Below are 144,179 nucleotides of genomic sequence, written 5' to 3' on the forward strand. Positions count from 1 at the left end.
GGATCCCAAAATACCAAAGCTGGGGATGTTCAGTCAGTACTTCATACCGATCTTAACCTTATGATATCGAAACCTGCATCCTCACTAAGTAGGTCTCATCAAGGTTGCAGGCATGTGACATGAAGTTCCAGAAATTCACAATTCAAAAAACAAAATTGGGCAAGTTAAGGAATGACAGGTTAGAAAGGAAGCTGGGATTAAGACATCATTGTTAGATCAGGTCAACATGTCCAGACTGAGGTGGTCTGGGCATGTAATGAGGATGGAGACAGAGTGGAAGAGGTTCGCAAACAGTACCCGGGAAACTGGATCTGTAAGATGACGATGATTATGATGATGGATCGACTTCTATACTGAAGACTGCGGGATGGAATGCCGGTTTTGTCACTTGACATTTTAGAGAACGTAAGCTCCGTATTAGCAGGTTAACTCCTTTGTAGTGTGAAGTTTCAGATTGGTAGTGTTTCATAAAATCAAAAGCAATGGAAAGTCAAAATGCAAAAATGCCCAAGTCCAATTTCTTAATTTTGTAGCAAATGACACTTGGATATTTGAAACGTTCCTCTAATTTGATATCTCAAGCGAAATCGTTTTTGTAACGTGCAATAACAAACCTTCCTTATATTTAGGCTTACCTGGGAAATAAATGCATGGAATAATTCATTTCATAACAAATCATCAAGGGTGACAAAATGGACGTAGATATTTTCCCCCGTGTATAATTAAAAAAAAGGAATGTTTTGTCAGTAGTGTATTTTCACGGGCTCAGCGGCCACCACCACCACCAGTGCCTGAGAAGCGACCTCCACCGCTGAGATGTATCTGCTTAGAGTGCATGCTTAACCTAACAGTACATGACGTCACATGGTGGGTGATTTGAAAAGTAGGGCGGCTGGCTACGTGTGCAGGCATAACCTCACAGGTTTGGATTCGAGTCCAGGCTTAACATCACAGGGGTGCTAACCTCACAGATTCAAGTTCGATGCCCTAGAGTGCAAGCTTAACCTAACAGACTCATAGTTCGACACCCGGGCTAACCGCATAAGAGTGGAAGCTTAACCTTACAGATTCGTATTCGGTCCACCGCTTAACCTAAGTAGGAAAAATGGTGGCTATACACTATTCGTATGGTCCTAACTTTAAAGAGCTACATCAGGGGCTCATATCTTGTAACTTAGGATCTGTTAGATTTATGGCCCTATCTTTTCGGAATTGCCGTAAAGGATTATTAGGCAAGATGGCTGCTATATACTATTCTTGGGTCGAATGCGAATGCGGTGCATCATGACGGGGGCGTCGGTCCTACGTTTGTAAGTTAGACGATTACTACCTTACATTTAGCAGACGTCCGGGAGAGATCATTGTCTCTAACGTAATGATACAGGTTTTTGTAATCAAATTCATGATGGTCAGGTTCAGGCTGGGTTGGTATCGAACCGGTTGAGACTGAGGATAACGGGGATCGAACTGGGGACCCGATCTAGATGGATTCCGTTGGGTAGAGTAGAATAATGTATTCAAGTGAAAGGAAAATGTGGAAGTGGGAGGTTCAATTGTGCGTAACTGTTCGGTTTGGGCAACAAGATTGGCTGGTAAGTCTCGACTATATGGCCAGTTTTGGAGTGAGAACTGGCTCGCGACAGAGTCCGAGCTACTCGGTTCACCGGGGTGATTCCGACTCCTTTACATAGGCTTAGATCGTGATTAGAATTTAACGCGGGTAGGGTTAGGTAAAGGGTGGAGAAAGGTACTTATTAGTGCACTGCAAGTGATTGTTCAAGACGCGTACAGTGCACTCAGCTGTGCTTCGAGAGACACAGCGGATGTGCCTTCGTATAGCTTGATGAAGTTTATAAAGTTGTCCGATGCTGTCTTTGTAGCACAGCCGATTGCTTGCCGAGCGACGCCACACGGCAAGTACCCAGCTTCACGCGACGGCGCAATGCACACTCGCAAGGGTTCCAGAGTAACTGAGTGTTGGCCTGCTACGTACATCTCTCCTTCCTCCCCGCTACGAATACCGAGTGGTACAGTTGCCCCTACTCACTCAGTTTCATGCAACCCGTAGATTATAGCCTAACCTGAAAACATTAACCTTGGCTTCTCATAGCGATGTCTGGTCTTACTACGCTTTCTGTAATTCGTTTATACGTGTCAACGAAATCAGCATTAACGATAAAATACCGAATGATTGTAAAAAATCGTGAAAATTCTGAATCACAGAAACTTCATGTACAGAGAATATGATGGCTGAATGACTAGAAGTACTGATGATATATCGCCGGCGAGCAACGCGTCGTGATAGCCAAGTGTGCACGAAGTTAGAGGAGGAAAGCGGTGCTCATTAGTCGGAGGTTCCAGTCCCGTATAGGACGATTTTTTGTTTCGTTGTTCAATGTTCGTGTGAATCGCGTTGTTGAAGACAAATCTAAATCATGATCAGTTCTCATGTTTCAGGTGCTCTGTTATGCTCATTTCTAAGTATCTCTTAAAAGAGCTATTTGGAGTATAATAAGCAATTACCGACAGAGGTCAAATGGGCTTGTGTATGGCCATTCGATTAATGAAGGAAATGTTCAAACTGACCACATACCGGGTGAGTTGACCGTGCGGTTAGGGTCGCTCAGCTGTGAGCTTGCATCTGGGAGATGGTAGGTTCGAACCCCACTGTAGGCAGCCCTGAAGATGGTTTTCCGTGGTTTCCCATTTTCACACTAGACAAATGCTGGAGCTGTACCTTAATTAAGGCCACGGCCGCTTCCTTCCAACTCCTAGGCCTTTCCTGCCCCATCGTCGCCATAACACCTATCTGTCTCGGTGCGACGTAAAGCAAATAGCAACATTGACCACCTCTTAGTTAATGCATATCTGTGTACAGTATAGGTGAGTTATTCTTGCTTTCTGCAGCGTATGTGGTGGAACATGCCTGCACTTTGCTGTAAAGACTACTATGTGCTGCTTCATGTGCCATACGTATGAAGTCCAGTCGTTCTTCGAGTCGAACATGCGCAGATGTATGGTTGAATGGGTTTGTCATAATGCTGACAATAAGTGCATTGCGCTTCATTTGTTGTGGCCGTTTGCCATGTAAGAAACGCATGTATTTATTCCTTTCTGATGTCTGCTTTCTTTCTAAAGGTGAAAAGTGACTCTTGGGACTTAAGGAAATTAAACCTTAATAAGTTAGAACTTAACTACGAATGTCTTAAGAGTATAAAAATAAAAGTGAAAAGCTCGTAGCTAGATTCGAACTCTGAATCCGTCGGAAAAACCACATGCTAGCTGCGATTAGTAGACTATCATGTAGCCACTCCATGAGAAGAAGAATAGGTCTTGTATCGCTGTACTAATGGAATAATCTACGCCATCGCTTCGAAACTGATCTTGTATGTTACAAGTTCTGAACTCGAATGTGCAGACAGGTTTACCTTGCTACAAACACCGCAGCGTACTAAAGAATCATGCTCCTCTTAAGCTCAGAGAGTTGCAACGATTCCCTAAGAGTATATACCTATTCTTCCTTTCTTAATCTGTTTACCCTCCAGGGTTGGTTTTAACTCGGACTCAGCGAGGGATCCAACCTCCATCGTCTCAAGGGCAGTGTCCTGGAGCGTGAGACTCTGGGTCGGGGGATACAACTGGGGAGGATGACCAGTACCTCGCCCAGGCTGCCTCACCTGCTATGATGAACAGGGGCCTTGTGGGGGGAGAGGAAGATTGGAAAGGATAGACAAGGAAGAGGGAAGGAAGCGGCCGTGGCCTTAAGTTAGGTACCATCCCCACATTTGCCTGGAGGAGAAGTGGCAAACCACGGAAAACCACTTCCAGGATGGCTGAGGTGGGAATCGAATCAACCTCTACTCAGTTTAACTCCCGAGCCTGAGTGGACACCGTTCCAGCCCTCGTACCACTTTTTTAAATTTCGTGGCAGAGCCGGGGATCGAACCCGGACCTCCTGGGGTGGCAGCTTATCACACTAACCACTACACTACAGAGGCGGATATGTACCTATTACTTGGATAAATGAGTCCAACGTTATATTTCAGATGGTATTCACAATGAATTTGTCCGTATTCGGTGCTTACGTGGCGATACTTATTATGTCTGTTTATTATAACTTCCTTAGAAGAACATCTGAGACTTCAGAAAAGTCAAGTCTTCGAAAAGGATGCCTAGAAGTGTACAAAATAAAAATTTTCTAAAAAGCATAACTCAATGATGTTTCGGTCCTCACTGCTCCCTGTAGATTATCCACGTACATCTAACATGCGTATGTCCGCGCAGCTACTTCCAGCGTGATCGTCCAACACTTACAACTCTGTATTCGTTAGGAGAGCTAAAGTTCTCGCTTCGTGAAGTTACTGATACGTTACAGGCTTATGGTCCAGTTATATGACTTTATTGAACGCTGTAACGGTAGAAATTACATGGCGTAAGCTATCACATCTGCTGTACAGCATTTGCGTGCCATAGATGATAAAATACTATGAAAAACGCGTTTCTATCAATTTCGATGTGATGAGACTATACAAAATGGCGGTGAAATGACATGTCTGTAATAGATCCTAACCTATCACGTTTTCTATCAAAAGAAAATAGTCTCTTGAACCAATCAGGTGCGCAGTTCTCTACCGACAGCTATTGGAGTGGCTACGGTTTGTAAAGTATAGCAATATTTCGTAAAAATGACTAGAATATTGGACTCCGCTCTACATAAAATAGTAGGCTATAGTGCTTTTGAGATGGGTCTCACTTACTGCCTCTTGTACCGTTTTTTGCGTTGTGCGGAGAAGTCTATATCGGACTAACTGAACATAAAATTGTTGTAAGATGTTGCGCAAGATAGGACTAAGAGACATTTTATTCCTGTCTGGTTGCATATGTTTGAGAAAAACAGGGGCAGCTGTACCACCCGCTATATACTGTTATGACAATAATTTTCAAGTACTTATTTATACAGTTCGTAAATCAGCATAGGCTAGCTTCATTAATTAGCATGAGGTTCATTTCTTACAAACGTTTCAAATTTAATAATCACTTTAACATTCTTTGTTTCTTAATCTGCTTACCCTCCAAGGTTGGATTTCCGTCGGACTCAGCGAGGGATCCCACTTCTATCGCCTCAAGGGCGGTGTCCTGGAGTTTCAGACTCTGGGTCGGGGATACAAATGGGGAGATTGACCGGTACCTCGCCCAGGCGGCCTCACCTGCTATGCTGAACAGGGGCCTTGGTGGGGGATGGGAAGATTGGAAGGGATAGACAAGAAAGAGGAAAGGAAGTGGCCGTGGCCTTAAGTTAAGTACCATCCCGGCATTTGCCTGGAGGAGAAGTGGGAAACCACGGAAAACCACTTCCAGGATGGCTGAGGTGGGAATCGAATCCACCTCTACTCAGTTGACCTCCCGAGGCTGAGTGGAGCCCGTTCCAGCCCTCGTACCACTTTTCAAATTTTCGTGGCAGAGCCTGGAATCGAACCCGGCCCTCTGGGGGTGCAGCTAATCACAGTAACCACTACACCAAAGAGGAGGACTTTAACATTCATTACGCATAAGCATGTTCACTCCCTCTCCTAACGGTTCGAAAATTTACTCTAGGCTACTGTAGTTCAAATACTTAGTAAACGTTTTGCGCGGGAATCCGCCGTGCATGTGGCGAGGGGCATCGTCTCCCACTCGTCTCGTGCCCAGTCTAGGTATGTCAAAATCACGAGCTGACTTGACAACTCTGCGTGCATTGAGAAACAGCTGTTACGAGCGCTAGTCCAGGACGTTATCAGACAGCGCAAGACTGGAGGGATGTACATTACGCGTTCATAACTCCGGTACTATGTACAGTACATGCTTTGTATTCTTTTATATAAGGATGTAGGTCGTCTGAGTCACCAGCCCCTTCATAGAAGTACCGAAAGGAGCTACCACGGGGCTGGGAAGTAACAATACAAACTTTGCAGACGACAAATAAATTTGATGTGCTGAGAGATGTAATTTGTAATATAAAATTTAAATACGGTTGGGTACCTAATATGGAATACTGTGGTGTTCCAGTTATGGAATAGTATTCCATATTACGAGCCTTAGGCAGTTCAGAACCATGGCCGGTCGGAAGGACAGTTCGCAGGGAAAGGTACGGAAGAAGTGGAAGGAAGTAGACATGAGAGAAGCTATCACTGCAGTAAGAACAGGGAAAATGGGGTACAAAATGGTAGCGAGCGTAAACGTTTCTCTTTTTTTTTAAATTTACTTTACGTCGCATCGACACAGATAGGTCTTATGGCGACGATCAAGCGTATACGGTGTACCAAGAACAACTTCGTTTCGTTTGACAACAAGGAAAGAGACAACAGAGGAGGAAAGATACTCCTCAAAGGAAGCTAGACCTGCAACTACGTTAAGAGTGGGCATTCAAGATCTCATCAACCTTCGTGCAGTGGTTTGAGCAGACGTTAGCCTACGCGAAGCGGACAAGAGATAACAGTTCGTCTTCGGATAAAGAATCACTCAGCATAAGTGACGAAACATATAGCATTATTATTATTATTATTATTATTATTATTATTATTATTATTATTATTATTATTATTATTATTATTATTATTATTATTATTATTATTATTATTAGAGAACTGAATGGTCCCATGTGATTAAGATATTACACACTTCTACTGTGACGGTAAGTGTTCTAGAGATAGAAGGTGCGAGAAATGGATTCAGTGCTTGGAGTGCATGTTATGACGCCATATCGAGTGTTCAAGTGTAGAAGGTGACCTATTTGTGTGTGAATATATATATATAAAAAATAAGAGTTTTGTCTGTACATTGCACAGAATTTGAAAAGAATGGTATTTCTACATCGGTCTTGTCCACAGTAACAAGGAAATGCATTTTTTTACTTTTCCGTAATGTCTGTCTGTCTGTCTGTCTGTCTGTCTGTCTGTCTGTCTGTCTGTCTGTCTGTCTATACACGCATCACGAGACAACGGCTGAAGGGAATTTAATGAATATCGGTACGTAAAGTCGGGTGATGAACCACTACAATCTAGGCTATAAATTATTTTATTCACCCTGAGTGAAATGGTAGTTTAGGGGAAGGTCTGAAATGTAATTCTCAAATAAGTTACTTATGTTATTAGTGGTCGTATAGATAAATACTACATAACTAACATAACTTTAGTTATGTCGTAAGTTAGTAGTAGTTATGTAAGAAGTTATTAAATTTCCAATCACTTATGTCTTATAGCCTACATTGGTACCGTACCGCATATAATCACAGAGATATTCATGAATTTGGATTTTTGTTACTAAGTCCATATCAGTTCCGAGTCACGAGAAAATGGGTAAACAGAATTTACAATATTTAAAAATTAAGAGGGTTCCTCCTATTCAATACAAAGATATTTATTAATGTGAAAGAATCACATATCGTTCAAATGAGGTACTAGTTTCGGCACCAGATATGTGCCATCATCAGCCACAAAGTCAAATCGGGCAAACACAATAAAACCCTGAAACAACTTTATACACACTATAACATCTGCATGGATGAATATGAAATATGACAGCAGCTAGCTGTCCGCCGATCACTCAGGCTGTTCAAGGTTCCTCAACCCATATTGAAGTGGGAATTAATTCTTTGGATCTCACCAAGTTCATGTTTACGTTTATTTTCCGGAACCAAACTACAGAACACACATAGTGTCAACTTCATATGACAATAAACCTCACAGCATAATTTAACAGTTTTAGAAAACTAAAGTTATATATAAGCTGGACAAACCGCCATGGGTATACAACAACGGAGTCATAATTTTAACGGATTTTAAAATGGAATGCAACTTCATCTACCATATTTTATTTTATATTCATCTGTGCAAATGTTATAGTGCACCCGTCCACCTTCCGAGTCCCAGACTAGCATTTATCTCAGGGGTGTCGGTTCATTATTTAAGTCATCAAATATAAATATAGAGGCATCAATGAACACGGGAATGAACGGAGCAATTAAAATTAAAATGGGGAAAACTCGATTGTAAACTTGAATTTAAGGACTCCATAATAGGACTAGGAAGTTGCAGTTAACTTTAAAAAGGGTATCATCTAACTACAATAAAAAGATTATGAGAATGGTTTCCTTTGAAATAATTGCCAGAAGGAGCAGTTTATTACGCCATCCGACGTACGAAACTTTGATACATTTGGCAATGATATTTAAATTTCCACACATGTTACATAAATAAATCACTTGCTATACCGCAAGTGGTATCAATAGCCTATGTTGCTGGGTTACTTCTGAAAGAAATTACAAGTGGAGTATAACTTATGGATCGATTCCATTTGAATCGAACCGTTGTTCAAGGATATAGCTTCCTTCTATCGGGAGCCCGAGCATAACCCATGTTACGGTCGGCTTCTCGATTTAACTAAGATGATGTACCCCGGCTATATACATTTTTCCGAGACCGGTACTCGGACTGGGCAATGTTTCTCGTGAATTACGAAAAATGGATTACACGGACAGTTCCTATCTTACGATGTCCAGCTGATGCCATACCACTGAATTAGCATTTATATTTTATTTACACATGATCTGAAATGTTACAAAGTAGCCTCGGTAGACTACTGCCACAGATGAGATCACGAGAAGCGGTGAGAAATACCGTGCCGATGACCTCCCCTCGCATCGCGAGCGAAGTAAACGAACACACCAAGTATTACTGTAACTCGTCCCGTGCGGAAACCGTATGATAACGAGGTAAGAAATGACTATAATATTTATTATTCTTATTATTCAAACATACGAGTAGAGGGATGTTGTCACCAATTAATTAATTCACTATCGTCAGAATATTCATTTATCCCCGAATTTATCATTCTTGAAATTATTATTATTATTATATTTATTATTATTATTATTATTATTATTATTATTATTATTATTATTATTATTATTATTATTCTCAACGGTTCCTGGCACTGCCACGTTTGATTAATATCGCCATTATTATTATTCGGGACGCAAACACAAATGGTTATTACTGTTATTATTATTAGTATATCCCTCTGATGGTTATTATTATTATTATTAATGAATAGGTGACTCCAGATTTTATTATTATTATTATTATTATTATTATTATTAACGTCACTCAAGATGTTATTATTATTATTATATCCCTCTGGTGATTATTATTATTATTATTATTAATGAATAGGTGACTCCAGATTTTATTATTATTATTAACGCCACTCAAGATATTATTATTATTAATGTCACTCAAGATTATTATTATTACAATTATTATTAATCTGACCGCGACGATTTGACATCGTCCTAACATTGTTACTATTATTATCGGTTGCATATTCTCATTTAGATTCCCGTTTAGCATCTTTATCAACGCTCATGTAATTAAGGCGGTCCAACCTTTTATCTGCAATATTTATTATTATCATCACGCCATCATGATTGTCATCACTCGTCATTACAATGATTACAATATACGATCATTTATGTGGACTCTGAACTCTCATTATCCTTAGATCCGTTGTATCTCAACGAATAGCTGCGCAGTCGATTTATTTCGTACATGCTGTCACGGGTTCGAATTCTACCCGCTACGTAACTCAGTATTTCTCTGTGACACTGCCCGTACATTTTACACTCATTTCAATATCCTAAGTGCCTCTCGTACGGAATTTATATCCCTTTCTATCTCAATATTCCTTGATTCATTTATTTCTCACAGAATTATCAACTGACTTATTTATTCCACTTCTGACATCGTACAACCTTTTATTATCTGACTGCAGATCCTTTAACATTTTTCTATCTCATTTTGATCCACGCCTTAGTTCGTTCTCCACAAATAATCGTAACATTTTTAAATTATATTTACCAAAATTTGACAATCATGGTTTCGTAATATTAGTCCTACGTGTTCCGGCTACTGAATTGCAAATTTAAGACACGACATTTATTCGTAAAAAAAAATATTGGACCGTAATTTAAACCACACGTTCATTAACTTGTACGGATTATTAGCACCGATCTATATTTCAATATTATTAATTTATCAAGTTGAATTACCACACACTTTAATTCCGAATTAAAAACGACATCCCGTCACTAAATGATTCCCGATAAACTCAACACCTGATCATTTAAATTTTATTATTACGCACGGCTCACTAAAATTTCCAATATCTCATGAATTATTATTATTATTATTATTAATATCGCTTCTCACAAATTTAACAACTTCACTTTGAAAATATGAACACACTGATCAACAACAAACACAGCTGACATGACAAAGCTAGACTTTCCTTCAATGCCATTACATAACTCGTCAAAATGACTAACAGAAAAGCACAGATCGGGTCTATCTGACTATGATAACAAATTCAAATATAAAGAAAATTATTCTTGAATACAAAGAAAATATGAATGCATGCATGACTTAACGTACTACCCTATATCTACAAAATTTACACCTACAACAAATTGAATACATAAAAAAAAGACCCGATTATTTACATTGTTATTATTTAATACTGTCCGTGCTACAAATTTAGGATGGGGTCGTTAAGCGACTCATCTTGTTACAGAAGGTAACCAAGTCTAACCAAATTATTCCCATTTTTCCAATCACGCTAACATTTCCCAAATATTATCTACATTTTAGTACTCATCTTAGTTATCGGTAATCCATTGCAGCTTGGCAGATGAGAGGCTCCTTTCGGCCCCTCTCCGCCGTATTACTCCTCCATTCTTGATGGCGTAGTTCCACAAATGATTTCCTGGCACATTACCATTTTTACACTAATACCTTAATTATCACGATACTTCACCATTGACAATGTTAACACTGAAAACTTTACTTTTATAAAACAAATTAATACCCTAGACCCAAAACTTTAATATTTTGCACTGTTTTAAGCTTCGTCCAATTACCGCACAATGGACATGGACACGTACGACGGTGTGTCGAATTTTACGCCCGTCGCGATTTGAAGTCAGCTGCGAACGACGGTTCAGCTCCAGAGATTCATTTTAAGTGTAGTGGCGAGTATCCCTTATCCTGTATATATGGATGAAGCTTTCCCTCGCGGATTCATTGACGTCATACCCATGAGGGAGGGGGTGGATTTTTAATATCGGCACTTGCATTCCGAATTGGACGTTAAAATTTATATCAAATTAATCCACTCCGCTAGCATATTTGCTGGATTAAATATGAACTCCTAACGATCATAGATTTAGGAGATACGGGTGGATTTAGCTCCTCACCTTTCGCCTTTTTGGAAGCGTCCCTTACAACGTGGTTTTCGTCCAGCCAATGACATTCAAGCTGTCTGGTTTCCAAGAAATCCAGCCTTCAATTTATTTAATTTGCCAATAATTATTGATGATTTTTCTATACGTGACATCTAATAAGTTCATTACATCGATCCGTGTACTCACAATAATTCATTACTGATTACTTTTGAAGTTACGAGAATATCTCATCCATCATTCCTTAAGATGGTATCCCTGGGTCTTCCATCAACTTTTAGCGATTGGCCTATAAATTGTCACGTGATTTAAATTTCCACCTGCGATATCCTAGGCTAGCGAATGTCCTCGCAACCATTGTACTTTTCCATGACGTCACGGAAATTTCCGTCCGCCAAAAATATCCCTTCTCTTTCTGACCAAGACTTATTTGTGGACTTGTATTTTTCCTGGTCGCCACTAATGGGGTCCCCTGCTGTGAAGTAGCTAAATGTTGTTGTGTCGAGCTAATCCGTCAGGCTCCAGTCTGTTGTGTTCCTTCGCTCATATTTCAACATTACACAGATGAAATATTTTCAACTACACTTCTGTATTTCAATAAATGTACTATTTCCCTTCATAAATCAAATCATGATTGACTTTGGGCCTAAGTCACTCGGGTTCAATAGTGTGTTTTTAAAGTTGTTTTAAAGTCATATTTCATATTCATCCATGCAGATGTTATAGTGTGTATAAAGTTGTTTTAGGGTTTTATTGTGTTTGCCCGATTTGACTTTGTGGCTGATGATGGCACATATCTGGTGCCGAAACTAGTACCTCATTTGAACGATATGTGATTCTTTCACATTAATAAATATCTTTGTATTGAATAGGAGGAACCCTCTTAATTAAAAGAAATGTAATCCCACTTCAATACGGATCATGAAATTTCTAAATATTAATAAACAGAATTTAGTGAAAATATGTATGTAAACCTGAGAATAAGGAAGTACAGTCTACGATATAAATAATTTTGTATGACGCCCTAATATCACAGAGTCGAAAGAAAACTAATGTGATAGGTAAGGGTTATTCTGCCCGAAGGCAGGTCCGAACCTCCGCAGAGGTGTTCCTGAGCCGGAGTTTATGTGCTGTAGGGTGGCCAGTTCCTTTCCGCTCCTCCATTCCCTTACCCCCACCAACAGCGCGTTGTAACCCATCCAACTCCTGACCACGCCCAATGTTGCTTAACTTCGGAGATCTCGCGGGATCCGGTGTCTCAACACGGCTACGGCCGATGGCAACTAATGTGAAGGCCTGCAATATAGAAAGCTCATAGAGTCATAAACTTTATCAACAATAACATTACATTGACCATTGTTTGTTGTGATGTGCTTTTTGTCTTCTATTTCCACTCATCCCCGATAGATAGGATTACTGCAGACCGGGGCAAGTTGACGATGATAAGATTTCTTTCGACATTCCGCCGGAAAATGGCGTGTTTTACGGCTGTGATGACATGATTATTATTGCTTACCTTTTCGTGAAACAGTACTGCAACATTCAAAGTGCTTGTTTAAATAGTTAGTTTAAAGTAGTAAAGTTTATAATTATGTAAATTTCGTCATTTTGCCCCGTGCTCGGGGCAAGTTGACGAACCTATTGGGATATTCTAAGATGACGAGCATTCTTCACAACTGTTTCATCACGGAACTTCACTGAAATGTGTTCAACACATAATCAACACGTGGAGTAATTTAATTTTAATAATGTACTGCACAAGGACATACATTTCTAAAGAACATAAATTTGAAAAATCTTTAAATACTTTAAAATAAATTGAAAATAAAATTAATAAAATTAATAACTACTGTGCACTACATTAAATACAAGAACTCTAAAGAAAACCGTTTTAAACTGGAATATACTCAGCACATATCACAGAGAAACTGTCAACTACCTTCATAACTGAGCAGTCTTCATGCCATCACACTTCACAATTATCATACACTGATCCAGTCATCATTAAGACGATGAACATAGGCTAATTTTATTCACTGTTCTTCATAATATCTTTCAGTTGTCATTGCTGGAGAACAATTTCCTCATCAAATATTTGTGGGTTGAATGAGTCAATCGCACAAGCTTCAAATCTTTCAATGGCGTTGCTCATAGTTGCATTACGAGACATATGAGATTCTTTGACAGCATGCATTGCGGGTATTATGCTTACTTCATCCCTGTCCCGTCTATCCGACTACCGTCGAAAATTTCTAGGCATTTCTGTAATTAGCGTAAGGGAATGGGTGACTACGTGTAGCCTATAGCTGGCTTGGAGTAAGATGACGAATTCGTCAACTTGCCCCCGTCATCTTGCCCCAGGTTGCTTAGGAAGCGGTTTGTCCTTATAATCGACAGATATCTTACAATCAAGATTCAGTTAACACTGAAGTAAGTAAGAAATACATTGACATTTAAAGAAAATAAAACAGTTAATTCGTATTGTGAGCACACTAGTAGTAGAAGCTTCCTGCACATACCTCAGATATTTTAGTGCGACAGCGCCAGACAGACACCCCCCTACCACTGCATGTCTCATACTGAAAATAATTTTCTTCTATGTGTAAGTTATATGTGTGAGATATCGGGCCCAAGGTCACATGGTAGCCAACTTAGTGAACAGAATACTACAAAAGTTATGGTTGATTCGTCATCTTGCCCCGTTTGTCACCTTGCCCCGGTCTCCCCTACATGGCATGTTGTATTTTACAAAAATATTAAGTGTTAATCAGATTGAAAACAAGCAGCTGGAAAGTAGACAGACTGCAGCAAAAAGACACGCATTTACAATCTTAAAATATAAAAATAGTTCGTCATTTTATGAAAATAGAAAAGTAGCCTATTGTATAATTGGTACTCTTCCTCTAACAATAGTAGGCGTAATAATAATAATAATAATAATAATAATAATAATAATAATAATAATAATAATAATAATACCAAGCAAGTAGCCGCGTTGTTTGGGTCACGTAGCTATCAGCTTGCATACGGGAGATAGTGGGTTCCAATCCCACATCGGCAACCCTGCAAATGGTTTTCCATTGTCACACCAGGCAAATGCTTGGGCTGTACCTTAATTAAGGCCACAGTCGTTTCCTTCCCACTCCTAGTTCTTTCCTTTCCCATCGTCTCTATAAGCCCTATTTGTGCCGATGTGACGTAAATCACCTCTGCGGTGTAGTGATTAGGGTGATTAGCTGCCACCCCCGCAGTCCGGGTTCGATTCCCGGCTATGCCACGAAATTTAAAAAGTGGTACGAGGTATGGAACAGGGTCTACTCAGCCTCGGGAAGTCAACTCAGTAGAGGTGGGTTCGATTCTCACCTCAGCCATCCTCGAAGTGGTTTTCCGTGGTTTCCCATTTCTTCAGGTAAATGCCTTTCCTCTTCTTTGTCTATCCCTGCCGAACTTCCCATTACCCGACAAGGCCCCCGTTTTCAGCATAGCACGTGAGGCAGCCTGGGCGAGATACTGGTCCTCCTCCCCAGTTGTATCCCCGGCCCAAAGTCTCATGCTCCAGGACACTGCTCTTGAGGTGGCAGAGGTGGGATCCCTCGCCGAATACGAGGGAAAAACCAACCCTGGAGGGTAAACCGATTAAGAAGGAAGGAAAGAAAGAAGTGGCGTAAATCAAATAATAATAATAATAATAATAATAATAATAATAATAATAATAATAATAATAATAATAATAATAATAATAATAGCAGGGCCTATGACGCGCAGCCTCCGGAGAAGCCTATTGAAGGTCTTTGGAGATGAGACCCTACCTAGGATGAAATGTAATGTGAAGTAGAGTTGGCTAGCAGTCTATGTCTATTGCTTCGAAAGACTGAGTCGGCGCAATCAACTGTCTCGATGTCTCGACACAACAACGCTTCACTGTTTCGAAGCAGTGAAATTGCTTCGGTCCGCCTTTGTGGTTAGTGGTTAGTGTGATTAGCTGCCACCCCGGAGGCCTGGGTTCGATTCCGCGCTCTGCCACGAAATTTGAAAAGTGTTATACCCTAAGAGGGCTAGACCGGGGTCCAAACAGCCTCGGGAGGTCAACTGAGTAGAGGGGGTTTCGATTCCCTGCTCAGCCATACTGGAAGTGGTTTTCCGTGGTTTCCCACTTCTCCTCCAGACAAATGCCGCGATGGTACCTAACTTAAGGCCACAGTCGCTTCTTTCCCTCTTCCTTGTCTATCCCTTCCAAACTTCCCATCCCCCCCACAAGGCCCCTGTTTAGCATAGCAGGTGAGGCCGCCTGGGCGAGATACTGGTCACCCTCCCCAGTTGTATCCCCGACCCAGAGTCTGAACCTCCCGGACACTGCCGTTGAGGCGGTTGAGGTGGGGTCCCTCGCTGAGTCCGAGGGAAAACCGACCCTGGAGGGTAAACAGATGAAGAAGAAGAAATTGCTTCGTGTGCCTTGTCGCGTAAACTGAAACAACAATCATTCCGTACATGTCAGCTTCATCGATGCTTCGAAACACTGACGGAGCTTTGTTTACCCTGTCGCCTCAATAGGAACACTCCGCGTGACATTGCCCTGAAGATGAGGTCACACTCGTTAACAGACGCTTCATATTCCGAATCGCGAGTCAAGTCACTGTAGTCTACTCGGCATTGTAAGGTCTTTGTTTTAAACAGAAAAAGGACATTATTATTATTATTCTCAAAGCAGGGTCATACTCTAACTGGAAGGAGCTCCTATTTGTCAGGTGCAAAAGTTTCGTCAATTATGTTTTTAAACTTCAATATAAAGAATATTTTTAAAACTATATTAGCTCAAGTCTTTTACTGTAAATGTTATTCCGACCTTGGACTCTTATTACGCTTAATTACTCATTTTATAATTACTCAAATAAGTTACTGCTTTAGCATGCTTTTAACTGTAAAACAGATGCTTTTTGCTAATGGCTTTACGTCGCTCCGACACAGATCGGCTAGGTCTTATGGCGACGATATGATAGGAAAGGGTTAGGAATGGGAAGGAATCGGCCGTTGCCTTAATTAAGGTGCAGCCCCATCATTTGCCTGTGTGAAAATGGGAAACCACAGAAAACCATTTTCAGGGCTGCCGACGGTGATATTGGAACCCACTATCTCCCGGGTGCAAGCTCACAGATGCGCGTCCCTAATCACACGGCCAACTTGTCCGGTAGAAACATTGTCAAAGTATTGTGTACGGAACACTGTTTCTCTTGCAGTCCGAGACGAAAGTGCGTCGTGTGTCAACACACTCCTTCGAAGCAATTCGCTGTGCCGTATCCAATGATTCGAAACAGTCAGCAGTGTCACTCCGCCCATCCCTAATGTGAAGATGGCATAAGCACTCAGTCCCCGAGCCAGAGAAAGTAAAATAACAAATGAATATAAAAATCCCCGACCTGGCCGGAATCGAACCCGGGACCCCTTGGAGAAAAAGCCAACTCGTTTGCGACGGAACCGGACACTATGAATATAATAAATAATTAGGCCTACCTTTCATTACTGTGACAACTGTCATGTCAACCAGTCCCGCAAGAGCAGTGGACCCAGTACGATAGGGCAATAGGCTACTTATTGTTTATTAATCCTTGTTCGACGTTATTTCAATTTATTATCATAGCATCAGGTCCTAAGTGTTTTTAAGAAACATTATGCCTAATGGTGTAAACGTCGTCTGTTTGAATTTTAAACTCTATTCTCCATAATGCACGGTATCTCCCACCACTGTGTGCGGTAACATGTTGTGATAATGACGTACCATGTCAATGAAATTCATTCTATTCAGAATTACTAATAATAGGCTAATTTTATTGGCTTTACGTCCCACTAACTACTTGTATGGTTTTCGGATACGCCAAGGTGCCGTAATTTAGTCCTGCAGGAGTCCTTTTTACATGCCAGTAAATCTACCGACACGAAGCGGACATAACTTACTTTCAAATACCATCGGACTGAGCCAAGACTGAACCTGCCAAGTTGGGGTCAGAAGGCCAGCGCCTCAACCGTCTGAGCCACTCAACCCGACTTAAGAATTAACATCATTGCAAGGAACAGCAGTGAATTTTAGACAGTTGCAATAATAGATTTATTTAATAGCCTATATTTTTCATTTCATTTCTAAAAAAAATTGTGTGGTATCACTTGTACTTGTAGCTGACACCTTACTTTTTAACCACCCAACCAATGTCTATTTTAATCACCATAGCGCAATTACTGTTACGTTACGTTGCTGAGATCACAGGATCGAATCCTGGCAAAGGCTATATCGGGTGGTAACATAGGCCTATCAATCAATGAAAAACAGAGACAATATACCACAGTATGGTGTATAAACCGAAGCCTCTGTGGCTCAGACGGCAGTGCGCTGGCCTCTCGCCGCTGGGTTCTGTGGATCATATCCCGGTCACTCCATGTGAAATTTGTGCTGGATAAAGCGGAGGCAGGACGCGGTTTTCTCCGGGTATTCCTCGGTTTTCCCTGTCATATTTGTTTTCATGCCAGCAACACTCTCCAATATAATTTTATTTCATCTGTCAGTCATTAATCATTGCCCCAGAGAGTGCAATAGGCTTCAGCAGCCGGCGCAATTCCTATCCTCGCCGGTAGGTTAGGGCATCATGCATTCCATTCCTGACCCGGTCGAGTGACTGGGAACAGGCTGTGGATTTTTCATGGTAGGCCTATATAAACCCCCTATGTCTTAACGTGGCAGGAACTCTAAGCATCAATGAAGCTAAACTGTTACAGAAACTAGAGGTCATGGAAAGAAACCCTCCTGAGAAAGAGAAAGTCTACTAGGGCCAATGATTATAAGCGGAGAAGGATAGCCTACCACAGACGCAGAGGGGAACTACAAGCGTACCGTAAACAAGAATCTTTAATGGACACCGGTATAAAATGAGCCTCAGTTTTTATGGACATTACGAAAGGATGGAAAATCAAGAACAACCTGCACAATCCACAGGGCCAACTCATGAAAGTACACAGTATTGGTTTGGTTCAATCCAATAGGCCTAAGTTAGGTCAAACCAGAACTTGAAACTTTCAACATCCCTGTAACACAAATACATGACTGGAAAGTGGATAACTAGTTAGACTACCATGTTGTCCTTTGGCTCAAACGGTCCCGTGTTCGATATCCCGCTGAGTCGGAAATTGTAATCTCTAACGGTTATTTCCTCTACTTCGGAGACTGGGCATTTGATCAGTCTATAACATTAGTTTTCATCCTAGTTAGGACCCCATCCTTACAAAAGCGAAGTTGACCCATGGTCTTCAACTAAAAAGGCCTGTACGAGGACTCTCTGGAGGTCATACGCCATTATTATTATTGTACCGGGAGGTATCTTACACCTCAACTCCGCACATTCAAAATAAACGCCTTAATGAACTCCTCTACCGATCAAAATGTGAAATTGCTACCACATAAAGTTGAGACTTTAATCAGAAGATGTCACTACTGAAATATTAAGTAATTGTGTCTTTCCGAACTTGTCTAAACTGACTGGTTTTATTTGCTGTGTGTTCATTTACATCAAGAAGTTTGGACGTTTCTTCACAGATTTCACTACCAAAAACTCTAGTCATGCACTCTGGTACAAGGTAAAGAAAGTGTTATTAAAAGAAATTTTGTGTTTATAAGTTTTCTCAACTTTCATTTCTTTTTTAATGTAATTCTAGGTTTGCAACACTTCTGCTTCATTCCGCCAGTTTTGAATCTGGCCAATAAACATTTTCTGTAATTAATTTTCAGCATTTCACAGGCTTCTTGTTCGGTTTTGAGTGTAACTTTGAGTTTCAACCAATAAAAATGAGAGGGCGAGTACGCATTAGCCCAGAATCCTCCCGAACCTTCCCTGAGGGTATATAAGATGCGGCTTTTCGAGTTTCCTTGCCTATTGATCGTCGTCTTTCTGAGTGTGTGTGTTAAGGCAGGAGGCGGGGCACCTCTTTCCTCGGCCGGCAGAACATCTACTAGGTAATGGCCACGTAAATTCAATCTTTCTTGCTGTTTCCGCATACTTATCCAAGGGGAAGGTCCGCATTTCTAACTATGTAACCATTTTAATGAAAACTTCTTCCTTTTCATGTAAAATTTTATAAAGTCTTTAACTGTAAATCGGGGATAGAGAGTGCGTTACACTCTCGAGCTCCCCTTCATCTTGGTTTGAGGTGACTACGATTTCGCAACTTTTCTTTCCTGTAATATATTAAAGTTATTTCCATGCGAGCCACCTCAGTAGGTTGGGATTAGCCCCAGTTTCATCGGCCGAGAGCCCTGTAGGTTTTAAATATTTCATTATCTTGGAGCGCAGTGTACGCCTCCATTGAGGTTGTGTTCGGGCCATTTATTTAACCTGTTCTTTTTTCGCAAAGGTTCAGTAGGTTGGGTACTAGATACCTCTGTGTAACACTATGCCCATTTGTTATTCGTGCCTTATGAGGCCAGAGTGTGTAAGATTGTGATGTGATGTTGCCATGAGTAGGCTGTAAGAAATCGAGAGCATGTGAGCTCTTTTCAAGGTTTTGTAATAGTGAACGGTGCCTCTGGAAGGCTAGATATTGTAATTTTGGGAGCAAGTGCTCTTGAATTAGGGGATTTATGCCCTTGCCTAAATTATTCCTCATTTGTAAATTTCGTAAACTTGAGCTCGTTGCTCAGATATTGTAAATTGAGGGCTTGAAGCCCAAAATTGTTAAATTCCCCATTCTGGGGTGTACCACCCTTGTTTGGCATTGTACCTGAGATATCATTGTTATTGTCACCTAGTGAAAATTTGTTAAGTTTGTTGTTTTGAAGAAATATAACCAGTTCAAGTTTTAAATTAATTTTGATATTGTAAATAGACCCATTCACCCCAGCACCTTCTTTCACCTCTCTGCGAACCACCAAACCCCGGTAACAATTATTATTATTATTATTATTATTATTATTATTATTATTATTACAGGAAAAATTTCACGAAAATGACTGGATACAAGAAAACCCATAAATCGAGTTCTATAAAGGACTGAGATGGAAGATCAGAAGAAGTTACCACAACAACAAAGCCAAAGAATAAAATAATTATGGACAAATCATTATGATAAACATTCGTAGTCCGTAGGGGAAGGTTTCCTATTTCGCATCATCTCCTAAATCGTACCACCACTGTATTTTCACCAAGTGTGGATAGCATTGAGCTCTGGCGGCTAATAAGTGAGCCAGTTGATATTTGGGCCATTCCGGAAGAACAACAATGTGGTGGGCGCACGTAGTGCCTTATTATGGAAGTTTTGTCCTACTCCATGGCTAAATGGTTAGCGTGCTGGCCTTTGGTCACAGGGGTCCCGGGTTCGATTCCCGGCAGGATCGGGAATTTTAACCATCATTGGTTAATTTCGCTGGCACGGGGACTGGGTATAGCCTACGTGTCGTCTTCACCATAATTTCATCCTCATCACGACGTGTAGGTCGCCTACGGGAGTCAAATCAAAAGACCTGCACCTGGTGAGCCGAACATGTCCTTGGACACTCCCGGCACTAAAAGCCATACGCCATTTTCTTCATCGAAATTTTATTGGTTTACTACCTCTGGAAGTAGTTTTTAAACATTATTCGTAAGTCTATACGAAGCCAAAAGTGAAGTTTTACTCGCTCATAAGCGTTTAATATTATAAAATGACATATTCTGCAAGTATTCAATAGTTTATTCTTAGAGGAATACTAAATAGAGGTTAGGTTTCTAATGTATGTGTCCATCTGGTGCTGTTGCATACATCGTACCACCGCGTGGTGTCCTAAATCGTAGTGGTGGATTTATAGACCCACATTGTGTCAGGCTCCAGGTTTGCCATTAGCTAACATATAAGTAAACTAGCAAGGTACCCGTGCTTCGCTACGGTATTATACTGAAATTTATAATTGAATGCTTATTGTTTTAGATATATAATCCGCCGAAATTCGCGATCTGACACGTTTTCAGCGAGAATCCACCAAAATTCCCGATCTGACTCGTTTTCTATTAGATTACGGCACGTTTCCTCCCATTTTTCAATCTTCCTTTCCAGCAATCGATTTCGTACTTCCCAGGCTAGGCTCAGGTATTCTTCCCGGTCAGTTGGGTCCGTAAATCTTTGCCATACCGTATTTTCCTATAATCATTTTTAATCTGGATAAAATCCTTCAGGAGATCCGGCGTGGTGTCATATTGGGTGCCTTGGCGGCACTGAACCCGCGGCCGGACTGCATTCTTAGTCATTACCCGTCCAGGAGCCGTTTCCAGCGCGGTCCGCATATTTGACGACGGTCCGGAACATTATTATTATTATTATTATTATTATTATTATTATTATTATTATTATTATTAATGATATTCTTATTCTTATTCTTCTTATTATTATTACTATTATGTGTTGCTGGGATGAATGATGACAGGGAAAACCGGAGTATCCGGAGAAAAACCTGTCCCGCCTCCGTTTTGTCCAGCACGAATGTCACATGGAGTGACCGGGATTTGAACCACGGAACCCAGCTGTGAGAGGCCGGCGCGCTGCCGCCTGAGCAACGGAGGATCCTTATAAGTACATTAAGAACAGTAAAATCAATTGGTCTCACCTCCTTCTACACCCCACCGCCGTTAAGTTTATTTACCGGCACCCCCCGCCCAAAAAAAAATTAAAAGAAGGCTTGTTTTTTATGTTTAAAGAAGATTTCAAACACCAATGTTCACGTCTATTACCTTCAGTTTTGAGATATAAGTATCCCCATAAATATAATTTACTTTTGTCACTTAATTTCAAACTACTCCCCCTCCCCCCCTAAGTGAATCTTCCCGCAAAAAATACTTGTTTCTTTAATAGTGGAGGATCTTCTAAATACCAATTATCACGGCTCTAACTTCTTCACTTTTAGATTTATGTGTCCTCATGAAAGGAATTCAACTCCTTTACACTCCCGCCCCCCAAGATTCCCCCCCCCCCCCAAAACGCGTTTTTCTTTGTTTTTAAAGGAGATCCAAATACGAATTTTCACGTCTGTAACAACTTTAGTTTTTATTAGATGTATATATTCTCATACAATTAAAGTCAATTAATTTTTCAATTCTTTCACATCCCTCCCCCCGCTTCATTGGATTTTCCGAGAATACGTGTTTCTTTATTTTTAAAGCAGATTGCAAATATCAAATTTCACGTCTGTAACATCTTCATTTTTAAGATATCAGTAGCCTAATTAAAAGAATTCAACACCATTTTCAGTCACTTTCACCCCCCCCCCATCCACCCAAGTGGTATTTCCGAAAATTAAAAATACACGTTTCTTTATGTTTAATAGAGATAAAAATGCCAGTTTTCACTTCTGTAACATGTTAAGTTTTTTTTTTAGATATAGGCCTACTGTAAAAATTCTCATTTTAAAATTTCACACCTTTTGGGTTCCCCTTAAGTGGAGTTTCCAAAAACAAATCACCTATGTTTCTTTACATTTGCAGGAGATTCCAAACACCCACTTTTTACGTCTGTAACACTTTACGTTTCCAAGATAATCTTTCAAAAAATTCACCCCAATTTGTCACTTCTGTTTAACCGCCATTAATAAGATTTTCCAAAAACTAAAAAAATACGTGTTTCTTTATTTTTAAAGGAGATCCCATATACAAATTTTCAGTTCTGTAATATCTTCCGTTTCTGAGATATATGTATCCTCATTAAAGGCATTCAACCAATTTTTTACCCTTTTACACCCCTCCTATTGGGATTTACAGGAAACAAAAAAATACGTGTTCCTTTATTTTTAGAGGAGATTCTAACTACCAATTTTTACATCTGTAAATTTTAAAGTTTTAAGATGTAGACACATTCATTTTAAAAAATTCACCCCCCTTTTCACCCCTCAATATTTGGATTTTCCAAAAACGAAAAAATACGTGTTTCTTTACATTTAAAGTAGATCCCAAATACCAATTTTCAGGTCTGTAATATCTTCAGGTTCTGAAATATAAGTAGCCTCATTAAAGGCATTCAACCCATTATTCACCCTTTTACACCCTTCCTATTGGGATTTTCCGAAAACAAAAGAATACGTGTTTCTTTATTTTTAAAGGAGATTCTAAATACCAATTTTTACATCTATAAACTGTAACAGTTTTGAGATAAAGATACACTCATTTTAAAAAATCACCCCCTTTGCACCCCCCATTAATTGGATTTTCCAAAAACAAAAAATACGTGTTTCTTTATTTTTAAAGGAGATCCCAAACACCAATTTTCAGGTCTGTAATATCTTCAGTTTCTGAAATATATGTAGCCTCATCAAAGGCATTCAACCTTTTTTCACCCCTTTTCACCCCTCCTATTGCGATTTTCCGAAAACAAAAAAATACGTGTTTCTTTATGTTTAATGAAGATTCTAAATACCAATTTTTACATCTTCAAACTTTAAAAGTTTGGAGATATAGATTCACTCATTTTAAAAATTCACCCCCTTTTCACCCTCCCATTAATTGGATTATCCAAAAACAAAAAAATACGTGTTTCTTTATTTTTAAAAGAGATCAAAAGTACCAATTTTCAGGTCTGTAATATCTTTAGTTTCTGAGATATAAGTACTGGTATACTGATTAAGGGCATTCAACCCATTTTTCCCATTTTCAACCCTTTTCACCCCTCCTATTAGGATTATCTGAAAACAAAAAAATACGTGTTTCCTTATTTTTAAAGAAGATTCTAAATACCAATTTTTACATCTGTAAACTTTTAAACTTTCGAGATATAGACACACTCATTTTAAAATTTCACCCCTCTTTTCACCCCCTTAGCGAAGGAATAACCAATAATCCTCTCTTAGCGAGCACCTACATCTTCATATGAACATATCCCCAAAATTTCATTTCGTTACGTCCAGTAGTTTTGGCTCGGCGATGATGAATCAGTCAGTCAGTCAGGACAAGTTATTTTATATATATATAGATAAATAACAACATGTTGTTTTCCTGATTTTCCTATTAGGCCTACATATGTGTTCGTTGTAGCCTATGATACACAATGGCAAAACAGAAATATGGAGTTTGTCCTGACGTGGATGATGATGATGTTTGTTGTTTAAAGGGGCCTAACAGCTAGGTCATCGGCCCCTAAACTGACATGGATATGAGCCTTGCAACTTACAGGAATGGGGACATAGAATTTACTGTATGCGGTCGACATTACATCCCAAAGCCAGCTCCGAAAACACTTGATGGCAAGAATGTTAGAGCTAATGAAGCTGTTACAATATTAGGTCATACAACTATCCTTCCTCCTGAAGTTGAAGAACAACTCATTAATCACATTTTTAAATTAGAGGAGCACCTTTTTTGGTCGCACAATTACTGATTTTATTAAGTGAGCATTTCAAACAGGCGAACGGAATAACCGAAATACAGAAATGGCCGGGAAAAAGTGTTTTTACGGTTTTGAAGCACGCCTTAAAAACTCATCGTTTCGTGAACCTAAGGCAATGTCAACGGCCCAAGTTCCAATGGAAGCTATTTCACCAATTCCTAAGCCATTGACAAACATTTCACTACGAGCAAGACGGGGAACCCAGCGACCAATATCCGAATGCAGATGCAGATGCGCCTACCATTTCAGGAAAGTATGATGATGCTCCATAATCGTCGCTTCACCGGTAAAAGGTTGTAATCCACAAAGCTCTTCCTATCGATTATTCTCCTGAAGACTGGTCACGCCTCCCAGCCACATATGGTTATGCAGTCCATCACAACAAATTTTGTTGAGTTCATCTACAACGGACATTGTTCTGATGGGCTGCATATCCATACGTGGCTGGGAGGCGTGACCAGTCTTAAGGAGAATAATCGATAGGAAGAGCTTTGTGGATTACAACCTTTTACCGGTGAAGCGACGAATGGCTAGGAGGCGTGACCAGACTTACGGGAAATAATGGCTAGGAAGAGCATTTTGAGATACGAGGTTTTCTTAGGTATGCCAACGATATCTAGTTTCCTGAAAAAATAACTTTCGTGCGTTAAAGTTTAATTTACAACAATGAAAAATTTAATTGTGTTAAGCGGTACGATTTAGGGAACCTTACCACAATTGGCTCATTGAAATGAATAATAATAATAATAATAATAATAATAATAATAATAATAATAATAATAATAATAATAATAATAATAATAGTCTAGTAATAATAGCATGAAATAGCCGAAAAAACCGGACTTCAAATTTCATTTGAAAAGACACAGTTTATGGAAGGAAATAAATCAAGATTCGACAATCAACCATTAATCACCAAATGTGGAAAAATTTCCCAAGTAGACAAATTCAAGTATCTAGGTGAAATTATTCAGCCATCAGGGTTGAATCAGGAAGCTAACTAACAAAGAAAGAACTACTAAACTGCAAAGGGCTTACAAAATCACATGGAACAGATACAACAAAAGATGTAGGGCCTATATTTTAAAAAATGCAAAATTACGACACTACAATACAGTCATCAAACCAGAGGCACTTTATGCATCTGAAACACTGATCATTGGCGGCAGGTCACAAATGAAAAGTATTGAGAAACAAGAGAGGAAAATTCTCAGAAAAATCCTAGGACCAAAGTTCGAAAATGGAATGTGGATGGAAAAGAAACCACACGAAATTTTTCAGTTCACAGAAAAAATCAGATACCATCAGAACGAGACGACTAAAATTCTACGGACACCTACACAGAATGGATAACAACAGGCTGACAAAGAAAATTCTAAATCTAGCTCTAACCCTGAAAATCCGCAACAATTGGTTAGCAGAAATTCATGAAGATCTACAAGAAATGGGTATTGAGGACGAAACCATTCAAGATAGAATGAAATTTAGAAGCTTAGTAAACAAACATAAATTTGTAGAGAAACCAACAAGAAAAAATACAGGCTGGACAGAAACACGCAGAAAGGAACACAGTGAAAAAATGAAGAGATATTGGGAAGAGAAGAAGAAGAAACATTGTGCAAAATAAGTTTGAACGCGCTCCACAGTTGGGCACAAGGAATCAATAATAATAATAATAATAATCGTAGGAGGAAGAAGAAGAATGACGTTATAAATCATGACATCAAGGTATGAATGAAAGCACCGTACTGTACACACACTTGCAAGACGCGTTCAGGCGATGCTCTGAGAACAATGTGTCACATCTGACAATTTGCACTTCACGTGTAGGCTACCCTTGAACTTGTCCGTACGACGTGGATGAATACGAATAACATTGAGTACTCTATTTATTAAGTTATTAGCAGCAAGACCATTGTCATTCATTTTGGTAAGCGAGGATTCGTAGTGAATTGTTTCATTGTTTGTTTCTTGTGGCACATAGCTGGGCAAGTGTTGTGCCACCTGTTGCCTCCGGCTAGATCTCTCCTCTGCCATGGCGGTATGACCCACCAGCCAATGGCGGCACGCTCTGCACATCGATTGGTCGTGGTAGGCGGAGCTTGGGCCAGCGCGCCATTGGCAGGTGTTGGGGCAGTCAGTTGGTGGTAAGACGTGTGGCCATGAAGACATAGCTTGACACCATGAGCGCTAGCAAGGGCCTTCATCAGGAGCACATCAAGCGGCCCATGAATGCCTTCATGGTCTGGTCACGTGGCCAACGTCGCAAGATGGCTCAAGAGAACCCCAAGATGCACAACTCGGAGATCTCCAAGCGGCTGGGTGCAGAGTGGAAGCTGCTTAGTGAAATGGAGAAGAGGCCGTTCATTGACGAAGCCAAAAGACTCAGGTGAGTGTCTTTATTGTCCTTATAGATGGGATTAATGGGCGGTATGTGTTAGCGTTTAGTTTATCTAATATTGTGTGGCTAGTAATCCTTCAACTACAATCAATCCTAACAGACGCTTCAGATCCAGAATTTTGCACTCGAAACAGGTTCAAAAACTTGCCAGTAGGGGCATCTACTGGCACTGATCATTCCTATTTGAGCATTTCTAAATGCCAATAGCCTGAGCAAGGATTTGATCCCACTATCATGAGCTCAGTAAGCGAACTGCTGACCTACCGTGCTGCTTGGGTGATTGACAACACCCGTCTTGAAGGACCTCAGTCGGTCCACAACGACCCATCCAGAAGCAATAGTCCTCTTCAAAGTGGTAGAGTGCTTTTTCTTATAGCAGGGAAGTGTAGTGCGGTACAGTATAGGAATACAGCGGTTTAACTCCCTACGTCTAATTAACAGAAGGGAGCAGTAGTTTGTAGTTAATGGCTTTATGAAAGTCACGGAGTGACGGAACTAGAAAGCTACAGAGACAGCTGGCCAAATAAGGTCTCACAGTGCAGACCCACCAGAACAAATGTCTCCTCTACCCTTAATAGGCTTTCAGGGCCTAATTTCACATAGATTATGTCAACCGCAGTTGGATGCTGGAAAACTACTGTGTAATACTGACGACTGCTACGTAGATGGTCTTTCTCTAAAAATGAAGTTCGTTGGCTTTTCATATTAGGTACCAAGGACTTCGTGGCTATTAGTTTCACGTAACTTATTGCTGTATGAGAAATTCATCCATTACATGGGTTATTGTGGTGTATACATTTCTGTGCGTGTATTTTTAATTGGTTGAGTTCATGGCTAGGAATAAAGCCATTAAAATTGAAATTAGCGGTAGATGTGAAACAATCCTAATTTCGCCGTAGCGCTTTAACAAACCACTCAATATTTCCTCACTCCCCACGTGAAATATTTGCCAGAATACACGGCTAAAACATGAAATAATTTCATATAGAGAAAGCAACTTCTTATCCATTCTTTTCGTATCATAACAATTGGCTTTACGTCGCACCGGCACCGATAGGTCTTACAGTATGTCGCCGATGGGATAGGAAAAGCCTAGGAGTGGGAAGGAAGCGGTCGTGGCCTTAATTAAGCTACAGCCCCAGCATTTGCCTGGTGTGGAAATGGGAAACCACTGAAAACCATCTTCAGGACAGGTTACAGTGGGGTTCGAACCCACTATCTCCCGGATGCAAGCTCACAGCTGCACGCCCCTAACCGCACGGACATCTCGCCCGATTCTTCTCGTATCAAACCAGCCGAAATCATTAATTTAAGGAAATGTTTAGTTCCCCTCTCACAGGTTTCTTCTTATTCTCCTCTTTACTCTCTTGTTTTTTCCCAGCACTTTAATATTTGAGAGACCCGTCTTCAGTCGACTTGTTTAGTGAGATAGGTTATTGTCTGAGGAAGGGATAGTCTATATTAGGCTGAAATAAAAGTGGACAAACCTCTTCATTGTGTGGTCTGTAACATACAGTGAAAATCATTCCCGGTTTACCATAGTTCGTTCAGTAATACCGTAGTAATAATTTCATCCCAAATACTCATGCATAACTTATCGATGCCTTTCTTTTAAATCCTCATATGTCACAATGCTCTTCCTAACCATTACATGCCTTAAGATTGGTCACGCCTCCCAGCCACATATTTATATGTAGGGTCTAGTCCATCAGAATAATCTTCGTTGCGTTCATTTTCCTATGATAATGTGTAAAGAAAAATGAACCTTAAAAACATTAGCCTATACTGTAGGAGTGCGTAATTCGCCATGCAAACAACTATCCTACACTACGGTATGGGAAGTTCCATTCTCCTTTGCATAACGGCATAGGAAAATGAACACAACAAAAATTACTCTGATGGACTGCGTAGAAATATGTGGCTGGGAGGCGTGACCAGTCTTAAGGAATATAATGGGTAGGAAGAGCATCGTGACGTACGAGGTTTTAAAAGAAAGCCAATGTTATGCTATGAACGTACGCATGCGTAGTCTATAATAAGGAGTTAAGATAATTTATTTGTCATTAACGAATTTTAAAAAGCAGAAATGCTTACTTCTTATATATTTACCGTTGCGAGTATTTCATCTTGTAATATACTACTCAGTTATCAATCAGTCAGTCACCACTGATCTGCATTTAAGTCAGTCGCCCAGGTGACAGATTCCCTATCTGTTCTTTACCTACTCTTTCAAATAATTGCAGAGAAATTTATTGAACATCTCGCTTGGTAAATTTTTCCAATCCGTAACTCCTCTTCCTATTAACGAGTAGGCCTATTTGCCCCAATTTATACTCTGAAATTCCAACTTTATCGTTATACTGTGATCCTTCTACTCTTAAAAATACCACTCAATCTTTCTTGTCTACTAATGTTATCCCACGCCAGCTTTCCACTGACAGCTCGGAACCTACCACTTAGTCGAGCAGCTCGTCTCCTTACTCCCAAGTCTTCCCAGCCCAAACTTTGGAACATTTTCGTAACGCTAGTATTTTGTCGGAAATAGCCCAGAACAAATCGAGCTGCTTTTCTTTGGATTGGTTAAGTACCCACATAACCATGTGCAGAGATCTGTGCAGAGATATAGAATTTACTTTGACATTAAAGCTTGGAATTGTATTTCTTCTGATGTTGAGAGAACGCTGGTTTGCAGTTAGTTAAACAAAAATGAAAGCAGAACCTTAGCCTACATGTTCATCGGTCAAACATGATCTAGACTATAGCCAATTTCGACCTAATTATTTTCATTTGAGAGAGGGCTGCTTTGCAAAGGTAGGTAGAAGCAGAAAATGCTGCGAATGAAGTAGCCCTAATTTATTATTACGCTAAGTTATAGGTGAGTGTCAATTTTGCTATCTGTCACGAAGTATTTCGCTTTCTCTGAAAGCCAGAAGCTAACCAAACATTTCTCTCGTGTTCTTCTTCAGTATCCAGCATTTGGGAGATAGTTGGATCGAACCCCGTTGTCGGCAGCCCTGAAGATGGATTTCCGTGGTTTCCCATTCTCACACCAGGCATCTTATTAAGGTCATGACCGCGTCCTTCCCAGTCCTAGCCCTTTCCTTTTCCTATCGTCGCCATAAGACCTATTTGCGTCGGTGCAACGTAAAATAACTTGTAAAATAAAATTGTAAACATTTTGTTCTTCTTCTCCCTCTTCTTTTTTTTAGAAACTTCGGCCTCAGTTACGTTCAATATTCCTCAGTCTATTCACTTCATAAACCTCAAAATAGTTATCAGATAATAATTCAGACTCCCAGAAATAATTAGCAGGCCTACTGAGTGTAAGTTATTCTGTTATAAATAAGGCTTGGCACATCTCTTTCCTAAACATCTAACTTACTGTACTCCAGCAGTAGATTATCTTTGAAATTCTTTGGTGGGCAAATATTCTCCCGTGAATAGGCCGAATAGGCCGCAATCTGAATTGATATGAAGGACGTTTCAGGTTATTATTATTATTATTATTATTATTATTATTATTATTATTATTATTATTATTATTATTATTATTATTATTATTTTGCAATTTGCTTTAGTCCACGTCGCACCGATACAGATAGGTCTTATAGCGACGATGGGGTAGGAATGGGCTAGCAGTAGGAAGGAAAAGGCCGTGACCTTAATTATGGTTATAGACCCAGCCAGCATTTGCCTGGTGTGAAAATGGGATAACACGGAAAACCATCTTCAAAGCTGCTGTCAGTGGGATTCGAACTCACGATTGCCCGAATGCAAGCTCATAGCTGCGCGGCCCTAAACACACGGCCAAATCACTCGATTATTATTATTATTATTATTATTATTATTATTATTATTATTATTATTATTATTATTATTATTATTATTATTATTTCCTAAATTGTTAAATTCTCTTAATTCTATTAAACACGTGTACTTTTCTACCTAACGTGTTATGACCCTTAAAGGAGACCCAATATATAGGCCTATTAATATTATGCTTTAGTCTAGGCGAGTGTCAATTTCGCTAGCTGTCACGAAGCATAACCTATCGCTTTCTCTGAAACTCATAAGCTAACCAAACATGTCTCCAATTTTTATTTTTCCCACCATGTGCTAGCATGTCGAATACGTTTGAGTCACTTATGAATTCATGATTAATCTTTCACGATTTGGACTCCTCTTGTTATGAGGGAAGGAAGCTGGGATTTTCCTCTGCCATAATGGTGTGAAACACGAAGAGACGTAAGTATAAGAGAAATTAAATTTAGTCGGCTATATCATTTACGTCTTAGAAATTACTTGGTACGAAAATTCTTCGGGTGGATAAAAAAATATTGTCTTCAGATTGTCTCATCTAAGAGAGAGGGGGAAAAGAATATCTCCTTTGGTAGGCTTCTCATTAACTCAGTTGTGGCATTACTCCAAAATCTTTCGTAAGGTGAAAATGGCCAACTTCAGGGCTACCTACGGTGGAATTTAAACCCACCATCTCCAGAATGTAAGCTTAAGAGCTATGCAATGTACACTGTAAGGTCAAGTCACTCAGTAATAAATAAATAAATAAATAAATAAATAAATAAATAAATAAATAAATAAATAAATAAATAAATAAATAAATAATAATCGTCCCACTAACTGCTGGTATTGGTTTTAAGTCCCACTAACTACTTTCACGGTTCTGGAGATCCCAAGATGCCGGAATTTTGGCCCTTGCAGTAAAGCGAAAGAAAGAAAGAAAGAAAGAAAGAAAGAAAGAAAGAAAGAACAGACAGGCTTTTAAGACTACTTAAATAATCTCAGTACCTAATCGTATAAACGCATGGCCGTTCGTCCCCTGTTCGTCACCTGTCCGTCCTTTAAAGCTTCTGCACTTCTGATAACTTTTCAGAGACAAAAACATTTAAAAATTTCATGGTATATTCTGTAGAGTATAATAGTTGTCTGACACCGAGGAAACTGTCACTCCCAGAATGGTCACCATAACAAAACCAGAATCAGGTCTCAGTTGGTGATAGGTGTATATCAAACTATCTAAAACAAATCAACCACGTTAGTAGGCTATAGTTAGTAGCATTATCTCCTCTTCATCAACAAGTTTCGATTATCGGTGGAATACGTACATACAATAATTTACAGACATAAACATTATGTTCGTGAAAGTAGTGTTTCAAAAAAACTTCATAGCCTACCTGTAACACTAACAAGGCACCGTGGTGAACACAAATAAAGGAAATCAGTATTACCAACATAATGTCTGTAACTACCAACTGTTTTCCTCTGAAGCTGAGATGAGTGGCTGAGCACGTAGAGCAACAATATTCTGAGTTCAGATTGGCGGGTTCGATCCCGGCTCAGTCCGGTAGTAGGACTAATACAAGGTGCTCAAATACATCAGCCTCGAGTCGGTAGATTTACCGGCACGTAAAAATGAACTTCTGATGGACAAAATTCCGGCACCTCGGTGTCTCCGAAAACCGTAAAAGTAGTTAGCGGGACGTAAAACAAACATTAGGCCCATTATTATTATTATTATTATTATTATTATTATTATTATTATTATTATTATTATTATTATTATTACCGAGCGAGTGGCTGCGTGGTTTGAGTCTCGTGGCTGTAAGCTTGCATTCGGGAAGTAGAGGGTTCGAACCCCCACTGTTGCCAGCCCTGAAGATGGTTTTCTGTGGTTTCCCATATTCATATCATGCAAAAGGTGGGGCTCTACCTTAGTTAAGGGCATGATCACTTCCTTCCCGCTACTAACCCTTTCCTGTACCGTCGTCGCCATAAGACCTATCTGTGTCGGTGCGACTTAATGAAAATTGTCTTCTTCTTCTTCTTCTTCTTCTTCTTCTTATTATTATTATTATTATTATTATTATTATTATTATTATTATTATTATTATTATTATTATTATTATTATTATTATTATTATTAACTTTCTGTTTGATTTGACTCTGAAGTTATCTAATGAAATACATTAATTCATAGAGCTATAACGAAATCTTCAAATGTTTAATCTTCAATCTTGTAAAGTTGTCGGGGGTGCCAACTACAGATAACTATTTCTAAAAATGGATCGTAGATGCATTAGAAATACAGGCGTTAGGTTATAAATAGGAACGTATGGGACATGACGTTTACATGGATGGCATGGCCATTTCAAATAGGCTCGATTTAAGGGGACGGGGTGAAACAATTTCACTCTCCTGTGAACTGCTGTCCCCAGGTAATCTACTTTACTTCACCTGTAACTTAGACCGAGGAAACAATAAATAGAGCGAATACGGTCATAATCCTTTAAAATAAGACACACACACACACACACACACACACACACACATCGCTGGAAAAGGCCGTAATAGCCGCCTGGCGTTGTCAATGGCTTCTCAGCAAAGCGGTTGTGTTTCGAATGCCAGCCATTGCAAATAGGAATTTTGAAATGAAAAGTCTCGTCCCCTTGGTTCGGTGTATGTATGGCTGGGTTTATGTGTCGTCTTCATCATCATTTGATCCTCATCACGACGTGCAGGATATCTACGGGTGTCAAATCAAAAGACCTGCACCTGGCGAGCCGAACATGTCCTCGGACACTCCCGGCACTAAAAGCCATACGCCATTTCATTTCATTTTATATATTCATAACGCAGCCTACTGTAGGCTATGTGTAAATAAAATAGTTTTGTTGAGTGTGAAAATACTGTACAATATGCTCTTATCTAAATGCCATTTTTAGTAGTCTATACAACGTTTTACACTGCCTGACAAAAAATTTGAAGCACCCAGAATGGGAGAAGGAAACGAATTAAAACTTAACGTGTTGAGAGGGTTTGTGATGTTATTTGAGTGATTACAAAATCGAATCAAATTTTCAAAGAACTTGGCAGTACGAACCCACTTATCAGTATGACGTTTCACCCCCTCTGGCCTAGATGCATGCACTGATTCGGTTGCGAATGGTATCATAAAGCTGTTGTATCCTCTCTTGAGGCAATCTGGCCCACATCTGCTGGTAACTGGTCCTTGATAGCCTGGATACTGGCAGTGGGATGGCGTTGACGTCCGAATTGGTCCCACACATGTTTTATCGGGGACAGATCTGGGGATCTTGCTGGCCAGAGGAGTACCTCGGTGTCACGTGGACCTTTCATAGAGACACGTACCGTCTTTGGACGTGTATGTCCTGTTGAAAAATACCATCACGATACTGTCGCATGAGAGGAAACACATATGGACGCTGGATGCCCGTGACGTACCATTGTGCGTCACAGTTCCCTCAATCACCACCAGTCCTGACCTGAAGTCATACCTGGTGGCTCCTCACAATATGATGTCAAATAACACCATTGTGCCTCTCGAAAACACTGGAAGAATGGGACCTCTCCCATGAACGCCGCCATACTCGCAGATGATGGTAATTCGGGGTAATATAGAACCGCAGATGTGAAGAGGTTACGATATGCTTGGTGCACAATACGGCGATCCTCCATTGTGATGGTCGGACGTGGTCGACCGAAACCTTGACAACGAGTATGCCTGCCCTCACGTTCCCATGCAGTCCAATAACGGGCCACTGTCACATCCGGATATCCCACAAACCTGGATACTGCACTATTTGTCCGGCCGGCCAAATGGAGACCCACAATGAGGCCCCTTTCAAACTCTCTCAGGTGCTGATAACGCTGTCTCACACGAGATCGCGGCATCTCCGTGTCCTTCGCAGTTTTTTTTTTTTAATTTTTACTACTTTTATTTTTTAATAAGGTACAGATGTCGTTTCATATTTCTCTCATTACTTTCTTATTTTTATTTTCTATTTAAGGACGATACACACACCAAATCCCCAAGCCAGTAGAAGTGACCAATTAAGGTTAAATTTCCCGACACGGCCGGGAATCGAACCCACGGTCACTTGAACCAAAGGCCAGCACGCTAACCATTTAGCCATGGAGCCGGTAAGAAGTTCTTTTACATGCGTGACATGGCTGACTATTTGAGCACCTTCAAATACCACCGGACTGAGCCAGGATCGAACCTGCTAAGATGGGGACAGAAGGCCAGCGCCTCAACCGTCTGAGCCACTCAGCCCGGCTCACAGTGATCACTCAACATCTGACCCTGTTCACGCTCGTTATATACCCTGCCAGACCTGGTAACAACACAAATGCAATCTAGTGGCCGCTCTACCTGTCACAGAGAATTACACTCTTCATCAAATGTAATTTTTAGTATAAAATGTTTTATATAAATTTAAAATAAAACTACAGTGTCGCTATTTTTCTGCAGTGCGCACGTAAGATTTTTCTATATATGTCACCTAGATATAATTATAATAATACCTTTAGTTTTACGACAGATGTAGCCTATTATTACCACTATACTTAGGGAATATTAATTGATCATTCACTCATTTCCATTAAAATAGTCTGGTTCAACCATAAGGGTGCTTGTGAGTTGCATGAAACTCCACCAAACGTAGCAGCTCAGTAAAGAATAATAATAATAATAATAATAATAATAATAATAATAGATCCCAGGGAATCACTGGACGGGTGGAAAGAATATTTTTCAAATCTTCTCAACGTAAAAGGATATCTTCATGGTGGTGTCACGAACAACCGAGCTCATGGGGAGGAAGAAAATGATGTTGGTGAAATTGCGCTCGAGAAAGTGTAAAGGATGGTAAATAATTTCCACTGTCATAAAGTAGCAGGAATAGATGAAATTCGGCCTGAAATAGTGAAGTATAGTGGGAAGGCAGGGATAAAATGGCTTCATAGAGTAGTAACATTAGCATGGAGTGTTGGTAAGGTACCTTCAGATTGGACAAAAGCAGTAATTGCACCTATCTATAAGCAAGGGAATAGGAAGGATTGCAACAACTATCGAGATATCACATTGATTAGTATACCAGGCAAAATATTCGCTGGCATCTTGGAAGGGAGGGTACGATCAGTTGTTGAGAGGAAGTTGGATGAAAACCAGTGTGGTTTCAGACCACAGAGAGGCTGTCAGGATCAGATTTTCAGTATGCGCCAGGTAATTGAAAAATGCTACGAGAGGAATAGGCAGTTGTGTTTATGTTTCGTAGATCTAGAAAAGGCATACGACAGGGTACCGAGGGAAAAGGTGTTCACTATACTGGGGGATTGTGGGATTAAGGGTAGATTATTAAAACCAATCAAAGGCATGTATGTTGACAAATGGGCTGCAGTGAGAATTGATGGTAGAATGAGTTCTTGGTTCAGGGTACTTAGAGGGGTTAGATAAGGTTGTAATCTTTCACCTTTGCTGTTCGTAGTTTACATGGATCATCTGCTAAAAGGTATAAAATGGCAGGGAGGGATTCAGTTAGGTGGAAATGTAGTAAGCAGTCTGGCCAATGCTGACGACTTGGTCTTAATGGCAGATTGTGCCGAAAGCCTGCGGTCTAATATCTTGGAACTTTAAAATAGGTGCAATGAGTATGGTATGATAATTAGCCTTTCGAAAACCAAATTGATGTCAATAGACAAGAAATTCAACAGAATTGAATGTCAGATTGGAGACACAAAACTGGAACAGGTAGCCTAGATAATTTCAAGTATTTGGGATGTGTGTTCTCCCAGGATGGTAAAATAGTAAGAGAGACTGAATCAAGGTGCAGTAAAGGTAATGCAGTGAGCTCGCAGTTGCGATCAGCAGTATTCTGTAAGAAGGAAGTCAGCTCCCAGACGAAACTATCTTTTCATCGGTCTGTTTTCAGACCAACTTTGCTTTACGGGAGCGAAATTTGGGTTGACTTAGGATATCTTATTCATAAGTTAGAAGTAACAGACGTGAAAGTAGCGAGAATGATTGCTGGTACAAACAAGTGGAAAACAATTGCAGGAGGGTACTTGGAATGAGGAGATAAAGCCTAACTTAGGAATGAACTCGATGGATGAAGCTGTACGCATAAACCGGTTTCGGTAGTGGGATCATGTGAGGCGAATGGAGGAGGATAGGTTACTAGGAGAATAATGGACTCTATTATGGGCGGCAAGAGAAGTAGAGGGAGACCAAGACGACGATGGTTAGACTCAGTTTCTAACGATTTAATTATAAGAGGTATAGAACTAAATGAGGCCACAGCACTAGTTGCAAATAAGGGATTGTGGCGACGTTTAGTAAATTCACAGAGGCTCGTAGACTGAACGTTGAAAGGCATAACGGTCTATAATGATGACGTACGTATGTAGGTATAATAATAATAACAATGATAATCAAATTCATCAGTAATTCATCTACTCATGATCTTGCAACACGGCAATCTGGAAACTTGCATGTCCCTAGAATGAATATAGTGAAGTATTGAACTAATGGTGTATTGTATAGGGCTATAATAGCATTTAATTCCATTCAAGACTCAATGAAAGCTTGTCTGAATCTCAATAAGTTCAAAAGAAATATTAAGAAACATTTATGGACAAAATGTAATATTCTTGGATTTAGTCCCTTTAAATGAACTTATTATTAGATTTCATTTCTAGTTATATGATTCTGTTTATTTTAACTTTTAAACAACAATTGTATCATTTAAAACAATTATTTTAGATTTAAATTATTATATTTTAATCAGCTATGTGTATTATACCAACGGCCGTAGCCGTGTTGAAACACCGAATCCCGTGAGATCTCTGAAGTTAAGCAACAATGGGCGTGGTCAAGATTTGGATGGGTTGACACTCGTTGTTGGTGGGGGGGGGGGGGGGCGTAAAGGAATGGGGGAGCGGGAAGGAACTGGCCACACTACCGCACGTAAACTCCGGCTCAGGCACACCTCTACGGAGGTTCGGACCTGCCTCCGGGCAGAATACACCCTTACGAATGTGTATTATAAATAATATTGTAACTGCGTCAGCTCTGTAATGTACTGACCTAATACGAGTATTAGCTCATGGGATCTTTGAAACAATAAAATAAAAAAATTAATAATCGCATGGCATGTACAAGCATTTTCATTTGGCGCAATTTATGCTGTCAGCGCGTCAGTTTCGACGTTCTGGTTTACTGTAGCAGATGGCAGAGTGAGCCGGATCTCTTCTTGGAGATCTGTGGTTGAACTTTTATACGTTTTGTTTGGTAAACAGCAAATGTGTTACCAGAGATATTTTACATGGCACATCATTCGATAAGGAATGTCGATTGGACCGCCTTTCAAAACTCCGACAACCTCTGCGGGCGCGTACACACGATCTTGCGATGTGGCGGCCGATACTCACCACTGATCTACAGAACGAACTAGCAGTTCAGTAAACCCTCCCGTCCCCGCGGCTGGCAGTTAAACTTGAGCAGATGCTAATCGGCCGACGTGCAGTAGGTTCCACGACCATCCAGTTATCAGATACCTAGATGAAATGAAATGGCATATGGCTTTTAGTGCCGGGAGTGTCCGAGGACATGTTCGGCTCGCCAAGTGCAGGTCTTTCGATTTGACACCCGTAGGTGACCTGCGCGTCATGATGAGGATGAAATGACGATGAAGACGACACATACACCCAGCCCCAGTGCCAGTGAAATTAACCAATGATGGTTAAAATTCCCGAACCTGCCGGGAATTGAACCCGGGACCCCTGTGACCAAAGGCCAGCACGCTAACCATTTAGCTGTGGAGCCGGACAGATACCTAGATAATGGAGTTTTATTTAATTCATTCATTAAGAATCATAAACAACATAGTGCCGAATTTCCAATATTAGTAATAAATCTCTTATTACAATATTTACAACAATTGATCTAAAATAGGAGCCTCCGTGGCTCAGGTGGCAGCGCGCCGACCCCTCACCGCTGGGATCCGTGGTTCAAATCCCGATCATTCCATGTGAGATTTGCGCTGGACAAAGCGGAGGCGGGACAGGTTTTTCTCCAGGTCCTCCAGTTTTTCCTGTCATATTTCATTCCAGCGACACTCTCCAATATCATTTCATTTCATCTGTCAGTCATTAATCATTGCTCCAGATGAGTGCGACAGGCTTCGGCAGCCTACACAATTCCTATCCTCGCCGCAAGATGGGGCATCATTCATTCTATCCCTGACCCGGTCGAATGACTTGAAACAGGCTGTGGATTTTCATTTTTCATTTTCAGTCTAAAATAGGAAATACAGGCCTACAAATAATCGCAAAGGACAAGATGTACTGTAAGTAAAATAAACTGTACAAGCCTAATTCAACTAAAACCCTAAAAGGCTTATATAGTGCCCATTTATATAGTATAAACAATGACATAGAGAATTTTCACTTAAATACAACAGAAAAGACATAGAATAGAAGACCAGAAGACGAACCTGAAAGAGAAAAATCGAAAGATTGGTGTTCGAGCCTACGTTGCTAAAGAAAAATCGTGACAAAGGTAATACTGTATAGGTAAATTATACTGTAAGTATAGGTGCTTGAACTCCTTCCGAACAGACTCCCAATTACCCAAATTTCTGGCAGTATCGGTCTCCGAGAACGGTATTTAATAACGCTAACCGTTACACTACGGAGGAAGACGCTACTGACAATGCCACTGGGCTATCGAGCCCCTGATGACCAGAAAGTAATCGTAAGTTTACTTCACCGAGCAAGTGGCTGTGCGGTTACGGGTCGCGCAGCTGTCAGCTTGCACCTGGGAGATAGTGGGTTCAAACCCCACTGTCGGCAGCCCTGATGACGGTTTTCCGTGGTTTCCCATTTTCACACCAGGCAAATGCTGGGGCTGTACCTTAATTAAGGCCACGGCCGCTTCCTTCCCACTCATAGGTCTTTCCTATACCATCGTCGCCATAAGACCTTATCTGTGTCGGTGCGACGTAAACCAAATAAGAAAACATCTCTTTTCTCTTCTCTCTTTTTCCTCTTCTCTTCTCTTCTCTTCTCTTCTCTTCTCTTCTCTTCTCTTCTCTTCTCTTCTCTTCTCTTCTCTTCTCTTCTCTTCTCTTACAAGTTCCATTTGAAGCCTTGGTAGGAGTTAATGCACTGCCATCAACATTCTATCGTTTATTCGATGGAGAAAAACGTGCTCGCCTCTACCCGAAGAACGGGTGTTTCATTCCCCTCAAGGTGTTGAGAAGTTTAAAATTCGTGACTATCTCTTCTGGAGACAATCCTGATTTTCGTTCAGTCTGCAACAGAAAAGAATGTGAGGTTTATAGGCGAGCAGACTTAAGGTTGCAACTCTGTCAACTTTTCAGTGCTTTTCAGTACTGTCAACTTTACCTTCCATTAGGCTAAGAGTAGTCCATTGGCTGTCACAGTGTGGTAGGATATAGTTAGATTTTACTTTGCTGTGCTTACTCTGAAGAACAAGATATTTACTAGGGGTAACCGATTACAGAATTAATTCGTAAATTTGTAAAAGGAAACGAGTTTACATTTCTAAACCGGTAGTTAATTCACGACCCATTGTCGAAGGAAAAATGCTGCTTGCAAATAACCAGCAAGGTCAGTATCAGCGCTGAAATGCGATCTCCGGACCGTCGAAGAACGTTACATACCAGTATGATTGCTGTGTATATTAAACTATTCGACTACTAAAGGAGGTGTACAACACTGCGATTCGAAGTTCGATTCCCATACAGACAACGTGTTCTGTCAGATATGGTGCAGCTTTTCTTAGGCACACCCCAATGAAGGTGAGCTGAACGTAGCATTTTAACCATATGCTAGCCTTCCTCTGGCAGTACTGGGAATCAAAACCGGGCCCCGGACGACGGCAACTAATTACACTAGGCATGGCCTGGAAAACATACCAAGAAGGAAGCACAAAGCGCTTTCTTTTATTTTAAATAGTGTGAACAAACAGTTCTATTGGACACTTGGTAAGCTTTCTTGATAAAAAGAAGTAAACATTTTTTAAATTTTGCTTTACGTCGCACCGACACTCATAGGTCTTTTAGCGACGATACGATAGGAAAGGGCAAGGTATGGGAAGAAAGTGGCCGTGACCTTAATTAACGTATAGCTCCAACATTTCTCTGGTGTAAAATGGGAAAACCATCTTCAGGGCTGCCAACAATGTGGTTCGAACCCACTGTCTCCCGAATGCAAGCTCACGTTCAGTCTGCAATAGAAAAGAATATGAGGTTTATAGGCGAGCAGACTTAAGGTTGCACCTCTGTCAACTTCTCAGTGCTGTCAACTTTACCTTCCATTAGGCTAAGGGTAGTCCATTGGTTGTAACCCCTAACCGCATAGCCACTTGCTCGGTGAAGTAAACTTACAATTACTTTCTGGTCATCAGGGGCTCGATAGCCCAGTGGCATTGTCAGTAGCGCTCTCCTCCGTAGCGTAACGGTTATCGTTACTAAATACTGTTCTCGGAGATCCCGCTTCGATTCCCGATACTGCCAGAAATTTGGGTAATTGGGTGTGTGTCCGGAAGGAGGATACGAATTTATATTTACATTGTCAATGGTTTCTCATCAAGGCAGCCCCAGTACAAATTCAAAACAAAGGAGTGGAATTTTTTTTCAATCAAAAGTCCCGCAACCCCTCCATAGTTCTAAATCTACACAAAAAAGATGGAGAACATGTTGCTATGATCACGGAATATACAGTAAAATTACTTGTTTTGTTTCCTCCCCATCTTGTATTTATTCAACTCTTCCATACTGAAGCTTAACAGTCGCTTACCAATGCTAAGTGCTGCAACTGGGGAGCCAGCTACTGACCCCAGGATTTCCATGTAGAGCCAGTTTCGTTTTCTAAGCCGTTCAAATTATACATTTACTTAATATTCTTAATATTCGTGATCTGGAAATCCAGCACATTTCATTTTTCAGTTAGGATGGATGGTTTTCATGTCATGCGATGTGAAAAGAAAAAAATGTTTTTCAATGCATTCTTCAACAGGAACATAGACATATTATTAAAATTTTGCTCCGGTGTTACGTGTTGACTACCAGTGTAAGTAATTTATTTTTACTATCAACAGGGGCAAAAGTTGATTTTTATACTACTACTACTGCTGAAAACGTTTTCACTCCTCCCCTGAAGGGGGAGGCGGGCCTCTTAGACGGTGACGCCGTCTCTCAGGCTGGGAGATTTGTTACGGCGAAGGAGATGCACGGGTTTGGCGGCCGTGGCCTATACTAGGAAATGTCCCGGCATTCGCATTAGTACAGGGAATGGAAAACCATTCTCAGAACACCCGACGATTGGGGCCAGCCGTGAGGTCTACCCCTGTCCCGTCTCCCGAAAGCAGAGGCGTAGATCCACGGTAGAGCCGTGGCCACCCCTCCTCTGCTCGGTTGACCATTCGGAGTGCAGAGGTTTATGAGCACGGACCAGCCGTGGCCACTTGTGGCCGAGACCGACTCTGCATCCAGCGACCTGATTTTTATGCTCTACAACTTTAGTGATATCCAAAAAATATGAATCCTAATAAGAGAGAGTCAATGAATGATAAAAATCCACAGTTCTAGCCCTTCAGGCAAGCAACTCAATGTTGAACACATTTTAGGGATATGAGCTACGAATTTTAGGTAAATAATACACTTAAGAAAATGGAAATTGCAACACCATAAAGGCATTGGTCGTTTGTGTTGATTTTCAAGATGTGAAACGATGCCATGTACGTATGTAAACGATCAAAGTTTCAGAACCATTGGATTGTTGCTACAGGTCTCCCCACGTGATTGATTGCGGAGGAATCAACTCCAGTATACGCACTCTGGTGTAGCGTAGTTGACTTGCAGTCTGTGCAGTGAAGTGTTCCCCGTCAAACATGCCTCGACGACAGAGAAGAGCACGCTATCAACAACTGTCGCCGTTTGAGAGGGCTCGGAAAATTGGGCTATGTGAGGCTGGATTATCGCTAAGGACTGTCGCTGCACGTGTCGGCCGACAGGCATCTACGGTACAACGTGTATGGCAGCAGTGGTCAAATGAAGGTACCCACATTCGTAGACCTGGCACAGGCCCAGCGCGACAGACGACTGTGAGAGAGGATCGCCGCATCATTCGAATGGCCCGGATGGAACCCCATACAATAGCAGCGCAAATTCGAGCAGCTGTGGCACCCCATATTACACAACAAGCAGTTGGTAATCGCCTGCGTGCAGCTGGCTTACGAGCCCGTGTCCCTGCAGAAGGTGTTCCATTAACCCAACAACAGCGACGTGTAAGGCTGGCCTGGTGTCGAGAAAGATCGACGTGGGTCGACGAATGGCATAGGGTCGTCTTTAGTGACGAATCGCCCTTCTGTCTTGCCCGCAGTAATCGGAATCGTGTGCGCCGACGTACCGGGGAGAGAGGCTGCCCAGATCTTATTGTCGAGAGGCACACAGGGCCAACACCAAGCATTATGGTCTGGGGAGCTATTGGCTTCAATGCGAAATCACAATTAGTGCTTGTTGAGGGCACTATGACTGCTCGACAGTACGTTGATAGGGTACTCAATCCAGTGGTTGTCCCTATGATGGCGAACATTGCTAATGGGTTGTTTCAGCAGGACAATGCCCGGATTCACACTGCACGCATCTCCAGAGAAGCTCTCCACGACATCACAACCTTAGAATGGCCCGCCAGATACCCGGACCTCAGTCCTATTGAGCATGTGTGGGACATGACGGGTCGACAACTGGCCAACCTTCCTCAGCCACCCACAACTCTGGAACAACTGACCCGTGCAGTGCAGCAAGCATGGGCCACAATTCCTCAGGAAGCGATCCAGGGCCTTATTGACTCCATGCCTCGATGAATTCACCAAAGTATTGCAGCTCGTGGTGGGCACATCCTGTATTGATTGTTGTCCAAACTTGTGGTCAGGGGGACCTGAAAGTGTAATCATCGAAGCACAACCGAACACTCGTCCTGCATGTTCAATTGCAATAGTGTAGCACTACTCTTTCTGGGTGTTGCAATTTCCATTTTCTTCCGTGTATATAATAAAGTATGAGATTATATTATCTATTTATTGCTAAAATGTACAATTCTCTTCTTAAATATCGTTATACGGTCGATTAGATTAGCATTTTGCCTTTCTCTACCACTACGAGCGTTAATGTGAGTCAATTCTATGTTTCACTTAAGCACCACTACGAGCGCTAATGTGAGTCTATGCAGAGTTTTACTAAGCCTTTATAACTACATTCAGTGTCGACATTTTTCAAAAAAATCAGAAAACGCCTGAGTATATTGAACCAAGGAACACATTACAGAAATAAGTATATAAACAAGTTAATTTGGCTAGGATTCGAAATCAAAAAGAAAACGTGTGAAGAAAGAAGCGATTGTAGGATGTTTTTCCGGAACTTCATTTAGACCGGATGTGATTTTCGAATTTTGTTTTTATATTTTTATAGAGCTATCCAAGGCTCGCAATTTGAAACATTTCCAGAACCTTTACCCCTTCAACTTTCGGCACTACTGAGTAAATTGCTTAATTTACATTTTTCGAAGTGTGGAGACCCCTACTTTGTCTGCTAAGAAGTGTTTTCAATATTAAAATTCATCCATACTTTCATCAGTTTCGTAAGAGTCACTAGTACCCGTTACCTGTCAGCCAGAACAGTCTTGAACAATATCTTCAGTTTCACTGGACGCACTTTCACGTAAATTGCAACTAAATTCAAAGTCCGAGTTTTCGATTCTCTTGTCAGTTTCTTCCTCGGTCAGTCTCGGCCATCTATACAGTTTTGAACATGCAATGTAAACAGATATAGCACTATTTATCGACTTACTGTCTGTCTGTCCCAGCTAAACATTCCGGTACAAAAGTAGCAACAACGCAGCAAAGAACTGTCACCGGAAGCTCTCATGTTCTTCAGCCCACAGAATATCCGCCGGAGACATGTGTCACAATTGCTTAAAATAAATGAACCACTCGTATTAGAGTTAAGACCAATAAATGTCTCTGCGGGGCTGATTGGCTCAGCCGTTTGAAGCACTGGCCTTCTGACCCGCACTTGGCAGGTTCGATCTTGGCTCAGTCCGGTGGTATTTGAAGGTGCTCAAATACGTCAGTCTCGTGTCGGTAGATTTACGTAAAAGAAATCCTGCAGGACTAAACTCCGGCACCTCGACATCTCCGAAAACTGTAAAAGTAGTTAGTGGTACGTTAAGCAAATAAAATTATTATTATTATTATTATTATTATTATTATTATTATTATTATTATTATTATTATTATTATTATTATTTCTCCGTTATGGTCTACTAGGAACCACGAGACAATTTCAATGCTTGGTCGTTTGTTGTTCCTTTTTCCTCCTCCAATATTCTTTCATGAGTTCACGATGCCTACTTTTCCTCTCTTCGAAAAATTTTGAGCATGTTTTCTTTCCCTCCCGACCTTGGAATCCTTCCATTTTTAACACTGTCTTTCTAAAAATCTATCTCCGTCTGTTGCTTCTTCTTCCCTTACATTGTTTTTTTCCAAATCTTCCTTAACTTCATGAATCCAGGTTGTTGTTGTTGACTTCTTGTTCCAAAGACATATGATGATCTGTTTTGTTAACGTGTTGTCATCCATTCTGTATACATTTCCAAAAAATATCAATCGCCGCTTGCGCACTGTCTCTGTTATGTTTTCTATGTTCCGGTATATTTCATCTTTACTTCTTGATTTTTAGATTTCTGTGATTCTTACCGGACCGAGTATTTTCCGTATATTTTTTCTTTCCATTACTTGTAATTTATTCAGCTCGTAATTCAGTACTAGACATTCACTCCCGTTTAGGTCCGACTCGTTGGCTGAATGGTCAGCGTACTGGCCTTTGGTTCAGAGGGTCCCGGGTTCTATTCCCGGCCGGGTCGGGGATCTTAACCTTCATTGGTTAATTCCAATGGCCCGGGGGCTGGGTGTTTGTGCTGCCCCCAACATCCCTGCAACTCACACAACACACATAACACTATCCTCCACCACAATAACACGCACACATGGCAGATGGCGCCCACCCTCATCGGAGGTTCTGCCTTACAAGGGCTGCACTCGGCTAGAAATAGCCACACGATTTTTGTTTTACTTGCGTTTAGGCATTCCGGTTTTACTACTGTGTTGCAGTGTAGTATTTTGAGGTTATTACTATTATGATGAATGCCACTAGGGTCAATGACTGACCCCTTCGTTTGATATGTGACTGTTAAATACATTTCTTGGGTTTTTACGCAATAACCACGCATTTTTCAGCACTAAAATATTTGCAAGGTTCACTTTGATTCTGCAGTGTGATTGCCATCAGCCCTTGTCAAATATCAATGGCCATTATAAACCTTGTTTGGGGATCAAATCAAACTAGAGCCTGTTGGTCCCCCATTATTGTAGAACTATTAGGTATCGTACCTCCGGGGAATGGAGGTTCAATCGACTGACACGGTACATTAGACAGGGAGATTGAAGGCTGGGCTCTGACAATGTGAGGAGCACGTCATTTGGCGGGGACTGCGGACATCGCCTATATCCGGTAACCATCCGTTCTCTTTACCTCACACAATGTTATACAGCAGCACCTTTAAATCTTAAGATAATTCAGTAAATGCTCTATTATTGTTATTGGAGACAGATAGGTCTTATAGCGACGATGGGATAGGAAAGGGCTAGGAATGGAAAGGAAGCAGCCGTGTTCTTGATTAAGGTACAGCCTGGTGTGAAAATAGAAAACCGTGGAAAACGATATTCAGAGCTGCCGACAGTGGGATTCGAACCCACTATCTCTGGATGCAAGCTCACAGCCGCGCGCTCCTAACCGCACGGCCAACCCGCCCGGTATTATTATTATTATTATTATTATTATTATTATTATTATTATTATTATTATTATTATTATTATATTTTAAAACGGCACAATGCATAATTACTTTTATCCTTTATCTTGTTATCCTATGACTGTATTTATTGAATCTGGAAGGAAATTATTATTATTATTATTATTATTATTATTATTATTATTATTATTATTATTATTATTATTATTATTATTATTATTATTGATCCGGGGTTTCCCGTGGAACGCAGAGGCGAAAGAAGGTGCCGGGGTGAATGGGTCTAACTACAATGTCAAGAATTATATTTAAAATGTAAACTGAATGTTATATCTTCAAAACACAAAATTTAACAATTTTACAGGTACAAGTAGCAATTATTAAACAAGTCTAGGAAAGACAAGATTGGTGGTATAAACAGATCGTGGGCTTCAAGCCCTCACTTTACCTTTCCTGAGCTCCTAGCTCAAATTTACAAAAGAGCACAAATTGTACAAGGACAGAAATCCCCTAATTCAAAGAGCATTTGCTCCCAAAATTACATCTAACCTTCAAGAGCCACTCATTAATCTTACAAAAACTTTGAAAAAGAGCTAACAGGCTCTCAGTTTTCCAAGCCTACTCAAGGCAATATCAACTTACAAATTCTGCCCTCTGAAGGCACAACTTACAATAGGAAAATGATTATACAGGGTTATTTAATACCCAATCTACTGGGCCTTCATGTAAAAGGAATAACGGTTAAATAAATGGCCCGAACACAAAATGAATGGAGGCGTATACTTGCACTCCTAGATATAAACACTTACAATCTAAAGGGCACCAGGCCGATGAAACAGGGGCTATTCCCAAACTATGGAGGTGACTCGTATAAGAATAAATTAAAACATTACGGAAAGGAAGAAAACCAGTTACAAAACGTAGTCACCTCAAACCAAGATGAAGGGGAGCTCGAGAGGGTACATCACTCTCTATCCCCGATTTACAGTTAAAGATTTTATGAAGTTATTACATTAGCCGGCAGAAAGTTACATTTTTAGAAAAGAAGGTTACATGGTTAACGATTTCGGAACTTTCCTTCGGGTTAAACTGCGGAGCTAGCAAGAAATAAAGATGTGATGTGGCCATTACCTTGTCGATGTACTGCTGCCTGATGAAAGAGGCCGTCCGCCTCCTGCTTTGACACATACACTCAGTATGATGACGATCAATTTGCCAAGAAACGTGAAAATCCGCAGTTTATAAACCCTCGGGAAAAGTTCTAGACCATTCAAGATTAAACTAGCCACACCCTCTCATGTTTATTGGTCAATTTAAAAGTTACACTCAAAATCAGAAAAGAAGACTGTGATTGGTAGAAAATTAATTACAGAAATTAGGGATTGGCTAGATTCAAAACTGGCAGAAATAAAAATGAAATATTGCCAACCCAAAAATAAATGAACATCGATCAGTAAAAGAAAACTTATGAATACAAAACTTCTTTGAATTATAAGTTGTTATACCTCCCACCAGGGTGCATGATCATAGTTTTTTGGTAGTGTCATCTATGGCAGAATGTCCAAACCTTGATGAATGGCAAACAAAACAAGTAGAAATTCACACAGTTCAGGAAACTTCACAATAACAAAATTACATCAGATTTTAGTGGTGACATCTTCTGAGTAAAGTTCTAAGTTGGTGTAGTTTAAGTTTCACAGTTTCACCAAAAGAGGAGTTCTTTTAGGCGCTAATTTTGAACGCGCGGCTTAGAGGTGTACCTCCCGGTACAATTATTATTATTATTATTATTATTATTATTATTATTATTATTATTATTATTATTATTATTATTACATTTGGGCATAGTTATGTGGTCACCCTTTGCTTTTTGTCTGATGGTTGAGCCTGCTGCTGATGCGTACTTTCACTGTTGGACTCTGTAAGTTATGGTGACATTTGAGCATGCCACAACACTTGTAGGTCACGTTAACTTAAAATCCTAAACACAGGGTGCGATTTTTCATTCAAATTTCTTACCGAGTGTCAGCAGATCCATGGAGGGGGGGTGTATTTAATTTTATGATAATACTTAACAAATAATACGACCGTATTGCAATGTAAAGAGACACGATCATATTGCGAAATACCGTCGAAGCAGAAAGGTATAACACAGGTTACAATGTGAGCCGATGAGAGAGCTCAACTCTCCACGCGATGGGTAGCCGTGTGACATGACAAATGAGCGTCGTTAGGAAGCCGCTTGTAGGGGTGGCAGACAGCTTTCCACTTGCTGCCCTCCAGGGTGTCAGGGGAAGTGAAGTTATACCACCTGCATCTCTCTCTAGCAGCGCACACTGTGGGATGCAACCAGCACTACATTGTTAAAAGACAATTAGTGGAAGGAAGTACTGCTTTAATATCGTATACGAGATGACTAAAGCTTAGTACTTTAAACAAAACTATTTTCTATAGCTGATACACTGTTACACCGAAAATTTTTAATCAGTGCATCCTCATTTCCTTAGACCTGATATTTGATCCACAAGAAAACAATGAGGGCCGGTTTCTTCAACTCTGTGTTAAATTTTACTTAACAAACGTTAACTAATAATTGTTGTTAAATTAACACTTCTGTTAAAAGTACTCTGTTTAACGAACACGTTTCCAACATTTGCTACGAAACACTTGTTAAAGACAAATTAACACGTCTCTGTGAGATTTCTGAACGCGTTTGGCAGCGAGCGTCTTTTGTTTCTTTAGATAAAGCGCTCCTAACAGTATGTTGGAATAGTGTTTGTCACACGTGGTTGACATTATTATAGGTTATGGTTAGCAAAGACGGTTAAGACGTAAACATGTCAAGTAAGAGGCAACATGCGAGACAAATGTTGTTATGAATTTATTTTTAAAGGTATGCGAATGTGCTTGAAAAATGAAAGAACTGACTGTTATATGATAGCATTCAATATATTCTTGTGTGAGTGCAATCTAAGGTTCCTACATCACCGAGAAAATGTGATAATTGATATGATTGTCTTGAATGATTTTCGGGTATTCCTCTACTGCGGGGAAAATAATGCAATGCCTTGTTAATTCTGCAATGGCAGCAGAAATTCTTTGCAGAATTCTAAAAACTATTTTCTTGCACTTATGAACATAGTAGCCTACAATTACATGAAAAGAGTCTGAAGCATAACATCTAAGATCTATAAGCAACGCTGCACTGAAGAGACTGAGAAGTTTCAATCTGTTAGAAATTCTAACCTATTTTCAATTTCTTCTAGTACCGTGTTAATTATGGCTTTGGTAATTATATATCTGTGAAGAAAAGATTCTTCTGGCAACTCTAAAAAGTCGTTTTTCTTAATATGGGTCGTCCTTTACCTGCTTCAGTTTATAAATATTCTTCAAACAGCAGTAAAGCTTCTAACTTACGCCTTCTGCAAGCTATCATTTTAACAGCTGTTAAAAGCTTTAACACAGGGCTGCTGGAATGTTATTTTAACACAAATATTTACAATTTGTTAGAGTTAACAATTCTTGATGGGACGACCATTTTGTTAAATCTTCTTAAGAGCAGTGTTAATACTTAACATTCGTTGAACAAACTGGACCTGAGAGTAATAGATAAATAATGCTTGAAGTCATAAAAAGTCATATAAACAGAGGCGTTCTCGGTTCAACCGAAAGGACGTGGGTTTGATTCCCCATCAGGAAGCAGACAAATTTAAGGAACGAGAGTTCCATTTCCGGATATGCACGTGCCACTAAGGTTCACTCAGCCTACATCAAAAATGAATACCAGGTTAATTATTGGGGGTAAAAGCGGCCGGACGTACAGCTAACCACTCCACCCCACCAAGCGCCGAGGTTACGGATAGTAGAAGCGTTTACCTTCCACCCCTCTAAGAGCCTTCAACGGTCTGTACGGAGATGACTCGGCACTATCATAAAGAGGACTTCTAGAAAGCAGAAAATGCAGGGATCTCTTTAAGGAATATATAAGGGGAGTTCCATGAAGAGTACTCAAGTTTTCTGGAGCATATACCTTAATGTATTTAATTCGGTGATCGAAATATTAGAAATAACAAACTCTAGCATTTTAATGCACAACAAAATACAACGTTAATTTTTTATTACCAAGGCAGCAATATTCTAATAACTCCAGAAAATACTTTATAGAGTAAAAATGTATTTTATAGACACACATTTATTGTTCTTTGGTCAGTCCTTCACTGGTAAGAACAACTAACAATTACCATAGGTACTGCAGGCAAAAAAATGACTGCCCATTATCAACTATAAATAATTGAACATTGAGAATCTCCTCCTCACTTCTAAGTTACTAGTATATATCTCGCCTCGTATTTCTCCAACAGAAATATTTTCACCTGATAGAAGATCAGTAACTAAATAGGTTCATTTGACCGCCAAATCAGCATCATTGTCTCTGATACATCGTTTCCCACCAGCACATTTACTCTCCTATGCCACCTTCCATATCTTTAACTAGGTTCCTTTGGTTTGCAGTTCCATTCTCCATCAGTACTTGACAGAATGGGAATACTCAAACACTATCTGACGACTAAGTAAAAATATCAAAAAAAGGAAGCAAGCAAACTAACAAGTTTGTAGTTTTACGCGACTGTAGATTTCGATATCAGAGCCAAGGGATCTTCAAATTCATCTGGAACCCAAACCACAAGGAAGTTCGTTTTCATTTTAAAAACCCAAAACATTGATCAATGGATGAAGGGCTACCCGAACTTTTACCACAACAATAATATCATAAGTACTTTTTTTCACTTTCTTTCAAGAATATCACGCGGATTTTGTCACGTTTGCAAAAATGTCATAATTCACAATTGTTACAATTGCATTTTTGTATGCTTCTGTAGTAATGGCATGCTTGTTTTTTCGGTTGACCACTCAAAATTACTATGTCTCCTGGAATGAAACTCATTCCCAAGGGGTTAAGGAACTCATATACAGCGCATACACCAACCTGCTACACAGGACAACAAATAATGGTGGAGATGTTCTGACTGTAATGATTACAACATCACAATGGATCAAATGTGCTATCCCAAACATAACACAGTTACGTATCGGACTGGAGTTCCTGCAAAGCCGCAGAACTAAAAGAGCAAACAAAATGTACAGCTTCAATATCAGGAGAACCAACATCACCGGTTGTTCAAGCTGTTGTTGCCACTGCATCCAACGAAATGAACTCAAAGCACCAAAGATTGGAAACATTGAAGAGCTATCAGGCTTGTTAGAAGACAAAACTTACCTCCTAACCTAGGACAAAAGAAGAAATATAAAATTTACCTTAAAAACAGAGCACCAATTGATTGGGAGCGATGACTGTTTTACTTAGATACTACGAAAAGAATAATAATACAGTGAGATTCCCTCATCGGTTGGCCGGCAGGCACGCCCAGCTTATCTGCCTCCCGTTGACTCATCACTCCCCGCTCAGCGGTATGGTAACAAGGACAACACTTCATTCACTGAGATAGCTATTAAAACTAAGAGAATTATTAATTAAGAATTGAGAAAATAAGTTTGTACCTAATGGCAGAAGATGTTGGAAACGTTCTCCTTATGAATCCACACATTTCTGTCATCGTCTTAGGAAAGTCTGATTCACACGCATAGTTTTGTCCTCCGTAATTGAATCTATTTCTCTCCGGATATGTTCTTTCCGTTCGTCCAACGTGTGAGGATTTCCACGCGGTCTTTTTATGTGTTACTAATCTCCTAACGACTTCCCTGAAAGACTCTCTTTTCGCATAATTAGTGTAAATGAATACCCTTTCCCCTATCGTGTACATATGTGGAGGCATTGTGAGAATTATACCCCGAAGTAACACTTCGCAACTCGAGGACAGTTGGAGCAACAGAGAAACACTTAATACACTTTCTAAGCACGGGCCTGAACTGCGAAGTGCGGGCATTCCCGTGCAGTCACTCCGCTCTGTAACGGGAAGTGATGAGTCAACGGAAGGCAGATAAGCTGGGCGCACCTGCCGGCCAAACGATGAAAGAAATTGTATTTTGCTCTGATAATAGCTTACGTCCCGGTCTAAAAGGTCAAGGATAACGGCCGAGAGTATTCGTCGTGCTGACCACACGACACTTCGCAATCTGCAGGCCTTCGGGCTGAGCAGCGGTCGCTTGGTAGGCCAAGGCTATTCAATGGTTGTAGTGCCGTGGGGTCAGTTAGTTAGTTAGTTAATAGCTTACGTATACTGGAAAGGAAGAGGTATTGGATATGCGACGGCGCATTCAAGGTTGTCCCTAAAATAACAACGCAGTTACACAGTATACATCGTAAAGTAGGTGAACGGTACACCCCCATTGTTTTTGCACTACGGAGCACGTAAAGGAACGTACGATGAATTCTTCCGTATACTACAGCATAACGTTTCAAACCGATGTAGCAGAGACTTAAAATCGGAATTTATATCGATAGACTACGAAACCATAGCGATGACAGCGGTGAGAAGCTCTTTCCCCAATTCTTTAATTGCTGGTTGCTTCTTTCACTTTACCCAGTGCCTGTGGCGACTGATTTAAGCGGAGGGTTTGGCAGCTGAATACATGGGTGAAGACAACATTGAACCCTGGGCACAATTTCATTCGATACTAGACTTGCCCTTTGTGCATCTACACCTTGTTAAGTGAAGAGATTGATGAACTACTGATAATCTGTGATTATATGGAGACTAACTATATCACCGGAAAGTGAAGGCGACATGATTGAGGCCGAAGACCTCCAGTTTTCCCTCCAGCAACCTGGAATTACAAATGACAGGATTATCTTAAGTTAGCCGCGTACAACAAACACTTTCAAAGCGTGGCATAGTCGCACAAACAAAATCACTGGGAACAATCATCCATCCATTTTTCATCTGCTTGACTGTCTGCAGAAAAAAAGGAAGTCGCAATATCGTAAGATTAAAAAAAGTGGCCATTCGCCTACGGAAAAAAGAGAGAGAAGTACTTGGATCTTGACAAGCAGCTTTAACGCGTTGCCCGTAGATACCAAGAATATAGAGATGAAAACAAAATCACAGGTTATTTGGGAACCATTGGCCAAAATTTTGCTCTTGCATTCTGAATAGAGTTTGACAAGTTGTGTCTTCCTTTCCTATAGCCCTTTCAGACCTGAAATAAAACTGGAGGTGTGAATTTTTGTTTGTACGTCAAGAACTGACTAAAATGCTCCTCAATACACATATTAATAGTTTATTTTACAAAATAAAAACTAACATCCGAAAAACAGGACCCACACAATTGTGCGTATCAAAATTCAAACCCTCGTTGTATCACGTACGATGGTGTAGCTTCAAAATTTACGTTCACTAACCAATGTACACACTTCATTGAATATATTCCGGTATTCAGTAAAGCTTCTAGATTAATATAAACGCAGTAAATAAATACTTACTTTCGGCACTACTGCTTCCTGCCATCTCGCCTATCAACTGTGCTTTTTAAACTCTTCTTCCTTCGCCCTGGCGGTCAAGCGCATACTAAAATCAATTGAAATACACGCCACGTGTCCTGCACAATCACTGCAGTCCGGTGTAGCGCCGAAAAAACATCAAATACGGTCAGGGATAACTAAAATACGAACCCGCACAATTGTGCGTACTCGGTCTGAAAGGGTTAAATGGAATATCTATACCTGATCATTATCTGATGAAGTGTTTCATCCGCAAAGCTTACTATTAATAGACCTAATTTGACAATAAATCGATGAACACTATAATACTTCGTTACATTTGTTCATTGTGTTGACTGGATGCCAAAGTTTAAAATAGTAGTATAGCCTACAGGGTGGTCAGAAACAACGTGAACCGGGTATATGTACGTTAGAGGGTTGGTCATACTGATAAATACCTCGATATCTCGCGCCATTGTCACTTTATCAGCTGCTGAACTTAGCCAATTATATCACCTCGCGGGTGAATTCAAAAGGGTTTTGTGAGGGGGTGTTGCTAAATGTGCAAGTGGCTTAGACCGGTCTGAAAGCTGTAACTGGAAATCAACATCAAACACAAACAAACCGTGGGTATCAGCCAGTGTCACCGTAGGGTACTTGCTATGTTGCGATCCTGTCAGCTCGGAAGTCCGTGTTCGTGTCCGGCTCCATGGCTAAAATGGTTAGCGTGCTGGCCTTTGGTCACAGGAGTCCCGGGTTCGATTCCCGGCAGGGTCGGGAATTTTAACCTTAATTGGTTAATTTCGCTGGCACGGGGGCTGGGTGTATGTGTTGTCTGCATCATCATTTCATCCTCATCACGACGCGCAGGTCACCTACGGGTGTCAACTCAAAAGACCTGCATCTGGCGAGCCGAACATGTCCTCGGACACTCCCGGCACTAAAAGCCATACGCCATTTCATTTCCGTGTTCGTATCACTCCCCTGGCGAAATTATTTTTCTTCGATGGATTCTCTAAAGCCGATATTAAGCGACGTGCAGATTTAGCAACACCACCTTGCAAATCCTATTTCAATTCGCCCGCGGAGCGACCTGATTGGCGAACTTCATCAACTGATAAAATAACAACGGCATGAGATATCAAATTATTTTCTCAAGGTAGGCCCTATTTATCGGTATGACCAACCCTCTAACGCTCATATAAACGGTACATGTTATTTCCGACCACCCCGTACATGGCGCAGTATCCGAATGACATACATTTCGCTATAACATAACACCCTCCTTTATGGCACTACAGACCTGAAGGGCCTTGGCCTACCAAGCGACTGCTGCTCGGCCCGTAGGTCTGAAGATTACGACGTGTCGTGTGGTCAACTCGACGAATCCTCTCGGCCGTTATTCTTGGCTTTCTAGACCGGGACCACTATCTCAGCGTCAGATAGCTCCTCAATTCTAATCTTGTAGGCTGAGTGGACCTCGAACCAGCTCTGAGATCCAGGTAAAAATCCCTGACCTGGCCGGGAATAGAACCCCGGGCCTCCGGGTAAGAGGCAGACACGTTTCCCTACGCCACGGGGCCGGCATAACATAATACCCGAATGACATAAATTCGGCTTTGACATAGTATTCTCGTGACGACAAGACTGTCATGTGGAATCCGTGGAACGTTTTGGTTGTGACCAAAGTCTGGAAATCTTTTCGAGGAGATAATAATTAGTGCAGCCTTATGACCAGCTCAATCACCCGATTTAACGCCTTCTAACTTCTATTTGAAGAAGTTTGAAAGATAGGATATATGGAAGAAACGCCCTCACCACAGATCTGAAAAATGCTATTAGCACCGAAATTTTAAATATTTATGAGGTTGAATTGCAGAGCAAAGCAAAGCAAAGTCACCTCTGTACAGGCCATGAAGGCCCTTGGAGGAGTGGAAGGTAATGGCTTCCACCATTGTTAACCTCGGCACGAGATGGGGTAGAGTGGTTATATCTACGCCCGGCCGCCTTTGCCCCCAGGAATTAACCTGGTACTCATTTTTGGTGAAGGCTGAGTGAACCTCAGGGCCATATGCACCTCCGGAAGTGGAAATCTCGTTTCTTAAATTTTACGACTTCCTGACGTGGATTCGAACCCACGTCCTTCCGGGCGAACCGAACTCGGCCAGGCAGCTTCTATTGAATTGCAGAGAGTGAACCGAAATATCATCTCGCATCAAAACGCTTGTTTGCAGGCTGAGGGAGAGTATTTACAACACTTAATGTTGTTTTTCTAATCTCTTTTAATCGAAGTTGATAGATTTTCTGCGGGGACGATGTGACGGCGACCGTGCTCTCCTTTACCGACTCCTGGCATGCAGGAGGGACGGCGACTGTTATGGGATTTACCCTGTAGCTATCTACGGTTGGGCACTATGTCCCTGGTTCCGCACACTGTGACGTTCCACAGTTATGTTCTGTTGTTCCGGAATACTGAGTGTCAGTTGTTGCGAATCATTCTCAAGCGAGACCAAGACAGTGACTCGCTGTCCCGCCAGAAGCGCCACTCTGCACCCCCATTCGGCCTTCGCCTACTAGTTGACTGTGTGCCGCCACGTGCTTGAGTGGGTGTGATCTGTCTGATCCTCTTTCTTCTGTGAGTACCGTTGCATCAGCTACTGGTCTTTGATACATGCGAACCACCTAATGTCTTCTGTTTAGTTTTCAACTGTTCTGTAAGAATGCACTCATGGAAGCCTATTATAGTAACATACTGTATATCGTACAAAAGACGGCAAACTTTGCAGAATGACGCACTGGAGTTCTATTTGTGATATTTGCAAACACTGTCGATGTAATTGTGAGAGGTGTATTTCAGAATGAATGAAAACATTCTTACCCTAAAATCAACATTTAAACATGATTTTCTGGGTATGTATTTCAGAGTTCCGACTGCTTTTTCACGTGTCGTGAAGTTTTATCCTGGCCCTAATTACTCACAATACAAGGCACATTTTAATAGGAATAGTTATTATTAAACGCCTGTACTGTCGCTGTAACCGTGATAATTGGCAGCAAAATCTTAACCTAACAGTAGCCTTTAAACGGGATTATTCGGCGCGAAGTTCAGTGTTCCGACTGTTCCTTCAAGTTCCGTTCAGCTTTACGCTGGCCCTAACTACACACAGCACTTTCCCGCTGATGCGGAGCGTGTCACGTTGCTCACGAAGTTATTTCTTTCGCGCAGTTACAGTTCCGTGTATCGTGTGCCGGCGCAGTGTACCGAAACACTCCACCTCAAGCTCTTAATGTTTCGGAACAGCTGACTGTTTCGGTCTTCCCAAAGATATCATGAGCATTGCGCATTATTCATAAACTTACAACTTAATCCTCTGTTTCCTCTAATATTTTTTTATTTCTTTGCTAGTGGTTTAACGTTCCACTAAGACATCGAAGGTTTTCGGCGACGCAACAGTGAGCTCTGTATTGGTTCTGCTTATCATCATTCCTACTTTCAAGTACTTCTCTCCATTCTTCCAACCGTCTATCCACTTCCTTCTTGACTAGCGGATTATGTGGTTATGTGGTCACAGGGAAACCGCAACAACCGATGGTGGCGTCGAAGTGAGGCGTGCTAGGCAAGATGAGGAGTGAGGTAGTTTGCCATTGCTTTCCTTACTGTTATTGCAGTACAACCCTGTTGTCAAAAGAGCAATACTTTTTTCTGAACATGGAATGACCTATACCTTGTCATGTATTTTAAGTGCACATTTTTCTTATTACCTCTAATCCGATAAAGCATTCGAGTACCCTACGGAGAAATTCTCTCTTTTTCGTTATTCAGATGTTGCAGCCTTAAAGTTCCACATACCATGAAGTGTTATTTTCCTTGAAGAAAAGAGAAAGATATACTCTGAGAAAGAACTATGTATCCCAATGCTATGACGACAGAACAAGGAATATCAGAGAAGAATGAAAAATTAACCAGTACTTGAGTGCAAATAATTCGTATTTGTCAGATAATAATTATATTATATTAGGTACCTGTTAAAATCATTTCAACATACAATGATGTAGTCTGTTGGCATTTTTTTGTGTGATGAAATCAGTTTCATTCAAATTTTAGGTCATATTTTTAAGTTTTCGTGTCAACTTATGAGATATTTGCATTCATTTTAGGTCATTCTTTAGACATTGTAGGTTATCAAAATCCGGGCCCTGGTGATTAGCTGCCACCTCCGGAGGCGCGGGTTCGATTGGCTCTGCCACGAAATTTGAAAAGTAGTACGAGGGTTGGAACGGGGTCCACTCAACCTCGGGGAGGTAAAACTTGTAGAGGGGGTGAGGAGGTCGATCAGCATAGCAGATGAGGGCGCCTGTGTGAGGTACTGGTTCTCCTCCCCAGTTGTACAGTTGTATCCCCATACCTAAAGTCTCATGCTTCAGGGCACCGACCTTGAGATGGGATCCAACGCTAAGCCCGAGGGGAAAGCCAACCCTGGACGGTAAACTGGTTAAGAAAGAAAGAAATGAAGAATATGATCATTATTTATAGAAAGGTCGAGGTTACATTTCATCCTGTGATGAAATCGAATCACCGGGCGAGTTGGCCGTGCGGTTAGGGGATCGCGGCTGTGAGCTTGCATCCGGGACACAGTGGGTTCAAATCCCACTGTCGGCAGCCCTGAAGATGTTTTTCCGTGGTTTCTCATTTTCACACCGGACAAATGCTGGGACTGTAACTTAAGGCTACGGCCGCCACCTTGCAACTCCTAGGCCTATCCCATCGTCGCTATAAGACCTATCTGTGTCGGTGCGACGTAAAGGCACTAGCAAAGAAATCTGAATCATTTTGTCGTTATCATCTTTTTACTTTCCATTCATACTTATAGAAATGTGTCTTGTCTTTTCTGTGAGGAAAATTGGAACAAAATTAATAATGGTGGGAACTTACGCATATACTATGCAAGTTCTAGGAAATAAACATCTTGGGATTAGAAGATGATAGCATTGTCCCTAGAATGGGGCGGCCTATTTATCAGCGAGTTTTCAAACCAAGCAAACGTTAAATTCAAGAGATAAGATTGTATCCGTACCGGATGTGTGAGAACAGGGCAGGAGGGAAACCCTTGTTTGATTACTCACCTATCAGGAAACCCTCCATTCAGTTAGTAAATACCTACACTGCAGCTCATCCAGATGTCGGTGTCCTTCAGACACAAAGATCCTGGCTACTCCATTCGACTTTCGCAGTCTGCATCGCAATTTCCAAGTATAAGAGGAAGGAATCCCTCTTACAATTTTGCAATGTGGACTGAGAATTGTGTTACAAGTTTTCTATTTATGTCTTACGTATTATTAAATATTGGATTTTGTGTGGCCACTGACGTGTTCCACGGTCAAGGGTTAGGGAGACTACCTCTTACCCAGAGGCCCCAGGTTCAATTTACGGGCAGGTCAGGAATTATATATAAATCTGTTCCGAGGTCCACTCTCCCTACGTGACAACTGAGGAGCTATTGACGGTGAGATAGTGACCCCGGCCGAGAGGATTCGTCGGCGCTGACTACACGTCACTGCAGGTCTTCCAACTGAGCGGCGGTCCCTATCAGCTATTAGTTTGCATTCGCGAGATAGTGGGATCGAACCCCACTGTCGGCAGCCTTGAAGATGGATTTCCGTATATTCCTTAGTAAGGCCACGGCAGATTCCTTTCCACTCCTTGTTCTTTCCTATCCCATCGTCGTGATAAGACCTATCTGTGTCGGTGCGGCGTATCGTCAATTGCAATTGTAAAATTGTGTATTAGCATGACTCGCTGAATCCTTGATTACTGAACATTTTCCAGCACATCGCTGCTACCTGCGAAGTAATCACTGTTACCATCACCCTATTTCACCTTTGTTAATAAGCTGATGATCCCTCCCCTCTCAACGAGCGATAAATACACTATAATACTTTTCACTGTATTGCGCTGTACCTTTTGATAAAACCTGAATACGCCATTGTGCTGCTGCCATGGACTGGGTATTATTATACATTTTTTTATCAATACTTTCTGAAAGTATCTCAATTGTAAACATTTGATGCAGCTGGGTGCCTTCAAGTGCGTGCACAATGAAGAAGAATGAATTTGTGATGTGAATAGACAATTATTGTCAGGGAGCGCGGGGTCTGGCAGACTGCTTTCTAATTAGACGGGTGGTGGGGGCCCAAGCACTTGACTAGCCCTATCGGAGAAACTGGAACAAACGTTGCGCTACAGGGGGAGAAAACTGATAAATAAAAAATTTCAGATCTGTTATTTTATTTAATATGGTCTACAAGTTTAAATATTTCCAGTGTGTCAAAAATTCTAATTATAACACATAATATATAAGGGGCAGTCAAATGAACACCGAGTACCCGCTAAAACTTGACCATGAAATGGTTTTATTCGAAAGTACCTTAATTAAGGTCGCGATTGCTTCGTTCCCACTCCTATCCCTTTCCTATCCCATTGTCGCCATAAGACCTATCAGTGTCGGTGCGACGTGACGTCAATTGATACTACAACTGTAAAATTGTGTGTTTTAGCATAACTGGGCTCGGAAGTTGAAGACCTGTAAATTGCCTGAAAAAAGACCTAAAATATCCAAAAGAAAGAACCTAAAACTGGGGAAAAAGAGCGTGAAAATGCGGCCCAAATTCATTCATAATTTTAGTTTTATCTACATATTTAATGAAGGAAATAATACTTTAAAATGCAAAATTCTGGTGATATGAAACATAGGCCTACTACAGTGCAAAATTATATGAGTGAAATACTACTTCTTTCAGACATTATATATTTTTAGATTAACATGTCCGGCTCCATGGCTAAACGGTTAGCGTACTGGCCTTTGGTCACACGGGTCCCGGGTTCGATTCCCGGCAGGATCGGGAATTTTAACCCTCATTGATTAATTTCGCTGGCAGGGGGACTGGGTGTTCATCATCATTTCACCCTCATCACGACGCGCAGGTCGCCTACGGGAGTCGAATCAAAAGACCTGCACCTGGCGAGCCGAACTTGTCCTCGGACACTCCCGGCACTAAAAGCAATATGCCATTTCATTAACATAATTGTTAAAAAACGAATTTCGTCTTTGTTAAAAATGTACTTGCGGAATTTAGAATGAAATAACTTTTTCCACCTAGAATGAATTCAGCGACCCCGCACTGGAATCCTGGAGAAATAAAGAGAAATTAGCATGACTGCAATCATACTTCGCTTAAGCACACTAGGGTTACAGAAATTGAAATTCGGATTTTGGGCTTCGCAGTATCCTGTACCACAATAGTCATCTCCAGATTCTTGCGTGTAAGGCATCGTCGGTTTTCACACAGCACGTTGCAAAACACCGAAAAACTTCTCTCCATACTTCAAGCAAGTGAGATCTTCCTCTTGAGAAACACTCGAATCATACTTTTCTCCTTTCATTATTTCACTTATTTTGCACATAATATGATATCCCCTGTTTTTTCAAGCATTAGTTTAATTTTCATTTCATTTTCTCCCCTACTACAGACAAGATGGATGAACAAATGATGATTCGAATTGAGAATGGGTAGTACAAATGAAGTCGAAGGTGAAGTTGAAAAAAAAAAAGGCCGTTAAGATCTAAGAAAGACTAAAAAGGACCTATAAAGCAAAATACAATGAAAAAGGCAAAAAAAGGACAAATAAAACAATGACCCATAATGCTTCTTTCCCTTTTTTGCTAATGGCTTTACGTCGCACAAACACATATAGGTCTTACGGCGACGATGGGATAGGAAAGGCCTAGGACTTGGAAGGACAGCCCCAGCATTTGCCTGGTGTGAAAATGGGAAACAACGCAAAACCATCTTCAGGGCTGCTGACAGTGAGATTCTAACCCACTATCTCCCGGATGCAATCTCACAGCCGCGCGCCTCTAACCGCACGGCCATCTCGCCCGGTGACCTTGAATGAACAAATATTATGTTGGGCCTCGTCTTCAGATACTCGAGAGAGAAAAAAAAAGGATTTTTCCTCAACTTCCAAGACCCAGTAATTACCAAAGGCGTTAATACATTTATCCCACTGGGAGACGAGACGATCAATTCCAGTTTTGTAGAAAGAGGTAGGTCGCTGACAGATCCACAACCGCACCCACTCTTGCACTTCTTCGTCCGAATGAGACCGACGTCCACGAATGTCTTTCTCCCTCCATCATTCGTCGGTTTTACCGAATAAGGTAATCATTCCCCCCTAGCACAGCAGAAGTAATAGTTCGATGTGCCTGTCCTGAGTGTGCATCGTCTCGCAGGGATGTGCGCCCTGCTCGGAATCACCTAAGCCACTCGTGCTCACTCGTCATGGACATGCAGTGTTCGCCATACACAGTAGACATACGACGATGAGTTTCGCGTACTCCGGCAGCTTCACCCATCAAAAAACGAAGAACACTTCTTTGCTTGTTTCTATTTCTACAGCTGGACGAACACACTAGACCAGTCCGCTCACCAACAAAGACATAACCCAGCAACAACAACAACAACAACAACAACTGCGTGCACCTGTGAGTTGTCACTATGCACTTCTACTACCAAAGCGGTGGCAGTATCGATACGTTACAACAGTGTTGCCACATTTCGCGCGGAATGTGTGTTATGGCGGTTGTTCGGTTTTCATTTGACTGCCCCTTGTTAATTGAACATGCTATTAAACAAAGAATCACATGTTCGTTCTACAAGGACATCTTGGGATTCTACCAAATCCCTATGTACAATATTGTTTTGGTTGCGTAAACTTGTCAGTTATTGTACAATAAAAGTTATTTCCATGTCACCTGGTGGTTTATTAGTGGAAACTGAAATTATTTTGATCAACAGGGCGAAAAGCTGACGAGTGTGAACAGAGTTTTAGAAATAGAAGGTTCATCCCCCGGCATTTGTATGGAAATGTAGCGTTCAAACTCATCATTCTGAAAATACAATCTTGCAGTTGCAAGACCTGTACCGCAGGAGAATGTCAAAGCAATCTTAACTTTCTTGGATAACTGCAAATAAAACCTGAACTGGGCGGCAAGCGACTGTATTGAGTCGTATTGAATGATGTCGGAAATGTTAATGCTCACGATATTTTTCTATTGTTTTTACGTCACACCGACTCAGACAGGCCTTGTAGTGACGATGTGTTTGACAGAGGTATGGCTGAGGAGGAAGCGACCGTGACCATAATTAAAATACAGCCCCTGCATTTCTCTAGTGTTTAAATGGGAAACCATGCAAAACCATTTCCAGGGCTTCCGACAGTAAGGGTTCGAATCCACCATCTTCCGAGTGCAAGCGAACAGCGCTACATGATCCAAAATCTGAGATTATTATTATTATTATTATTATTATTATTATTATTATTATTATTGTTGTTGTTGTTGTTACGGAGTTATCCGCGGAAGGCAGAGGTGAAAGAAGGTGCGGGCTGGAATGGGTCTAACTACAAGTCTTAAAGATGAATTTAAAATTTAAATAAAGGTTATATTTTCAACAGATAACAACGGCTAACAATTCTCACTAGGTGAAATAACAAAGAACAATCAGGTACAATGCAACTTTACAAATTCTGGGCTACGAGCCCCAAAGTCTGAGCTCTCAGCTCACAACCACAAATTACCAAAAGGGCAGAAAACCCCTTCATTACCGGGAGCGTTAGCTCCAAAGACACATATTGGGCCTCCTAGAGGCACATCTATCACATCAGAAAGAGCTAACCTGCTCTCAATTTCTCACGCCTGTTAAAGGCAACAACAAACGTTCCTCTAAACTGCCTCTCAAGGCACAATTATGAAGACACAGGGGTATCTAGTACCCAACCTACGAGGCCTGAATAGCAAATTTAATTAAATGGCCCAAACACAAAGATGAATGGAGGCGAGTACTTGCACTCCTACACTAAAGCTTCTTAAAACCTATGTGGCGCTAGGCCGATAACACAGGGGCTAATCCCAAGCTAGGGAGGTGACTTGTATGAGGAAACTTTAACACATTAAGGAAGCGTAGAAACGGTTATGAAAACGTAGTCACCTCAATTTCAAAGTGAAGGGGAGCTCGAGAGGGTAAAGCACTCTCTATCCCCGAATTACAGTTCAAGAAATTGTAGTTTTTACATAGAGTGAAAAGGGATTTACATTTTACAGAGATGAGTTACATATTAAAGGTTTCGAACCTTCCCCGAGAGTTAAACTGCTGAGCTAGCAAGAAATACAGATATTAAAAGGCCATTACCTTGTTGAAGAACTGCTGCCTGAAGAACGAGGCGCTTCCCGCCCCCTGCTATATATTCACACACTGAGAAAGATATTATGAGAGTGGCGCGGAGACAAGAAAATCAGCAGTTTTTATACCCTCGTGGAAAATTCGAGACCTTTCAGGAATGAGTAGACACACCCACTCAATTTTTATTGGTTGACAGCAAAAAATTTTACACACAAGGCGATGAAGAAACACCGTATTGGTGGGAAATTAATTACAGAAATTCCTGATTGGCTACATTCAAAACAGGCGGAAAGAAAGGATTAATATTGCCAACCCACAAATGACAGAACAAAATTTAGTAAAGACAAAACTTATGAATACAAAATTTCTTCAAGAAAGTTCATTCCTTCACACTAGAGTGCATAATCATAGTTTTTTTTTTTTTGTAGAGACCTCTATTAGAGAATGTCCACACTTCTTGATCAATGAAAAACAAAAGCAAATCAAAGACACACAATGACATCTTCTGATAAACAGTAGAGTTACTTCAGTTGTTAAAGTTCCGGGTTTCTCCAGTAGGGAGGTATTTTAAGGCGGAAAATTCAAATGTGCGGCGTAGAGGTGTACCAACCGGTACAATTATTATTGTCGTTGTTGTTATTAATATTATTATTATCATCATCATCATCATCTATATAATTAAAAGGGGCTGCCTTGCCGAGGCGGTAAAGGCGCACTCGGTTCTCTCGGAAGGACGTGGGTTCGAATCCCCGTCAGGAAGTCGTAAAATTTAAGAAATGAGATTTCCACTTCCGGAGGTGCATATGGCCCTGAGGTTCACTCATGAGTACCGGGTTAATTCCTGGGGGCAAAGGCGGCCGGGCGTGGCGCTAACCACTCCACCCCATCAAGTGCCGAGGTTATGAATAGTGGAAGCCTTTACCTTCCACTACTCCCAGGGCCTTCATGGCCTGAATGGAGATGACTTTGCTTTGCTTTGCTTTGCTATATACTTAAAACATATAGCCACTTGCTCGATCCCTTTGCTTCATAATGGTCAATACCAGTATTGAAATTTTCACTAGCGGTATAATTTTCATCAGTTATGTCAGATATTTGATAATATTCAGAGAACTTTGAATAGCCGGGCTGAGTAGCATTCATTCCTGCCTTACCGTGTTCTTTCTCAGTCCCATACAGTTCTGTCGATTTGTTGGTGTAACTGATTCACCTAAGACCAGCTTCCTTTTAATTCTTCCAACATTTTGCGAATAAACGTTACATTTTCTGGCTATTTCACACTATTTTTAAGTTCGAACATTTGAACATAACCTCAGTTTCTTTTCTTCTCCTTGGACTTACCATTGCTTGTAGGTAGTAAGCAGAGCAACACTGACCTTAATAATAAGCAATGTCAGGTGGGCTACGTATCTTCATGAATTTTAAAATGTTAGTTGACCACTCTATATACTAGCTGTTGTTTCCCTTGTTGACGTGTTAGGTTCTGTGCAGGGCGGCTCGTCAAGTTTCGTATAGGAGGGTCTCGTTATAGATAAATACGGACATGAATAATATAAGTCTACGATACTCAGACATATTTACACATGAAAGTATAAACAACAAAAAACAATGAGCCAAACCCCACTTAGGTTTAGATTATTATTGAAAATTATTATGTCAGATCGACCCTTCTTTCCCAAGCTGTAGCAAATCTCTCAATCATAGCCAGCGTATTTTATCTCTCTGTTGTCATCGTACTTCTCAGGCATATCTTTATTGTATCTGATATAGAAAAACAGATTTCTCTTTCCACAGTAGTCATTGGTATGGTGCAGTATTATTTTCAACAATAGCACATTCGGAAATACAAGTCAGTGAACTGTGTAGCTTTTTTTTTCTTTCTTCATACAACTACCTGCTACCGTTCTCGGTCACTGTTTGCTTGTGACCGAGGCTCTCTCATTACAGCAGGCCTCTTCCCCAAGAAACATAGCTAGCGGCAACGTTTGGAGACCATGTACTGCAAAGGCCTGCTCTACGGTCACAAAGGGGTTGTAACCGGGAGCTGATCTATACGATATTGCGCTCTATCCTGAAGTCAGATTTTGCAGTTTAGAAATAATAGCCAGCCACCTTCCTTATGAAGTTAAAACCTATATCATCCTCTGTATAATGTATTGAGAAGTACAAATTAAAATATTAATGTATATTAGGAGGGTGCGTGACCCTCTGACCTTATGCGCCAATCGCCACTGGTTCTGTGCAATTGCAACCTCAACTAACAACAGCCAGTGTAACGTTGTTATTGACCACAGATTCAAAGGTCTTGGCGCATTGTAGACCACCTCATTTAGTTTTCTTCCGGCTCGGCGATATTAGGGCATCCGAGACTCAGGAAGTCACTTATCCCTTACCCAGACTCCATGATTCCTTTCTCCCTCATTCTTCAACTGATCGATCCTTCACTTTTTCCTCCTTTCGATAGTAACATTATCAACAGGGGTTGATGACCATTTGGTATTGCACAATTACAATAACAACCACAACCATAGCCAGATATCTCGTCATGACGAATGAACGCTATTTCTATATCAGCGATGTTCGTCATTGATGCAGTTCAAATTAGCTATAAACATCTCAATTAATTGGCCTATATCCCTTATCATAGTTCGTGTGAAAAAATTGTATGAACTGAGTGAGTTGGCCGTGCTGTTATGGTCGCGTAGATGTGAGCTTGCATTCGGAAGATGGTGGGTTCGCATCCCACCGTCAGCAGCCATGAAGATGGTTTTCCGTGGTTTCCCATTTTCACACCATGCAAATGTTGAAGCCACGGCCAATACCTTCAAACTCCTAGCCATTTCCCACCCTTACGTCGCCCAAAACCTTCGGTGTGGTCAGCGCGACGTTAAAACACTACCGAAACGACATGTGTATGAGACATGTATTTTCTAACTTCGATTATGTGTACTGTTTCGATGCTACTAATTTTAACAGATACATTTTATTTTCCTGTTTTGGGTCCCTTAGTATTGCTATATCCACTAGATACTAATTAAATAACACATAGGCAAGTGCACAACACAAATATCCCAGAACTTAAAATACGAAGAATGTCGGATTGCTAAAGAATTGCTGGAGAAGAATTGAGAAGAATCCTAGCTTACCATTTCACCTCGATATCACATTATCAACAAGAAGAAGATTATAATCCAGGCAACCATCATGATGCACCGAACATAACCTAATTTCTGGCTTCTTCAGCACCTGTAACACATTGAAAGAACAATGGAACTCCTTCACCATATTGTTAAGAACCCAAACATACGCACTTCTGGATTCTATCTACTTAAGAGTTAGTGGAGGACATTGAAAAGCCGGGGGCGGGGAGAGGGAGATGAAGATATTGGGGAAGTTTATTGACTATTAAATATTTATAAATACAATGATATATTATTTATACAATTATAATGTATTGTTTATATAGAGCACAACACTGAAGATGTTGGGGAAGTTTATTGAGTTTTAAGTATTTATAAATACAATGATATAGGCCTATTATTTATACAATGAAAATCTTTTAAGGCCACGGCCGCTTCCTTCCCTCTTCCTTGCCTATCCCTTCCAATCTTCCCATCCCCCACAAGACCCCTGTTCAGCATAGCAGGTGAGGTCACCTGGGCGAGGTACTGGTCCTCCTTTCCTTTTGTATCCCCGACCCAAGGTCTCACGCTCCAGGACACTGCCCTTGGGTGGTACAGGTGGGATGCCTCGTTGATTCCAAGGCAAAAGACCAACCCTGGAGAGTAAACAGATTAAGAAATAAGAAAGTAAATAAATAAATATACATATAAATAAATACTGAGTTTCAAGAAATAATTATCGGCTGTTTTCCGGAGATGTCGTAAGAAACAAACAAATCATAATTGAACTCAACCTACTTTAGAATACCTAGACCGCGATACAAATCGAGGGATGAAGCAAAAAAAATTGAAGTACATGGACAAAATTATAATTTTATAAATATATTAGAGAAACTATTTAGCTATGGCTCCAATAATAATAATAATAATAATAATAATAATAATAATAATAATAATAATAATAATAATACTTACTTACTTACTTACTTACTTACTTACTTACTTACTTACTTACTTACTTACTTACTTACTTACTTACTTAATCTGTTTACTCTCCAGGGTTGGTTTTTCCCTCGGACGCAGCGAGGGATCCCACCTCTACCGCCTCAAGGGCAGTGTCTTGGAGCGTGAGACATTGGGTCGGGGATACAATTGGGGGTATGACCAGTACTTCGCCCAGGTGGCCTCACCTGCTATGCTGACCAGGGGCCTTGGTGGGGGATGGGAAGATTTGAAGGGATAGGCAAGGAGGAGGGAAGGAAGCGGCCGTGGCCTTAAGTTAGGTACCATCCCGACATTTTCCTGGAGGAGAAGTGGGAAACCACGAGAAACCACCTCCAGGATGGCTGAGGTGGGAATCGAACCCACCTCTACTCAGTTGACCTCCCGAGGCTGAGTGGACCCCGTTCCAGCCCTCGTACCACTTTTCAAATTTCGTGGCAGAGCCGGGAATCAACCCGAACCTTTGGGGGATGGCAGCTAATCACCACTAACCACTACACCACACAGGCAGACAATAATAATAATAATAATAATAATAATAATAATAATAATAGCGTGTGGTCTCCGAAGACGACTGGTGCAGGAGTTTCGAGTTGACGCCGTATAGGCGACCTGCTTGTCTATGAGAATGGTGGACCAGCCTCACACGCATTCTAATGCTAAAACGGCACACATCCGAACCATTGGAATTAACGAATGAAGGTTAAAATCCCCGAGCCGGCTGGGAATCGAACCCGGAACCCCTTACACCAAACGCCAGCATGCTAACCATTTATGGCTCCAGTAATACATTTGGTACAAGTAAAGCAGGACATTCAATCAATCAACAGCTGTCAATCACCGCAGTATTATCACTTTCGCATTATTGCAGCTACCTTCATCAGAAGCATCTTTATGGCTACAGTATCATGCTTCAGTTGACTTCAGTGGTAAATTTAAACTATGTTATTCCGATGAAACCGACAGCCTACATATTTAGCCCAAAGGATGTAAATAAACAAATTAAACAGTAAAACAGTGCTGAATATTTTGTTCTCTGTAGGCCTATGAGTTATTAATACCTACGTATTTGATTAGCTCTATATTTATACAGTCGTATATAATTTTTTAGTTATTTAATGAAAATCTACAACCTGTTGTCAGTCATTCGACCGGGTTAGGAATGGAATGGTTTGAGGCCCTCATCTAGTCCCGAGGATAGGAATTGTGCCGGCTGCCGAAGCCTGTCGCACTTCTCCTGACTGACAGATGAAATGAAATGATAGTGGAGAGTGTTGCTGGAATTAAAGATGACAGGGAAAAATGTAGTACCCGAAGAAAATCCTATCTCGCCTCTGTCCGGAACAAATCTCACATAGAGTGACCGGGATTTGAACCACGGAACCCTGCGGTGAGAGGTCGGCGCGTTGCCGCCTGAGTTACGGAGGCTCATTTCGTTATTCACTAAATGGTCGAATTAGACATAATTCCAGCTCCAGACTCTCTCCAGATTCATTATGGCGCTCTTGTTGTACTGTTTTAGTACACCGAGCGAGTTAGCATGCGGTTAGGGTCGCGCAACAATGATCTTGCATTCGGAAGATAGTGGATTCGAATTCCACGGTCGGCATCCCTGAAAATGGTTTTCCGTATTTTCCCATTTTCACACCAGACAAATGCACCTGCCTTAATTAACGGCACGGCCGTTACCTTCCCAATAATATCCTTTTTGATGTGTTAAACAACTAGAAAAAAATATGACAGTAAATCTAATGACTCGGGTTACTCGCATTTAAGCGGTAGAATAACACCCCCGGTATGCCCTGCCTGTCGTAAGGGCCCTGGGGCTTTTATTTCGGGAGCGTGGGTTGGCGACTACGGGGTCCTTAGCTGAGTCCTAATATTGCCTCCACTTCACTTGTGTCAGGCCCCTCATTTCCATCTATCCTATCCGACTTCCCCTGGTCAACACTTGGTCTTTTCCGACCCCGACGGTATTACGTGTCGAGGCCTAGGAAGTGTTTCATTTTCACGCTCTTTGTGGCCCTTTTCTTTCTTTGGCCAATATCTTCATTTTGCAAAGTGCTGGGCCCCTTCCTATTTTCCACATGAATAGTGTTAATAGAGGATGTTTGCCAAGTTCTACTTCCTCTTAAAACAATAATCACCACTACTACCTTTTCCATCCTTCCGTTACCGCAAATCTTCGATGCGTTAGTGCGACGTTAAAGTAGTAACTTAAAGAATTCCACAGTTGTAGCCCTTCAGGAACGCAACTCAATGTCGAAAACATTCTAGGGTTATGAGCTGCGAATTGTAGGTAGGCCCTAAATAAGTCCGGCCCCACGGTGTAGGGGGCAACGCATCCGCCTGTCACCCGGCGGCCCCGGGTTCCATTTCCAGCTCAGTCAGGGGTTTTTAATTGTAAATGATTAATATCCCTGGCCTGGGTACTGGATGTTTGTAACGTCCTTAACGTTCCTTTCCCCACATTCAACACTAAATACACGCAGGTTCATAACATATGGTGCAAGTAGGGAAAAAAGATCTTTGTAGGTCGACGCCCCGAACAAATAGCATTTTTTTAAAAAGGCGCTAAATAAAATATAAAGTTTGACAATATATTCTTTATTTATTCCTATACATTACAATCCTTTTTTTAATTATCGTTATCCGGTCCAATAGATTAGCAGTTTGTCTTTTTCTACCTACGAGCACCAATGTGACTCAATGCAGAGTTTCACTTAAGCCCTTATAACTACATTCGGTGTGGACATTTTTCAAAAAAATCAAAAATTTCCTGAGGATATTGAACCAAGGAACACATTACAGAAATAATTATGTAAGTTAATTTGGCTAGAATTTTAATGAAAGCGAAACGAGTAAAGAAGGAAGCGATTGTTCCGGAACTGCTTTTAGGCCGGAGGTGATTTTCGATTTTTTTTGGTTTGATAGAGCTATACAAGACTCATGATTTGAAAACTTTTCGGGCCCTTTATTGCTTCATTTTTCGTTTTTCGTAGTATGGGTTCTCCTACTTTGTCTGTTAAGAAACGTTTTCAACATTAAAAACCATTCCGGCCAGAAATCGAACCAAGGATACATGAGGCCAAAGGCCAGAATGCTACCCAGTTAGCAATGCAGCCAGACTTCATACTGGATATCGATATATTTTGTTTTAACAAATTTTCTCAACTTGCTTTGTCAGCAAATTAATACCGATCTCATCCTGTATGATAAAAAACTCCACGGTTTACATTTCAGTTCCATTATATTCCAGAGACCGCGACTGATAAACATCTAATTAATGTCGGAATACCCCATCTCGAGTTCTCAGTGAAGGGCGCAATTTTTTTTCTCTATTTAAATGGCAGAGTTGAAGTTTCTATTCTGCTAGTTATTGCATACTCTTCAGTACTGAATGGTATTATAAATGAAACATCATACGTATTGCAAGTACTGTAAACTTGAAATAATAGACGGGAGTTCAAGTAAAAATTTGCCTTCAATTATATTATTATTATTATTATTATTATTAATGGCTACAGCCGCCTATGGCCTACAAACACACAACAATATTTGGAACTATAATGCTGTTGTATTGCAAACCTGAAATCAGTGCACTTGTACATATGTATAGATAGATATCATATCACGTATATCCACTCCAATCATCATATTATCTATATAAATAAAGTTGTAGGGAGTCCGCTGTCCGTAATTTCGTTTGTTTTGCCAATTTTTCAGATATTTATCCGTTTTAGGTCAACTCAAGACCGATTCGGTGGTTTTTATTTTTCGTGTCTGTTTGTTCCACCATCATGGCAAAACGGCTGGATAGATCTCAACCAAACTTCATATTTAGATTATACCTATCCCGGGGAAGGTTTCTATATGCTTATCATATTAAATCTTTGAATATACGGGGGGTTCATAGGAAAACTAGAACGGTTTTCCTCCATTTTCTCTTATACTATTGATTTTCTGTAAACTCTGTGGACCGTATGTGAAAAGCATCTTCATTATAAACAACTTTCGCTATGTTCATAATTTACCTTACTCTTCAAACGACGGAGACATTTACTATTTTCTGCGGGTATCATGCTCTGCATTGAGTGACCGACAGACCGACAACGAACCTACAGTTTACCATGGCAACGTCTCTGACTGCTTGCCAGCAGGGAAGTAACGTATTGCCATTTTCCTCATCATACCTTTAAATTCGTGGTTGTCCCTGGGTAGAAGGCAAGAGAGGCGTCAATCGGCCATTCTGCGGGATATTAGCGGAATACCGTTGGAGGTTATAACCGCCCTCGAATAGCTCAAGTAATAACACCATTACTCATCTTCTTATCTGTTTACCTAAGAATCTCTGCGCCTAAATTTCTCCTCTGTTACCGCTTTCTTATATCCATAACTCACACCAGCATAATTTATTGAGGGGCATTTGATTTTCCAATACATTCACTTAGAATTTACATATTTGTACTCATCCCGCTGTCCTCAGTTATAATCCTATTTTCTGTTAATTTCAACTTTCTCAACTGTATTACTTTCTTAATTACTCCGTATGTATGCGAGTGCTAATCCCGAAACCTGGACAAACTTTTCTTGGAGGAAATACATCTTCCAGGCCATGCAAATGTATAACTTTTGGCCCCGGAAAATATCGAAATATGGATGCAATTTTAACGACGGTGCAGACCTTCCTTTCGGAATAATTGGTGGCTAAGCCGTAAGTCGTATCACGAAAGAACACGTTTCAATTTGGAGAGATCTACAACTTTGGGCCTATGACATTTTCTCGTATCTCTATCCCTTATTCGTTAAATAGTACTGGATTTCTTGAGTTCAATTTAATGTACTTTTTACACGTGTATTATGTTATTGTTTGGCACTCTTATAGGAAAGATGCAATCATGACATTGGGCAGCCACATTGACATGATCAGTGGCCATATGTTCGCAAAATTTTATGATTACAGGGTCACATGAGTATCAAAAAAAATAAAGTAGTATGTGAAAACTGTACCAAATTTCACCCCATTCTATGAATAACTGAATCTAACCCATAAATATAGGAGATACGGGAAAATGTCACAGGACCAGCCATGTAGAACACTGAACGAGTCGTATGATGGTGAAGTCCGTTTGTAGGTGCAATTTAATATAGTCTTATTCACTGCATTTACAGTAATTTACGGAGAAATCCGTATACAATGTAGAATACCGTAGCGAAGCACGGGTATATTTGCTAGTGCTAAATAAATCAGTGAATACTAATTAATTTTCAACAAATAATAATCGGCCGTTTGCCCGATATGTAAGAAACAAACTAACAACAATTGAACTGAACCTACTTTAGAATTTTGAATACCTAAACCGAGATATAAAACGAAATATGAAGTTTAAGTAATCGTTCCTCGCTACTCCACTAAGATAGTTTATGAAAATTCCTAGGGTATAAAAATTCACAAAGAAATTGGGTTTCATTTACCCCAGTACCTCTTTGTAAACCACGTTTCTGGTGTTGCCTTTTAGGGCTATCTTCGGATCATGCGACATGGAAGAGTCCATATGAGAAACAGCCCACTCACAAGTCGAGAAAAAGAGAGCTTTAAATACCAATTATCATGTCTGTAATATCCGATTTTGATATATAAATGCCCCTATAAAAAGATTTCAACCCCTTTTTCAGTTCTGTCCACCCCCTTTTAAAGTGGATTTTCCGTAAACGAAGAAAAAAATACGCGTTCCTTTAATTGAAGGAGATTCCAAATACCAATTTTCACGTGTGTAACATCTTCAGTTATTGAGATATGAGTGTCCGCATTTAAAAAAAATCCATCTTTTTCAATTAATTTCACCCCTTAAATGGTTTTTCCGAAAACAAAATGTACGTGTTTATTTTTAAAATAGATTATAAAGACCAGTTATCACATCTATAACATCATTTCTTGAGATATAAGTATCCCCATAAAATAATTCTCCTCCTTTTTCACTCCCCCTCCCCCGACTTATTAAGTGTATCTTTTGGAAACAAAAATATATGGTACGTGTTTCTTTATTTTAAAAGGAGATTCCATTACCAATTTGCACGTCTGTAAAACCCTCATAAAACTAATTCAATATTTTCCACTTCCTTTCACCCTCCCCCTTAAGTGGATTTTCCGAAAACAAAAAATACGCGTTTCTTTATTTAATAATAATAATAATAATAATAATAATAATAATAATAATAATAATAATAATGTTATTTGCTTTACGTCCCACTAACTACTTTTACGGTCTTCGGAGACGACGAGGTGCCGGAATTTAGTCCCGCAGGAGTTCTTTAACGTGCCAGTAAATCTACCGACACGAGGCTGTCGTATTTGAGCACCTTCAAATACCACCGGACTGAGCCAGGATCGAACCTGCCATGTTGGCGTTAGAAGGCCAGCGCCTTAACCGTCTGAGCCACTCAGACCGACGTTTCTTTATTTATAAAGGAGCTTCCAAATACCAGTTTTCACTACTGTAACGTCTTCAGTTTTTGAGATATAAGTAGCCTTATGAAGAGAATTCAACCCCTTCTTCGGTCATTTCTACAACCTACCATAATTGGATTTTCCGAAAAAAAATCGTGTTCCAGTATTTTTAAAGGAGATTCCAAATACTAATTTTCACGCCTATAATATCTTCAGTTTTTGAGGTATCAGTATCGTAATAAGAATACTTTATCCCTTCTGCAGTTCTCCATTTAAGTGTTTTACGAACACAGAAAAATATGTGTTTCGTTTTTTAAAAGAGATTATAAATACCAATTTTCACGTCTGTAACATGTTAAGTTTTTGAGATATACTGTAGATATGCTCATTTTAAAAATTCACCCCACGTTCACTTCCCCTTCAGTGGATTTTCCGAAAACAAATTATCCGTTTTTCTTTACTTTTACAGGAGATTCCATATACCAGTTTTCACGTCCGTAATATGTTACGTTTTTTTGTGATACGTATACTGTAGATATTCTCAATTTTAAAATTCGCCCACATTTGTCACACGTGTTCAATCTCCATTAAGTAGATTTTCCAAATACAAAAAAAAAAAATGTGTTTTTTTAAAAGTAGATTCCAAATACCAATTTTCATGTCTGTAGCATCTTCAGTTTTTGAGGTATAAGTGTCTCGTAAAAGGTATTCAATCTCTTTTTCATCCCCATAAGGATTTTTTCCGAATACAAAAAAATACGTATTTCTTTATTTTTAATGGATTTTCGAAATACCAAATTTTATATGTGTAAACTGTTAAGTTTTCGAGTTATATACACATTTAAACTATTCACCACCCACTTTCACCCCCTTAGGGACGAAATATCCAAGAATACCCATGAATCTCCTTCCTTAGCGAGCACCTACACTGTAGTGTAAACATATCCCTAAAATTTCATTTCCTTATGTCCAGTAGTTTTAGCTAGCTAGAACTAGCTAGTTGCTTTACGTCGCACCGACTCAGACAGGTCTTATGGCGACGATGGGAGAGGATAGGGCTAGGAGTGGGAAGGAAGCGGCCGTGGCCTTAATTAAGGTACAGCCCCAGCATTTGCCTGGTGTGAAAATGAGTAGTTTTAGCTCGGCCGTGATGAGTCAGTCAGTCAGTCAGTCAGTCAGGACATGTTATTATATATATATATATACCGGGTGGTACAGCTACCCCTATTTTTTCTCGAATATATGCAACCAGCTAGGACGTAAATGCCTCTTAGTCCCATCTTGCGCAACACCTTGCAGCAATGTTATGTGCAGTTAACCCGATGTAGACTTCTCCGCACAATGGAAAAATGGTACAAGAGGCAGTAAGTGAGGTCCATCTCAAAAACACTGTACCATTTTATGTAGAGCGGTGTCCAATACTCTACTCATTTTTACGAAATGTTACTATACTGTACAAATCATAAACACGCCTATAGCTGTCGGTAGAGAATTGCGCACCTGATTGGTCCAAGAGGCCATTTTCTTTTGATAGAAAGGGCGGTCGTGGTATCATAGAAAACGTGATAGGCTAAGACCAATTACAGACATGTCAATGCACCACCATTTTGTACAGTCTCATCACATCGAAATTGATAGAAACGTGTTTTGCACTGTAGTTTATAATCTGTGGCACGCAAATGCTGTACAGCAGATGTGATAGCTTACGCCATGTAATTACTACCGTTAGAGCGATCAAAAAAGGCATAAAACGGGACCATAAGGCTGTAACTCATCAGTAACTTGTCGAAGCGGGAACTTCCGCTCTCCTCGTGAATACAGAGTTACAAGGATAGCGCTTGTACGTTGCAAATACCTGCGCGAAATTACGTATGGAAGACGTACCTCTATAGGTTACTTCAAGCAGGAATGGTTCCAACCATTCTTCAGTCATGCATTTTTTAATGTCATTTCGTATTCGCCTAGGCATCGTTTACGAAGACCTTTCTGAAGTCTCCGATATTCTTCTACGGAAGTTATAATAAACAGGTGTCATAAATATCGCCACATACGCACCGATTGTGAATACCACCTGAAACATAACGCTGGACTCATTCAACCAAGTAACGCGTAGAAAATGGTTGCAACTATCTGGGCGTAAGAGAGACGCGATTCTTTAGTTCACTGTGGTGTTTGCACATTCGAGTTCAGAACTTTTAACATCAACGATCAGTATCGAAGCGATAGCCTAGGTAATTCCATTAGTACAGAGCTACGAGACCAATTCTTTGTCGCCTGCAGTGGTTACATGGCACCAATCGCAGCGAGCATACGATATGTTAGCAGGCACTTAAAATTCGAATCTAGTTACGAGCTTTTCAATTTAATTTTTATATTATACTTGTAAGGCCATTCGTAATAAATATTTAACGTTCTTAAGTCTCAAAATTAATTTGCCACCTTTACAAAGAAAGCATACATACGAAAGGAGTAATAACATGCGACTTCCATATGGCATACGACTACAGCGAATGAAGCGCAGTGCACGTGTTGTCAACATTCTGACCCACCCATTCACCCAAGCAACTGCGCACGTTCGACTCAAAGACCAACTAACAGCGGTCTACACTTCATACGTAGGGCACATGAAACAGCATATCGTAATCCTAGCAGCAACGTGTGAGCACGTACTGTACGGTTAGCACGAAAGCAAACATTATGTATTCACGGGATGATTATGTGAATATGGTACTACTTTATGGAGAAGCAAGGCAAAATGCACGGGAAGTCAGACGCTTGTATCAAGAACGATTTCCTGGACGAAGGCTGCCAACTGCAGATACATTTCGACGTGTTGAAAGACGGTTGCGTGCAACGGGGTCATTTCATACATTACCCCCCCCCCCCTTCGGGATGCTCCAGTGACGTCTGGAAATAACGACGAAGCTGTTCAAAATGCAATTGCATACAACCCGCACACAAGCTCACGGGCCATAGGAAATGAACTAACATCAGTCATGTATCTGTACTGCGAATATTGCACCGCCATAAATTCCACCCTTTCCATCAACAGCTGCACCAGGAACTTCACGGAGATGACTTTCCAAAAGGATAGAATTTTCGCAATGGATATTACAAAGAGTTGAAGCTGATGCGAATTTCTTAATGGACATTCTCTTTAGTGATGAATCCAGATTTCACAACAACGGAACTGTTAATCGTCACAACTTCCATTACTGGAGCGTTGAAAATCCTCACTGGATCAGGGGAGCTCGATTTCAGGTACAATGGGGCGTCAACGTGTGGTGCGGGATACTAGGTGACAAGATAATTGGACCATATTTCTTCGAAGGAAACCTCACGGGACGACGCTATCTAGAGTTTCTTCGTGAGTACCTCCCACTCTTATTGGAGGATGTGCCCCTTATGACACGGTTACGGATGTGGTTCCAGCAGGATGGAGCTCCCCCACACTGGTCGTTGGCAGTACGGAACCACTTGCATAGGACATATCCTGGACGATGGATTGGACGAGGGTGTCCGGTCACATGGCCGGCTAGATCACCTGACCTTACTCCACTCGGTGGTCATTTTGAACATTTGCTTCATTAATCGAATGGCCATGCATAAGCCCATCGCACCGCTGTCGGTACAATCTCACTTTATTGCAAATAGCTCTTTTAAGAGCTCCTTAAAAAACAAACATAGCTGAGTACCTGCAATATGAGAACTGATCATGATTTAGATTTGTCGTCAACAACACGACTCTCACGAACATCAACAACGCAATAAAAATATTCGTCGCACACAGTACTCGAACCGCCTGCTAACGAACACCGGTACTCTCCTCTAACTTTTAGCAAGCTCGGCTATCACGGGTTGCTGTTTAGCGCTGTTGTGTTGCTGCTACTTCTAGTCATTCACCAATAATATTCTCTGTACAGGACGCTTCTGCGACACATAATTTTCACGATTCTTTACCACCAATCGGTATTTTATCATTAATGCTGATTTTCTTGACACGAATAAACGAATTATGGAAAGCGTTGTAAGAGCAGACATTGTAGTGAATAGTCAAGGTCAATATTTATAGGTTCGACTATAATCTGTGGGTTGCATAAAACTGCGTGAATAGGGGCAGCTGTACCACCCGGTATATATATAGATTAGAGAAACTATTCAGCTTATGACTCCAATGATAACTGTGGTATAAGGAAACGAGGAACTTAACCAATCAATTTTAACCAATTTTAACCAATATATATATATTAGTAGAAGAAAATTATTGGCTTTTGAGAATTGCTCAGTGATCTCCATGAGCTAATTCATGAATCTCCTTAGATATAAATGCAGTGAGGCCATCCATCAGATATGAACCATTGCCATTCTCTTTCTGAGTGTGCAGTTTGTTGTTGTTAGGGCGCAGGCGACTTCTTATCTGCAGCACGGTAGATGGCCAGGCGGGCTGTTAGTGTCGTACATCAGCGCTGTTACGAGGTGATTATGTGCTACATCACCTGCCCTACTAGGCGGTGTAAATCTCCTCTTTATCGATACCATTAACTCGACTCTCTATCTTGAGCGAGTCAATGGCTTTCATTTCGTTTGATACAACCGCTCTTAAGGGCAACATGTATTCACTGCTCCAGAATGGGTGATTTGGCTCATATTCGTATAGACATGACACTTCACAACACACAGTTTGATGTTGGTAGACAACTTCACACATAATTTTACAGATTCGCTGACAAGTAAAGTACGGGAACTTCCGCTTGAGGTTTTTGGCGAAACTTGGGTTAAAATATTGAACTGTGTGATTAATAATATACTCGTGCGCATGTAACACACATACTTTTGAAGACAAGCATTCTACAGAAGAGAACGTAAGGGTTACTTTTATCTTCGTCTTCTTCTTCTTCTCCTTCTTCAGTTGTTCCCAAACGCTAGTGAGATCACGAATGCAATTTTGCACTTGCAGGTGGACTTGACTCTGTTTTACGGATAGAACTATGACTGGGAGGGAGCAGCCAAGACCTTAATTGAGAAGTGCCGAACAAGTGGCTATGCGGTTCGGATCACGTAACTATCAGGTTACTTTCGAAAGGCAATGGGTTCGAACCCCACTGTCGGCATCCCTGAAGATATTTTTCCGTGGTTTCAATTTTTAAAGTAGATTTGCGTTCCTCGGCAACATGTACATCATCATCATCATCTGTTTACCCTCCAGGTTCGGCTTTTCCCTCGGACTCAGCGAGGGATCCCACCTCTACCGCCCCAAGGGCAGTGTCCTGGAGCTTCAGACTCTCGGTCGGGGGACACAACTGGGGAGTATGACCAGTACCTCGCCCAGGCGGCCTCACCTGCTATGGTGAACAGGGGCCTTGTAGGGGGATGAGAAGATTGGAAGGGATAGGCAAGGATGAGGGAAGGAAGCGGCCGTAGCCTTAAGTTAGGTACCATCCCGGCATTCGCCTGGAGGTGAAGTGGGAAACCACGGAAAACCACTTCGAGGATGGCTGAGGTGGGAATCGAACCCACCTCTACTCAGTTGACCTCCCGAGGCTGAGTGGACCCCGTTCCAGCCCTCGTACCACTTTTCAAATTTCGTGGCAGAGCCGGGAATCGAACCCGGACCTCCGGGGGTGGCAGCTAATCACACTAACCACTACACCACAGAGGCGGCAACATGTACATGAAAAGAAAAATTTTAAGACGCTTTTAGTGTTTCAATATAAGGAATATATCACAGCGTACTGGCCTTCGGTACAGAGGGTCCCGGGTTCGATTCTCGGCCGGGTCGGGGATTTTAACCTTAATTGGTTAATTCCAATGGCACGGGGGCTGGGTGTATGTGTTGTCTTCATCATCATTTCATCCTCATCACGACGCACAGGTCGCCTACGGGAGTCAAATAGAAAGACCTGCACCTGGCAAGCCGAACCCGTCCTGGGATATCCCGGCACTAAAAGCCATACGACATTTCATTTTCACATTTCATTTCACCGAGAGCATGTAACTTACGATTATGTTTAATGTCTCAGTTGACAGATAAAAGAGGGAGCTACCTGTTACAAAAAAACAATTGAAAATCTGGAACATGGTTTTCATGAAATAGCACTTCAAAGTAAGGCAAAATTTGTACTAAATATTTGACGTCAAAGGCATACTCTGTTACAAGATGCCGCTGTGTTGACTCGTGCGCATAGTTGGAGGTTAGTTATCGTTGTGGATACATCGTGGTTAGTTGTACAGAATATCACATTCAATAATGGAATATTTCTAATAAGTCTACAAAACCCTGCGGCAATTACAATAGTGACAGCCTACCGTCAATTTTTTATTTCTTTATTTATTTTACACCAGGCAAATGCTGGGGCTGAACCTTAATAAGCCACGGCCATTTTCTTCCCACTTTCAGCCCTTTCCTATCCCATCGTTGCCATAAGACATAGGTCTGTGTCGGTGCGAACTTGTAAAATTGTATAAAACATTCATTGGGGTACGGTACCTCCTCAATATTTGCCTGCTGTAGAGATAGAACACAACGGCAAAACATCGTTAGGACTGCCAACTGTGGGGTTAGAACCCACCATCTCCCAAACAACAGTGTACAGCTACACGAATCATATCGCGTATTATTTATTTCTCGGCGATTTGATCAATCCTATTATTCCAAGATTCTACAAAGAATACCACATACTTCAAGTTCGGATGAGAGATGTTCTTGTTGGTGACATGAAGCCCGCACACTTTTAGATGATGTAATGATTGATGTACTTTTTTTTTTTTTTTTTTTTTTTTTTGCTAGTTGCTTTACGTCGCACCGACACCGATAGTTCTTATGGCGACGATGGGACGGGAAAGGCCTAGGAGTGGGAAGGGAGCGGCCGTGGCCTTAATTAAGGTACAGCCCCAGCATTTGCCTGGTGTGAAAATGGGAAACCATGGAAAACCATTTTCAGGGCTGCCGACAGTGGGGTTCGAACCTACTGTCTCCCGAATACTGGATGCTGGCCGCACTTAAACGACTGCAGCTATCGAGCTCGGTACTGAATGTACTGTAGGTCAACATTTCAAAGAGCCGGAAGGGAAACAGGCGAAATATCCCGTGACGGGGGGGGGGAGACGATGTCAAATTATTGAAACCAAAATTATCAGAATTGCCGAACTCTATAACATCAAGCGCAATATCGTCATGGAGTTAAAGATATCCGATTACTGGACGTGTCGAACTACGGAACGTCGAATTACTGGATATTTACAGTAGGTTGAATGTACTATGTTTAGCAAGTGATAATGTGATACCTTCAATCGAAGAATTGCTGTAGTTTACCTGTCTCTTAAAAATATAGAAGCATGAGAGCCGAATGGCGTTGCCACTGGCTTCGCACTAACGCACCCGCGGTTCGAATCCCAGCCAGTAAACGTGGGATATTTGAAATGAATAATCATATCCCTGTGCTTCGGATTTATAAAACCTGTGGATCATGATCACCACTCGTTGGCTAAATGATCAGCGTACTGTCCTTCGGCTCACAGAGTCCCGGGTTCGATACCCGGCCGGGTCGGGGATTTTAACCTTAATTGGTTAATTCCAATGGCACGGGGGATGAGTTTATGCGTTGTCTTCATCACCATTTCATCCTCATCACGACGCGCAGGTCGCCTACGGGAGTCAAATAGAAAGACCTGCACCTGGCGAGCCGAACCCGTCCTGGGATACCCGGCACTAAAAGCCATACGACCTTCACCTTCCGTTACCACATGACTGTAATAGTCACCTAAAACTTCAACTGTACAGATTTTTCTTAAAAATTACTCCAGAAAATAAATTGCAATTTAGGTTTCCGGTGTGATTCTCTTGTCTTTGATAAAAATGCAGTCTACTTTCAATTCATTGACGGCACACATATGGAGTACCTCCCGCTTGAATGGAGTGCACTCGGTAAACAGGGGGTTGCTACAAAAGTACTCTTCTCTATGGGGCGGGGAAACATAATGTGGAGTTAAGTCAATTGACTCTGTTAATAGAAATGAACTCTTTATTCTAGATTTAGCCATGCGTGACGAGTCGTGCATTGTGTGTGAGTTATTTAAGTGTGCACACGTTTGATACAACAATAGCCGAGAGAATTGTTCCCACATAAGTGTTATTAAATAATAATAATAGAAAAATAAAAAAAGAAGGAGTCGTGCCGTGTGTTTAGAGTCTGAAGTGGAGTGGAGATATTAGGGGGGAGGGGCGCAAGGGAGCAGAGGCAGGCAGGGTTGGTAATCCTGAATGAATGCTCGGAGATAGCCTACAAACTCGCGACAAAGAAAGAGTAGAACGCTATGCATATCCAATTAGCATGGACGTTTAAATCTGGCTGGCTGCGTTAATCCTCTGCACCAGCTTATGGAATTGTTATCTGCTCTTGCCGCTAGAGAATTAACAAATGAGGGCTACTGTGTTTTATACAATTACTGTATTATCTTGCTTGTGCGGGGCCATCATTCACCATATTATGTTGTATAGTTATTATACAACCACACACAGAACAAAAAAATAAATAGGAATCATTTTATCTCCATAACATAATTGGAGAGCGCAGAACAAGAGCGACCTAACCACCACGTGCTAATTGAACCAGAAACGTAACCTCTCTCCAGCCACAGGCTGCTAATGTGGTCCCATCGCGATCATAAACTCCATACACTTTATTGTGTGCGTGCTTCTAATGACTGTTGTGTCCACTTTAAAAGGTATAACCTTTTTTTCTAGCATGTCAAAACTACGACAAGATGTTTAAAAAAGCTAAAAAGTACCTGAAAATTAAAATTTAATGAATACCAGTATATACTTGAAAATAAAACGTTTAACTGACACCAGAATAAACCTGAAAAACGTAGCATTTAATTAATACCAGAATATACCTGAAAATAAAACGTTTTATTAATACCAGATTATACCTGAAAATAAAACATTTACTAATTACCAGAATATACCTGAAAAATAAAAACATTTAATTAATACCAGAATATACCTGAAAAGTAAACGTTTAATTAACAGCAGAATCTGATATTAACTGAGTGTTTCATTTTCATTTTTATGTTAGTAAATAAATTCTGTCCTTAATCAAATGTTTTCTTTTCCCGTTATTTTCTAGTACTTGTTAGTCTTGCTTTAGTTTCGACAGATTGTAACATTTAAAGGATATTTGTTAACTACATCGAAACGTAAAAGAAAAATGCTTGTACTTAAACAAACAAACAAACAAACAAGTAATATTTTAAAATGTTTAATGAAGAATCTAGGGCAGTTTTCACAGACTCTTTTGTTTGAAGGAACCTTAGAAATATTTAACGAAACTTTTGTGAGCCTCTATCTGCCTTGTAATTTACACATTTTAATCTAGAACAACCTACTGTAGGTAAGACAAATTGAAAATCTTGTATTTTCAATACAATTTCATAACAGTGTTTATTTATCTTCACAGAAAGTGGTTTACTTTCATTTTACAGTAACCTCTTAGCTTAACAGTTAGTTCTATTAGCTACCACTCTCGGAGATCCAGGTTCGATTCCCAGTACTGCCAGAGTTTTAAGAATGACAGAATGGCTAGTATGTAACTAAATTTGTACACACAGTTTGCATCTTTTGGGGTAGACTATTCCTAAAAAGAGCTGACAACCTCGAGGAATACGAGGACGCGACTGTAGCCTACAATATAATACGACTTGATAATACTGTACTTTTACATTATTACGGAAACGCGTCAAATAAAGAGATTTGTATTAATAATAAGGCTATGGAACCAAGCTCTGTATTCGGAAGACGAGTGGGTTCGAACCCAACTGTTGGCGTTCCTGAGAATGGTCTTCTATGGTTTCCAATTTTCCCTTCCAGGCAAATGCAGGGCAGTTCCTATTCACAGGTCACAACCGATGCATTCCACCTCCTTACCCAGTTTCATCAGCATAATTCATTTTATCTTCATCACTTCATCAACTGGGGTTAGTATCAGGAAGGGCATCCGGCTGCTAAAACATGCCCTATAATTTCATCTCACCTCATCTCAGACTCCGTGTCAGGATAGACTGCTGGACTAACGGGTTGAACACAGGATATATTTTTTAATTCGCTCTCACTTAATGAGGCTACCAGGCTACCAGTTCTTCATATGCATAATTTTGTTGACACTGAGCTTGTCTCTTAGATCACAATAATTTCATTCTTGGCCGTAACTTTAATAAGCAAACACGAAGTTTTTATTCGACGTTTTAATGTTCGTCAAGCATGTAAAAGCTTGTTCACATAAACAATATGTGGAGAATTGGAGTAACGCGTTTAAATCTGTCCGCGAGATTGCTGGAATCTGTTTTCTTTTTATCGATAGATGGTAGCGAAGTTACTGTTCAGCGTTCACTACAAAAAGACAACGATAATGTTTCACGACTGTTCTTAACATTTCAATACAATTTCAAGGAACCCCTAGCATAGCGTCTCAGAATCCACGAGTTCCGCGGTTTTCCAGCAAGAGCTAGCTATTTGCTTTACGTCGCACCGACACAGATATGTCTTACGGCGACGATGGGAAAGGAAAGGCCTAGGAATTGGAAGGAAGCGGCCGTTGCCTTAATTAAGGTACAGCCCCGGCATTTGCCTGGTCTGAAAATGGAAACCACGGAAAACCATATTCAAGGCTGCCGACAGTGGGGCTCGAACCCACTGTCTCCCGATTACTGGATACTGGCCGCACTTAAGCGACTGCAGCTATCGAGCTCGGTTTTCCAGCAAGAAAGAATTGAACTAGAGTAGTAGAGTGTAGAAATTCAGGAAGAATGATGCCATGACTTCTCTACAAAATTATCAGTGGTAGAACTGAAAATTCTAAATTTCTGGCACTCTTAACATTTCACGCTCCTAGGCCAATCCTCCTTCTTCCTGTTGTTATTCACTTATGAATGTAGGTCTCTTCCAGTTTCCGCCCTGTAGCTCGATCTGTTGCTATTTGGAGCCAGCCATTCCCCGCCTTCCATCTTTCTAATGTCAGTAGCCCTGCCTACTTGGGGTCTCCCTCTTGGTCCATCCTGTCTCGCAACATGCCCTACTTGAGTGTGGCAATGCGCTAGACCACGTCGGTCACGCAAGTTCTTCTGCGGATTTGTTTGTACGATATTCTATGTTTTATTTTTCAAGTATATTCTGGTATTAATTGAATGTTTTTATTTTTCAGGTATATTCTGGTATTAATTAAATGTTTTTATTTTTCAGGTATATTCTGGTATTAATTAAATGTTTTATTTTTCAGGTATATTCTGGTATTAATTAAATGTTTTTATTTTTCAGGTATATTCTGGTATTAATTAAATGTTTTTATTTTTCTGGTATATTCTGGTATTAATTAAATGTTTTTATTTTTCAGGTATATTCTGGTATTAATTAAATGTTTTTATTTTTCAGGTATATTCTGGTATTAATTAAATGTTTTTATTTTTCAGGTATATTCTGGTATTAATTAAATGTTTTTATTTTTCAAGTATATTCTGGTATTAATTAAATGTTTTTATTTTTCAGGTATATTCTGGTATTAATTAAATGTTTTTATTTTTCAGGTATATTCTGGTATTAATTAAATGTTTTTATTTTTCAAGTATATTCTGGTATTAATTAAATGTTTTTATTTTTCAGGTATATTCTGGTATTAATTAAATGTTTTTATTTTTCAGGTATATTCTGGTATTAATTTAATGTTCTTATTTTTCAGGTATATTCTGGTATTAATTAAATGTTTTTATTTTTCAAGTATATTCTGGTATTAATTAAATGTTTTTATTTTTCAGGTATATTCTGGTATTAATTAAATGTTTTTATTTTTCAAGTATATTCTGGTATTAATTAAATGTTTTTATTTTTCAGGTATATTCTGGTATTAATTAAATGTTTTTATTTTTCAGGTATATTCTGGTATTAATTAAATGTTTTTATTTTTCAGGTATATTCTGGTATTAATTAAATGTTTTTATTTTTCAGGTATATTCTGGTAATTAGTAAATGTTTTATTTTCAGGTATAATCTGATATATCTCTGGTATGATCCTTTCCATAGTATTTCAAGTTAAAAACTGAGAAAGTTGAAATATATTTTAAGAACAGTTACCTTCTCCACGTTATCTACACAGAGGAGTTCATAAAATTGATTCATTGGACTTAAGCTGACCAATTGATAGAATTACTTCACAACATCTAAAAACCGGAAAATCATTTCATCCAGCCAATATTTCTAAATTTTAAAAATTGTAAATAACTGTACACTGTTCTATATTTCCCTAATAACGCATCCAATTCAAGCAGCAACCTAGTCATTGCCCCCAGCTGAGCCAGAGGCCACAGATCAGGTATCCTGAAGTTGAGTTTACTTGTGGTAGGATAGCTGGTTCGTTTCCGTCTTTCCTGTAACTAAAAGCGCGTGGGTTACCAGTCAAATTGGTGACCGTGTTGCTTTAACTTCCTGGATCTCGCGGGATATGGTGTTTCAATATGGTTACGCAGATGGCCTAATGATATACATAGAATCTTATTATGTAAGTCACTATTCCACTAGCTCATCAATGACTTTTAAATTAAAGTGAAATTTAATTTTATAAGTTACATAGTCAACATATTATATTCAACTGTGAAATATGTTCATCATTGTTTGTTTGTTTGTTTGTTTGTTTATTAGTATAATAAGTCCGGCATATAATATGCCTTATTTTTTTAGACCATAAGACTTACCCTGATATTTTGATGAAAATTGGTGGAAAAATATAATTTCACTGTACTTCCAAACAAAATTTTACAGAAATAATTTAATTTGTATACAAACACAAATTACCGCTAGGTAGTGCAGTAATGTCACTGTTACAAATCACAAGTAGATATTGCCTTTCTTCTGTCCTAGTATCATGAATGTTTGCGAATTTCACAACTTTTAATTTAAGTTCTATTTTGTAAGAAAACATATTCTGAACAACTGACACTGTGTACGGTAAATTGTCACTACCGGAACTTGCCATTACTAGAACTTGCTCCTGATTATGAAGTGAAATATTTTATTTCTACTCTTCCTCGAAGCTTACCTATAGCGGTATTCAAAGTCGCACCTCTTTGTATTTGCCTGGTACGATAAGGAGGCGTGCGGGGAAGGGGTTGCGAGCCGTCTTGTTAGGAATTCCCTGGCAACTCGAATTCCTGGCAGACAAATGCAGGTATATGATAGCCTCTGATTCTTAACTGCAGTAATAAAAGGGGCCAACTGCTGAGAGTATTGTACGAAAGTTTTTTAGCTAGCTGAAATACAGAAAATAAGATTACAACACACGTAGTCAAATCGTCCAAAAACTGTACAGATAAAATCACATCTTTCCAGGATTTCTTGATCTGCATCCCATGAACAGTACGTGGTCACACGTGACAATATAATGCATATTAATCATTTAAAATATTATTATTACTATTTGCGGCTCCATGGCTAAATTGTTAGCATGCTGGCCTTTGGTCACAGGGGTCTCGGGTTCGACTCCCATCATGGTAGGAAAATTTAACCATCCTTGGTTAATTCCGTTGGCATGGGAGCTGGGTGTTTGTGTCGTCTTCATCATCATTTCATTCTCATCACGACGGGCAGGTCGCCCATGCACATTGAATAAAAATACCTGTACCTGGCGAGCCGAACATGTCCTCGGACACTCCCGGGACTAAAAGCAATGCGCTTTTTCATTATTATTATTATTATTATTATTATTATTATTATTATTATTATTATTATTATTATTATTTTACGAGGCCATATATCTAGGTCATCGACCTATTTAAAATATTAATTTAAATATTTTAACTTTAGTGAATAGCGATAAAAGTAAATGTAATAAACATTAGCCTCATTTTCGATAAGCATTTGACCTGAAGCAGTCTACAAGGGAGAAGATGTATGTTAATTATTTGGATGTATAATTAATAACATTAAGACGCTGTGGTTTACAACTTAATACGTATAATCACTCACAATAATTATAATAATGAGCGTATTGAGCGTACGTTTTTGTATGCTCATCGTAATTAGTCTTGTCTTTTCCTTCTTTCTCAGTCCGTTTACCGTCCAGGGTTGGCTTTTTTCCTCGGACTCCTCAAGGGCTCCCACATATATCGCCTCTAGGGCCGTGTCCTGGAGCGTGAGACATTTGGTCATATGGTGATACAACTGTGAAGGAGGACCAATACCTCCACCTCGCTCAGGTGGCCTCACATGCTATGCTCAGCAGGGGCCTTGTGGTGGGGGGGGGGGAAATAGGAAGAGATAGACAAGGAAGACGGAAGGAAAGATCCGTGGCCTTAACTTGAAGTACCATCCCGGCATTTGCCTGGAGGAGAAGTGGAAAACCATGGAAAACCACTTCAAGGATGGCCGAGGTGGGAATGGAACCCTCCTCTACTCAGTTGACCTCCCGAGGTGAGAGGATCCCGTTACAGCCCTCGTACCACATTTAAAATTTCGTGGCAGAGCTGGGAATCGAACCCGCGCCTCCGGGGCGGCAGCTAATCACACTAACTCATACACAACAGAGGCGGACATTCAATATTTGATCAGACTTAATAACTTCCAAAGTATGATTGCACTCCCATATAAATATGAACCTTGTCGATAGCCTACCCACAACAAACATTATATCTATAGGTTTAATTGTGTCTGAGAAACGTGTACCGGCTATGAAAATGTAAAATGTCATGTGCATTGGGCAAAGCTATGTTTATGAATCGGCTTCGATGGTAGAGTCATGTTATTTTAATGGAAGAAGGTGGGTTACTGAGAATATTAATGGACACGGTTGTAGAGGACAAGAATTCCAAAAGAAGTCCAAAGTGATGGTGATTGACTCGGTATTTCATGTTATTAAGGAAGGAGGTTTGGAGTTGCTATAAGCTAATGTGAAAGTTTAGATTGGAAAATTTTGCGCTAAAAGACATAAAAGTTAATTACTCAAATATGTGCTGTAAGTTATTATTAAGGTATGCTTCTTCTTGTAAAATCTTTTATAGAAATGAATGCTATGAATCAGTATCTATAAAGTTTCCCTAAAATATTTCCTCCAAATTTCAGAAGAGAAATCACAGTAAATAATATTGCACATACATATCTTCCTAAACTATTGGCCTTTTTTAAATTTGTGTTTAATTGGTGATAGCCCATGGGGAAAACACAATATCCCAAGAAATCTTCGGCTGTCTAAATACAGTTCAAGTTGAGACCTGAAGCCTAGCAAGCAGAACAGTCGACACGACACGACAGGTATATATTCCCCCTAACAGGTGCTAGGGGATGGGGGGGCCTCGTTGGGTATTCACGGGGCCGACAAGCGCCTTTTCTCCGGCGAGTGAATAGCGCTGAATGGCGCCACGACGCCGTGAATGCTGCCAAATAGAGCGTCCATTGTGCACCGACTGTGGAGCTATCTCTGTGTGGCAGGCAAAGGTGAGGACAGAAAATGCGGCCTGTGTTTGGAAACAAAGCCTCCTGAAACCCTTTAGTGATACGCTTGCTGGCTGCCGACACAGTGTGCACAGCAGAAGCCGCGCAACACCTGCAACGAATGAATTACTCGACAGAAGGAGGTTTACAAAAACACGCCATTTAGCTGGAATAAGTAACTTACATTTCTGCGATGATGCTAATAAACAATTACATTTAAATTTTCGTTAGCGCATTGTACATAAATTAATTCATAATTAAGAATACCTTGTATGGTAGACATTCTCGACGATAACTCCACACTAGAACTCTACATAATGGTGTCAGTTATAGAATGACTAAACTTACAACGAATTACTCTAAGTTATCCATTGTCCTGCTTTATTAATCAATTCGATTCGATTTCTATCCTAGTTCTGGATAACTCATTGTCTTGGAGCTCATTCTCTTAGATTGTCCCTATATCTCAAGCCCTGATGGGCCTTGGCCCACCAAGCGACCGCTGCTCATCCTGAAGTCTTGCAGACTAAAAGGTGATCCATTCTCTCGGCCCTTATCCCTGGCTTTCTAGACCGGGGTCGCTATCTCGCAGTCCCCGATTGTTCTCACGTAGGCTGAGTGGACGTCGAACCACACGTGAACAATCCCTGAACAGGCCAGGAATCGAACTAGGGGGCTTTGGGATAAGAGTCAGGCTCGCTACACATGCTATCCCTATGTTTAATACGCTGGGAATAATAGACACAATTATGGGCCTGTGAAAAATCAGCCAGCCGACATTCAAATAGGTGAATAAATTTGACAAAATATTATCTCAACACATTACCATTCGAGCTCTAAGAAGAACAATGTTTTTTACATCGTTGAACGCGCTACACATCGCCTAGACCACGAACACAATATTAGCTGCTAATAAATTTCGTGAGGCTATTTCTAACCGAGTGCAGCCCTTGTAAGGCAGACCCTCCGATGAGGGTGGGCGGCATCTGCCATGTGTAGGTAACTGCGTGTTATTGTGGTGGAGGATAGTGTTATGTGTGGTGTGTGAGTTGCAGGGATGTTGGGGACAGCACAAACACCTAGCCCCCGAGCCATTCGAATTAACCAACGAAGGTTAAAATCCCCGACCCGGCCGGGAATCGAACCCGGGACCCTCTGAACCGAATGCCAGTACGCTGACCATTCAGCCAACGAGTCGGACAATATTAGCTGCTAAAGGAAAGCCTATTGACTAAACCATTCTTCTTCACGATGGCATTAATTCCCCACCAACGCAGTCATCCCATTAGCTAAAGAAACAGAACTTAACATTTAAACAACAAGATTTTTTTGCTAGGGGCTTTACGTCGCACCGACACAGATAGGTCTTATGGCGACGATACAACAAGAATTAACCCGGAATACGATCACATTTATCTCTACAGCATGGACACATTAGGAAAAGCAGATGTAATTATATATACGGACAGCTCCAAAACGGATAATCATGTTGGGGCAGGAAAAAACGAGGTAGTTGAAAAACGCTCGAAGACTGCACACGGAATAAACCGTCTATCAAGCTGAAATATACGCACTTTCCACGGTCATAGACAAGATTTGGGACAACCCTATCCATGTAGACTCCCAAGTAACCTTATTTGCTATCGCAGACTGAAGCACAACGTATTCGCTTGCTGTTGTAATCATTAACAAAACCTTTCATTAATTAAGATAACTTCAATAACTTTCCATTGGGTCAAAGGACACACGGAACTTTGGAGGAATGAAAGAGCGAACTATCTATCAAAAATAACAGCCAATTCACTAGATACCATCTCATATAGTTTAAGTACTATTACAAGGACATGCCGTTTTTTATTTGATCGAGCATTTCACATGTATTGCTCTAGATTCACATTTGACCAAAATATTTAGGCTATTTGATATTGGTTTAAAATAGAGAAAAGAACTCAAGAAATATGAACTGATTTAGTTTCAGAGTTCCTTGAATATTGAAATATAACAGAAGAAAGTTGGCAATAAATCGTTCCTGGTCATATTTGAATTATTTCCTACCTGCAGATGTCGCGCTTAGTCAGGTTCTCCTACTGTACAGTGGACGCTACCCGCTTCTCGTAACTGTATGAAGTGATTCATAGCCAAAGTACGTCACGGCGAACGTTGTTGATTCAGGAACAAAATCCATTTAAGAATCCCTTACGTAACAATTTACCAATAACAGTTTTATTTAAAAGGCTATTGGCTCATTTTAAGGCGTCGTAGACATTTTTAGTACTACTTTGAAAATATAACTTAGATATATAAGGGGGTTCTTAAGTGTAACTTCTTCTTCTTCTTCTTCTTCTTCTTCTTCTTCTTCTTCTTCTTCTACCGCTTTTCCCACACCTGTGGGGTTGCGGGTGGGAGCTGTGTCGCACATGTGGATTTAGCCCTGTTTTACGACCCTTCCTGATGCCAAGCCTATATGGAGGGATGTAATCACTATTGTGTGTTTCTGTGATGGCTGATAGTGTAATGTTTTGAGTATGAAGGGGAAAGTGCTGGTACATACACAAACACCCAGTCACCGTGCTAGAAAAATTTATAAGATGCGATTAAAATTCTCTACCCGGCCGGTAATCGAAACCGGGACCGTCTGAACATAAGGCCTCAACACGAACCATTCAGCCAAGGAGTCGGACCCCTTAAGCGTAACACAACCAAGTCACTAAAATTATTTTTAGCTTTTCGTTTCAATTGCAGGGTAAAATATTTCATACCATTATATTTATTTTGTCTATGGATAGTATACAGTGTTTTAAGTTACATAAAAATATAAAACAAATAATAAAGAAGTAACTAAGAAAGAAAACACATATCTTAATTACGTGACCACTGTAGAAAATGGTCTTACAACTTCATATCGGAGGTGATGTGGGCAAACATAGCGTTACATAGCGTTTAAGTTCAAAAAGAGGTTTTAAAATGATTTGAAAAACTTAGAAATAGTTTCTTATTCTTAATCAATGCCCTCTTGTTCGGTGGCCGTATCAGTTAAAATTTTTAATTTGTCTGTGGTGATGGAATGTTCAGAGTAGTAGCATTCGATTCAAGGAGTCCTAGTTTCGATTCCAGACCAGGCGAGGAATTTTAACCGCATTCACCCTGGATCTGGATTGGATGTTTGAGTTTATCTTAATACACCTTCTCCTCTTCTGCAACAAGTCTCACTGCAACCCGCCACAGAAAATTGCATACATATCCGCATGAAGAGTTAGCGTAACGAAAGGATTTCGGCCTTAAAACATGGCTTTGATCCAAATGTACAGCTAACTCCAAATAACTGAGAATGTAAGATTTATATTCCGACAAAATATGATGGAGAACCGTATGTTGATGTGGTTTTTTTTTAGTAATCAGTCCATACACTTGTTTGATGCAGCCTCCATGCCACCATACCCTGTGCTGATCTTTTCATTTCTACATAAGTAATACATCATACATCCACTCTGATCTGCTTGTCATATTCATATCTTGGTCTAGCATTGGCGTTCTTACCACCTACACCATGATTCGATCTACCCATCTCACCTTCAGCATTTTTCCGTAACACCACATTTCAAAAGCTTATATTCTCTTTCTTTCTTTCTTTCTTTCTTTCTTTCTTTCTTTCTTTCTTTCTTTCTTTCTTTCTTCCTTTCTTCCTTCCTTCCTTCCTTCCTTCCTTCCTTCCTTCCTTTCTTTCTGAGCTACTTATCGTCCACGTTTCACTTCCATACAATGCCACGCTCCAAATGAAAGTCTTCAAAAACAACTTTCTAATTCCTTTTTTAATGTTCAAAGTTAACAGATTTCTTTTCTTGTGCGAGACATTCTATGCATTTTATGTCCACTTTATTCTGCCATCGTTAGTTATTTTACTATCCAAGTAAAAATATTCATTTACTTCTTTTAAGACTTCATTTCGCAATCTAATTCTTCCCACAAATGCTGGGGCTGTACCCTAATTAAGGCCCCGGCTGCTTCCTTCCCACTCCTAGGCCTTTCCTGTCCCATCGTCGCCATAAGACCTATCTAGTCGGTGCGATGGTAGAAGTAAGGAGGATATAAAATGCATACTAGCAAAAGCAAGGGGAACGCCTTTTTTTTTTTTTTAGGAAAGAAATCTGTTGACTTCGAAAATTGATATAGGAATTAGAAAGATTGTTTCTGAAGACTCCCGTCTGGAGCGTGGCAGTGTGTGGAAGTGAAACATGGACGATAACTAGCTCAGAAAGAAAGAGAATAGAAGCTTTTGAAATGTTGTGTTTTAGAATAATGCTGAAGGTGAGATGGGTAGATCGAGTCACGAATGAAGCGATACTGAATCAAACACGTGAGAGGAGATCAATTTGACTAAATTGGACGATAATAAGGGATAGAATGATGTTCAGGTGATTTTTGAGGGAAGTGTAGGTGGTAAGAACGCTAAGGATAGACCAGGGTATGAATATGACAAGCATATTAGAGCAGATGTAGCATGGAGTAGTTACGTAGAAATGAAAATGTTAGTACAGTATAGGGTGACATGTAGAGCTGTATTAAACCAGTCTATAGAATAATGACTCAAACAACAACAACTGGCTGAGCTTGCAATATTTTTGACATCCCGAAGCCCTTAATGGGATGTATGAGCCACGGAGGGAGATAAATCACGGTTGCTACTGCAAGGATACAAGTAGGGCTAATAAAATAGGAAATGGCTGGAAAACAGACACCATCGGAAGAATGGTTAAAAAAAGAGGTGAGGTGAAGACCAATATCGTTAAACTTTACCTCGATGGTTTATTTAGATAAATTATAGAAGTATATGGATAACTAAGATACCAAATCTCTGCTGAATTGCTGTTTAGAAACCAATGTCTATCTCGTTATAGGATTTGGCACTAAATTCTCCTTTCAAATAAAATGGGCCAAATGGAAATGTATTTAACTCTACGTCTCGACAGACGAATCGTAATTTCAACCCTTGGGATTCAGATATTTTTTTAAAAATGAATTATTCGTATTCAAATTTCCCGTAATAGGAAATGATTTATTTATTCACGTAAGACTACAAGGTGTACATTTGAAGGAGTTATTTCTAGGCCTTTAGAACCAACCAATTATAAGCACAAACTCGAAACGCAACAATGTTATATTATTTCATGTAATTTGTTAGTTCTTTCTAAAGTATTTAAGTTGCAAGTTGTAAAAATACTGTTGTCTTGTTTCAAAAATCGTATTAGGAAGTATTTTCATACGATTGATAAAAATCTCTGCTTTTCGATGTCAACTTGTTAACATTGACCAATTAGATAACGATTTTCAAATTCTCAAACAAAATTTACATTTTTCATTAATAATTAAGACATGAATACAAACTGCGTGCTCTTTATGGCCGTAATACAGCTATAAACCAAAAATTCTCAAACGAATTACCTATAGTAATAATACTTCCAATTAACGCGATACATAGTCCAGTGAATAACAAGCTTAAAAGCCACCATCTTAGCAGTCCCAAGAAGGCAAAAGCCATCTGCGTACTGGACAAGAACACTCTTCGGGGAGTGGAAGATAACATTTTTTATAACAGCCACTTTCATGTTTCAATGCGAAATCTACTAAAAACTCATAAGAAGGAAATTTTAAAGTGAAGTCCAAGTCCTTGAAATTCCTATTAAATGCAGTACCAGTTACATTTTTCACACCGAACAAGTTGGTGTGTAGTTTGCAGCACGTAACTGTCAGCTTGCATTCGAGAGATAGTGGGTTCGAACTCCACGGTCGGCAGCCCTGAAGATGGTATTCCGTGGTTTCCCACTTTCACACCAAGTATGCTGGGGGTGTATCTTAATTAAGGCCACGGTCACTTACTTTCCACTCACATCGTCGCCATAAGTCCTATCTGTGTCGGAGGGACGTACAGGAAATTGTAAAAAAAAAATGAAGAAAGAAAATCATATCAACTATGTAAAAATTCATCAGTTTAATTCCCCATTCGACCAACTGGTACGATGTCCGGGAGGCCTCATATACAGTAATATAGCAATTGACTTTCCTAATTTCTCATGAATAACAACATGACTATTGAACTCATAGGCTCACTGCACCAAACTTGGGTTAGGACTGGTAGAATACGTCACGATAAAGAAACAATATAGAATTCACTTTCCAGCCGTGTTTGTTTTGTGTCTGTCATTTGCTTCAAGTCCATGCCAGTGAAAATATTATATTTTTTAATATTCTATCACAGCATAACTTTTCCTACTAAAACTCTCAGAAGTTCAAAGGTAAATGATTGATGGTGAAGTATTTGAGATTACCGGCTATGATGACAATGGAGAAGATTTTGTCACGTCTAATTCTCTTCTCGGTCCAGTTGATCAAGAATTATTGGGGCTTTCTGTTTTCTCTCTCGCTCTGCCTCTCAGTGGGGTGAGGAAATAGATATATCATAAGCTTACTTTTGTAAAAATTTGAGGGGTACTGTTATTTTCACATTATCTGCCATATCAATCTTCAAATTGCCTAACACTTACATTGAAGCCCACAGCTCCCAACTCAACGAACACACGGCACACAGTCCAACGAATAACTTAATATTCAACGCACTGATGCATATTGGGTCCAAATGCAATATAGAAATGTATACTTATCTAAGCTCCAATCTGTATCGCATTTCATTCTCAGGAAATGTGGAATTATTAAAAAGTCCAGACACATCACAGCGCCCTCACCTCAGTTTGAATGCGGCGAGATAAGATTAACTAACAGCACAATAGAATCAGCGCCTGTATTGTGTTGAAGACGTGTTCGGTATTGCGGTGGACATGAGATACAGAAGAACCCTTGTGAATAAAATTTGCAGGCAACAGAATATATTCATCGTTTTCCTAAGCCTGTGTGAGTATGAGTGCATGTAAAGCTTAATTTCAATTCATGTTTCCATCTAGTAGATTTGTATCAAGGTTGCGTTTATATATATAAAAAAGCATAAGGGTTGTGTGGGAGGGAAGTGAAGAGTAGAGGGGGGTGTCTATTACCGGAACAGGGATGCAAGCGATTGTATTCGTTTACTCTCATTGTGACTCCGGGAGGCGCGAGTCTTTTGTTCCAGTGGAAGGGAGCCAGGGATATTTTGCTTCACGCCACCGCGCGCGGCGACTGTGTTTTGTTAGCTGATTCTATATAACAGCAGGCTCTGTCTCCTCTATAGATTTCGTTTTGTCATTGTCTAACAGCGAAAACCCGTGAACGCTGCTGATTTCAGAAAGGAAAACGCGACAAAATAATAATAATAAAACTCCCCAACAGATTGTTAATTAGTACAAAGCCTTGGTGAGCAAGTTCCTATCAATCATCATAACATCGCCATGTCATAAAATATTTTAGTGCTCGATATAGGGATATATATTTTAATTGATCTAAGTTAAAGCATGCGTATCTTCATTGTATTAGAAGTGGAGTCACAATATCAAATATTTTCTCCCTCAGATCATAAACAAAAGATGCTGAAAGATTTAAAGCCATCGTGATTTTGTTGAAAGATCTAGCAGCTCTTCATCACTGACTCCCCCGTATAATTTACTGTACACTGCATTGTTTCCAGCTCTCTCCGCCAAAACCAATTGCCGTTTCATCGTACAGGATAGTAGGCCAATTTATTGACTGATTGGTTGTTATTTTGCTGCCATTTACGATATAACACATCGCTATTATCATCTCTATCTTCTGTCCAGTTCCATGACTGAGTGGACTGCGTCTAGCCTTTCAGTCCTCGGAGACCTGTGTTCAGTTTGCGGTGGGGTCGAACGTTTAATTTCCTTGAATGTAGGATTGAGTATTTCTGCTATGCTGCTCTAACATACCTGCAGCTCATACCACACACACACAACGCTATCCTCTACTGCGAAAAACACGCAGTTTCCTATACACACCCTTCGAAAGGTCTGTCTTAGAATAAAATGACCACGCTAACAATGATCTCTTGAAATTAGTGCTTTACCATGGCAACAATTATCTCTTAAAATTATTTCTATCTGTTCATACTGTGAGGATATGCAGGGTGGTCGGAAACAGCATGAAACGGATACATGAGCGTTAGAGAGTCGGTAATACTGGTTAAATAATTGGGAAAAAGATGAAAAAGCATGGATAACTATCTTCAAGGCTGCCAACAATGGAGTTTGAAGCTGAAGTTAGCCAATCAGATCGCTTCGTAGGTAATTTCAGATAGGCTTTGCGAGGCACTGTTGCTAAGCCTGCACGTTGCTTACTGACCGGCTCGAGAGAGACAATAGAAGAAATAAACTTCTCCAGGGGAGGGATGTCAACAAGGACCCCCCTGCCAATAGGCTCGGCCCACAGCAAGCACGCTGCGGTGGCATTGGCTGAAACTCACGGTGTGTTAGTGTGTGATGCTCATCTCTTGTTCTGGCTCTCAAGCCCGACGAAGCCACGTGCAGATTTAGCAACACCCCCTAATTGGCTAACTTCAGCAGCTAATAAAATGACAACAGCGCATGACATCGACGACTTTTTTTCAAATTACTTAACAGTATGACCAACGCTCATATGCACGTTGTTTGCGACCAAGTGGCTGTTCGGTCTGAGTCATTTCGCTATCAGCTTGCATTCGGGAGATAGTGGGTTCGAACCCCATTGTCGGCAGCCCTGAATACGCTTTTCCTCGGTTTCTCATTTGCACACCAGAGAAATGCTGCGGCTGTGCCTTAATTAAGGCCACGGTCGCTTCTTCTCCACTGCAAGCCCTTTCCTATACCATCGTTGCCATAAAACCTATCTGTGTCGGTGTGATGTAAAGCAGATTTTTAAAAATTGTTAGGTCTATCCCATGAAAGCGGTTTGGGACATCGAAGTCAACCGTCTCATGCACTTACTGTTTGTGAAACCTGTCTGACAGGAAATTGAATCTATACTCCTATGTGTACAGTATTAGACTTTATTGTTTTGTTTACTTTTTCTTTCTTAATATTTGCTTTACGTCGCACCGACACAGACAGGTTTTACGGCGACGATAGGGTAGGAAAGAGCTAGGTGTGGAAATGAGGTGACAATGGACATAATTAAGGTACAGCCCCAGCATTTACCTGGTGTGAGAATGGAAAACCACGGAAAACCATTTTCTGTTCTGCCAACAGTGGGGTTCGAACCCAGTATCTCCTAAATGCAAGCTCACAGCCGCGCGACTCTAACTGCACTGCCAACTCGCTCGGTAGTAACTGGTGATAAGTATGGGGGAAGAAGTGAGTAATATTAATAACTAGCAAGACACCTGTGCTTCGCTACGGCTTTAATATGAAAGTTACTGTTCAAAGTTTTACATTATGGAGAGTCCACTGTCAGCTGAGCCTATAAAATACGTCCTCAATTCGTACGTCAAAAGGTTTGGGAGGAATAATTATTTATTTTATAATCTACCACACACTTGAACCACGTATGGAAGAATTTTAATGTTTTAAACCATAACTGATTTTACATCTAGGACGTAAAAGCAACCAACCTGTGAAATTTTGATTTTGTACGTCGAACAGTAATGGAGAAATGAATACTTTTTTAAGGGGTGAAAGTTTTGATATATTTATTAACATCGAGGATAGAGAAGATGACCCTTTGTAAAAAAATGTTATGTTCTTGCCTGAAGCGGTTTCGGTATTTTACACCTAGGACATTAAAGAAGACCCTTCTCGTAAAATTACAACTTTGTACGCCAAACGGCTTTGGAGCGATGAATAATTTAGTTTACGGAGCTAACTCATTTCACACTTTAGGGGTGGAACGTTAAAAAGTATTTCCTATTTCACACCTAGGATTTAAATTATGTACTGTTATTTGGAACTTTGTCTTCGTACGTTAAACCGTTTCGGAAGAAGGAATTAATAGATATGTTTTCGGATCTTAACCTCCAATTTTACCCTCTAAGGGGCTAAATTTGTTTCAAACCTTCTGTCATTTAACACCTAGTATATCATTTGACATTCTAACTTCATAACTCAAACGGTTCCTTATAAACATATATTTTTGTCATCATTCCTCATCCCCCAGTCAAAACCCTTTAGGGGTGTATTGTTTTAAGTCAACTTATTTGTATCCTCATGAAAAGAATTCAACTCCCTTTTACACCTCACTTAAATTGATTTTTAAAGGAGACTCCAAATACAAATTTCCACGTCTGTAACATCCTTCGTTTTTTTATACAAGTGCCCTCATACAGAAACTTAAAATAATTTTTCAAATCATTTACCCACCCTTCATTGGATTTTCCGAAAACAAAAGAATGCGTGTTTCTTTATTTTTAAAGAAGATTCCAAACACATATTTTCATGTCTGTAACATCTTCAGGTTTTGAGATATAAGTATCCTCATTAAAAAAATTCAACCGCTTTTCAGTCCTTTTTACACCTGTAAGTGGATTTTACGAAAACAAAAAAATATGTGTTCCTTTATTTTTAAAGGAGATTCCAAATACCAATTTTCAGGCCTGTAATATATTCAGATTTGGATATAAAAGTATCTTAATAAAAATAACACAACCCCTCTTACATTCCATTTTGCCCCCCCCCCCACCAAAAAGTTATTTTCCGAAAAGAAAAGTATGCGTTATGTATATTTAAAAGAGCTTTAAAATACCAATTTTCACGTCTGTAATTTGTTACGTTTTTGAGATATACCCATTTTAAACATTCACCTCCTTTGTCAATCCTGTTCAACGCCCCCCCCCCCTTAAGTAGGTTTTCCAAAAATAAGAAACAATACGTGTTCCTCATTTTAAACGAGATTCCAAGTAAAACTTTTCATGACTGAAACATCCTCAGTTTTTGGGATATAAGTATCCTCAAAAAGGTATTCAACACTTCTCACCTTTCTTCACCCCCTTAAGAGGATTTTCCAAAAACAAAAAAATACGTGTTTCCTTATTTTTAAAGGATATTCCAAATACCAATGTTCACGTCTGTAACATCTTCAGTATTTGATGTATAAATATCCCCCTAAAAGTAATTCACCTAAGTTCACTATTCTTCACCCACCCGACCCCCTTAAGTGAATTTTCCGAAAACAAAAAATACGTGTTCACTTTTAAAGGAGATTCCAAATACCAATTTTCATGTCTGTAACATCTTCAGTTTTTGAGATATAAGTATCCATATAAAAAGAATTCAACCCCTTTTTCATTCCTGAAGTGTCTTTTTGCGAAAACAAACAAATACGTGTTACTTTTATTTTTAAAATAGATTAAAAATGCCAATATTCACGTCCGTAACGTGTTAAGTCTTTGATATATACTGTATGTATGCTCATTTTAAAATTTTCACGTTTGTAACATGTTAAGTTTTCGAGATATTCTCATTTTACAAATTGAACCCATTTGTCACTCCTGTTCACCGCCCTTTAGGTAGATTTTCCAAAAGGAAAAAATATGTGTTTCTTTATTTTTAAAAGAGATTCCAAATACCAATTTTCATGTCCGTAACATCTTCAGTTTTTGAGATATAAGTATCCACATAAAAAATAATTCAACCCCTTTTTCAGTCCCCATTACACCTCCTCCCCGCACTTACGTGCTTTTTTCCGAAAACAAACAAATACGTTTTACTTTTATTTTTTAACATTAAAAATACCAGTTTTCACGTCTGTGACTTGATGAGTTTTTATATATACTGTATACATGCTCATTTTAAAAGTTTATCCCCTTCAACACTTCCCCTTAACTGGATTTTCAGAAAACAAATTATGCGTGTTCCTTTACTTTTACATGAGATTCCAAATGTCAATTTTCACTTCTGTAACATGTTACGTTTTTGAGATATACTCATTTTAAGAATTCACCCCCTTTGTCACTAATCTTCACCATCCCGTAAGTAAATTTTCCAAAAAACAAAAACATACGTGTTTCTTTATTTTTAAAGTAGATTCAAAATACCTATATTCATGTCTTTAAACTGTTCAGTTTTCGAGATATATACACACTCATTTTTAAAATTCATCCCCTTTTCATCCCCTTAGCGACGGAATATCCAAAAATCCTATTACATTGTATTAAATGATCTGGAAGTGAAAAGAGTGAGAATCTTCCGCCGGCCTATGTAAAGAGTGGAACCAGTGCGTGTCAGTTAGTCTCAAGTCCACCACGTGTGAATCACGGGCCATCCAGGCCCTGGCCAGGGAGAGAGCGACACCCTCTAGATGGCCCGTCCCACCCCTTAAGGGTGGGGAATGAAAACTTGCTGCTGCTGCTGCTGCTGCAACAACAACAACAACAACAAAATCATCCAGGAGTGTGTCCGCGGTGAATAAGACGATCTTGTTTACAGAAAGTGCGGCGAGCTGTGGTATAAACTGCTCTGTGAACGAAACAACTATGCTCTAGCCACGGTGCTAGAAGGGTCGTTGGTGATGAAGTCAGAGGAGTTGATTATTGCGCGACCGTATTTAGCCAGTGATAACCAGTGTTGAGTGACTAATATATATATATAGTTCACATTTTCACTAGTAATAGATATTTAGGATAATTTAAAACGATCTCTGAAAAGAAAAACGTGATAGTGATTAACTTCACTGACCACGACACTCCCAGAACAGTCCCATATGAGGTTTATGTCTGAATCTGTGATACTCTAAAACTTGACGAAAGCGACTTCGAAGTGATAAGGTAAACACATTAAAGTGAAGAATCAAAAACCGTTGTACAAAGTACTACCAAACTTTCAGGTTAGCAAGGTTTTCTTCACAGCAGTGGTTATCGTAGTAAGACTGCATTAGACTCTCTGAACTTGGAACTAGTTTAGTACGAGAAATTTTCAACAGATATGGAGCAGTATCATCGGTGTTTGCTGATAAAACTTTGAGTGCTAATTTTAAGTACAAAGTGATTAATGGGGGAGAGGGCAGTCGAAATGATGTTGAAGAAACATATCCTCTCCTATTTAGATATTGGTGTTTATAAGACGTTAATTAGCTGTGACCGAGCTCGATAGCTGCAGTCGCTTAAGTGCGGCCTGTATCCAGTATTCGGGAGATAAGTAGGTTCAAACGCCACTGTCGGCAGCCCTGAATATGGTTTTCCGTGGTTTCCCATTTTCATACTAGGCAAATGTACCTTGATTAAGGCCACGGTCGCTTCCTACCCACTCCTATTCCTTTCTTGCCTTAAGAATTATCTGTGTCGGTGCGACGTAAAGCCAATTGTTAACAAAACAAAAATAGCTATGATAATCAGCCTAAAACATGTTCATTTTGCAATGGAATAGGACATTTTTGGAACCAGTTGTCCGAAGCGTAAATAGCTAGTTCAGACGCCAGCGAAACGTGACACACCAACTTGAGCAACCTTGTTCGAAGGTAAACTACCTACGTAGCGTAGATTTCTATACCCAAATCAGCTAATATCAACACAAAACCAGATTTCATCGTCATTAGATCAAGACCTGACGCTGAAAGACCTTCCTGTGTTACATGATGCTGACAAACTTTAGTTGCGAGAGACAGAGAAACAACTCCAAGACACTGCTGACTCAATAAGCTCTGCTGAGTAACAACAGCCAGAGGCAACATCATAATCACAACAGCCGCACCTAATAAATATGCCAGATAACCAGACAAGTACACAACAACAACAGAGCTCTACATCGATAGAGACGTAGGAAATAACCCTTAAATGAATAAAGATTTAACACAGCACACAGAAATATGTGAAGAAAATTTAAAAGCTTATGATCAACAAACAGATATCGTTAGGAAGATCTCATTGAAGTCCCTAAATAACTGTACAGTGGATAATGAGCAAATTAACTGTAACTAATGTGAAAACAAACATGTATTTACACAGAAATTCCAACACTGGTTGTCATCCATCAGTATGGTCTGTTTGCTATTTCGAACATACACACGGATATAGCAATCATTCCACCTGGTGCTCATTCCTTAGATGTACAGGATGACCCAATAGTTGTTTAACATTTGATGAGGCAATACTTCACGGATTATTGGAGACACATGATTGGCATGACATGGGGTTTTATTGATATCACAGTAAAATACACTAAATGACCAACAGATGGCGCTTCATACGATACACAAGCAATAATTAGCATAACAATCAAGGTTTAGCTAAGACGAAATTCTTTATTACACATGCTCCACGTGTCGGCCGTCATTCATCGACAGTGCCTGTAGCCGAGAGACAATGTTGTGGTATGGTGAGAAATTGCCATCGGATGTTGTCTTTTGGCATCCTTAATGAGTTCGGATGATCGCGGTAGCTTTGCGACTTCGGGTAACCCCACAACCAAACCACGCCAAATCACACGGATTGAGTTCGGAGGATTGGGGAATCCAAGCATGACATGCCGCGATTGCAGGCGCATCTGGCGCCCTCTCTCACGACAGCTTCTTTTACATATAGCATGCACGGGTCTCAAGCGGCATCACTGACGTATTGCTGTCAAGCGTCATCTGTTGGCCTGTTTGTGCACTCGTTGTTGGTGTAAAAAAAAACCTATGTCATGTCAAACAGGTGTGACCATTTGTACCTGACGTCTTGCTGTCCAGCGGCATCTGTTGGTCATTTTGTGTACTTTATTTTGGTGTCAATAAAACCCCTTCCCATGCTAATGTTGTGTAAATTATTACCTCTCTACCTTCAATATTGCCTCGTCAAATACTGACGGACTTTTGGGTCACCCTGTATACTGTTTTTGGTCAATTAAAAGAAAAATCGCAAAACGCTTTCAGTGGTGAATTTTGTTCTGCAATATTAATATCCCCCCTCCCTCAAATCAGTAATTCTATCATCAACTTTCAAGCAGCTATCCATGATTAGTTCGGCGTTCCAATATTCAATAACATGGTTAAGAACGCCTTCAAGAAACGTACGTTTCCAGTCGAATGTGATGTATTGAATGCCGTTGACAATTTTTTCTAGAGAAGACGGAAGATTCGAGTTGCACAACTCCTAACTGTACAAATGTTCCTCATTCGCTGCGTTTACTGGCGTACACATGCTCACAATATAAGTAATCATAAATATTTATAATTAGTGCTACAATCAGGTAAACTTAGTACAATAAACACTGTTTATAGCTGAAACGTCAACCTTGGTCAATGTTACACTAATATATATCACGCACTTCGCCAAAAATCTTTGTGAGTTACGGAGGGAGGATTCCATTCCATTCCTTCTTTTTTTTTTCTATTTGCTTTACGTCGCACCGACACAGATATGTCTTATGGCGACGATGGGATAGGAAAGGTCTAGGAAGTGTAAGGAAGTGGCCGTGGCCTTAATTAAGGTACAGCCCCGGCATTTGCCTGGTGTGAAAATGGGAAACCACGGAAAACCATCTTCATGGCTGCCGACAGTGGTGCTCGAACCCACTATCTCCCGATTACTGGATACTGGGCGCACTTAAGTGACTGCAGCTATCGAGCTCGGTACCATTCCTTCTAATAAACAGTATAACATGACCAATTTAGACAACAAGTCATTGTTGACTGCCGTCAATATTCCTTAGCCGAAGCGGCAAAGATATGCTGGGTTTACTCGGAAAGACGTTAGGATGTTGAAACTTGTTTTAAGAAACGAAATATCATATTACAAAACGTTGGGATGTTTATTTTTAAGCGATCGTAGTAAAACCCATCAAATGACTCTCGTATATCACTTGCTTTCTACACTCAGGCTCATAAAAGAAAAGAACACCTTGAAAGACTAGAGATAGAAAGTGCATATTCACAAGACATGTTCATTATTTTCTGCAGAAACGATTAGCATTTCAGTCACCTAGATTCAATATAAGTCCTGTTGCCTAGTAGACACTGGGTCCTCCATGGGCACTGGTAACTTGTTCCATGCGTGATGGCATCGACAAGTATAAGGCGCGAATGGCGTCCTGGGCTATAACCATCCATGCTGCATTCGCCTGGTTCCACAGTTAATCTTGGTGGTTGGCATTGGGTCACAGCGCTGCAGCCGTCGTTTCACCATATCCCACATATTTTCGATTGGCGACAAGTCCGGTGATCGGGCGGGCCAGGGCAACAGTCTGACATTCTATGACAACAAGAAGGCACGTCTTCGTGCAGCAACATGCGGTCACGCATTTTCCTGCTGAAATGTGGCGTCTGGGGTCATGTGCAGAAAGGGTATGGCTACGGGTCGCAGGATGTCATTCACGTAGGTCAAACTGGTCACAGTGGCCTGGACAAGCACCAGCTGTGATTTTTGTTTGCACCCAATAGCACCTCACACCATAAGGCCTTGAGATGGTGCTGTATATCTTCTGCGAATGCAGTCAACGTGATGCCCCTCCTCACCCTGTCTGTAACAAGCCAAAATTTGGCCATCATTTTCAAATAAACAGAACATGGATTCGTCCGAAACACCATCTGCTGTCATTCCTGTCCCTGGCGACGTCGTTCCATACACCATTGCAGTGCAGCATGTTTATGCATATTAGTCAAGAGTAGGCGAAGAAGTGGACGACGCGCCGGTAACCCAGACCGTAATAAACGGCGACGGACTGTCACTCCTGATTAGTGTGTGATGTGTTACACTGTTCCACTCTTGCGGCAGAGCCGAGGAGGACGCAGATCTGTCCCGCAGTACCATTCGGATGAGGTGTTGATCTTCTCGGGAGGTGGTCTGGGTGGTGCGACCAGACCCATCTCGCCGTGTTCTACGGCCTTCTGTGAATCATTCTGTACACACCCGTTGCACTGCCGACACACTTCGTCCCACACGAGCAGCAATTTCTCGGATGCATGCATTACGTTCTCTCATGCCAATAATTCACCCTCTTTGAAACTCACTCATTTGACGGTACGGTTCTCGCATACGTCTGAGAGGCATCCTGCACGTCTGATCAAATCACATTGATCCATTACTTTCGGTTTATAGTGACAACGAGAGCCGTAGGCACATTTTTCCAGTCGGTGGTGGTGCGCCGAGATATCGATGTGGAACTTGAACCTGACGGCCGACATATTTCAAATGCTAATCATTTCTTCAGAACATACTAATGCACATGTCCTATGAATAGCCCCACCTATCCATCGTCCAATTTTAGGCTTCTTTCTTCATTGCACGAAATTGATATTCGTTACGAATCACTACTTGAAATAGTACCGCATCGAACAAATTCCTACAGCTATTCATTCTGGTCACTGCTTCGAGTTTAAGGAATAAGATCAGGGTAGATATTACAAAGTCTTGCTGGTCTAGGACGTTTAGAACAGCCTACCTTAAATTACTCCACAGAGCATGCAGTTGACTCGAATGAATGTAAAAGTGAATGACGAATGCATGAAACCAAAAGCTATGTATTAGTTTTCATAATCTTGGGCTTTTAGCTTTTGGCTTTTAGTGAACTTAGATTGTCACATAATAATATTCAGTTCATTTATTTTTGCCTCAAACTAGAATAAGTTTTACTTTAAGCTGGTTAGTAGATATATTCTTTAGATATTAATTTGATTTATTTCTGTTATTGTCCACTCTCTATTTATCGCATGATTTTTCATCAATAGTAATCTTAATTTATTGTATTATTGTCACTCCTTATCTGACTTACTCGTCTTATCTCATAATATGTAATATATTACTATGATATTTATTTATGCTGTAAAAGTCTAAAAACTGTATGTGATTAAGTGTAAGGAAAGACTAAGAACCCTAACTTCCCCAATGTGTAAATAAGTAAATAATAAATAAATAGATCGATAAATAAATAAATATCCAATCTGGGGGTTCAGGTGGCCCTGTGGTTCATTCAGCCTACACTAGCTTAATTCCAGGAGTTAAAGGTGTCTTTGCAAGGAGAAACCCTCTCCATCCCACATAGTGCCGAGGTTACGGACAGTAGAATATAACTTTCAACTCCTCCAAGGGTCTTCATTACCTTTTTAGGGATGGTTTTGCAATATTGAACGACGACCTTCTACAGAGGAGAAAAAACAAATACCAAAATTACTTTTGAGAGCTGTCCGTTAGAATTACTTGGTACGGTGATACAGTATCTTATTACTTGTGCACTGAACCGGCAGAGCCTACTTGTTCTGTCTTAGAGAAATTCTACCCACACCCATGCTAGTCCCTGCCTATCGGAAGAGAGGACAAAAAGGGGCTCCGTAGGCTCTCAACTTGGGAGCGTGGGCAGGCGAACACGCGGCCCTTAAGAGTGTCCTGATATTGCTTCCACTGACGTGTGCCAGGCTCCTCACTTTCATCTATCCTATTCGACCTTCCTTGGTAAACTCTTATTCTTTTACGACCCCGACGCTATTAGAGCATTCGAGAGTTAGGGATTCTTTCATTTTCACACCCTTTGTGGCCTTTGTCTTTCCTTGGCCGATACCTTCATTTTTCGAAGTGTCGGATCCCTTCAATTTTTTATATCTGATTAGTGTTAGTAGAGGAGGTTTGCCCAGTTGTATTTCCTCTTAAAACAATAATCATCCCCACCAATCCTTGGTAAATTAACGCATACGGTACGCGAGAGAAAAATGTGCTTTATATCTGGTATTTATGGTCATAATTTATAAAATGTGTCATTATGGTTTCAAACTTTTAATGTTTATAAAAACTGTTAATATGGAGCAACTGAATAGAAAGCTAATAACAGAATATTTTTATATTGCAGAGCGCTGCACATGAAGGAGCACCCCGATTACAAGTACCGACCTCGCAGAAAACCCAAACCGCTGATAAAAAAGGAGCCAAAGTTTGGCTTCTCTCTGTCACCACTGTTGGGATCCGGCATGGAGCCACTCCACAGTCTACATCGCAGTCTCCTACCACCACCTGGGCCCCCACCGCCCCCGCCACACCTTCTGGGAGACACCGATCTCAAGTTTCCTCGTTCTATCTTCCCTCCGTTCCCGTATCCGCTCTACCCACTGCATCATGCAGCCAAAGACGTAGCGTCCTCGTCCACGAAGGGGCCCACACCAGCGGACCTCGCATTCCTCTACGGCAGTTCGCTCTACTCCCACGCAGCAGCTGCAGCGGCGGCGGCGTCTTGGCCGAGCAGTGGCCCTTGCATGGTACCGTGCGGCTGTGGACCAACGCCAACGCCCACGTCGACGCCAAGCCAAGTGCCGGCACCAGCCAGCCCCGTCTCCGACAGTGGCATCAAGCGACCTGTCGCCTACCTGCTGGTCAAGCCAGAGGATCACTATTCGCCGCAGCATGTTATTTGAAGACCGCTCCCGGTTCTCCCCGACTCGGCGAGGGGGAACCTGGGTCTCGTTACCGCCGGGGATTATTGGTGGGGAGATCTCGCTGCCTCCACATCAGCCACCTCCACCGCGTCGGCGACGGCGTCTAGAGCGTCCCCTTGCGAGGAGTTGGAGGAACGACCAGCTTCCAACCATAGCAGTAACCAATAGGGAATGTGTTGCTACGTAACATACAAACTGAGGGTGAAATTCAATATCGTTAACTTGGGACATATTTCGTCCAATTTCCTTTATAAACGGGGGTAAAACAGTTCTTCGCTTCCGGTAGATGGATGTTAGACTAAAAAACGTTATCACGATAGCCCAAAATCTGACACATGAAAGCTAGTAGTTTTGGAAAAAATATAAAATGTCTTTCTTATTTCATAAAAATCCACACATTTCATAGCAACACTTCATAAAATATTGTTCGCGATTCTAGGATGCTATGAAAAGTTTCTAATATAACTAGTAAATTTTGTCTATCCTTCGGTCCAGGTATTATCAATAGACCGAATTTTTAGCCAGTAGGTTAGAATGCGTCCACCTGTGTGGTGTAGTGGTTAGTGTGATTAGCTGCCACCCCCGGAGGCCCGGGTTTGATTCCCGGCTCTACCACGAAATTTGAAAAGGGGTACGAGGGCTGGAACGGGATACACTCAGCCTCGGGAGGTCAACTGAGTAGATATGGGTTCGATTCCCACCTGAGCCATCCTGGAAGTGGTTTTCCGTGGTTTCCCCACTTCTTCTCCAGGCAAATGCCGGGATGGTACCTAACTCCAGGCCACGGCCGCTTCCTTCCCTCTTCCTTATCTATCCCTTCCAATCTTCCAATCACCCCTCAAGGCCCCTGTTCGGCATTGCAGGTGAGGCCGCCTGGGCGAGGTACTGGCCATCCTCCCCAGTTGTATCCACCGACCAAGAGTCTGAAGCTCCAGGATACTGCCTTTGAGGCGGTAGAGGTGGGATCCTTCGCTGAGCCCGAGGGTAAAACCGACCCTGGAGGGTAAACAGATAAATAAGAAGGATAGAATGCAAACTTATTGAAGCGGGTAACAAGTATAGTCTACCCTACACAACAGCTATGTTATAAGTATTGCATAAACTTTAGGGGTACGGCCCATCAGAATCCCTAGAATATGTTACTCTTGCTACCTAATGAAAGAACGGGCTAGACGACACTTCCTAATAACCAGATTAGTTTGCATTCTGAACTTTAACCACCTTCGCATGGCACTACAGCCCTGAAGGGCCTTGGCCTATCAAGCGACCGCGGTACATCCCAAAGGCTTGTGGATTACGAGGTGTCGTGTGGTCAGCACGACGAATCATCTTGGCCGTTATTCTTGGCTTTCTAGAACAGGGCCGCTATCTCTCAGTCAGATAGGCTGAGTAGACCTCGAGCCAGCCCTCAGATCCAGGTAAAAATCCCTGACCTGGCCGGGAACCGAACCCGGGACCTCCGGATAAAGGGCAGGCACGCTACCCCTACACCACGCGTCCGGCGCATTCTAACCTATTATTGCCTAAAAACCCGGAGTCTAATTATCAAGTATAAACATAATACTCCCCAAATGAAGCTTTAACATCGACTATCAATGAATGATAACCTTTACATGACTGGGTTTGCAAATACTCAATACAAATTCTACATTTGTCAGTAATATAACGAGATACAGTGTCTAAAATATGTCCAGCAATACCCTCAAAGCCACAAGCACCTCAGTGATAAGTTTAAATTAACATCAATCATTTAATCGTGAGGAAATATTTCCTAAATGAAAATAAAAATAATGTTAAATTAAGCTTTGCACTGCACTTGCTAACACTGTAAGCTTAACTGTCTACTCTAGACAAACCGCGTCCCTATGGCTGTTTTAGAGGCTGTTCAGCCATCATTGAGGTAGAAGAATGAAGAAAAGGCTCTGAGGCAGATATAACTGTGTTACATTAGTAACTGAAAAATCCTTTCATTACAGTTGATCAAAATATACAGTACATAAAATAGCAATGTAAAATACCAACTTATTGGCTTATTACGAAAAGAAAACCATTGCACCATAAGAAGGCATCTTGCAAGCCTTGACATTTATAAACAATATTGTGAGTTTAACGATGAAATATATTAAGTTTACAAATACGGGTTTTAATTAAATGTAAAAGAAAGAACAAAGACAATACAAAGTCAATATATGGGTATGTATTCAGAAAACATTGACCATCAGCAGTGTATTACTACTTACCTCTGACACTAACACAAGGGCACTTAATTGAATAAGAAACGCATGCATATATTTTGGATTACTGTAATACGTCTTGACGTTGAACTCACACTATTGAAAGGAAAGCTATTGTGAAACAGGCTGAATAACATTTCATCCTATAGATAAAAACGTATATAATCTTGTAAGTAATAGGATTCAAAGGTTCGAGGGCTCTCTGTATCTTGCAAACCATGAGCGCGTAGCCTACTAACGGTGCCTGAAATACCCTCCATTATCAGAATATTAACACCAGTGAAGAGCGACATATTAGGTTATGGTTATTCGTATTTTTGCTACGAAGTAAAGAAAAACATGGATTTTAAAATTCTGTTCAGGTGGGAGACATTTTATTTTAAGTTTAGACTTAGTTAACATATAACCTTTAATTTTACTAGTCTGTCATAACTAACGTAAGATTAATAAAATACTACAAATTACCTGGAAAATAATAATAATAATAATAATAATAATAATAATAATAATAATAATAATAATAATAAATACGATAATAATTGTTCATGATATGATATTTGATCATTTTATAATGATGATGACTGCAATAATAATATGTCCATGTGTAAAGTAAAATGAACCTTACTGTACCGTACCGTAGGAAGGTATGTTTGCATGACGTGTCTATGCACTCCTAGTGTATAATGCATGTGAGGTTCATTTTCGTTTACCCGTCAGCATAGGAAAATGGAGACAACGGAAATTGTTTTGATGGACTGCGTATCCATATGTGTCTGGGAGGCGTGACCAATCTCAAGGAGAGTAATGGATAGGAACAGCGTTGTGTGATACGAGGTTTTGCCGATGCAGCTACGATATATTTATTACAATTTGTTTTACGTCGCACCGATACAGACAGATCTTATGGCGACGGTGGGACAGGAAAGGACAACGAGTGAGAAGGAAGTGGCGGTGGTCATAATTAAGGTACAGCCCCAGGATTTGCATGGTGTGAAAATGCGAAACCACGGAAAACCATCTTCAGGGCTGCCGTCAGTGGGACCCGAACCCACTATCTCCAGAATACTGGATACGGGCCGCACTTAAGCGACTGCAGCTATCGAGCTCGGTGACGACAATATATTTATCTGTATACAACATGTAACTTATGTGACGATATCCACTGCATATTCTATGCTTAATAGCAGAGTAAAGATGAATCACTTGATTGATTGATTGATTGATTGATTGATTGATTGATTGATTGATTGATTGATTGATTGATTGATTGATTGATTGATTGATTGATTGATTGATTCCACCAAAATCCGATGACTTGCCCGGTGTGTGTTATCCGAAAAGTTACCGTCGAATAAAAGGATCACGTGACACAGTCCAGACTTAACAATGAGAGGAGAGCTCGTACAATAGACGGGGGAAGGGAGGAAATAGCACACGTTCAAAAATATTTCTGCGTTCATGAGGGCAATGGAATATTTTTTTAAAACATAAATTAGTTTGCATTCGTTTATAATAATCACATATGTTTGATCAATAACATTTACACAAGGAAGACAATAATTAAATATATATGAATAATAAACATGTTTTGATATAAATGATGCTTTTTCAGGAAAGAAACATGGCATTTTGTTATTAATTAAATGTTCAGATATTTTATTAATCCTGTATTAATACAGACAGGCTGGAAAACTTGATTATTACCGGTATATATAAATATGGATTACTCAAGTTAGTGTACAAATATTACACTTTGTCAGAGTTTGAGAAAATCATGTTCAGAAACTCTCACGATACTGACGGCATAATACAGTGTCTCTACGGAAGTGAGATCAAGAATATTCGAGTGAATTCATATTGGAGGTTTCTTTCTTTTTATTACGGGATTCATCATTCTCAATTCACTTTTAAAGGTGAAATATGCGTTCTTATTAAGACATTCCATTTTATTGAGGACTCAACATTCCTTCGTCATGGATAAATCTGTTCTTTGATGCCTTGATGTACAAATAACTACTACTCATTTACGCTTCACACGGAAAAGAACTTATTACGGGCCTCAGTTACAGTGTACTTACAATATTTATTGGTAATATGCTTTTAAAGCTGGGTATTTTTTTTAATATTCACGGTAAGGAACTATACGCCAAGTCCCCGAACGTTTGAATCCTATATCGTATATGTGAATCTGTGTATAAGAAAGTAGTAAACATCCATGTACCATTCCTCAACTTATTTGAGCTGGGTTGAAGTGTTCCTTAATTATCCTCTCACGATTCATGGGTCTTTTGAGATCGATTTCAACATTCAAACAGACACTACCTTACAATATTTAACGATGGAAGCATATAGTACGCTTATTGTTCTCATTCTTCAACAAAAATGTCGCGAAGCAAGACAAGAGAAGATATAAACTACTAAAGAGTAATCTTAAGACTGTGGTATTCAGCATGGAGAAATATATCAACTTCCGACTCTCTGATATGAGATTAAACTAGTATCTGAACACAACTATATTCGTGTTAATTTACAAAGAAATAATATTATAAAGATATGATAATGTATAGGCTTTTGGGCTTATGCCGTGTCAAGAAAATAAGGTGGAATTCTTAACGTTTCGCAGGGAACTGTGCTCTGCGTCCTCAGAAGAAATCTCGACTGTCCACGAGAGAGGCTTCTTAAACAATGACACTTTAAATTTGGAACGTTATAATAGAAGTGGAAAATAGTTCGTTCATTCGCCACCAGATGGCCCCTAGGACATGGCAACGCTAGCGTTCGAAGCGGAAGCTGACCGAACCATCACAATCAGTCTAAGCGGTTCACATAACGTGTTTGCATAACACATGACATAAATTTAAAGTGTAATTGTTTAAGAAGCCTTTCTCGTGGACAGTCGAGATTTCTTCTGAGGACGCAGAGCACAGCTCCCTGCGAAACGTTAAGAATTTCACCTTATTTTCTTGACACGTCAAAAGCCTATACTGTATCATGTCTTTAAGTACGGGCCGTGAAAGCATTAATGACAAAATAATATTATGTTTAGTATTACTTACAACATATCACCCTCAACTCATTAAGAAACTGAATGACAAGAATCTCATAATAGACTACCTCCCTGCATATTGTTGAATCTATCCTTTCAGATAGTGTGATAGAAGATTAGTGTTGTTATAAAACGGAGTGCTGACGACCTCATTCAAGAACTAAACAAGAGCTCAACAGAATAATAATATCGCAGTTATGAATCTCATATATGCATAAGGTATATTCTGTAAATATGTAAATATTCTTAAGTGTATTTACTCTTATTTCTCGAAATGTTCATCGCTCTTAGATTACTCTGCATCAACAGCAGGTCGTGTTACCTCGTGAACAGTGTGTCCCAAGATCATGTAAGGCCTGCACACAGTTTGATCCCAGATTATCCGAGAGTTCGGATAACACGGATGACGTTCATTCTGTCGGATAAAACTTAATGTACATATAAAATAAACTTTTCAATCATATTATTGTACAGGTTTAGTCTGAATATTATTTCATTCACTTATTGTCAAGAGTGAAGAGGATTAGATACATTGTAAATCTCGTTTCTTCATTAGTTGCTCTAGAAAGCATCAGGCGATCATATAAAACATGCTATTACATACGTGATAATTAACTGACTTCACATAATATGTAGAATTTCACGACCACTAGATGACATGATAGTAATTTTGGGGACATTAGGTCACGACAGGTTAATAATCTGCTGACGCGTCTCGATCCTGCGATCAGGATCGTCTTCAGAGCAATAACAAATAATGTATTGGCAACTGTCACTCCATTGTACCCAGACTCAAGATAGAGAAAGATGCTGACGAGTTAACTATGGAGGGTAGCCACGATCTACTCAGTATATAGCCGTCACCTTTGTTAAAACTATTCGAATGTTTAGGCATTTCTATTGCCTCACTAATGATTCTAGCTATAAAATATTTCTCTTTATAAATTACAGAATTTGCATCAAAAATGATTTGATGGACATTATGTATGGCATGTTCTTCCACAGCAGGCTTCTCTGGCTGACAAAGACATAAGTGCCTGCGATGTTCTTTAATCACTGTCGCTACCTTCCTACATGTTTGGCCAGCATAAACCAATCCACAGTTGCCAGTACATTATTTGTTATTGCTCTGAAGACGATCCTGGTCGCAGGATCGAAACGCGTCAGAAGATTATTAATATTACGCGACATAATATCCACAAATTAAGTATTTTTATGTAATTGAGACCATTTTTTCAAATTAACAAAAATACTATCATCATTGTGTCATAAAACATCATCACAAAGAACTCATTCTCAACCCTACGATATTATTATTATTATTATTATTACGATTATCGTTATTAAATTAAATTTTATCAATTAATGGTTATAGTAGCTACCAGTTGAATCTCTACTAACTTCCTAGACAGTCTGAACTGTGATAGAAATCTGAATGGTTGGAATACTTAACCAGATAATTCCGTTCACACACGTTAAAGCAAACCAAGTCCATCCAATAGTGCTGGAAAATAAACACAGGACTTATGGTCGCACTATCCCCGCTCTGAAAATGAAAGAAAAAGCTTCATATGAATGATTGCTGTTGGTATCTGCACTATGAATGACGTGCACACATCAATCAGTTCATTTTCTTCTCCAGAAGTGTGAAAAGTCTAATAGCGATGAACATCCAATTGTCTAATATGAAGTTAAAAGTATTTCCATTTTCTTATTTTTGGTACAACATTTAAGTTGAACATAAGATAACATGATTGATAAATTAAAATTTTATACAAACGTAAATATACATTTGTGCCAAAGATATGTAAATGTAAAACTCAAATCAGTGAATGAAATCGTTGAATCAAATTCGAGTGTTGTGCAAGAGAGAAAATGTCAAACTAACTTTCCTAAGAGAGTGTGGGTTTGTCATTTTGACTAGTGTATATTATTGTTGATCGGAGATATTGAACATAAAAGAAGTGTTGAATTTTCGTCACGTTCTTGATTTGTTGTTACGTTTTCCAATTTTGAATTTCATTCGAATCCTTTTATTGTGGGAGTGTGCAATTAACATGTCTGAATCTCAAAATAACATGCAAGGTGCAATGCTTGGATAGTGTATATCGCCATTGTGCCTGTAGTAAAAGTTACATTAAAATCATACTGGAAAAACACTGAATACTTCTACCAGAGTGATAATATATTTTTATAACACTTTCTTCAGCTTATCGCAGCAATTCCTATGTTCGTTTGAGCCACCTTGGCTAATTGTTTAACTTTTGGTCGGCAGTTTAATACAATATGAAATTACAGTTGAAAATTCCTCCCAAGAATCCACCGGAATTCGAGCCTCAACCACCTCGGCAGAGTACGACTACGGAGTATTATCTTATAACTTCCCCAAATAGAGGGTTGCAATTAGAACAAAGTGTACTTCATTTCTCAAAACAAAACTTACTATCACTGCTGAAAAGGTTATAAAAATACGGTATAATATATCAAATAAGCATGGAATATGAGAAGTCTTTCACATACAATACACATCAACGCTTCTCCCTCATCTGATGGTCTGCCGTTCAAGAGTTGTACGAGGCTAGTAGCCTATTAGCCAGAAAAATATTATTATTGTTATTATTATTATTAATATTATTATAACAAAATTTGTTCACGAAATTGCTAGCAATGTGCAGAGCATGAACTAGTGTATTTAAAATGGAGAAACTGCTCTTCCTGATAGACAAGATCTTTTAGCAAAGTATACCAATGTCGTTATTGATAATAACGTATGCCCCTGATACAAGTATAAATCTTGGCTATCCTCACATCAGCGGTCTAATCTCGTGGTAACAAGATCCTTCACTTCACCCCGTCCCCTCTGTAACTCCCCTCATTCATTTCCTCCTGTACACAACTATTCAGTGATGTCATTGCCCGTTTACAAACCACTCGCGATAGCAGTCGCGGTTACAGACCGGGCTCGGGTTCTCTTTGCAGTCTCATTACCAGTTGCATTTTTATCGATTACATCATATTTTGGTAAACGTCATGAGAAGCAGAATTTCACCACGTGTTGAATCTGAGGACAGGGATTTCGCCGGGCTGAGTAGCTCAGACGGTTGAGGCGGTCGCTTTTTGACCCTATCTTAGCAGGTTCGATCCTAACTCAGTCCCGCGGTATTTGAACGTACTCAAATACGACAGCCTTCTGTCGATAAATTAAATGCCACGTAAAAAAACTTCTGCGGAGTAAAATTCCGGCACCTTGGCGTCTCCGAAAACCGTCAAAAATAGTCAGTAGGACGTAAAAGCCATTATTATTATTATTATTATTATTATTATTATTATTATTATTATTATTATTATTATTATTATTATTATTATGGCGGAGAGAGCTGGTCATGCGGTTGGGAGCGCGCAGCTGTGAGTTTGGATTCAGGAGATAGCGGGTTCGAACACCACTGTTGTCATCCCTAAAGATGGTTTTCCGTGGTTTCCCATTTTCACACCAGCCAAATGCTGGCTGGGGCTGTACCTTAATTATGACTACGGCCGTTTCCTTCCAAATCCGATCCCTTTCCTATTCCATCGTCATGACATATCTGTATCGGTGAGACGTAAAGCCTATTGTATAAAAATTATTATTATTTTATTATTATTATTAGGGATTTCATTAACAGTTAGTTTTACCATATCCCCTCAAAGGTTTGTATTAGTGAATCCAATTAACTTTTTACGTGCTCTTCTTCTTCTGCTATATCCTGACGTGGCTGCGCGCTCAAATGGATGATGTTCTTCACATTTAGTTCCATTTTGAATAGCGAAGAAAAAGAATTATAGACGGTGTCGTTGACACGAATACAGGCTACTTGGCGCGATAACGTCAAACATCCTCTGGCTTCACCAAATACACGGTTACTACATGGTTATTTGTGTTTAAGACAAAGTTTACGTCAATTAAAGATACATTTTGCAAACTAACTGCAAATTAAACAGCAGTCATGTAATCTTATTTGCACGCCGCTATCTGAGGTTCTCTATACTTCCTTTGCCTATTAGCATTGGTGAGTGGCACCTTTCATACTGTGGTGGGGGCGGTGGTGATTTTTGATTTAATAAGAAGTACAAGTGGGCAACCATCCTCCCCACCTTTCTTGGATTATCCGCGACAACTTCTCTGTTGATAACGTCATTGGACATGCGAGCTGTAGAAGGGCCAGCAGTGTCCGTACACAGCTGAACGATCTCGACGCATTCGGTTTTCTGGCTTTTCCTACACTTCCTGATACATCAAGCTCACTCATAGAGGACATAGAGGACTAGGTTTCTTGATCTGCTCTATCGGTCCTCAATTTCGACTTGGGTGAATCATCTAGTGATGTTATTTTAATCTTCCGCTAAAATTTCTTAACACACACCCACATCGAAACTTCTGATTACATACTACTATCCGTTCGAGGAAACAGGTTTATTTGGGAAACGAATGCCGTTTACTGCACCTAAATCGGACAACACTTATTACCACAGCGCCTCTCAAAGTTCACTGTGCATCTGAAATTGTACTCCTACCGGGTGAGTTGGCCGTGCGGTTAGGGGCACGCGGCTGTGAGCTTGCATCCGGGAGATAGTGGGTCCGAATCCCACTGTCGGCAGCCCTGAAGATGATTTTCCATGGTTTTCCATTTTTACACCAGGGAAATGCTGGGGCTGTACCTTAATTAAGGCCACGGCCACGGCCACTTCTTTCCAACTCCTAGGCCTTTCCTATCCCATCGTTGTCATGTCGGTGCGACGTAAAGCAACTAGCAAAAAAAAAAAAAAAAAAAAAAGAACTCCAACTACCTGATCCCGCCGCTTTCCCGTACTGTATGTGACATCTCTTCCACTTGGTACATCTAGTCGCGTAATGGGGATATCCCCCAAGCGTTCATAATTAAACGAACGAAATACATTCGCATTTTCAAATTCCCACCGAATTTTGCTAAGCCAATAAGAGGATGGTTGCTCAGTTGTACTCCCTGTTAAAACAATAATCACCACCACCATCACCGTTCATAAGCCAACTTTCCTAGCCTAAACTCCTAACACCAGGCCAAATTAAAGGACGTTCTCAAGTCAAAAATACGGAATACTTGACAAGTTTTTCTATTTTTATTGTTCTTCTTTCCCGAAACTCCTTATTTTGTTTGGCGTCGGAGTCCTTCAGCCTCCTTGTGTACATTTTCATGTAAGAAGCTAACCGTCGCATCCCTGGCAGAGTTTTTCCACGTCCAGCCGCCGTCCTTCCTGCATATCCCTTCAACTGCAGCCTTCAGTGTTCACTTCTTCGTCTTCCTTCCGGTCATATCTTCATTTCGGTAGCCTCGGTTTTTTTTCACCTTCCATCCTTCATATGTGTTGATACCAACAAAGCATAGGTACTTTTCTCATCACTCCTCAATACTTTTGATTCCTATTGGAAGTTATTTCGTATGGCGATGTTCCTCATACAGTTCCTCGTCGGATTAAACTCTCAGTGCCATATAATTCTGTTGATTTAAGACAGTTTTCTTGATCTCTCTCTCCCTTTCTAAGGTGATCGTACACCTGATTTGTTTTCTACACACGGTGGTTCACTTCTGATCAAACATCTGAGTTCAGAAGTATTGTTCTGAAGTACTAAAAAATGATAACCTGTCCAAACCTCCTTCTACCCTTCTGGATATCTGTTCATAAGGAGTAGTTGAGGTACTTAACCGGCTGAGCAGTGTACACGTTCCAAATCTCCGCACTAGTGTTTGTGGGTTCAAACACCGTGACAGGTTAAACAATCCCCTTCGTATCAAATGTACACATTCAAACGTCTCTTAAGGGCACTACGTTAAAGAGGCGGAAGGAGGTGGATCCGTGGTAGAGTGTCGGCCTCCGAATCCCAAGATAGCGGGTTCAAACCCGGCAGAGGTAGTCGGATTTTTGAAGGGCGGAAAAAAGTCCATTCGACACTCCATGTCGTACGATGTCGGCATGTAAAAGATCTCTGGTGATACATTTGGTATTTACCCGACAAAATTAATTAAATCTCAGCCATAGATGCCCAAGAGAGATCCGGTTTACTCTGTCTGCCATCTAGCGGACCTAGAGTAAAACGGAACGTCGAAATTGACGAGCAGACAGCCAGATGGCGTCAAATCGAAATGTCTGCACACGGTAGCTGAGGCCATACGATTATTATTATTATTATTATTATTATTATTATTATTATTATTATTATTGTTGTTGTTGTATAATGCGTTTTGGCCTCTAAGGAGCACGCAAACCCATTATTTAGCACTGGTCTTCTTGTTCTTTTTATCTTCCCAAAAGTTCCTCATTCTTTCACTACAGGCTTGTCTTCTCGCTTGTGTCCACACATTTTTGAGTTTCAAGATCCTGGCTGTTGGGTTCTTGGAAGTGAACTTATGTGAATTGATTTTCTGTGTTAATGTGGTCCGCGTAGTTGTCAGTGGGTCAATGTTCATTTCTGCAAGGTCGCTTTGAGTGTCTATCAACCAGCGTAATTTGGTTTGCCGGGTCCCGTTAATGATGAAAAAGATATTTTTGGTCTGTCGAGAGTCGTCCATTCGTGCTGTGTGTCCTTAAACTATCATACGCCTCTTCCGTGCAAATAAAGAGAATCGCTCAGTCATAGAATAGAGTTCTGAGCTTTCACGCACCCAGATACCATCTTGAATCTTGGGTCCATTATTATTATTATTATTATTGTTATTATTATTATTATTATTATTATTATTATTATTATTATTATTATTATTATTATTATTATTATAGATTTATTATTCGCTTTGCGACGCACCGACACAGATAAATTTTATGGCGACGATGGGATAGGAAAGGGGTACGAGGGGGAGGAAGTTACCGTGGCCTTGATTAAGGTATAGTTTCAGCATTTGTCTTGTGCGAAAATAGTAAAATGGGAAACCACGAAAACCACATTCAGGGCTGCCGATAGCGGAATTCGAACCCACTATCTCCCGAATGCAAGCTGACAGCTACAAGACCCAAACCATGCAACCACTCGCGGGGTGAGGTTATCATTATTATTATTATTATTATTATTATTATTATTATTATTATTATTATTATTATTATTATTATTATTATTATTATTATTATTATTATTTATCTAATTAACAATATTGATATTACTACAGTAACATCAAAACTTTGTGCAAAACCAGTCATACTGCCCTAAAGTTACTACAGGTGAGTCTAGATATCAGAGGTCATACGATTTTGAACAATAGCGGCAATTTCAAGGCAAATAAAATGGGAACATCCCGATGACGTGGAAGAATAGTTTAGACTCTCCTCCATCATCAGCGATCCAAGGTGGTTCGAACGTCTACTTATGGGAAAAGAAACGAATGTAAAACAACAGCCCTGTAGGGTACAATACAAGGTAGATAATTTGTATTGCTGAAGGTCGGTGGTTGAGATTCGGACAGTCCATTATTGACGCCATGTTAATTATTGTTCTGTTCCACTTTATCCTAGATCTGTGTTACTGATATAACTTGTATATTTCTGTTTTCAAAATTGTATTTTTGATTTTTGTAAATATTTTGTAAATATATCTGTTGTGAATTTTAAATGTTTATTGTATTGTAAATCCTTCTCCTGTTCTTTTTCTCTCCCCTATGCTCGTTCTTCACAACACCATAATATAAGTGTACCACGCCTCGCTCTTACCTGGTGGCCGTGGGTTCGAAACCCCGGCCCCTCCAAGGATATTACTCCTGAGCGGAAGGCTATAGTAGAGTTCATTTATCCTGATGAAATCAATTGAAGTGCTGTCGGATATGAGAAACAAATAAAAGCAAACAATACAGTTACGGACGCCGCAACTCTGACCACGTGAAACTTCAATAACTGCAGGCCATCTGATGCACAAGAGTCTTATTTCTATACGTTGTAAGTTGTATGTGATGCCATAAATAAATGTGATGTCATGAACAGGTATGTGAAGGAGTAAACTAGTTAACGTGGAGAACGGGTGGACACATAAGTTAAATCATGTACCAGAATGTGATGTGATAAATATTATCTGAAAATCTAATTTAGGATGAGAGTTTGAATAACATGCGGTCTTCAGATACATTCTTAACCCCCGCGCTCATACAGGCTGGCCCAAAATTCCGTTAACATTTTACGAGGCAATATTTCACGAAATATTGGAGATATAGAGAGATAATAATTGACACACATGATTGAAATGGCATGCGGTTTTATTGACACCAAAATAAAATACACAAAATGACTAACAGAAAGCGCTCAACAACAACACGTCAGGTACAAATGGCCACACATCCTTGACATGACACGAGAGGTATTATTGGCACCAACAACGAGTGCACAGACAGGCCAACAGATGGCGTTGGACAGTAACACGTCAGTGATGCCGCTTGAGTCCCGTGTACGGTATAAAAGGAGTTGTCGTAAGAGAGGGCGTCAGATGCGCCTTGAGTGTACTTTAGTTTGGTGTCAATAAAACACTATGTCATGCCAATCATATGTGTCAATTATTAGCTCTCTACATCCGGTATTCCGTGAAGTATTGTCTCGTCAAATGTTAACGGTTTTTAGGTCATCCTGCATCTTGTATGTCGGAACTCTCCCGACGAATGTGTATTCTAAGAACAGCGTGCGTTAACGGCAGGATTTTACGTAATACCACAGCTACTAGAGAAACTGTTCATGGCTACTGAACTATACAGAGTGACCAGAAACAACGTGAACCGGGTACATGAGCGTTAGAAGGTTGCTCATCCTGATAAATAATCTGAAAAATGTAATTCGATATCTCGGCACTGTTGTCATTTTATCAGCCGCTGAAGTTAGTCAATCAGATCGCTTCGCGGGCGAATTCAAATGGGCTTTGCGCGGCTATGTTGCTAAATCTGCACGTGGCTTGGTCGGGCTTGAGAGTCATGCCGAGAAATGAGCATCAAACACTAACACACAGTGGATTCCAGCTGGTGTCACCGTAGCGTACTGGCTAAGGCGCAGTCGTGTAGACTGGGAGGTCCGTGTTCAAATCCCCCCCATGGCGAAGGTTTTTGTCTTCGATTGGTGCTCTCAAGCCACGTACAGATTCAGCAAAATCGCCTAGTAAAGCCCATTTGAATTTGCTCACGAAGCGATCTGATTCGCTAACTTCAGCAGGTGATAAAATGACACCGACGCGAGATATCATGTTTTTTCAAATTATTTATGAGTATGACCAAACTTCTATACCCAGTTCACGTTGTTTCCTACCACTTTACATACTGTATTTCCTTTCATGAGGAGTAGCTACTGAATGGAAAGACACTCACACTTCACTTAGCCTCATACTAAGATTACAAACGACTGTGCTGAGTATAGGAACTGACAGAACATATTTTCAATGTCGTGTCCATTGACAGTCTGGTGTAACCCTTGTGAGGAAGAAGGACGACAAGGGTGGGTGGCATCTGCCGTGTATTTGAAATTACGTGTTAATGTGATGAATGAGGGCAGATCAGAAAATAAGTTGCACATCCCAGTTATGGCCATTTAGTACACCACCTATAGAACAGCAACACGACTATAACGACATACACTGTAATGTCACTTTTCCACATAGTTTCCAAGAGACTCCCAAACATTTCTGCGAACGCACAAGCAACTTGTCGATGCCGGATGTATAGAAATTTTCTGCAACCACTCGGAGACAGCGGGCTTCACCTCCTCATCGGTCTGGAAACGTCGACCACCGAGCTCCGTTTTGAGCTTACCGAACAGATGAAAGTCATATGGCGCTAGGTCGGGACTGTAGGGTGGATGTTACCAGACCTCTCACTTGAAACGCTGCAGCAGTTCTCTCGTTTGGCGGGCCTTGTGAGGTGTTGCGTTATCGTGCAACAAAATCACACCGGCGCTTAATTTCCCCCGGTGCTTCTCTTTAATCGCTTTACGCAACCGGTGCAACGTTTGACAATACGACGCCGCGTTGATCGTCGTTCCTTTCGGCATGAATTCCAAGTGCAGCAAACCCTCCATGTCAAAGAACACTGTCGCCATAACCTTATCGGCTGAAGGTTGAACCTTGGCCTTCTTTCGTTGTGGTGATGAAGGGTGCACACATTCCATTGATGTTCGCTTCTTTTCGGGGGTGATGTGGTGGACCCACGTTTCGTCGCCTGTGACGATTCGCTGCAAAAACCCCTTGCCGTCTTCGGCATAGCGTTGGAAAAATGCCAGGGAGGATAGGAAACGTTGTCCCTTGTGTTCATCGGTGAGAAGACGTGGGACCCATCTTTGACACAGCTTACAATATCCAAGGTCCTCGTGAACAATGGCAAACACACTGCCATACGGCATGTTCAGATGCGTCGCGATTTCTCTCAGTTTAATGCGCCGTTTCTGTCTAATGATCGCATTCTTGTTGTAGAAGCACCATGATTTAGGTCCTTGGGGTCATTTCTTGTACTTAGGATCTTCATCTGTGGAGGAGTAATGGTATAGTGTCGCTGATATTGCAGATTTAATATTATCTACGAAGGGAATATTTGCACATATTGCCTTCCTATAATAATTTGAGAGCTTCACAATAGTTGCTTCATTCAAACTTCCAGCTCCCATTCCACAAAGTGCAGTTCCTTCGTAGTTGACTAAATAGTAGGTTCAAGTAGTTCATTACATAGCCAACAGATGGCAGTATATAATGCAATATTCAAAAACAGTGTCGTCGCAGTGCTGCGTAAAGAGGGAATTAATTGTAACAGAAGGAGCACGGATAGCCGAGCAAACAGAGGAAAGGAGGCGTGGTAGATAATTAAATGACCGTGCAGAGCCATTTAGAAACGGCCGTAACAATGTCAAAAATAGTCACAGTGGCACAAAACCACTTTCGTTATGTAGAGGAAGATTAATATAATTTATTTATGCCAGAATTCAAATTTCGACAATTTCATCCATTTACCGAAAAAATGTGTCCCATGATGGTTGCTCCTAAATGTAATAGATTTAAAATAAAAAAGTGGTGTTAAAATAATTCACCCCTAAGAGGTTTTGACTGGGGGTGGGTGAAATGAAGTGAAAATGGAGTTGAATTATTTTCATGAGGATACTTATATCTCAAAAACTGAAGATGTTAGAGACGTGAAAATTGATGTTCTAAATCTCCTTTAAAAATAAATAAACACAGAACAATTCAAACCTAAGGGGGTTTGACTGGAGGTGGTTATCTGATGACATCAATATTCAAACCGTTTGACATACGAGGTTGAAATTTTACATGATGGTTGTCTTACATGTCTTAGATTTCAAATAACAAGTGGTCATAAAATAATACACTCCTAAGGATTTTTGACCGGGATTTTAAGGGCTGAAAAGAATATTCATCTCTCTGAAACTGTTTGATTTACGAAGTTGAAATTCCACATGATGGTTACTCCTAAATAATAGATTTAAAATAAAAAAGTGGTGTTGAAACAATTCACCCCTAAGAGGTTTTGACAGGGGGTGAGTGTGAAGCCCATTCCTCTGAAATTGCTTGGCATACAAAGTTGAATTTTCGCATGATGATTACTCCTCAATGTCTTAGATTTTAAATAATAAGTGTTCTTCAAACAATTCACCCCAAAGGGCGTTGACTGGGGAGTAATATCCGATGACAAATTTATTTCTCTGAAACCGATTGACATACGAGATTGAAATTGCACATGATTGTTGCTCCTATATATATATATCTTATATTTTAATTAAGAAGTGGTCTTGATACAATATGTCTCTAAGGGGTGTTGACCGGGGTTTGTGACCTGATTATAAAATAATAATATCTCTGAAACGATTCGATCTACAAGATTGAAACTTCACATAATGTTGGTCCTGTATGCCTTCCATTTTAAATAAGAAGTGGTCGTAAAACAACACACCATTAATGGGTTTTAAGAACTGTCACAGCAACATCATGTGATGCAAACTCTTCGCTATAGCGCACCACAGTGACACTTGACGGCTAGTCCACTATCTTAATGACTATAAACAAATATCAACTTCATGACATGGAAGTTATCAGTCACCATAAGCAGTACCCAGCATTTCCGTTTAACACTGAAAGGCCAGGCTGGGTTATTTATAATGGAGCCAGTTGGTGGGTTCGTTTCATGGCCAGTTTGGTGGTATTTGAAGGTGCTAAAATATACCATAGATCCTGCGCGACAAAATTAGCATCTCGGAGTCTCCGAAAATAGTAAAAGTATTTAATGGTGCGTAAATTTAACAACATGGTTATTATTATTATTATTATTATTATTATTATTATTATTATTATTATTATTATTATTATTATTATTATAAAACTTTGAGATGAGTTTGAGTTGACTAATAAATCTATATAAATAAAGTTGTAGGGGGTCCGCTGTCTGTAATTTCGTTTGTTTGGCCAATTTTTCAGATATTTATCCGTTTTAGGTCAACTCAAGACCGAATCGGTGGTTATTATTTTTCGTGTCTGTCAGTTTGTCTGTCTGTTTATCTGTTTGTCTGTTTGTTCCACCATCACGGCGAAACGGCTGGATAGATCTCAACCAAACTTCATATTTAGATTATACTCATCCCGAGAAAGGTTTCGATATGCATAACTTATTAAAATCTTTGAATAGATGGGTGGTTTATAGGAAAACCAGAACGGTTTTCCTCCATTATCTCTTATACTATTGATTTCCTGTAAACTTCGTGGACCGTATGTGATACGCATATTCATTATAAACAACTTTCGTTATTTTCATAATTTACCTTACTCTTCAAATGACGGAGAATTTACTATTTTCTGCGGGTATCATGCTCTGCATTGAGTGACCGACAGACCGACAACGAACCTATAGGTTACCATGGCAACGCCTCTGACTGCATGCCAGCAGGGAAGTAACTTATTGCCATTTTCCTCACCATGCCTTTAAATTCGTGGTTGTTCCTTGGGTAGAAGGCAAGAGAGGCGTCAATCGACCATTCTGCGGGATATTGGCGGAATATCGTTGGAGGTTATAACCGTCCTCGAATAGCTTAAGTAATAATACCATTAGTCATCTTCTTATCTGTTTACCTAAGAATCCCTGCGCCTAAATTTCTGCTCTGTTACCGGTTTCTTATATCCATAACTCACACTAGCATAATTTAATGAGGGGCATTTGTTTTTTCAATACATACACTTAGTATTTACATATTTGTCGTCATCCGGCTATCCTCAGTTATAATCCATTCTCTATTAATGACAGCTTTCTTAACTGTATTATTTTCTTCCTTAATTACTCCGTATGTATGCGAGGGCTAATCCCGAAAGCTGGACACTCTTTTCTTCGAGGAAATATTCTACGCTATGCAAATGTATAACTTTTGGCCCCGGAAAATATCGAAATATGGATGCAAATTTAACGACGGTGCAGACCTTCGTTCCGGGATAATTGGTGGCTAATCGGTAAGTCACATCACAAATCAAAAAGCACAACCGCGTTTAATTTCGGAGAGATCTACAACTTTTGTCCTATAACTTTTTGTCGTATTTCTATCCCTTATACGTTGAATAGAGCTGTAAATCACGATTTCAAGTTAATTTTGTACTTTTACATGTATAAGTTATCATTTGGCGCACTTATAGGAAAGATAGAATCATGGCATTCTGCACGCACATTGACATGACCAGTGGCCATGCGATAGATAAATATTATGATTCTAGCTGTCACATGAGTATCAAAAATATAAAATAGTATGTGAAAATTACAAAATTTCACCCCATTCAATGATTCTAACTCAATCAAACCATAAATATAGGAGATACGAGAAGATGTCATGGGACCATCCATGTAGAACACTGAACGAGGCGTTTGATGGTGAAGTCCATTTGTAGATATGTCGTACAGTTTCAATGCAGTAACTCTCGAAGTAAAGGTCTGCAATTCTAGAGTGTGTCTGTACATTGACTATTTTGGCTACATTTCCGTTAATAATGAAAATCTGCATATTTTTGGGTTAGTTTCCTGAAAAATTTTATTTTTACCCTCCTCGCCCAAAATCCAGATTGCGGCACAATCTGCCAGACGAACAAGAAAATTGAAATTTCGCAAAATTATACGTTTTAGCCTGTAACGGTCGAAAAACTTCACAAAGATCTTTAAATTTTCACTCTTTATCCCCGAAGAATATCGAAATATGGAGGCAATTTTAATGATGGTGCAGATCTTCGGGAAGTCCTATCACATAAGGGAAGGCACAATCTCCGTTCAATTTGGAGTGATCTACAACCTTGGTCTTATGACTTTTTGTCGCATCTGTATCCATTTTACGTTTGATTTTTGTCTATTTCTCGATGTTTAGTAAATTTGGACCTTTAACATGCATAAATCATACTTTCAATCACTTATAGGAAAGATACAATCATCAAACTCTACACGAAGATTGGTCCACCCAGTAGCCATATGTGAGCCAAATGCTATGTATGTACCTGTCACATAATTACACGAAAAGTAATGAAATGTAAGATAATCTTACAAACATTTTACTCTATTCAACGTTTCTAACTCCATCTGACCCATGAATGGATGAGATACCATAGGACCAGCCATTTAGGCCGCTAAATCTTGCGTCTTATGGTACAATCCTTTGGCGATATGACGTATCGTTTAGCAGCAGTTAATCTGTAAATGAAGGTCTGCAATATTGTAAACATGCATACACTTTCGTATGTCTATCTATATACACTGACTGACAGAGCAAATGCAACACCAAGAAGGAGTGGTCAGAACTTTATGCCAATTGCAGGGTAGACTGACGTCACTGAGGTATGCTCATGATGTGAAATGCGCCGCTGTGCTGCGCACGTAGCGAACGATAAATGGGACACGGCGTTGGCGAATGGCCCACTTCGTACCGTGATTTCTCAGCCGACAGTCATTGTAGAACGTGTTGTCGTGTGCCACAGGACACGTGTATAGCTAAGAATGCCAGGCCGCCGTCAACGGAGGCATTTCCAGCAGACAGACGACTTTACGAGGGGTATGGTGATCGGGCTGAGAAGGGCAGGTTGGTCGCTTCGTCAAATCGCAGCCGATACCCATAGGGATGTGTCCACGGTGCAGCGCCTGTGGCGAAGATGGTTGGCGCAGGGACATGTGGCACGTGCGAGGGGTCCAGGCGCAGCCCGAGTGACGTCAGCACGCGAGGATCGGCGCATCCGCCGCCAAGCGGTGGCAGCCCCGCACGCCACGTCAACCGCCATTCTTCAGCATGTGCAAGACACCCTGGCTGTTCCAATATCGACCAGAACAATTTCTCGTCGATTGGTTGAAGGAGGCCTGCACTCCCGGCGTCCGCTCAGAAGACTACCATTGACTCCACAGCATAGACGTGCACGCCTGGCATGGTGCCGGGCTAGAGCGACTTGGATGAGGGAATGGCGGAACGTCGTGTTCTCCGATGAGTCACGCTTCTGTTCTGTCAGTGATAGTCACCGCAGACGAGTGTGGCGTCGGCGTGGAGAAAGGTCAAATCCGGCAGTAACTGTGGAGCGCCCTACCGCTAGACAACGCGGCATCATGGTTTGGGGCGCTATTGCGTATGATTCCACGTCACCTCTAGTGCGTATTCAAGGCACGTTAAATGCCCACCGCTACGTGCAGCATGTGCTGCGGCCGGTGGCACTCCCGTACCTTCAGGGGCTGCCCAATGCTCTGTTTCAGCAGGATAATGCCCGCCCACACACTGCTCGCATCTCCCAACAGGCTCTACGAGGTGTACAGATGCTTCCGTGGCCAGCGTACTCTCCGGATCTCTCACCAATCGAACACGTGTGGGATCTCATTGGACGCCGTTTGCAAACTCTGCCCCAGCCTCGTACGGACGACCAACTGTGGCAAATGGTTGACAGAGAATGGAGAACCATCCCTCAGGACACCATCCGCACTCTTATTGACTCTGTACCTCGACGTGTTTCTGCGTGCATCGCCGCTCGCGGTGGTCCTACATCCTACTGAGTCGATGCCGTGCGCATTGTGTAACCTGCATATCGGTTTGAAATAAACATCAATTATTCGTCCGTGCCGTTTCTGTTTTTTCCCCCAACTTTCATCCCTTTCGAACCACTCCTTCTTGGTGTTGCATTTGCTCTGTCAGTCAGTGTATATTTACTGATGCCGATTTGCAGCGATCGAGAAAGGGTGTGTCTGCTATTGTAATCAGTACTCCCCACACCGACTTTGACTGGCCGTAAGAAAGGGGTCCTTCTCCAACTCCTGTGTAACTGGCATTAGTAAGGGAGGCCTACCATAGTAATGAATAATTCACTTCCCGATTTGACTTGCAGAAGGCAAGGGAGCATGCAGTTTTGTTTAAAACTCCCCCACCCGATTGTATTTGGCAGTGGGCAAGGGTGCCCGCCATTATAAACAAATGTACCCATCTAAAATGTGACTGGCATTAGGCATACTGGCCTGCTCGTTTGATGGAAACTCATCAACTTGGTGTGACTGGCAGTAAGCTGGCTGGCATAGGGAAAGGGGCCTGTCATTATAATGATAACTGCACAACTCAATATCGACTGGTAGTAGGGAAGTTGCCTGCCATTATAATAAAATCCCTCAACTGTAATCTGTCTGGAAGTAGGAAAAGGGCCTGCCATTTTAACGAAAACTCTCCAAACCGATTGTGACCGCGCAGTAGGCCTGCAATTATAATGTAAACTTACCAACTCGATTGTGAATGGCAGCAGGCAAGTAAGCCTGCCGTTATCATCACAAATCCGTGACAAACACTCTACATTGGAAACAACGTATGGTGACCTCCCCATGCTTTTTCTCGGATAACGCTAAGAGACATGCAATTTTTAAACAATCTTACTTTCTGCAGATACAGTATTTACTTCGATATTCGATTACAATGAAGAATACCGTAGCGAAGCACGGGAACATTTGCTAGTTATAAATAAAAACATATATACCGGGACCTGTCAACACATTTTTATTAAGTTGCTTTACGTCGCACCGTCACAGATAGGTATTATGGCGACCATGCGACAGGAAAGGGCTAGGAGTGGGAAGGAAGCAGCCGTGGCTTTAATTAAGGTACAGCCCGATCATTTGTATGGTACAAAAATGGGAAACAATGGGGAACCATCTTCAAGACTGCCGACAGTGGGGTTCGAACTCACTATCTCCCGAATACTGGATACCGGCCGCACTTAAGCGACTGCAGCTGTCGAGCTCGGTTTTGTAAACATATTTATGATGGACCCCACTTGTTTAAACCTTGGAAATTTTACACAGCTATTATAATACTAATCACTCCCACTTCAGTCAATGAAATATCTCAGAAATTGTATTTACTTGTTTCTGTTCAACTTTCAAATTTTGGCAACCTGACGATATCAGAAACCATTGATCACATCAGTACATATACAGGGCGAGTTTCTGTTTATAAAGTGTAGAGATATTTGTAATTTGACCAGTAGCTTTCTAGCAAAATATATTAATATTACTTTAGTAATGCCCTTTTTTGAAAATATTTGGGGAAGTACTTCAGTTTGTTCAAATACAGAAAATCCAAATAGCTATAAAAGCTCATATTGAGTTCTTGGCTAGCCGCGGTGGTAGAGACAAACTTGGTTGACCTGGAAGAACGTGGGTTCAATTCCGTCTCAGGAAATCGAAGATATATAGAAAAGAAACTTGACCAATACATACTACTTACTGCACATTTGGTCTTCAGAGACGCTGAGGAGCCGGCATTTTGTCCTGCGGGAGTTCTTTTACGTGCAGGCAAATCTACCGACATGAGGCTGGCGTACCTGAACACCTTCAAATATCATGGGGCTGAGCCAGGATCGAATCCGCCAGCTTGGTCTCAGAAGGCAGACACTTTACTGCTTGAGCCACTCAGCGCGACAGACTTGACTTCTAAAGGGAATATACCCCCGAGAGTCGCATATCTTAATGAGTACCGGGTTAATCATTGTAGACAGACGCATTCGGCCGTAGTATCAACCCATCTGTCCCACTTACTGTTGGGGTTACAAATAACGGAAGTTATTCCATTCCTTCAGGGGTACTGATGGCCTTTGCTTTTGGTTTATATAGGACGTTTGGTAGATAGGTACGAATAACCTTACGTAAGGTACAGAAGTACGTCACTGCTCTGCAGCTTCAGGTAGTATTCATGCTTAAGTTGTATGAAAACTTTCTATATTGTAGAGTCATTGAGTTCATAAACTGACCGTCTAATGTCGCTGTGGTGCACTGCAGCCGAGAGTTTGGACAACAGGATGTTGCCGTGACAGTTCTTCGCTACTCGCAGCAAGAGGCACTTGCGTGCTTACAGTGTAAGCAAAACAATGGTCTCTGTTGTGAAGCGTATTTGAATGTGAACGGCGGAATTGGAGAATGACGTAATTTGAGCAACAGACAAATTTCAAGTTTTTTCCAAAATTACGCAAGTTCGCTAGCAAATCGCTTGAGATTATGAATACAAAATCGTCTGTATCAGCACGACGGAAAGAGGTCGCAGAAAGGCAGGTCGAAGGACTATGATTTTTTTCACTCCAGTTCTGAAGATATCGCTCCTCATTTGCCCGGTCAATAGTGTGAGAATGTACCTCATGCAGTGTAGGTTGATGTTGTTTCATTTCACTTGTTTATTACCAAATTAACCTTTTACAATAAAACATGTATAATGTATACAAAAATACTGATGAGATACATTGTCTAAAGTTCATCGTCCTGGTTCCTTATGATAACAAAAATATGACAAGAACGGATCACATTTAAACATTATTTTTTATATTGTCAGTTCATTAAGCAGTCCGTGTCATATTAGCACCTTATACTGATATATTAATTACAATCTTCAAACATTGTTACGCCATGAATTTAAACTGGTGTAAGAATGAACCAAACCCAGATTACATCTTATTACACTTATATTTCCATCTTTCTATCCGTATGTATTGCTGAAATGTTCTTAAGTACAACTGTCTTCGTTTCCGTCGGTGTTCCTTAATGAAGTGAATGGTTGCTGCAGTTAGCCAGAGAACTGCGTTGTTGACCGTGGTCGGGATGAATGCATATTCTATGTTGATGATTAGATATTATAACATGGGATTTTGAGTCATTTTAAGTATCTTGCATATTTTTGCGAACGACCACGCCCACATATCCGCACTTACACAAGACTTAACACTATGTATTAAGGTATCTCTTTCTTGACAATGTTCACATATATTGGAGTCAGACCATCCATGTCGGAATAACTTATCCTTTGTTGGTATACTTTCATTTATTGTTAGATATAGGGTTGCTTTGCACTTAAGAGAAATTCATTTATTAGCAATATTATTCCATATAAGTTTTCATTGTCGCGAGGGTTACTTTGCCTGTATTGTAGGTGGTTTACTATTCCGGTTCATTATATGGGTATATATGAGTTTTGTTGTTATAACTGAAATTTGATCTATTAAAGTCCGTGGAAGGTTATCTATAAAGCTCATAACTCGTTTGAAATGCAGTGGCAAATTACGATGGGAAGTGGGAAAGGCCACACTTCGGATAATATTATTCAGAACCACTTTAGCATAATCACCATCTGGTCTGCGCTCACAATTAGTAATATTTCGCGTGACGAGTGTAGTGCATTTAGCTTCTACAGAAACTAGACCTAACCCTCCACATTTAATGCTGTGGTAAAATTCTGGTGATTTTATACTGTTGTCTTCTCCATAGGCAGTACCATATATAGCAAGATCGATTTTCTTAACTATTATGGATGGTGGAGGTAAAACCTGCGCTACGTACTACAGTTTACAGAGTGCAAATGTGTTAACTGCACAGACCTTTTGACATATATTGAGGTTTCTAAGGTATTGAGCAAATAGGACAGAGCGAAATGCATTGAGCAAATTTCTCCTGTTGTGATCAATCGAGTCAAATTCACAGAATATGTTATTCCAAGGATTTTATGTGTTTCAACAGAGGAAATCCATTGATCTTGTGAAGGACAGGGCCCAAATGGTAATATTAGAGATTTGTGTGGATTAGTTTTTCTCCAGAATGACGTTGATAGTCGTCTACGACCAGTCTTAAGTCTCGTAGCTACGTGGCCTGTGTTTCGAAAATGTTGATGTCGTCCGCATAGATGTGCGCTTGTAAGGACGTTGAACCTAGTTGTATTTCTGTAATCTTCAATGTTATTTGTCTAATGAATGGTTCCACACTGATGGCGAAGGGGGAACTGTGAAGAGTGGACAATCTTGTCTAATCGATTTGTGAATGTGGACTGTTTTGGAGAGGAAGCCATTAATTTATAGTCTGGATGTTGCACTGCTGTATAAGTTCCGTAGTGTTGTGATTATCCTGATTGGGAAAGCAAATCTTCTTAGAACAGACCATAGATAAAGATGTTTAAAGCCGTCGAAGTCTTGTTGAAAGTCTATGCTGACGAGTGCAGCAGATCTTTTGGTTTGAGATGACACGTGCAGCACAATGTTACGTAGATATGAGAGGCCATGTATGATACTGGAGTTATTCAACACATTATGCTGCTCGGAACTTAAGATATTAGGTAAGGTGAGTCGTAAGCGTCTGGCAAGAATTCTTGTAAACAACTTGTAATGTTTATTAATTAGAGTTAGTGGACGGTAATCCGACAAGGTTTTGGGTGACTTCATTTTAAGTGCTAACACCATTATTCCTTCAGCGAAATTGTTCATCTGTTCTTTACTTGTGAATATTTCTTGTAAAAGTAACGGTAAATCGATCTTTATGTATTGTCAATAAAATTTGTAAAATTCGTAAGAAAGACCATCAGAGCCGGGTGACTTCCTACAACATGCGTCGTTGATAGCTTGTAACAGTCCTTCTTGTTGTATGTCACTCTCTAGTCACTGGATTTCATCTATAGAAAGTTGTTTCTGGATAGATTGTAAAAGGGTATGGGCTTATGTTATTTGTTGGGTCGAGTCCAGAGCAAAAGCAAGTTCAAGATGATCGGTTGCCACTTGAATAATATTGTCAATTCCTGTAATGAAACCCCCGGTGGTTTGTAGTTTTGAGATGATTTTTTTCCTACTTCTACCCTTCTCTTTGGCAATGTGGTACAACGACGATGTTTCGTCTTCTTCTAAGGAAGGAATACGTGTGCGTGCCTATACACTCTGTATATCTTGTTCTTTCATCTGGCAGAGTATACGCTTAATTTCTGTTGATTTATGCTGTACGTCATATCCATGCTGTTGTGCATGACTGTAGTCATGTAAGGCTTGTTCGAAGAACTGCCGAGTGTGTTTTCGTACCAGAACTTTATGAAATGACAAATTTAGGAAGAAACAAGGTATGCCAGGTTTAGCCGCATGAATCCATCAGAGGAGTTGTGAGGAATAATCCCGTTTCCTGTCGACTATTCGTTCCCACGTCGTGTAAAATTCTTCTGTATCATCTGGAGTCTTTAGAAGTTTATTGTTCAACTTCCAATATCCCCTTCGTATCACTGAGACATGCGTGCCAACACGTAATTAAAAGAGTACTGATCGGGCGAAAAGGCCGTGCGGTTAGGAACGCGCAGCTGTGAGCTCGCATCCGGGAGATAGCGGGTTCGAACCCCACTGTCGGCAGCCCTGAAGATGGTTTTCCGTGGTTTCCCATTTTCACACCAGGCAAATGCTGGGGCTGTACCTTTATTAAGGCCACGGCCGCTTTCTTCCCATTCCTAGGCCTTCTCCTTCCCATCGTCGCCATAAAACCTATCTGTGTCGGTGCGACGTAAAGCAACTAGCAAAAAGGAAGAGCACTGCATGATGGTCAGAGAAAGGGACTGGGATGACGGATATTCTGTGTGTAATTGTGAACATTGAGTAAGACAGGTAAACTCTGTCAAGTCTGGATGCTGAATTGTGGCGGAAAAGTGTGAATTGAACGTAATTCTCGTGTTTCATTTCCCAAGCATCTCTTAAAAGGAGCTGCTGGACTAGTTCAGAGAATACTACCGAGTTGTTAATGTTGGGTCCGGTTTGATCCTTTGGGTGGAGGACGCAGCTGAAATCACCTGCAAGTATAATATTCGTTCCCCGTGTGAGATGAATCATGGGGTCCTCTAGAAAAACTTTTCCCGTTCTAGTCTGTTTTGCGCTCCTGATGGACTGTATATATTAATGCGTATAGAATTTTCATAGCGAGCGGAGAGCACTCTACCGTTTAGATGTGCAACAAAGTCACGAATTTCGACACCAGGTCCATATACAATAGCTGTTCCTCGGGTATCCTCTCCTAAATTAACACAGTATTCGTATGGGCTTAACATATCTAAATTGTAGGTACACACTTCTTGTAGAAATAAAATATCAATGTCATTGTCTCTAAGATAGTTCTTAATAAGTGACCACTTCGTTACGCTCAAAATGCCATTAATGTTTGCCGTAGCAAAAGTACGCAAAATCATCTGTGACATATGCTCTGTACATGAGTATCGCCAAGATAAAAAGGTCAGTCGTGGTGGTGTTCTGGTGCTTAAACACAAGGGCCAGGAAGCTGAAAAGCGTGAACAAATGGCAGATTCAAAACATAGTGAGACTTGAAATGAAATTATAATTATATTGGCAACTATTAACTGTATCCAATTTTTCAAGTACCGATCCTCTTTTTACGCTGCTATCCTTGGTTATCCTAGTTCATATGGCTTTTGGTGGAACTAGATTTATTTCGATTCGCTGAAGGCGTGTTTCCCTTATACAACCGCGGGTCTTTATGGCTAACTTGTGGCGATTGGTATTTGCGAGTTTTGGTTGTTATAGAACTATCGGAATCTTCCGATAGATCAGCTCGTGTATCGACCGTGAGGGTGTTAACTTCCCCCGCCAATTTAATTTTCTTGTGTGTGACGTGCTCTTTACTTAACTGGGCAGTATTTTCAATATTCGAAGGATCTTCTTGTATTGTGGAATGATCTGCTTTCATTTGTGTATCTGGATGCTCTGTAACTTCCATGTGTTGGTCTGTAGTTTGTTGTGGTACGGGGCTTGAGAGGGCTCTGGTGAGGTGAGCGTGTGGATTTCATCTGTCGACACATTAACAGCGCTGTTAACTCTAAGTATTTGTCGAATACCATTAAGAACTGGTAGACGGTAGAACTAAGACCACAGTTCATCATAAATATCCTTAACTTGACCGTATTTCGTGAAATAATATCTGATTTTTTCATAGGGTGATTTGGGAGGAATATTAAACAGACGAAATCTAGTTACCTCAATTCCAGCTACTTCAATAATTACTGGTAATGTCTCCTCACTAAGAAGTTTGAGTGTGCAGGCTGTTTCAAATTTATGTAATATTCTCTCCATAATGGTTGATGAAATTACCTTGATAATACTGCATTATCCGAGACATCCAGTTGGAGAGCTGCTAACTGGTCGATGTTTACTTGTAGTATTTCAGAAACCCATGTGTGTATTTCCGCTGCTGTTGGTCTTGTATAACTTCGCTGGAAACTGCATTTCAATGTGTTTTTCCGAATGATGTGCATGGTTACTTTTAAACTTAACACATAACTAAATCAGAACACTAATATCACAGAGAACATTAGCAGGACCCGGTGGTAAGTGTTCACTGTTCACTGCTGTGTTCTTGCTTGATGTAAACAACACTGACGTCTAACTCACTCAGCTCTCTGCGGACAACTGATGTAATCCTTGAACTGTTAACTGTAGTACAAAGGTGTGCACTGTATTGCCTACACTGTAGACGTCAGTCCACGACCTCTTTGACGGTAGTACATGAGTGTACGCCGTGTTGCCTATACCATAGGTGCCAGTCCACGAACGTATTCACTGTAGTAGTATGTACAAGAAGTAGAGTGCAATTTTGTGAGATAGGTGGTAACTTCATTTCTCTCTCCGCTTGTACCACACGCCGTATCATGCCTCAGACAGTATGCGTGCGTAATGTGTACGAAGCAATTCTAAGCATATCACTGCACTGCAGTTGAACGCACCACATAATTGCGGCTTCAGGAGGTATGCAAGAAATATGTGCAAGAAACGGTTCTAAGTACATCACTGAATTGCAGCATCAGGTAGTATGCATGTGTACGTTATGTGAGAACGTTCTACGTACAAGAAGTAGAGTTCGATGTTTGTGAGGTAGGTAGTAACTTAATTTGCCACTCCGCTTTTGCCAACCGTCTAGGCAATAAGCATTCTCAGTATGTAAGAAGCCATTCTAAGTACATCACTACACTGCAGGTGTAAACATCATATCAATGCGGCTTCAAGACATTATTCTGCATGCGTAATGTAAGTAACAATTCTATGCACATCACTGCACTGCAGATGTACACATCACTTCACTGCGGCTTTAGGACGTATGCGTGCGTAATGTGTATAAAACAGTTCTAAGTACATCATTGCACTGCAGCTTCAGGTATTATGCATGCGTTAAATGAAAACATTCTACGTACAAGAAGTGAATGTTTTCACATTGCAAAATATTGTAATATATGCAAGCAAAGCCCTAAGTCGTTCACCATTAATCACTACCTGAGCTACAAACATCAAAATTTCAACCATGTTTCTCATTTTTGAAATAGGACTATATTTTGAAATCATATGTATTCAGGGCCCTGCCAATTAACGTCCTTATCTCCCAAACACTCTGTATATAACCAGTGACACTCTCCGCTTGTGCACGGCAGCTCTTTTTTCTTCTCAATTGGTTTTACGTCACATCGACACAGACAGGTCTTACAGGACGATGGGACAGGATATGGCTAGAACTAAGTCGGAAGCGACCGTGGCCTTCATTAAGGTATACCTGTTATAAAAATGGGAAACTACGGAAAACCATCCTAAGGACTGCTGACAATAGGGGTTCGACCCTACTATCTCCCGAACCACGTAGCCAATTCTCTTGGCCGGTCATACAGAAGCAATTTTGAATTTATATTAAAAGACCTTATAATGTTTCCTTATAGACGACTTTAGTTTTTTCGTCCTGGTGTATGCACGTAGCTCAGTGCGGCCCTTCCAGCCGTCTGTCTGTTAGCTCGCTGTTTTCTCCCCATGCGACATTGGATCCGTTCTCCTGCGCTTTCACTAAAATGACAAGAACTCCTGAAGCAGCCTTATAAATTATATGGAATACTATAAAGGGTATGGTATCCCAACAGGATGATTAATTTAAATATACCATTGTTTTGATAAGGATTACGTGATTCATCTCAAAGTATGGATTCTAATTTTAAGATTGATATTTTTATGTTCAAAAAATTATCCACATATATCCGGCGATCTATAGTTGACGATTTAGACAACGTAAGCCAAGAACACGTTCGGGTGTCCGAGCGAGCGAGTTGGTGGCCGTGTGGTTAGGGTCACGTAGCTGTGAGCTTGAATTCAGAAGATAGTGGGTTTGAACCCCATTGTCGGCAGCCCTGAAGATGGTTTTTCGTGGTTTCTCATTTTCACACTAGGCAAATGCTGGGGATGTACCATAAATAAAGCTACGGTCGCTTCCTTCCCATTCTAAGCCCTGTCCTTTAACATCGTCGGTGCGACGTAGGGCTTAAAGCAAAATTGTAAAGAAATGTATTTTTTTAACTTCCTTCATTAAAATTGCCACCGGAGGCTACCTTTCGTCATAGATTAATGTTTAATACACTTAAACCTTACCAGATAAATGTTCTATACAACGGTAAAACTCTCATCAAAATACGTTTGGTGATTTTCTAGATACACATACACAGACGGTCACATTCCGCGGACATTATTTTATAATATGTAGAGATCGTTTTAAATTCGTTGCCTAAAGAGAAACAAACGAAATAATACAGTGCTCAAAAATGATTTTCATATTCTGGTTTACTGTACATTTTACATTTCGAAGGGTATATAAAACATGCAGTCAGCTATGCAAAAGCAACAGAAATGCAACAAAAGCACAAATCTGGCAATGAAGGTCTTTGAACACAAGATTATCGATCATTGTGCGGTAGTTGAGTACCGTGTACACCTACTTGAGGTCCTGAGACATGCTTAAACGCGACGAGGCATACCCAGCACAAAAGAAACCACATAGACACAATTGATTTGAAATATTTCATAATTTTTTGTATAATGGTGTAAAATTATAATTCCATAATTCCATGAATACCCAATGAGAATTCTGAGTAAAACCAGATCGTCTGATTACTATTAGTAGAATTAGCTAATAACTAACTAGTTATTTTACCTGTCATTGACGGTTTAGTGTTTGTACTATCTCAGCATCATCTATCAGAGATAACTGGCAGCAGAAGAGACGAACCACGCGTCATTATTAAGAACAGCCAGATGTTTGCATGATGGTGATGGACTTTGCATGGAAATCTACATTCATGAGTAAGGTAAATATGTAATGAATCAGATATGAAAGATTTGAAATAACATTTTCTATAACTTTTGCTAACCCTCAACTCGTATGATATATTTTTGCAACGTGACTGGCATCATGGTGTCTACCAGACCCTGGAATTTTGCTGTAAAATGAAACAATGCTTTTTTTAATTTTTTGTTTATTGAGTTTCAATCCCTCAAAATATGTTCTGAACTGTGCCGTAGCAAAACTTAAAATAATACATTACAAACCCAGAAGAAAGTACAAAAATACAAAGTATTATACAAAAATACAAAATGAAGCTCTTGAAAAGTGAGCGTCCCTGTTTTCTTCAATATTTAAAAAAAAGTTTCATAACCATTCCTCTACTATGTCAGTCTTTTTTAAAGAACACGGAATCTATAAAAGAATCAAAATTACTGGAAACACAAAATATAACCTTACAATTTGATGTCCAAAATCGATGTTCGTTAGAGTACATAATTGTCCTTACACCACCGGGATACGCTACTACGTTTTTGTTTTACTTGTATATAACTACAGATTCAGTAAAACCGCGGAAGGATATGGGATGGTGACGGGAAGTTTCGCAGCCTAGTCACAATTCACACACGTATGATTCCAGTTAAGTAAACATTTTAGATCGAGCTAGTTAGGATACAACCAGCCTTCGGGTTGAAGACTTACAGAATTATAACCAGAACGACATGATAGCCGAGAGGTATCGGCACTATCTTCTCACCAAGCGGCCGCGGTTCAAATCCTGACTAATGACATTCACGTCCATGTGGTTAAGATTCTACGTAAAAGTGTAGGTCTGGTGTAAATGCTAACGATATCAACAGTCACGTGAAACTTCAAAAAGCTTGCTTGCTTCATTTTAACCACCACTAAATACTGATAGTACTTTATTCTGTGCTACAGAGGCCTCAGTAAAAAATACCACTTCCCTGACCACCATACCGAGAAATAAGGGTTATCTACAACCTATATAAAAATCAGTCTGCAGTTATAAGAACTGAGAGCTATGAAAAGGGAGGAGCTATACAGAAAGAAGTAAGACAAGGATTCAGTGTCCCAGCTCCTTTTCAATTCTTACCTTATACAGAACAACCGGTAAAGGAAATCAAAGAGGAATTTAGACAGTGAATCGAGGTGCAAAGGGAGGAAAGCACATCTCTGTGATTTGCTGATTATATTGTTATTTTATCTCAGTACACAAAAATGTATTTGGAGAAACTAGCAGAAGACCGAGCAACATAAAATGTAGTCTAACACAGGCAAGGAAGGCTATTCATAAGTCTAGAAATTGGTCAAATCAAACACAGAAATGCATAGATTAGAAAGATGTTCAAGAATTTTGTGTGCAGCGCGGCATTGTATGGAAGTGAAACATGAACTATAACTATTGCAGAAGGAGGGAGAAGAGAAACGTTCAACATGTGGTCTTACAGAATAATGCTGAAGGTGAGATGGTTCACGAATGAAGAGATTCTGTATCGGTTGACGAGAGGAGAATGATTTGGCGGAATTTGACCAGAAGTTAATTGTCAGGACACATCTTGAGACGCCCAGGAGTTGTTCAGATAGTTTTTCAGGGAGATGTTTTAGTGAAAACACTATGGTAAGACCAAGGCATGAAGGTGACAAATATATTAGAGTAGATGTATTATTAAGTACTGCAGTTATGTAGAAACGAAAATATTACCATAGGATAGGGTGGCATGGAGGGCTACATCGAACCATTCTATGGACTTATGGCCCAAACAAAAACAAAACACAGGCCTGAGTATTTTGCGATAGTAAATTTATTTGTTGTAATGTATAAATTAGTCTTCGCCTAGATTTTCCTTTATGTACATCATCACGCCATCATCTAATTTCCAACCTATTTTTTCTTAGACTCGTGTGTTCAAGACGACGGCTTCACCAGCCTATCACTTCCTAACAGACGGCATGAGGTTTAATTGGGTGTTCTTCCAGGGTTTAAAGGGGGATCATCACATCAATACTGGATAGCGAGTTCCAGGTTCCAGGTTGGCAGGTACAGCGTGTGACAGGCATGGACAATTGTTCCATTCTAGTCACCACCGAACAATGTGCTAGGGTTAAACGAGACAAAAGCGATTTGAGTTAATTGGAAAAATCAATATGAGGGGGATTTAGTTCTATCTAACTGCAGCATAACCCTGATCCCACCTACTGTCAACTAAAACATGCGGGAATTAGGAGATAATAGCTCCACTCGATAGTTAACCTTAACTAACTCGTTTACCTATGCAGTCACAAAGAAAAATAAACAAAGACCATGTTTTAATGACCCCTGAGTTCAGCTTTAATTTAAATGCGTTGTATTAAAACTATTCTTTCCTGTTCGGCTGTAAGAAATACATACTTCTAAGGCCAAAGAAGTCCTTTCACGTTCTCCACAAAAACTGAAAAACATCAGTATGTTTCCAGTCATCTGACCGCGTCAGGAATGGAGTGAAAAATCCCCCATCTAGCGGCGAGGATAGGAATTGTGCCGGCTGCCGAAGCATGTCGCACTCCTCTGGGGCAATGATTAATGACTGACAGATGAAGTGAAATTATACTGGAGAGTGTTGCTGGAATTAAAGATGACAGGGAAAATCGGAGTACCCGAAGAAAAATCTGTCTCGCTTCCGTATTGTCCAGCACAAATATCACATGGAGTGATCAGGATTTGAACCATGGAACCCAGCGGTAAGAGGCCGGCACACTGCCGCCTGAGCCACGGAGGCTCTTCACTTCCTCCATATATTTCTGAATATTTGTTTGTTTGT

General features: G+C 40.4%; 1 protein-coding gene across 1 annotated transcript; it reads left to right on the plus strand.

The window, feature by feature from the left end:
* Positions 1 to 26,832: 26,832 nt before the first annotated feature.
* Positions 26,833 to 109,693, plus strand: LOC136857292 (transcription factor Sox-14-like). Its single transcript, XM_067135833.2, has 2 exons — positions 26,833 to 27,038; positions 109,135 to 109,693. The coding sequence occupies exons 1-2, from the start codon at positions 26,833 to 26,835 to the stop codon at positions 109,691 to 109,693; spliced, it is 765 nt and encodes a 254-aa protein (XP_066991934.1).
* Positions 109,694 to 144,179: the final 34,486 nt, after the last annotated feature.

This window comes from Anabrus simplex, chromosome 1 (assembly GCF_040414725.1).
Source record: "Anabrus simplex isolate iqAnaSimp1 chromosome 1, ASM4041472v1, whole genome shotgun sequence".
Taxonomy (NCBI): Eukaryota; Metazoa; Arthropoda; class Insecta; order Orthoptera; family Tettigoniidae; genus Anabrus; species Anabrus simplex.

What these genes read in the sequence shown, in the direction of transcription:
- LOC136857292 (XM_067135833.2), top strand. Translation starts at nt 26,833, where the DNA reads ATGAGCGCTAGCAAGGGCCTTCATCAGGAGCACATCAAGCGGCCCATG. An exon ending in GACGAAGCCAAAAGACTCAG is followed by an intron (nt 27,039 to 109,134) that starts GTGAGTGTCTTT and finishes TTTATATTGCAG; the next exon opens with AGCGCTGCACATGAAGGAGC.